The 144,179-nt window shown below is 42.8% G+C and overlaps 1 protein-coding gene across 1 annotated transcript; it reads left to right on the top strand.

Moving 5' to 3' along the window:
- CPM (carboxypeptidase M) lies at nt 44,449-138,717 on the top strand. The gene is made up of 9 exons (XM_021091972.1): nt 44,449-44,522; nt 44,795-44,957; nt 94,363-94,460; nt 109,891-110,063; nt 111,917-112,101; nt 113,299-113,469; nt 117,391-117,543; nt 135,060-135,208; nt 138,117-138,717. The coding sequence occupies exons 2-9, from the start codon at nt 44,798-44,800 to the stop codon at nt 138,357-138,359; spliced, it is 1,332 nt and encodes a 443-aa protein (XP_020947631.1). The 5' UTR covers nt 44,449-44,522; nt 44,795-44,797; the 3' UTR covers nt 138,360-138,717.

Below are 144,179 nucleotides of genomic sequence, written 5' to 3'. Positions count from 1 at the left end.
GCTAGGAAAGCAGCAGAAGGAAGCTGGGATGGTGACTCCTCGAGTCGCATCTACAACAGCGGCTGGTGGAGAGACAGCACCCTAAGCTCATCCTTAGCACCTTTGGTGATGTACGAACTAGCACCAACAGGAAATGCATCACTTCTGTGGTTTACCCCCAACTGTAGCCAACAGCAAATGACCTTGCCCTCTCCTTTGAGATGCTCAAACAGAAGTATTTTTTGCCTTCTATGTACAACTGAATTCTCTGCCTTATAATTTAATCTTATACTACCCAATAATTGTCTCCTGTGGGCTCATCTCATCCCCATAACCTGACGATAAAACACTCAGTGCATGTACCGTGGCTTACTCTTCGGTAAGAAGGTAGTCACTGATGAGAACAAATTAAATGTCATGAAAAGGAGTTTCCATTGTGGCTCAGCAGTTAGGAGCCCAATGTAGTATCCATGAGGATGAGGATTTGATCCCTGATCTCACTCAGTGAGTTAAGGACTCAGCATTGCAACAAGCTGTGGAGTATGTCACAGATGCGGCTTGGATCCAGCGTTGCCACAGCTGTGGCATAGGCCTGCAGCTGCGGCTCCCATTTAACCCCTAACCCAGGAACTTCCATATGCGGCATGTAGGACAGTAAAAAAATAAATAAATAAAATAAATAAAAATTTTTTTAAATTGAATAATTAATTTCATGCACAATTTCTTTCCATCTTTTTAGGGCTACACCTGTGGCCTATGGAAGTTCCTGGGCTAGGGGTTGAATTGATGCTGCAGCTTCTGGCCTACACCACAGCTCACAGCAATGCCGGATCCTTAACCCACTGAGCAAGGCCAGGGATCAAACCTGCATTGTTATGGATACTAGTCAAGTTCGTTTCCACTGAGCCAAATGGGAATTCCATGTGAACACTTTCTAGGAAGAAACTGAAAAACATTAGAGCTGGGTAGAGAGAGTTATTTTAAGAGTAAATAATATAGAACAAGATAGAGAATCCAGACATAAACCCATGCATATATGTTACACTAATTTCTGACAAGGGTGCCAAGGATACATAAGGGGAAAAAAAAGTCTCTTCAATAAATGGTGCTGGGAAAACTGGATACCCACAGCCAGCAGAATAAAATCTGATGCCTCTTACACTACTCACAAAAATTAACTCAAAATGGATCAAAGACTTAAACATAGGACATGTAACTATAAAAGTTTCAGAAGAAAAGATCCTTGACATTGGCCTTGGCAAAGATTTATTGGATAAAACAACAAAAACACAAGGCAACAAAAAAATAAAATATACAAGTCAGACTACATTAAACTAAAGAACTTCTGGAGTTCCTGTTTTGGCTCAGTGGTTAACGAATCCGATTAGGAACATGAGGTTGTGGGTTCGATCCCTGGCCTCACTCAGCGGGTTAAGGATCTGGTGTTGCCATGAGCTGTGGTGTATGTAGATTACAGATGAGGCTTGGATCTGGCATTGCTATGGCTGTGGTGTAGGCTGGCAGCTACAGCTCAAATTAGACCCCTAGCCTGGGAACCTCCATTTACCGCAGGTGCGGCCCTAGACAAAAAACAAACAAAAAAAAAGAACAAAAAACAAACAAAAAAAAAGAACTTCTGCACAGCGAAAGAATAAGCTGAAAAAGGCAACCTATAGAATGGGAGAAAATATTCACAAATCATGTGTCTGATAAAGGGTTAATATTCAAACTATATAAAGTCATACAACTCAATAGCAAAAAAATAAATAAATAAATAATAATTCAGTTAAAAATGACCAAAGAACCAGAATAGACATTTTTTCATAGAAGATATACAAATAGCCAATAGGTATACGAAATGATGCGATATCACTAATCATGAAGGAAATGCATCTCAAAATCATAATAGGATATCACCTCATACGTGAAGAAGGATGTTGTCAAAAAAGACAAGAGATAACAAATGTAGGCAAGGATGTGGAGGAAAGGAAACGCTTGGACACTGTTAGTGAGAATGTAAAATGGTACTGTCATTATGGAAAGCAGTTTGGCAGTTCCTCAAAATATTAAAAATTGAATAACCACATGATTCAGCAATTGAATTAAAATCAGGCATTGTTGGATACTCAGCAATCGAATTGAAATCAGTATCCTGAACAGGTTTCTGCACACTCCGTTCATTGTAGTTTTATTCACAATAGCCAAGATATGGAAACATCCTAAGGGTTCACCAATGGATGAATGGGTGAAGATATGGGACACACATACACAGTGCAACAATAGTCAGCCACAAGCAAGAAGGAATTCCTGCTACTTGCAACAACATGGGAGGACCTTGAAGGTATTGTGCTAAGTGAAATAAGTTGGACACAGAAAGACATTTATGGTATGATCTCATTTATGTGACCTAGAAAAGCCAGAGTAGGAGTTCCCATAATGGCTCAGTGGTTAACGAACCCGACTAGGAACCATGAGGTTGCAGGTTCGATCCCTGGCCTTGCTCAGTGGGTTAAGGATCTGGCCGTGGCTGTGAGCTGTGGTGTAGGTCGCAGACACGGCTTGGATCCCGCGTTGCTGTGGCTCTGGCGAAGCCCGGCGGCTACAGCTCCGATTAGACCCCTAGCCTGGGAACCTCCATACGCCGCGGCAGCAGCCCTAGAAAAGACTAAATAAATAAATAAATATAAAAAAGCCAAACTAATAAAAACAGTCCAGTGGTGGTTACCAGGGGCAGAGGGGTGGAGGAATCGGGGAGATGTTTAAGAGAACAAACTCGCAATTAGGAGATCCATAAGTTCTGGCAATAACAAGGCACAGCGTAGTGATTACAGTCAACAATACTGAATTATGAACTTCAAAGTTGTTAAGAGCCTAGATCTTAATTGTTCTCACCAAAAAAAAGAGATGGTAACTACGTGATGTGATAGAGGGGCAAACCAAGGCTATGTGGTTATTACATTGCCATGTATACATGTATCAAACCAACAGCGGTGTACACACTAAACTTACAGGCTTGTTAAGTCCATCATATCTTAATTTTAATATTCAAGAGTAATAAAGAGCAGGTTACACAGATTCTGGAAAGGCACTGCCAGATATTATAAACTTAACTTGTTGGTCCCAGAGAGGTGAAACTGTCCTGAAGGGGATGACGGCTCGTCAGCTGCCCAGGAAGAGGTCAGGTTGAGAGTGGAGAGGAGACTGGGGTGGGGGGGCATGCGTGGTAGCGGTAGGAGGGCAACGTGGCTCAGTCTCGGTTATGACACTGCCTGGAGCACTTCCACAGGGGAAGGGTGGCTGCACCTCCACAGTGGGTGATAACCTGGGAGGAAGGCAGTAGTGGCGGAGGAAAGGGCTTCAGGTCAGGTCCTAACTCTGCGGCGTCTCTCAATCATTCTCTCTGCCACGTGTCCCCTTTCCTCATCCACACCGTCTGTTCTGTGCGCTGGATCAAGGAGGGTCCACACCCACACTTGGGTCAGAGTGATGCAGGGGAATGCTGGGTCCCTCCCAGGTGGGAGGAGGGTGCCAGCAGGAAACAAATGGGCTCAGCTGAGGCACTCCCTAGGGGTGTTCCTTGGAGAAAGGCGCTTCACCAAAGCACTGCCTCGATTCCCCATTTGTAATAGGGAAAGAAACAATATCCACCTCTCGGGGTTGTCGTGAGGATTAGAAAAAATATGTGCGGAGTGACTGGAATGTATTCATTCAACGTTTACTCATCTCATCCCGTATTACTGTAATTACTCTATGCCACCAGGCAAGGGGGGTGTGCAGCACCCAAGACAGGGCTAGTTCCCGTTCTCATGAGTTTACATTCTCGCGAGGCGAGGAGAAAGACTGTCAGCAGGTAAGACACTGTCAGTGTGAGACCACCGGGATTCTGATGCATGTGATTATTCAGGAGAAACCTCTAAAGGGTGAGGGAGAGGGAAGCCGGCTGGAGATGGGGAAGAAGCCAGGCAAGAGCAAGCTCAGGTCAGAGCAAGCTTAAGTCAGAGCTCACCTTGGCCTGATCACTGGGAGACCTGACGTGCAAACCTCATTCTCCAGTTGTACGTATGGCAAAGGGATGAAGCTTTTGCAACCCTGTCTCTGTTAGTCCTTGGCCACCCCAGGTGATTTGGCCCCTGAGTCAAGGACAAGTCTGCAGAGAAGGACGCAGGTGTAAGCTATCAGCTGTGCTGGGGCGGGGGGGGGGGGGTTATGCGATCACCTGCTGGAAAAGGGGCTCTGGGAGAGCATCAGTGCCCACTACATATAATCACAAGGGAAAATGTCAGAGAGTGATCACTGCCAGGAGAGAATGAACATTCAGTGACGTGGGAGAGACTATGTCATTAGTTTAGATTGGGTGGCCAGGAAACCAGAAGGGGTAAATTCAGATTTTGTAGAACCTGAAGCTTACAATCTGGGGGTCTCTTCTAAAGTAACAGAATATAGGAGTTCCCATCGTGGCTCAGCCATAATGAGCCCAACTGGTATCCGCAGGACACAGGTTCGATCCCTGGCCTCGCTCAGTCAGTTAAGGATCTAGTGTTGCCATGAACTGTGGTGTAGGTCTCAGACACAGCTCGGATCCAGCATTGTAGCTACAGCAGCTGTAGCTCCGGTTCAACCCCTAGCCTGGGGATGTCCATATGCTGCAGGCATGGCCCTAAAAAGACCACAAAAAAAAAAGGTAAAAGAATATAAAATCATAAACACAAAAGTAGTACAAATGTGGAAATTTATTCCAAATGAGAAATAACAACAAATCACAAATAATAAAAGCCTATCAATACTTTGGACATCTCAAAATCCAGGGGAAAACACCGTGATATTTGTATTATCTCCCAGACACAGCTCCATAATACCTTTTTCTCTGTATTTGATGGTATATTTTTTGACTCCTTCTCCACGTGAAAATGTTTTGGTGAGAAACTATTAAGAAAGTAAAGACATGCAGAGCTTTCTCCTAAAATGGTAGTCCAAAAAATTTTTGTGTGTTATCAATATTTTGTTAAAGTTTGTTTAGCTTCAGCATTTGTTATTTGGTAAAACCATGTGATTTTCGAAGAGTTTTGTCAAGTTTGGGAAAGCCTCTATTACATTTCTTTCATAAGTGAGCTAACGGCTTTGGAAAGATGTACCATAGACCTGGCTTCTGACTCTATACATTTCAATTTCATTGTCCTCCCAGGCTCCTCTCCTTTTGGTCATTGGGTACCGGGGGCACATTCACAGTGAAATGCCTACTTTTTTTTTTTTTTTTTTTTTGCTTTTTTAGGGCCACACCCATGGCATATGGAAGTTCCCAGGCTAGGGGTCAAATCGGAGCTGTAGCATCCAGCCAGAGCCACAGCAACTCGGGCTCTGAGCCATGTCTGCGACCTACACCACAGCTCATGGCAACGCCGGATCCTTAACCCACTGAGCAAGGCCAGGGATTGAACCTGTTTCCTCACGGATCCTAGTCAGGTTCGTTACCACTGAGCCACAACGGGAACTCCCAGATGCCTACATTTGACAGCGATGAGCACTCAGCAGCAAGTGACAAGAGTATTCCAGAAAATCCTTGCAGTTCGGGGGAGACATCTAACAATAACGTACCTACACAAGGAAATGACTGCAAATCACTCAAAAATCTCTGCAACCCCCAAACAAAATGAATCCTTAAATCAACTTTCCCTTAGCCATGTCCCCAGAATGCCCATAACCATGCCAGTGCCACCCAACCAGAGGTAGCATGAGAGTGAAACATTTGGAGTAAAAACAGAGTAGCTTTCCGTTTTCACTGATTGTGCTTAAAATATTTTACTTTTGCAACATTCATTAAAACACATAAACATGTGAATAGAGGCCCAGAGTCCCTCTCAGGACTTAGAAACGGGCCATTTAATGAGGGGCTCTGAAATGAAAGCTTCATTAGGGTCACCTTCCACCTCTGTCAGTGAAGGACTCTCAGAAGAGGTGGCATAGAAGCAGAAACTGCTGAGTGACACTCAAGAAATTATTATTATTATTATTATTGTCATGCCTGGGCCAGGGATTGAAGCCATGCCACAGCAGTGACAATGCTGGATCCTTAACCCATTCTGCCACCACGGAACGCCTGAGAAATTATTATTCACTGGGGACTTGGGGTGAATCCACTGTGGTCGTTGAAGGAAGGGACCCTGGGCTTTTTCCTGAGACTCAGATGACCAAAGGACAGGATTATAACACTCTCCCAGGAAGGCCTCTTTTAAAATAGAAGTGACCTGCATCAGAGACCACCCCTGAAGTATCCCATTTATGATTTTCAGCCACCTGGGCATACAGGCAATGAATGGGAGTGGTCTAGGTGTCTGCAATGCTGGTTGGAATCAGCAAAGGTTTAAAATGAGCACTTTATTTTGCTGGGATTTGCATCTTCCTTTTTTTTTTCATTTGTTAAAGTTTTATTGAAATATAGTTGATTTACAATGTTCTGATAATTTCTGCCACTCAACAAAGTGATTCAGTTTTACATAGACGGGTACACATTCATTCTTTTTCAGATTCTTTCCCTATATGGACTAGCAGGTCCCCATTGGCCAGTCATTCCATATACCTCAGTGTGCGTATACCCATCCCAAACCCCAGTCCATCCCTCCTATACCCCCTCCCCCGCCTGTCCCCTTTAGCAATCGTAAGTTTGTTTTCAAAGTCTGTGAGTCTGTTTCTGTTTTGAAAATAAATTTATTTATATCCTTTTTTAAGATTCCACATATAAGTGATATCATAAGATGTTTGTCTTTAACTTCCTTTAGTATGATAAACTCTAGGTCTATACATGTTGCTGCAAATGGCATTATATTATTTTTTATGGCCAAGTAATATTTCACTTTATATATGCATGTTCTCTTCCCTTGGTCTCTGGGTGGGGAATTGTGTGTGTGTGTGTGTGGGGGGGGGGTGCTTGAGCCTGCCAGGTGTTCCTGATTACGGTGTGAGTCTTCCAGCCTTGTAATCATTTATCTGCCTGCCTCCCTTCCAAAAATAAGCTGTGCCAGGGTAGGGGTCCTGTCTTATTTTATGTGCCCAGCACATAGCCCAAAGCCACTTGATCCACATTGCAAGACAAAAACATTATTGCCCACCCAGGATATGTGAAATAAGGAAAGTCATCTTTCTTTTATCTCAAATTCCCAAGGACAGGTGAGTTAATATTTTGCTCAGTTTGTTCAGTAATGTAATTCTTGACCGTGAGTGAGAGAACATGTCCCTTTCTCAGGTCATTTGCCGAAAGCATGAGCTTGTTTACATAAATAATTTTTGCTGTTGGCTAAAAAGCAATCACAAAATAAAGGAGAAATAACACACAATTTGTAGTTTTCATTCTGGTGACTCTGCACCGAAATATGGAACAGATTCTCTTTCTTATTTTTGAGAAAGACAAGAGAGCTGCTTGTCTAGAATCACTGTTCTCTTTGTCAATGAATAAAAGGTTCTTGTGTTTGCAAGGATTTCACATGATGTACTAAAAAAAAAAAAAAAAAAAAAGTGTAAAGTTTTCCGTAGCAAGCATGCCTACCAAATTTGTGTGAATCACTTAATTACAGAGAATTCAGAGGGATAAACCACACTTCTGGGCAGTGCTAACAGAAAGACTGCAGGATGCTGGGGTGTTTTCTTTTGGTTTCCTCTTTCCTCTCTAGCTTTCACAGATCCAAAACCAACAAAATCAGCAGCAGCAGCAACAACAAAACACCACAAATTATATTTTAACTAAGCTGAAAATTTGAAGCTCTATTCCCAAGGGACTAACAATGTCTGACATCAAGCCAAACTAATAGCAGGAAAAATAATTTTTTTTCCCTGTACTTAAGCTATCAAAAGTCTTTAATAGAAGCAACTTAAATCCTTCATAAACTTTCTAGGGTTTTCAAATATACCCGGGATTAAGATAAAAGCCTTCTTAACTCCAAAGATTTCAAAGGAGTTAAGCAATGTAATTATTTTTATAAAAAATTAAAATCTGGATGAACCCTGACACTAGTAAATGAAGATTAACTCTGGATATTTAGAAAAAATCTATATCTATCAAATATCTATGTTTGCAAAGCAAGAAGAGCATTAGTTTCATTAATAAAGGAACAACAGGGGCTGGTAAGTGGAATTTTAGTAAGTTAAAGTTAACTTCTGGAGTTCCCATCGTGGTGCAGTGGAAACGAATCCGACTAGGAACCATGAGGTCTCGGGTGCGATCCCTGGCCTCGCTCAGTGGGTTAAGGATCCAGTGTTGCCGTGCGCTGTGGTGTAGGTTGCAGACGCAGCTCAGATCCCATGTTGCTGTGGTGTGGACCGGCAGATGTAGCTCCAATTAGACCCTTAGCCTGGGCACTTCCATATGCCACAGGTGTGGCCCTAAAAAAGCAAAAAAAAAAAAAAAAAAAAAGTTAATTTCTGTTAAAAAAATTAACAAGTTAATCCATGTAGCTTCAGGTGATAACCCTCTAAACCAAATGCCCTATTTCTCTTTTTTCCCCCCCATTTTAGTTTCATTTTGGGGGGTTTTATATAGTTGAATTTTTTTTTTTTTTTTTTTTTTTTTTTGCCTTTTTGCCTTTTTGCCTTTTCTAGGGCCGCTCCTGCGGCATATGGAGGTTCCCAGGCTAGGGGTCCAATTGGAGCTGTAGCCGCCGGCCTACACCAGAGCCACAGCTACATGGGATCCGAGCCACATCTGCGACCTACACCACAGCTCTTGGCAACGCCTGATCCTTGACCCACTGAGCAAGGCCAGGGATCCAACCTGCAACCTCATGGTTCCTAGTCAGATTCATCAACCACTGCACCATGACGGGAACTCCTGTAGTTGAAAATTTTAAAGTGCCGTTGATTCACAGTGCTGCGCTAATTTCTGCTGTCCAGCAAAATGACTCAGTTCTACATCTACATACATTCTTTTTTATATTCTTTTCCGTCAGAGTCTATCCCGGGAGATCGGATATAGTTCCTTGTGCTCTGCAGTAGGACCTTGTTGTTTCTCCATTCTAAATGTAATAGTTTGCATCTACTAACCCAGACTCCCAGTCCATCCCATTCCCTCCCCCTCCCCCTCCCCCTCCCCCTTGGCAACCACAAGCCTGTTCTCTATGTCTGTGAGTCTGTTTCTGTTTTATAGATAGTTCCTTTGTGCCATATTTTAGATGCCACATATAAGTGATATCATATGGTATTTGCCTTTCTCTTTCTGACTTCATTTAGTATGAGAATCTCTAGTTCCATACTTGTTGCTGCAAATGGCATGATTTCATTCTTTTTTTTTATGGCCAAGTGTGCCATTGTATATATGTACCATGTCTTATTTATCCATTCACCTGTAGTTGGACATTTAGGTTGTTTCCTTGCCTTGGCTATTGTGAATAGTGCTGCAATGGACAGAGGGGTGCATGTATCCTTTTGTAGTTTTGTCTGGATATATACCCAGCAACAGGATTGCTGAATCATATGATAGTTCGATATCTGGTTTTCTGCAACTGCCCTATTTCTAAAGGTAATTATGAATAATACTGAAAGCTTTCGCCCACCTCCACTCAACTATTTGTCTGTATATTAGTCTACTATGTGTGTTAAAATCTGGCATCAGCCTCCTTAGGCACTGCTAAAATAAGTTAGCTTGTATCAATCATTAATACCTTAGTTTGAGTTGGCATTTGATTCAGCAAGGATGTAAAGGCCAGAATTCTGAGCAGGTAGGTGGGCTGCAGGGATCAGGAAAGGTGAACACATAAAATGGTAAAAAAATAAAATAAAATAAAAATGAAGGGATAAATGCAACTTTCTCTGGCAGCAGATGTCCTCCCCTGGGGTGGAATATGCAGAATGAGATCACCCCCTGGATTGTGGTCACCTCACCCAAGTCATGCCATCCTCAAAGGCTTTTTAGGAGATGGCATATAACTTTCTCCCAGGCCAGGTTCTCTCCCTCTCCACACAGCACAGGGTAGAGGTCAAGGCCATGGGCTCTGCAGCCACACTTGCAATTCAGCTGTATGACCTTGGACAAGGTACACTTTTGTTTATGCACATCCGCCCTGTTCAAATGTAACTCATGAGGGTGAGAACTTTCTCTAGTTCAAGGCATAGAAGTGGACCTAGTGTATAGCAGGTGCTCAATACTTATCATTTCTTCCTACAGCTTAATTGCTCTATGCCTTTATTTGCTAATATTAATGAAGTGAAGAGGGGATCAAAGCTCACACACACTTTATCCAGTTTCACAAGACGCCTGGCAGGGGAAGAAAGTGATAAAGAAGGATCAAGAGTATTCTAGGGTCTCGGTGGATGCATTCCTGGGGGAGGTGGACCGCTAATTCCTGGCGGAGGGCGTCTCATTCCTGGAAGGGGCATGCCTGCTGGCATCGCTCCAACAGGGGGAAGCCCGATGGGTGGTCTCACACCAGTCGGAGGAGCCATAATGCCATGTAAGCCATTCCCAACTCAAAAGAGGCCATGGACTTTCATTAAAAGCCAGTGTCCAAAAGTGGGAAACATATTCTAAATTCCTATTTAGTTACTTAGACTGAGTCTTAACTTAGTATCTTAGAGTGATTTTAGTCATCACTTGCTCAGTGATGATGCAATCTCTTCACAGACCAATTTTTATTAACTGAATAAGCAAATGAAGTATTTAACCTCTCTGGGCCTAGTTTTCTCATCTGTAAAATGAAGATAATAGCAATAGAACAGGACATATGCACAGGTAACAACTCAGGTCAAAATGCAGCAATAGGAGTTCCCTTCGTGGCTCAGCAGTTCACGAACCCGACTAGGATCCTTGAGGATGCCGGTTCGATCCCTGGCCTCACTCAGTGGGTTAAGGATCTGTTGTTGCCATGAGCTGTGGTGTAGGTCGAAGATGCAGCTCACATCCCACGTTGCTATGGCTGTGGTGTAGGCCGGCAGCTGTAGCTCCAATTTGACCCCTAGCCTGGGAACATCTATATGCCACAGGTACAGACCTAAAAAGAAAAAAAAAAAAAAATGCAGGAACAGGGTTTATCCATCCAAGGGGGTCCTTTATGTTCTTCTCTTTCGGGGTGAACATGTTTCAGGATGTGCAGCTGCTGACAGAAAGGGGGCAGGGAGAATAAATCCACTGCAGGTGGGTCCTGTTATGCATTGTTTAACCATGTTTACTTGGAAATCCTCTCTTCTCTTTGAAGAAAGAGATTTGGTCATACAGGTGTCTTTATGCTCTTATTTTTGGGTTTTTTGGCGCTTACATTTAATGAAAGTGACTCAAGTAAAAAGTGATGGAGGAAGGAAGAGGGATGGAAGCAAAACTTTTTGGTTACATTTCATAGCCCTCATTCTCATTCCATGTCCACTTGGGTGGGAAAATATTTTTAGAATTCAGTATGCTCAGTTACAAAGTAAGGGTATAAACATTGGAATCTTTCCTACAGATGGCTGTGTTCCGTTGGAAAAAAAAAACAGTGGAAATATTTTTGCAATAGCAAGACTAAATATTAAACACAAATGAATAAACTTAACAAGAAATATGAAGGCCCTATATGAAGAATTCTCCACAACTTAGAGGCATAAAAGAAGACACACTTTATTTAGAGATGAAAAGATGCATTAGTATAAAGGCATCAATTCCCAAATGCATTTATAACTTTCATGTGAAAATTTCTATAGTATTTGCCTTGGACCTCCTCAAAATAATTTTAAGCAAAAGGATTTGTCTTATCGAGTATTTAACAAAATATAAAGGTCTAATACTTAAAGTGTAATGAAATAAGACTGCTAGTCATGATCCCCTGCATTTATTTCATGGCCTACTCTGGGTCATGAAAAACAATGGTTTACAGACACCAAAAAATGGGCAATTTGGGAGTTCCCATCGTGGCTCAGTGGTAACAAACCCGACTCGTATCCGTGAGGACACGGGTTTGATCCCTGGCCTCACTCAGTGGGTTAAAGATAAGGCATTGCCCTGGGTTGCGGTATAGGTCACAGATGTGGCTCAAATCCCACATTGCTGTGGCTGTGGCGTATTTGGCAGCTACAGGTCTGATTCGACCCCTAGCCTGGGAACTTCCATATGCCATGGCCCTAAAAAGACAAAAAAAAAAAAAGGGGAGGGGGGCAATTTGGTTAAATATATTGCAATATAGTCATAATGCAGAAAACGTGCAGCTACGAAAACTTGGTAGAACTACATTTACTGACCTAGAAAGGTGTTGGCAATAAACCTTGGTAACTAAAGTATACTAGAATTATCACATTTTAAAAGAACAAAAAAACACCTCTGCATATATATGCAGAGGGAAAAAAACTGTGGACAAATAACTGCCAATATTTTAGCAAAGGTTATATAGCCCATTTATCTTTAGCTTCAACCTTCTTCCAATTTTTTGCTATTATAAATAATAGTAGGATTACTCACTTTATGAAAAAAACATTTTCCAAATTTCAGGTGATGCTCTTGGGATAGATTCCTGGAAATAGACTTAGCATGATCCACAGTTTAAAGGCCATATCGCAAAAGCCTTTTCTGAAAGGGTTGTAGCAATTTTAATCCCTACCAGCAGTGTGTGAACAACTGTGTCATTCTAGTCTTACACTAGGCATCTCATTGAAAAATTTAATGGATAAACAATTTTAAATATATATTTGCTATTTGGAGAGGACAAATACCTGTTATTTTAATTTGTATTTCTTTTATTTCCTGTGAGGTTAAACACTTTTCCATACATTAGTCATTAGTCATGTGTATTTCCCCTTTTGTGTATTGTTGCAAATGCTTTCTGCCTGGACCATTTCCTTTTGAGTAAGAATGAACCTTCACATCATGAGAATTACTAAGACACAATTTTTTTTCATTTTTAGAGAATATATTATTATATAATCCCTTATCAAAACTCAGGGTCTAAAATCTTCTCCCATATAAAGTCTTACCTCATCATAAAATAAAGTTTTATGATATCCAGGGACCTATATGCCCTATAAATTTATCACTACCAAAGATATTTTTCATCTATGCTTGATACTTCAAACATAATGACTTTTAAATTTCCCTTTTTTTCTCCTCTAAATGTGCCTCTAAAAGTAACTTTGACTAATGTGTTGGGCCATTGCTTTAACAAACCTTATTCATACAGCATAAAATTCCCTTTATGAAAAACACTGAATAAGTAAAATTTGTTTTTGTTTTTTTTTTTACTTTTTTGTCTTTTTCTTTTTAGGTCACAGTCATGGCTAGGGGTCAAATCAGAGCTGTAGCTGCCGGCCTACACCACAGCCACAGCAAATGCCAGATCCTTAACCCACTGAGCAAGGCCAGCGATGGAACCCACATCTTCATGGATACTAGTTGGGTTCCTTAACCACTGAGTCATGACGGTAATTCTGAATAAGTAAAATTTAGGGGGAAAAAATGCATTGTGTCCAACATACCTAAAAAAAATTAAATGAGCTTACTGAGCAAGAACTAATTCTAAGTCCATTTTCAGCCATCAACAGAGCTATGGTGGAACTTTCAAGACAAGCCATAATGAAGACAGTCCTTATTTTATTTTCGAAAATCGGGTATTTTATTAGGATTATTTATTAGGATTAGGAGTATTTATTAGGAGTATTTATTATTATTAGGAGTATTTATTAGGATTATTAGGATTATTAGGCGCTTTAGATCAGAGTTTTTCAAACTGTGAGTGGGTCATGAAATCAGTTGAGTGGGTCAGACTGGCCTTTTTTTTCAATGAAATGGAATACAAGCAGGGGGCAGGGGGAAGGAAAAAACAAGAAAAGAGCATCGCATGTAATAAAGGTAAATGCTACTTTATATACCAGGTCGCTATGTCAAATGTATCCTTACTTTGGGCTGTGGTCACCTATTAAGCACAAGACTTTAAATAAGTGCCCATGTTCTCATTAAAAAAAAAAAAAAAAACTTAATTAACTATATCCTTACCCCTAGAATTACTGCCCATTACCATAGCCCTTAATAACGCAAATTTGTTTTAAAGAGGGTTATTCATTTACTGCTAACAAATGCTAGGCATTGTTCCAGGCACTGAGGATACAGGGGTAACACTGAGATCTGTACTCTCATAGAGCCCCTGTTAAGACGGGACGACAGATGATGTCCAGCATCAAGGCTTCTCTGTAAGCCACGTAGAAAGTCACTTAAAGGAAGTGCAAGCAACTCAGGTGCAGTTTTAGATGGGATGGTCAGAGAAGGCATCGCTCAGAAGGCAACACTGGAGCAGAGTTCAAGGTTTAACTTTTAATCTGGCATTTTCAATATTATTTTATTTATTTGGAGTTCCCGTCGTGGCGCAGCAGAAACGAATCCGACTAGGAACCATGAGGTGGCAAGTTTGATCCCTGGCCTCGCTCAGTGGGTTAAGGATCCAGGGTGGCTGAGCTGCGGTGTAGGTCGCAGACGTGGCTTGGATCCCATGTTGCTATGGCTCTGGCGTAGGCTGGCCATTGTAGTTCTGATTAGACCTCTAGCCTGGGAACTTCCACATGCCACGGGTGCAGCCCTGAAAAGACAAAAAGCCAAAAAAAAAAAGACAAATATTATTTTATTTATTTATTTATTTATTTATTTATTTATTTATTTATCCTTTTATTGGCGATGCTTGCAGCATGTGGAAATTTCTGGGCCAGGGACTGAGCCGGTGCCTCAGCAGTGACCTGAGCTAGACTGCAGTGACAATGCTGGATCCTTAACCCACTGCACCACAAGGGGACTCTTTAAATGTGATTTTAAATCAAGATGAACATCTTAATAAATAATAGCGGACAATTGCTGAGATTAAAAATATATAAACTATGTAATGCCCTCTTATGATGTTTAGTTTTTGTTCATTTATATATTCAGAAAAAAAAATATATATATATATAAACTGAGAAAAAGGTAAATTTCATTCCTGCTCTCATAAGTGTCCAGTCTACTGGGGTTTCAAGCAAAGGAAATAGGCAAATGTGATCAGAATGTGATAAATATTAAGGGCAGGGGTAGAGGTTCCAGTTCCCTTCTTGGGGGGATCAGGGAAGGCTTCTGGAAGGAATGGTGCCCACAGTGAGTAATAAAGGGTGAAAGAAAATTGTTGTGCATTCCAAGTTTTTAGATTCATCCCCATTTAAAGTTGTAGTTGTCATCATAGGCATTTCACTAGTGCTTCATGAGAAACTGAGTTGTGACAAGTGCTATTAACTTCACATAGCACTGATTAGTCATTACCTTCCCTTAAAAAAAATACAAAAGCAGGTTAGAGAATGTTTACACACCTGTTCCCATTCCATTTAAGCTAAATCTATAATGATTCTTTATCTTGTAATCATAACCTTAGGTTTCCCTCTTTCAGTTTACTGAGAAGGGCAAAGGATGTTTCTGTAATATTCAGAGGTATGTTTTTTAGTTGGAGGGACTGTTGATTCATGCCCTGGAGACGATGGGCGTTTGTACTACAAAATTACATTGTACATGTCAGGATGCTGTTGCAGAGAATCCTGTTTCTTCACTTGCGGTTGTAAAGTGTTTGTTATGGGAGGTTAAACGAGCTCACCAAGCCTGCAATAATTAACCAGCAAGACCTCAATGATGCTGTTATAATGAACTCAACCAGTATAAAAGACTGGGTTTTCTTGGCGGAGAACATCTGAAGCTTTTCCCTCCTTGCACAGATTACGCAAATAAAAATAAATGGGCGAAGCTAAACTAATTAACATTAAGCACAACCCCAAAACGTATTCTTCCGCATAAGTCAGCAGACAAGGTGGAGCGAAGGGGTCTGGGGCTCCAGGTCAAGGGAACCTAGTGCGGCAAAGCCAAGCCCGCTGCACAGGCAAGTTCATTTCAGGAAATGAAAATCGTTCAGGTGAAGCGTCCAGGTGAAGACGGAGGATTGAATGGCTGCCTGTGATTTCCCTCCTCAACCCAAACTGAATCTACTATTGCAATACCCTCTGGAAATGGCATCACCACCGCCACCACTCAATTTTTATCCAAAGCATTTATTGCTCTCTAAAATGCTATATGTTTTACCTACTTATTTTCTGCCTCGCCCTCCCATTAGAATGTCAACTCATAGAGAATAGTACTTTATTTGGCTAACACCCCAGCTAAGCTACATGTCAATAAAAAAGAAAAGATGACAAAAAAAAAAGAAAAGAAAAGAAAAGAAAAAGAAAGAAAAAAGGATAGGAGACTAAAAACTATTGGAAGTTCAAGAATGAAGATTAACTTTGACCTTCACTCTAGATCCAGGGTGATATGGGTTCATTACTTACCAACTTTCCTCCTTTTCACCCTCTCCCCTCCCCACCCCACCCCCATATTAGTATTTTTAAGTATTTCCCCTTGAGCTGGTCAGAAATTTCCCAGAAAAGAGCGTTCCTATCTTCTACCGGGAAGGTAAGGTCTGGCAAACTATCAGATTCTGTGATCTGAGAGGGGAGCCAGGTCTGGGGTTTCTGTATTCAGTGTTTTTTTAAATCAACTTTTCCACAGTGTTTGTAGACTCATGGGAGCACGTCCCTGTCCCAGTTAGCTCAAGAAATAGAAACAAAAGACTGTTTATTTGTCCTTTGTCTTCCCAATCTATGCCTTCAACATATGCCAGTTCCCTTTGACAAGCTCTCTTTGGTCCAGTCAACTTCAACATGCAGATGTGTCTGTTCACTTACCTTAAGTCCTCAACATGTTCCATGGGGATCTTTGATCTGAAGCTTTCTCACTCATTTCTCCTTGTCCCCCAATAAGTCCCACCTTCTCTTCTTACTTAGGCAAGTCTTACTTACTTCCTTCTCACCTCATACCAAAGAAAGCTGCATGTATCTTTAATGAAAGAGGATGAGGTGGAAAGGGAAGCAAGGGAACAGACCTGAAGGCTGGGGCCACCATAACACAGCGTGTTCGGATGTTTATGGAAAGTTCATAGATTTCCTTAACTTCGCCATGTGTATATAAAGGTTCCAGCTGAGTTTACATGAACTTAATGAACTTCACTTCGCTGTGAAGTCAAATTAGCAAGAAAAATGGTCTTAAAATCAAGTCCCTCTTTGCTGAACTTTCCATTAATTCTGGTTCCAAGCTATTGCGTGCGAATGAGCAGCAAAGATGGGTCAAGATCACTAGCCAGAATTTACCAATGGGGACCCTGGAACTCTCAGGCAGGTGATGTTTCCTGCCTGAAACAACAACAATGATCTACCAAACAACGGGTTGACTTGCTTTTTGTTTGTTTGTTTTTTGTCTTTTTTTTTTAGGGCCACACCCATGGCATATGGAAGTTTCCAGACTAGGGGTGGAATTGGACCTGTAGCTGCAGGCTTATACCACAGCCACTGCCACAGCAATGTGGGATCCAAGCCAAGTCTGCGACCTACATCACAGCTTCCAGCAGCATGGGATCCTTAGCCCACTGAACAAGGCCAGGGATCGAACCCAAGTCCTCATGAATGCTAGTCAGCTTCGTTACTGCTGAGCCACTATGGGAACTCCTTGACTTGCTTTTTTTTAACCTTGCAACTAAGGCACAAGTTTGCTGTTGGTAATGATGGAGAAATTTAATCCAGTAGGATTCTTTCTGGGGAGACCACTGCGATTGTTTTGAAGGAATGTTTTGAAGATGACTTTGGGGAGTAGAAAACAAAAGACTAGCAAACCAACAGATGAATGGATAAATAAAATGTGATATGGACATATGATGGAATACTATTTAGCCTTCAAAAGAAAGGAAATTTTGACACATGCTACAAAGCGAAAGAACTTTGAGGGCATTGTGCCAGATTAACTAAACCAGTTACAATAAAGACAAATACTGCAGAATTCTACTTGTATAGGGTTTCTAGAGTAATCAGATTCAGAGACAGAAAGTAGAAAGGTAGTTGTCCGGGGTTGGGGGAGGAGGAAATGAGCTGTTTAATGAGTATAGAGGTTTAGTTTTGCAAGATGAAAAAGTTCTGGAAGTTGGTTACACAACAATGTAAATATACCTAATACTACTGAACATAGACTTAAAATGTCTATGATGGTAAATTTTATGTTATATGTGTTTAACTATTTTTTCATCTTAAAAAAATTTTAATCTAGGGAGTTCCCGTCATGGCGCAGTGGTTAACAAATCCACCTAGGAACCATGGGGTTGCGGGTTCAGTCCCTGCCCTTGCTCAGTGGGTTAACGATCCGGCGTTGCCGTGAGCTCTGGTGTAGGTCGCAGATGCAGCTCGGATCCCACGTTGCTGTGGCTCTGGCATAGGCCGGCGGCTACAGCTCCAATTTGACCCCTAGCCTGGGAACCTCCATATGCCTGGGAGCGGCCCAAGAAATAGCAAAAAGACAAAAAAAAAAAAAAAAAAATTAATCTATAAAAAAGAGCATAAAACACAATATTTAAAATGTTCTAACATTTAAAAATTTGTTGATTTAAGCATACTTATGTTGCCTTTCCAGCTTATACAGTTGTTTTTAGAATTAAAAAATATATAACTGTATATTTACATTAATAAAAATATATATAACTATATAAATATATAACTATATATAACTATATTTATATATAGTTATATTTGCATTCTTTTCTTCCTGATTCTTTCTGTCCTTCTGACATTTTTGTGTCAGAAGCTTTTTCCTCCTCACATGAAAAAATGCTCAACATCACTGATTATTAGAGAAATGCAAATCAAAACTACCATGAGAAACCACCTCATACCTGTCAGACTGGCCATCATTAATAAGCCCACAAATAACACTGCTGGAGAGGGTGTGGAGAAAAGGGGACCCTCCTGCACTGTTGGTGGGAATGTAAACTGATACAGCCACTATGGAGATCAGTATGGAGGTACCTTAGAAAACTATACATAGAACTACTATATGACCCAACAATCCCATCCTTGGGCATATATCCAGACAAAATTTTCCTTGAAAAAATACATGCACCCCTATGTTCACTGCAGCCCTATTCACAATAGCCAAGACGTGGAAACAACCTAAATGTCCATTGACAGATGAATGGATTAAGAAGATATGGTGTATATACACAATGGAATACTACTCAGCCATAAAAAGAACAAAATAATGCCATTTGCAGCAACATGGATGGAACTAGAGACTCTCATTCTAAGTAAAGTTTAGTCATAAAGAGAAAGACAAATACCCTATGATTTAACTTACATCTGGAATCTAACATATGGCACAAATGAACCTTTCCACAGAAAAGAAAATCATGGACATGCAGAACAGACTTGTGGTGGCCAAGGAGGAGGGGGAGAGAGAGAGGGTGGGATGGACTGGGAATCTGGGGTTAGTAGCTGCAAACTATTGCCGTTGGAATGGATAAGCAGTGAGATCCTGCTGTATAGCACTGGGAACTATATCTATTCACTTATGATGGAGCATGATAATGTGAGAAAAGAGAATGTATATATATATCTGTGTGACCGGGTCACCTTGCTGTACAGTAGAAAATTGACAGAACATAACACTGTAAACCAGCTATAATGGAAAAAAAAAAATCACCTTTCTGTAGAGTAGAAAATCAACAGGACACCAGCTATAATGGAAAAAAAGAAAAATCATTAAAATAAAAAAAAAGAAAATTGACAGAACACTATAAACCAGCTATAATGGAAAAAAAATTATTTTAAAAAAAGAAGTTTTTCCTCCTGAATATTTCCTCTGAGCGTTCTATTTGGGAAGGATTGAATCAAGCCAGTAATTGGAAATTTACACACTTACCTCATTGTTACTAAGGATGAAGGTTCCCAAAATGGAGATACTCAGTTGTAGAGTCTCTCAAGTAGCCTTTCACCTGCCTGACTGGGTAGAGTAAAAAGTCAGAGTAGGTCCCAAAAGACGTTCTATTTATTATTTTTTTTTCTATATAACTTCTCACAGGGGACTTAGGCCCTGAGATTCTGGTCTCATAGGTGTGCAGTGGGAATCTGTATTTTCTACATTGTCTCCAGGTATTTACGATGATCGCTCAGGCCTGGCAATTCCTGGACGAGAGGGAAAGCACATGAACACTTTTGCTTGGGCTAGTAAAATATGTGGGACTGTTGTGGCAGCTGCCCAGCAGCCCTGCACTGCAGCGTATCAGCTCTGGAGACAGCCCTGTGGCTGTAATGTACTAGCTCCAGCAGCTCTGTGGCTGCAGTGGATCAGCTCTTTCACCCGGCGAGAAACCAAGCGAGCACTGGGAGAGTTGGAGAACTCAGGTTTATGACATAAGCGGTCTCAGAGGAGATCGCTCTCCATAGCCTGAGCCCCAAAGAAGGGAGTCACAAGGCTTTTATGGGCTACCTCTTCCGGGTCCAGGCTTGGCTAGTCGCACTGGAGTGATGTCAGGCAAGGTAGTAGATGCGGAAAAACAAATTAACCAAGGCAGATGTGTTGGGGAGGGGTGGTAGAGGCAGTTGGCTGGCTTTTGCTTAGTCATCATGGCCAGGGTCTCTCCTTTCTACCTTCTTATTGGGACAGTTTCTCCTACAGGACTAACATTCTGAAGTGCTTTTGAAGCTCAGACTAAAAGAGTTCCAAGTTTGAATTAGAAGACCCTTATCAGGAGAAGTCCTTACACTAGAAAAATTGTTTCAAAATTTTATTTTCTCAGCGTTCCTGTCGTGGTGCAGTGGTTGACGAATCTGACTAGGACCCATGAGGTTGCAGGTTCAATCCCTGGCCTTGCTCAGTGGGTTAAGGATCTGGCATTGCCATAAGCTGTAGTGTAGACTGCAGATGCTGGCTCGGATCCCGCGTTGCTATGGCTCTGGCGTAGACCGACAGCTGCAGCTCCAATTCAACCCCTAGCCTGGGAACGTCCATATGCCACGGGAGTGGCCCTAGAAAAGGCAAAAAGACAAAAAAAAAATTATTTTCTCTTACTTAAAAATCACAACTATATAAACAACTTGATTTCCTCCCTCAGATGTTGTAGGCAGTCAGCATGCTTAATTAAAAGTATATTATTGTAAGGTCAGGCCTCACAAGATGGCTGTTCTGCTCTCTGCACATTCCCTGCTCAACCGGTGCCTGTTTCACCCACACCCCATGCACATGACTGACCTTCCTACAACTCACCTCAGGCCCCAGCTGGTGACTGTTCTTATCAAAGAGGTGGTGATGGGCGTGCCCCTTGCAGGGTTCCCTGGTAACTAATGAGCCAACTGGACATAATTCCCCCTATAACTGGCAACTTCCCTTTCCCCTGGAGCAAAGCCTGCTGCCATGTCCTGCCTGCTGTCTACCACACACCATCAAATATCACTCTAGGATCTTGCTTCAGATGAGTAAGTCCCCCATCCATTAACCCACTGAGGTCTGTTGTGACTCTAGGCCCTTTCTTCAGTCTTACAGTTGAGCAAGCACAGGCCTTATAGGCCTGCAGGGTGCAGCCCAACAATTATTATTATTATTATTATTATTATTTTGTCTTTTTGCCACTTCTAGGGCCGCACTCGCGGCATGTGGAGGTTCCCAGGCTAGGGTCTAATCGGAGTTGTAGCCGCCGACCTACACCAGAACCACAGCAACGAGGGATCCGAGCCGCACCTGTAACCTACACCACAGCTCATGGCAACACCAGATCCCTAACCCACTGAGCAGGGCGAGGGATCGAACCTGCAACCTCATGGTTCCTGGTCGGATTCGTTAACCACTGAGTCATGATGGGAACTCCCCAACAATTATTCTCATCTATTTTGCAGTTAGGGAAAGGTAGGTTCAAAATGGCAAGGTCAGGGTGTCCCCATTGTGGCTCAGCTGGTTACAAGCCCAAGTAGTAACCATGAGGATGTAGGTTCCATCCCTGACCCACTCAGTGGGTTAAGGATCTGGCATTGCTGTGAGGTTAGCTGTAGGCTGCAGATGAGGCTCAGATCCCACTGTTGCTGTTGCTGTGGCTGTGGCGTAGGCTGGCAGCTGCAGGTCTGATTCAACCCCTAGCCTGAGAACTTCCATTTGCTGCAAGTACATTCCTAAAAAGCAAAAAAAAAAAAAAAAAAAAAAAAGCAAGTTCACTTGAACAGGTCATACTTAGAGGATCTAAAATAAAAATGGATGGCCAACAGGCACATGAAAAAATGCTCAATATCACTAATTATTAGAGAAATGCAAATCAAAACTACTATGAGATACCACCTCACACCTGTCAGAATGGCCATCATTAACAAATAACAAATGCTGGAGAGGAAATGGAGAAAAGGGGACCCTCCTACACTGTTGGTGGGAATGTAAATTGGTACAACCACTATGGAAAACAGTACGGAGGTTACTCAGAAAACTAAATATAGAACTACCATATGATCTAGCAATCCCACTCTTGGGCATATATCTGGACAAAACTTTCCTTGAAAAAGATACATGCACCCTATGTTCATCTCAGTGCTATTCATAATAGCCAAGGCATGGAATCAACCCAAATGTCCATCAACAGATGAATGAATGAAGAAGGTGTGGTATATATACACAATGGAATACTACTCAGCCATAAAAAAGGACAAAACAATGCCATTTGCAGCAACATGGATGGACCTAGAGACTCTCACACTAAGTGAAGTAAGTCAAAAAGAGAAAGACAAATACCATATGATATCACTTATATCTGGAATCTAATATATGGCACAAATGAACCTTTCCACAGAAAAAAAAAATGCACAGACTTGGAGAAGAGACTTGTAGTTGCCAAGGGGGATGGGAGGGAGTGGGATGGACTGGGAATCTGGGGTTAATAGATGCAAATTATTGCATTTGGAGTGGATAAGCAATGAGATCCTGTTGTATATCGCAGGGAACTGAATCTAGTCTCTAGTGATAGAACATGATGGAGGATGATGTGAGAAAAAGAATGTATATATATGGGTGTGTGTGAGACTGGGCTACTTTGCTGTACAGTGGGAAATTGACAGAACACTATAAAACAACTATAATGGAAAAAAATCATTTTTAAAAATAAAATTAAATTAAAAAAAAAAAAAACATAGGCAAGGCCAGCTTCCTGAACTCAAGACCTGTGCAGCCCCATAGGGCCCTATGTTTGGAAGAGCCCCATGCTGGCTTTACTGCTCTGCTCTTGCCAACTTGGAATTCTTAATAAGTTTTTGACAAGAGACCCCACAGTTTTTATTTTGCACTGGATCCAGTAGATTATTTAGCTGGTCCAAGACTGAGGTCCCTGATTCCAAAAAGTGACGCTCAGCTGGGGGAAGGGTCATATGAATAAAGAAACAGAATTGTCCCTTTTATTCAAGATTCAATGTAGCCATTTTATACAAAATTTTCATACTGACTTTTGCCATGTAGCACTGCAATACTAATACTGGAATCCAACTTAAAGAGAGGCTAGAGCCCATAAATCATTACAGCCAAGATTCAAACAGAAATCCTCACAAAGACGGATATAACTTTCTCATAAATATGTACAGGTTTCAAATTGATGGACATTAGTCACTCCATTTATCTTGCTGTTTCCTTGTGAATGAAGTCCGTCCAGTGTCCACAACTTATTGAGAAAAATCTGTGAGGCTAATGCAGAAAAAAGCATCCAAAAATGCCAAAAATAAATGTTTCCATCCGGAGTCAAGAATGAATCACTTGTGCATTCATATGTTAGAGAAAATGTGACTTCTCTTTCCTGGTTTTACAAGGCCACTACCTATCAGAAACACAAATTCTTGCATTTACTGATTGGGTCTAGGTCTCAAAAGCCATAAAAAGGCCATTCATGGAAATGAATGAAGAATGTATATATAGATATCTGTATCTAAGAATTATTGCCAGAACCCACTCTGAATCAGTAAAGTAACACTGATGTCTACATTTGCATGTTTTAGTGAATTTCTTAAACCCCGAGCCTGACTTTTGCTTGTAGAGATTTTGGCTGATGTTGGGAGAAGACCAGGGATGTGGCAGAATGCCATGTCTGTGTGTTACGTATTAAACCTGATCGTCCGTTCCCACCAGAAATCAGCATAGAGTCAGTTTTCCCAGAAGGCATTGGGCTCCAAAGTCTGTTTCACCTCCTCATTATCCCTCAGGCGCTTCACACGATGCTCACACATGGAAAATACTCAGCAAACTTTTTCTTCCCCTTCTTTGTAATTCTGGCCTCTAAGGGATCAACTCCCTCCCTCCTGCTAATTTTTCATCCATATCTGTTGCTCCTTGGTCTCTCTCTCTCTCACACTTTCATTATAATTTACTTGTCTTTGGTCCCGTTACCTCTGGGGAATTCCAAATTAAGAATAATCCCGGAGTTCCCGTCGTGGCTCAGTGGTTAAAGAATCTGACTAGGGACGATGAGATTGCGGGTTCAATCCCTGGCCTTGATCAGTGGGTTAAGGATCTGGCATTGCTGTGAGCTGTGGTGCAAGTTGTAGATGCAGCCCGGATCCCACGTTGCTGTGGCTCTGCCATAGGCTGGTGGCCACAGCTCCAATTAGACCCCTAGCCTGGGAACCTCCATGTGCCTCGGGTGCGGCCCTAGAAAAAGACAAAAAAAAAAAAAAGAATAATCAATAACTTAGGCTCATGTTTCAAAGAATTAGTGTTTTAACAAGGTAGCATGAAAATTCTCTGGCATTTGAGTTTTGACTAGACTATCAATGTCAGAGAGGAAGCAGGAAGGGCAATTAAGACAAAGATGCTGGTGGCTTCAACCAGGATGGCACCAGTGGAGGTGGCATCAGCAGAGTCAGGATATATCTTGGAGACAGAGTCAAGAGGATTTAATGATGCATTGCATATGGCTAGGGAGAAAGGAAAGATGAGTCCAGGATGACTCCTGGGTTTTCGGTTTGAATAACTGAATGTACGGTGGTGGTATTTCCTGAGATGGGAAACCGGGGTGAGGGGGAGTTTGGAGGAACAGGTTCTGAGGGGGAAATCAAGAGTTATGTTTTGTTTTGTTTTGTTTTTTAATGTTGAGTTTGAGATACCTGTTAAACATCCATGTAGAATTGAGCATTGCAATATGTCTAGAACACAGATGAGAGATCAGGGATAAAATTTTTAATATGAGGAATTCTTTGGGGGTGCAGCAAGTTAAAGATCCAGCATTGTCACTGCTGTGGCTCAGGCCACTGTTGTGGCACAGGTTCGATCCCTGGCCTGGAAATTTTTGCATGCCACAGGTGCAGACAAAAAGAAAAAAAATTTTTTTTAATTTGAGAGGCATTGGCAAATGGATGGAAGTGAAAGCCACACGGGAAGATGAGATTGCCTAAGGAGAGAAAGTGAAGAAGATGAAGAGTCAAGATCACCACCACTTGGAGGATGTGCAGAAAAGTTAGCAAAGGGGCCCCCGAGAAGGATAAAATTCTAGACTGTGTGTGTCTCAGAAGCCAAGGGGAGGTCATATTTCAGGGAAAGGGAGTGTGAACTCTGCTGGATGCTGATGAGAGGCTACATAAGATGTAGACAGATGTGGGGTTCCTGTCATGGCTCAGCAGAAATGAATCCCACTAGTAACCATGAGGTTGCAGGTTCGATCCCTGGCCTCGCTCAGTGGGTTAAGGATCCAGCGTTGCCGTGAGCTGTGGTGTAGGTTGTAGTCGTGGCTTGGATCCCACGATGCTGTGGTGCAGGCCGGCAGCTAACAGTTCTGATTTGACCCCTAGCCTGGGAACTTCCAAATGCCATGGGTGAGGCCCTAAAAAGCAAAAAAAAAAAAAAAAAGTAGACAGATGTGTGGTCTCTGGAGGTCTTTGGCAACCTGGCAAGGCAGTTTCAGAATGATGGTAACAGAGAGGGGGGAATTGAAAGGGATGCCGTGTTCTTCCAGGTGGGGAAGTGCCCCCAAAACTGGTCCAGGAGCACATGATGTTCTCTCAAAGTTTTTGTTTTTGTTTTGTTTTGTTTGTTTGTTTGTTTTTCTATTTCTAAACTATGCATCACAGAAAATACACAGCAAAAAAAAAAAAAAAAAAAGCTATGACATGCTCATTGCCACCTACATAGCTCATAAATCTTGAAAAGCCATGGAGAAGCTCCTAAATAACTAGCTTTAATAATTTCATGGGGTGGCTCTCCAAGACATCATGAAGGCATCCCTCATAAAAGCAATTGTAAAAAGCCTAACAAAGGTAAGAGAACCCGACTGGGAATCACTCACGCCTGATGAATTTCTACGGTGTAATGCTCACAAAGCTACCATAAACACATGGCATTGACATCCGTGGTTAAGGCATTCCGATGATAACAATTCCCACAAGCAGCAAAACCCTTGTCTGGAATCGTGGCAGACTTTTATTAGACTTGTCCCAGAGCGCTCCTGAAATCATATCATACTCCATTTAACTCGACAAACATTTTCATGGAGCAGACAGTGAAGGGAAGGGAGGGTATTGCTGGGGAAAGAGACACAGAAATGACTCCTAAGCGATTCCTGCCTTCGCAGAGAGGAGCTCCCCTGCCACCAGGCCCTGCCACCACGGAGGCAGGGACTGCGTCTCTTTGGATGACCGCTGTCACCAACACGCAGATGCAGCAGGCTCTTGTCTTAGTCTGTTTGGGCTGCCGTAACAAAATACCATGGACCGGGGGGCTTGTAAACGACAGAAACTTATTTCTTACAGTTTGGGAGGCTGAGAACCTCGGGATCGTGGTGTTTGGCAAAGGCAGCCATCTCCTGGCTGTGTCCCCACAGCTCAAGGGGCTGGGGATCCCTGTGGGGTCTTTATCATAAAAGAAATCCCATTCCTGAGGGTTCCACTCTCATGGCCTAAGTACCCCCCAGAGATGGCACCTTTCTTTTTTTGGGGGGGGGGGGCCACACCCGCGGCACATGGAGGTTCCTGGGCCAAGGGTTGAATTGGAGCTGTAGCTGCTGGCTTATGTAGGCCACAGCCACAGCAACTCGGGATCCGACCCGCATCTGCGACCTACACCACAGCCACACCAACACTAGATCCTTAACCCACTGAGCAAGGCCAGGGATCAAACGTGCATCTTCATGGAGCCCAGTCAGATTTATTTCCACTGAACCAGGATAAGAATCCCAAGATTGTACCTCTTAACACCATCACATATAAATTTTTGGAGAGACACAAACATTCAAGCCAGAGTAGGGCCCAAGCTAGTATTTGTGGATAAATGAAGTCCAAGCAGAGAAAGATAAGTATACCTGATACATAGTAGATGATCAGTAAATATTTATTGAACAAACATCTCAGGATACATTATGCAAGAAGTAGGGAAAACATAAACAGAGGGATACAGGATTGGAGCTGTCAGGGGAGACCCTTGTGGCTTCTGAAGTCTTGAAGGCTAGGTGGAATGCTAACAGGCAGAGTTTGAAGGAAGGATATTCCAGGCCTAGAAACAAAAAAAGAACTATTTCTGTAAGATTTTAAACTACAAAAGGAGATCCTTTAAAGAGAAGAGAAAAGAGATATGTTCCCATTGTGGTTCAGTGGGTTCAGAATCCAGCTAGTATCTACGAGGAGGCGGGTTCGACCCCCTGGACTCATTCAGTGGGTTAAGGATCCAGCGTTGCCATGAGCTGCAGCATAGGTCACAGATTCAACTCTGATCTGGGCTGCTGTGGCTGTGGTGTAGGTCAGCAGCTACAGCTCTGATTCAACCCCTAGTCTGGGAACCTCCGTATTGCAACTGCTGTGGTCCTAAAAAGAAAAAGAAAAAGAGAAGAAAAGAGAAAGAATACACATGCTGGAAAAAGGTTCTTCATTACCTGATCATTGCTTTGAGTTCATTATCTAATATCGAGCCAAATGTTCTGAGAGGCAGTTTGCATCCAGGTCCTGGGCTGGGCCCCACTGTGACAGCCTGCAGAGAAAACTGTTTTCTAGGAACTGGTAACTCCCTTCCCGACCTGACCATTTCTTCTTGAGAAAGAGCAGGTTAGATTGCCTGTAACTTTGGGCTGAAGACAATCAGCCATCCAAGCTCAGCCGAGATATAACACAGGGAGCAGAGCTCCAGCCCCATGTTCTCCTGACCCACCTGTAAGCACAATGGAGGAGTATAGACCCAGCATAGTGGGTTTCCTCCCTACTCACTTTCCTGGGGGAAATGGGCAGACAGCAGGACACCTGCAGGGCTCACTGACCTGCCTGCAACCTTGCTTGGTTTGTCCTCTTCCCAACAATGTAGAGAAGGCAAAGACTTTGGGAGTCTGAAAAAAATTGTAAAAAGGACAAATCGGAGGTAAGTCTCCCTTCCCTCTCCTCTCCTCGGGTGGCGCTCTGCCTCAGAAATGTCCCCCGAGTGTATCTGGAAGAGGGGCGAGGGGGCGCAGAGCCAGCTTCAGGGCTGTGATACCTGCACGGTCCCTCAGGGCCCTTGATTTCACCTGCTCGAAATTCTTACAAGTTTTGAAACATGGGACCTCCCATCTTCATGTTGTTCTGGGCCCCACAAATGTGTAGCCAGTCCTGGAGGTGGGAGCTGGCAGGAGCTAGGCTTCAGGGAAAAGCAAGCTCAGGCTTGACTCTCACCTGGGCCTTAAACTGCTGCTTCTTTGCCATTTTCTGGTCCCATTCTTTCTCCTCCCAAGAACTCCCAAAGTCAGAAGAGAGGGACCTTGAGTTCGTTAACCTGCGTCTGAGGGAAGAGCAGGAAAAAGCTCTCCTCATCTGTGACACTTCTTTGAAGGCTTATTTTCACCCTCCCCCAAGAGTGAATCTTGCATTCTGTTCTGTAATATATCTGTTGGATGCATTCCATGGCATACAGAAGTTCTCAGGCCAGTAATGGAACCCACACCACAGTGGTGACAATGCCAGGTCCTTAACCCACTGGGCCACCAGGGAACTCCCATTGGATACATTTTTAAAATAAGACAGGCCTTCCCCCCAGAAATGGTCTAGAGGTACTCTCACAGCCAGGCCCCTTGGCCTCTGAGTAGGCCTCCTGGTTCCTGGTGGGTTCTGCTCTCCTGGGCTCTACCCAACTCCCAGTCTCCATCCCTATTCTCTGCTCTGGATACAAGATCCAGTGGAGGAGAGGGCTGGCAGGGCCAACTTTCAGCATATGCAATACATGACAATGATGACATTTGTCAGGCTCTCTCTTACCTCTCAGGTTTGTTCACTCAGTGCCCTCTTTGTAGAAGATGCAAGGGCTTCTAGCTGCCTTTACTTCTCAGTTTAGATGCCACCTCCTGGACATACCTGCTCACCACCAAGTCTAAGCTGGTCCTCCCATCTGCCTCTTTCTTCCTCTTATCTCATTGTACTTATCCCACTGTACTTACCAAGTCTTTATTTTATTTTATTTTTTGGTCTTTTTAGGGCCCCACCCATGGCATATGGAAGTTCCCAGGCTAGGGGTCAAATCGGAGCTGCAGCCACCAGCCTACACCACAGCCATAGAAACTCAGGATCTGAGCCACATCTGTGACCTACACTACGGCTCACAGCAGTGCCAGATCCTTGACCCACGGAGTGAGGCCAGGGATTGAACCTGACTCCTCATGGATGCTAGTCAGATTCATTTCCGCTGAGCCATAATGGGAACTTGTGTACTTACCAAGTCTTGCAAACCTGTCTGTATGCCCCACTAAGCCCCAAGCAAGATCAGAACAGGGACTAACTTGCCTATTCTCCATTGTATTCCCCAAAGCTGGCAGCCTCCTCCCTCCACCACACACACACACACATACACCCAATTGATGAACATTATCGAAGGCTAAACAATGTTAAGCCATTTTCATTTATTATATCATGACAATCTTAGAAGGAAAGGACTAGCGCTCCCATTTAACAGATGGGAAAGGTAAGGCTCAGAGAGATTAAGTTGTCCAAGGTTACACTGAAGCAGTGCCATCAGACTGTCAGAATTTAGAGTCTGTATGTTTAGGAGTTCCCGTCGTGGCGCAGTGGTTAATGAATCCGACTAGGAACCATGAGGCTGCAGGTTCGGTCCCTGGCCTTGCTCAGTGGGTTAAAGGATCTGGCATTTCCATGAGCTGTGGTGTAGGTTGCAGACGCTGCTCGGATCCCGCATTGCTGTGGCTGTGGTGTAGGCCGGCGGCTACAGCTCTGATTCGACCCCTAGCCTAGAAACCTCCATATGCTGTGGGAGTGGCCCTAGAAAAGGCAAAAAGACAAAAAAAATTAAAAAAATAAATATAGTCTATCTGTTTAATGAACACACTGTGTCAGAGTTCAATCAGAGAAACAGAACCACTGAAAGTGATATAGAGTATGGGATTTGTTTTAAGGATTGGACTTGGAGCAATTATTGGAGCTCATTAAATGGTCTCTCTAAGGCTATTGCTTCTGCTGGTGCTGGGGGCTGCAGTTCGCAGGGCAGGTAGTCAGGGAAGAAAGATGAAAGATAAGTGGGCGAGAGCAAGGATAAACTGGAACCTTCAGGGACCAGCTGGAACCCTCCAGGATGGACTAGAACCCACACTGGTATTCCTCTGTCTTAAGCCTCCAACTTCCAAGCAAGAAAGACATCCAGGAGCAGTGGGCACCTCTGTCCAGGGTAAACACACACCTGGCCCAGGGATCACGGAAGATGAAGGAGAAGATGTGGGGGAATATGGAGGTGCTGAGGGTCCAGCTGCTCTCCACCAATCAGGTGAACCAGCAGAGAAGCCTGAGCTACAACAGCTCTGATGCTCTGCTCTGATCCTCTGAGCATAAAAAGAATGGATGGGGAGTTCCCGTCGTGGCGCAGTGGTTGACGAATCTGACTAGGAACCATGAGGTTGCAGGTTCGATCCCTGGCCTTGCTCAGTGGGTTAAGGATTTGGCATTGCCATGAGCTGTGGTGTAGGTGGCAGACGCGGCTCGGATCCCACATTGCTGTGGCTCTGGCATAGGCTTGTGGCCACAGCTCTGATTAGACCCCTAGCCTGGGAACCTCCACATGCCGCAGGAGCGGCCCTAGAAAAGGCAAAAAGACAAAAAAAAAAAAAAGGACGTTTCCTTCCCACCTTCCAAACCTTGGCAAAACATCTCTTGTGGCCATAGCAACCCAGAACTATGCAGGGAAAGGAATTCTGGGAAACACGGTTCCAGTTTAGCTTAAATGCCACAATGGACCACTCCTTCATGCCCTCTCCTAGTTGCTTTACTGTTACAAGTTAGACAATTTCTGTTTCCTGAAATCCAGGGTTTATAACATTAATATATTACCCCATCTTATGCAGTATATTAATGCTTTCAATCATTCTTTTCATACCAACTTCCCATAATTCTGAAGTGGGGAGTGGGCTTGCCTGGGTCAGCTATCTGAGTTCATGTCTGGTTTTTCTGGCCCCCCCCCCAAAACTGTGCTTGGAGTGGCTGTCCTGGCTGATGGGCTCTTCGAGGGCAGTTCTATAGATGGGAATGTGCGAGTGATTGATCTAAGCAAAGAGGAACCTGTCCTCAGAGCATTGCAATCAGGAATTTGGAATTGTGAAAATCTAGAGGGTTGTAACAGGCACTTAGCTTTTTTGTGTTCTGGTTATTCACTTTCTTCTAGTTTCTGCACCTCATTTCCCTCTGAGGAGCCAGACCTTCTTCTATTCTTTTTCTTTTTGCCTTTTCTGGGGCCGCTCCTGCGGCATGTGAAGGTTCCCAGGCCAGGGGTCGAATCGGAGCTGTAGCCACCGGCCTACACCACAGCCCAGCAACTCGGGATCCAAGCCCCATCTGCCACCTACACCACAGCTCATGGCAATGCCGGATACTTAACCCACTGAGCAAGGCCAGGGACCGAACCTACAACCTCATGGTTCCTAGTCGGATTCGTTAACCACTGAGCCATGACAGGAACGCCTCTTCTTTTTCTTTTTAACTCAATGAATTTTATTACATTTATAGTTGTACAACAATCATCACAACCCAATTTCAGAGCATTTCCATCCCAAACCCCCAGCCCATCCCCCTATCTCCACACCCCCCAATCTGCCTCCTCTTCTTCTATTTTAGTCCATCTGGTTTAGGAGCAGCTGTCTCTGCATTTACTCCAGAAATGAGCAAGTGAACAAGGCACCTTATCACCCCTCTTCCATCTTCCCCAGAGAATGAACATTTAAGATCATAAAACAGGCAGTTTTGCACTTCCAATGAAAACTCCAGAAAATAGATTGTTAGCAGTATTTATCTGATATTCCTATTCTAGCTGTTATAGGTAGATAATAAAACATGGGCTATTGGGAGGCACGGATCACGGGAACAATTATAAAACTTAAGTTCCAATATTTCTGTTGATTCTGGAAAGGAGAAACTGAAGTGATTCATCCGTAGTCTGAAGAGCATTCCCAATAGAAGTTAAATAAAAGCCTAGGAGTTCCCATCATGGCACAATGGAAATGACTCTGACCAGTATCCATGAAGACTCCGATTCAATGCCTGGCCCTGCTCAGTGGGTTAAGGATCTGGGGTTGATGCGAGCTGTGGTGTAGGTCACAGATGCGGCTCGGATCTGGCATTGCTGTGGCTGTGCTGTAGGCCAGCAGCTGTAGCTCCGATTCAACCCCTAGCCTGGGAACCTCCATATGCCTCGGGTGCGGCCCTAAAAAAAAGCCAAAAAATACAGCCACTATGGAGAACAGTTTGGAGATACCTTAGAAATCTATACATAGAACTTCCATATGACCCCCAATTCCACTCTTGGGCATCTATCCGGACAAAGCTCTACTTAAAAGAGACACGTGCACCCGCATGTTCATTGCAGCCCTATTCACAATAGCCAAGACATGGAAACAACCCAAATGTCCATCGACAGATGTTTGGATTCAGAAGATGTGGTATATATACACAATGGAATACTACTCAGCCATAAAAAAGGATGACATAATGCCATTTGCAGCAACATGGATGGAGCTAGAGAATCTCATACTGAGTGAAATGAGCCAGAAAGACAAAGACAAATACCATATGATATCACTTATAACTGGAATCTAATATCCGGCACAAATGAACATCTCCTCAGAAAAGAATCATGGACTTGGAGAAGAGACTTGTGGCTGCCTGATGGGAGGGGGAGGGAGTGGGAGGGATCGGGAGCTTGGGCTTATCAGACACAACTTAGAATAGATTTACAAGGAGATCCTGCTGAATAGCATTGAGAACTTTGTCTGGATACTCATGTTGCAACAGAAGAAAGGGTGGGGGAAAAATGTAATTGTAATGTATACATGTAAGGATAACCTGATCCCCTTGCTGTACAGTGGGAAAATAAAAAAATAATAATAATAATAAAGATGGTCCCCCCCAAAAAAATAATAATAAATAAATAAATAAAGGCTTTGCCCAACGAAAGCTTAAAACCCTTAAAAGTTTGGGCTCTATTCATTTGTTTATTTGTTCGATTCTATTTTGGGCCTTGAGAGGTTGCTTTCAGATGCTGTGGTATTGTGATTTATAATATGTTATGTATATTTGGTCTTTGTCTAGTTTTTAGCACAGAGGTCCTAAAATCCTTAGAATTTCCTACATGATGAGAGCTTAAATGTGCTTCTTGTTATGTACAAATGAGGTGACTTTTGCACCTAAAAATAGGGACAGGTTGCCATGAGAACCAGCCAGAACATTCCATCCTAACCCCTGGGTCAGGAGAGGGAGAGGGGCTGATGGTTGAATCAAATTCGCAATGGCCAATGATTTAATCAAGCATGCCTATGTAATGAAGCCTCATAAAATCCAAAAAGAGCTTCTTTTTTTGGTGGAGATTTGGGAAGAGGGGCTCACCTGGAAGGTATGGAAACTCAGAGTCCCTCCCACATACCTCACTCCATGCATCTCTTCCATCTGGCTGTTCCTGAGCTGTATGTATCCTTTTTTAATAAACTGGTGATCTAGTTAGCAAAATGTTCCTCTGAGCTCTGTCAGCCATTCCAACAAAGGAGGGGGTTGTAGAAACCGTCCATCTATAGCTGGTTGGACAGAAGCTCAGGTGATAACCTGAATTTGCAATTATCAGCTGAAAGGGGGTCAGGGATGGGGGGGCAGGGGGCCAGTTTTATAGGATTGAACGCTTAGCCTGTGGAATCTGACTCTCTCTCTGGGTACATAGTGTTATCTTAAAACAATAAAACGGGCAATTATTTTTCCAGCAAAATGGGTTTCTTTGAGAAACAGCAAAGAATTGCAGTTCAGGACACATAGTCTAAGACAAACCGCAAGCAAGTCCAGAGAAGAAAGGCGAGGACCCTTCTTTTATAGAGGTGAAGGGGGAGTTGGGAGGGGCTGTTATAAACAGCGTCCATTGGTGGAAACTGAGAGTTCAAAGTGTAGTGGCTTTTTATTGGCTGCATTGTGACAACCTCTCATTGGCCTGGCAGTTGCCAGGCAAAGAGAAATTCTTCCTTCCTCCTGCTGGGTAGGAAAATAGTAGCTTTCTTCATGTTGGAGATGCAAGGTATGTCTCTTGCTACTAGTATTGCGATTGAGGTTGAGTGGCAGGGCCTGAGAGCTCCTTCTTCTGGCCTCCCCTGTGATTTTAAATGTTTTCTGATTGTTAATTTTCAATAGGTTCAGAATTGAGTGGACTTGTAAGATACCTAGTTTGTGTCCAGAAAGCTGCTCATTGATGGTGGAGGAAACCGTCAATGAAATTTGGTGGAATTTGATGTTCAGAACCCCTTTCGATGGGGAACTGCTCTTAGAGTTGTTTGGAGAGTGGGGATGCCGGAAATGGATGGAAAACATAACCGTATAAGTATATAAAAAATGAAACAACTCATCATCTCAGTATTGTTTCTAAAGTGTGTGAACAAGTGTAATAAAAGCCACATGAATATGTAAAATAAAATGTGCTATAATATTCTTTCTGTCGGGACCCTCTATTTCTCCATCCTTTAGATTTCAGCTTAAGCAGATACATCTTGAAGAAGGCTTCTCTGACCTCTACTCATGCCCACCCCACCTCATTAACACCTTCTGATAGTCTGTCTCATAAAATCCTATAATTTCCTTTTTTTGTAAAATACATCAAAATGGCCACTGAGTAATTGTTTATCTCTTCACTTTCCCCAAAGAATATGAACCTTATTAAAGTAAAAGCTGTTTCTTCTTTCCAGCACAATATTCACAGTGCCTCGTACATTATTAGATGCTCAATAAATAATTATTGATAGCCTCAATGTATCAGCCAATCAATCATGAGGAGATGAGAGAATTTGTTTTGTATGTTGTCTAAGTATATTTATAATTTGATTTTGTGGAGGTCATTGTTGAATGGACATGATTTGGGCTATTCTCAAAAGGATCACTGAAAAGGAAATAATTACATGAATTTTGGAGGTCCTGTTGTAGCTCAACAGAAATGAATCCAACTAGTATCCATGAGGATTGTGGGTTCAATCCCTGGCCCCACTTAATGGGTTAAGGATCTGGCATTAATGTGAGCTGTGGTGTAGGTTGCAGATGTGGCTCCAATCCTGCACTTCTATGGCTGTGGTATAAGCCAGCAGTTGCCAATTCGACCCCTAGCCCAGGAAACTCCATATGCCACAGGTGTGGCCCTAAAATGCAAAAAAAAATAAATAAAAATAAAATTAAAAAATAAAAAATTAGATGAATTTAAAAGTATCAAATATACGAGTTCCCAGGTTGCACAGCAGATTAAAGATCAGGCATTGTCTCAGCTGTGATGTGAGTTTGGTCCCTGGCCCCCAGAACTTTTGCATGCTGCAGGTGTGGATTAAAAAAAAAAGAAAAAGTATAAAGTATCAACAATATTCGCATAGTCTTTTCTTTGTCATTCTGATAATATGTATCTTTTCCTTTCTTTCTTCCCACCCCAGCCCTTTTCTTTTTGTAGCAGGTAATGGGATAGTAACAAAGTTGGGGAGTATACAGGTTTTTTTTTTTTTAATGAGTCAAAAGATTGTTATTTCTCAACATTTAAAACAAAGCTAGAGAAGAAAATGGAATTCAGTGATCATACTGTTTCCTAAAGAGACAAGAGTACATTTATCATCTGCTCTTATGTCAGATGGTTTGATATCTACATAATCTAGTGACCCATTAAATGCTGCTAGATGTTAACTACCTTGGCTTTGGAAATTTGCCTTATTCAGCCCAGGAAGTTTTCTCTCAAAGCACATAAATAAAGTAAGGCAGAAAAAGTGAGAATTATTTTTGTACCCAAAGACCATACTTTTAAGAGAAAAAGTTAACTGTTCTAGCAATTGCTCCCCAACAGTAAATTATCATGATTGATTAAGATCCAGTCCACTCTTGGGAATATGTTAGAAGAAGCTGGGATGTAGAAATAAAAGAAAAACAGAAGCAATCTACTATATCTTTTGTCCCTTTCTGTCTTGCTCATTTTTGCTGTTAATAATAGTAACAATAACAACAGCTCCAATTTGCGGCTTATAAAGAATTTGCAATATGCCAGACACCATTTTCTATTAGCTGTTTGCATATAGTATCTTATGTAACATATGCAAACCTAGAAGATCCCTACAAACCTATAAGATTGGTACCACGATTCCCATTTTACAGATAAGAACATGAAAACCCAGAGAGGTTAAATAACTTGCTCAAGGCCAAACAGTAAGTGACAGAGCCAGAGTTTAAACTTGGGTGATCTGGCTCCACAGACTTAGTTGTTAGCATTTACTATATTTATACTTATTACTACATTTATACTTACACAATTATACTTATTGCCTATAGGAGAAATTGATGCTCTATCCTTCCTAGAGTAACATTTATAAATCAGCAAGCCATGTCCTGAGCACTGGCCTAGATGCCGTGGGTGATACAACTCATTCACAACTCACTCACTCTAGTTGGGGTATCTTCCTGAACTAAATGAAACACTATAGTTGTTTAGATTTTTCCTGACTGATTCTCAACCAGCGTGTTAGGACATACTGGAATGTCAGATCTAAGCTTTGATCTGATTAAACTTTCATTTTGCTCCACTGTCAGCAGATCAATCAAATGTTGAGCCAAGAAGGTCATGCTATGCCCTGTTGAATGTGGTCCAAGGCAATGAAGATAAGACATAAGAGGGATAAAATAATGTCAAGCCAGCTCCCAAGAGATATCGCAGGTATCTTCAAACACATGAGATTCTTTGGTGAAGAATTTTGACTCTAGAATGTAAGCTGCATAAGGGCAGGGATTTTGGCCTGTCTTGTTCCTAGTGGTATTCTCTAGAAGATAGCACAGTGCCTGGCATAGGATAGGCAGTAAATAATTGGTAAAGAAAAGGATGAATATCCACAAAATGCCAGGACTCAGACAAAATGGAACTGATGGTATCTTGAGCTTTGTTATTTGACATTGTTTTGTTTTGTTGTGGAGCGGAGGCATTGTTTTTGAAGGGAAAAAACATGTCATGTAGGATGTCTAAAAATAAAATGCATTGAAACTCAAAAAAAAAAAAAAGAAAGAAAGAAAAGGATGAATAAAGGAAGGAAGGGAGGGAGGGAAAGGGTAAGCATCAGGGAGGGAGGTAAATCTGCAGCGATGCAGCACTGAAGCCGGACCATGGGACGAAAGAATGATGGGTGCTTTTGCAGTTACTGCCACATATTGTTACATTTTTCCAGGAGCTATGTTGTGCTTTTTGATGACTTAGCATGTTTCAGCGCTTTCTTTCTTTGTGCTACCAAAAATTCTGGAATTCAGAAGTTTATCGTGAACCCAGATGTGTAAACAAACCCTTTATAAATCTCCCAAAGGAATGCTAACAACATATTTACAGCTGCAATTCCAAGATAAAAGAACCATTCTGCTTGGATTTCGATAGAAGCTTTTGCACAATGAATAGAAAACACAATCCCCATCTCTAGAGAGATGCTTAATAAAAAGATGTACAGTTCTAAAAAATAAAGGAACAAAATAAAGAGATGTACAGCACAGATGACAGCGTTCTTATTTTAAACAGAGTGTTTGACTTGAGCTGTGTTCTTTAATCTTCTGAGTCCCACTGTTTAGATATCACTCTCTGGTTATCTAGGAGAAGGACAGAATCTTAGACCTTAAGGAACCCAGCTAGCATTTCACTGACAATTCTCCAATCCCTGACTAAAAATAGTCATCTTTCCATCCAACAACCCTGTAAAATCACTTTCTTCTTTTATTTTTATCAAGAACTAACAAATCCAGTTTTGGTGGAGGTAGAGGTCTGATTTGGGGAAACTGGTTTTCCAGAGGTATTTGTAGGGCTGATTTATGTTTTCCTTCCCAATTGTATATATTTTCTTTACTTTTTTTGCCTTATTTCATTAGCAAGGCCAGTCAGTATGATGTTGAAAAGGAGTGGTAAGAAGTGACATCCTTGCTTTGTTCCTGATCTTAGTGGGAAAGCTTCAGATCTCTCACCATTAAATGTGATGTTAGCTGTTGGTTTTTCCTAGATAGTCTTTGTCAATTTGAGAAAGTTCTCCTCTGTTCCTAGTGTACTGAGAGTTTCTTATTGTTAATAGCTATTGGATTTTGTCAAATGCTTTTTCTGAATCTATTGATATAATCATGTGACTTTTTTTTTTTTTTTAGTCTTTTGATGTAATAGATTACATTATTTGATTTTCAAAGATTGAGCCAGCCTTGTATGCCTGGCATAAATCCAACTTGTCCATGACGTATAATTCTTTTTATACTTTTTTGGATTCAATTTTCTAATATTTTGTTGAGATTTTTATATGTATATTAATGACAGATACTGATCTGTAGTTTCCTTGGAATATACTTGTCTGGTTTAAGTATAAGAGTCATGTTGGCCTCATAGAATAAGTTAGAAACATTCCCTCTGCTTCTATCCTCTGAGAGTTTGTAATGAATTCATAAAATGTCTTCTTTTAATATTTGGTAGAATTCACCAGTGAACCGATCTGGGCTTGGCATTTCTATTCTTAGAAGGAAGGTTACTAGTTATTTGATCAACTTCTTCAATAGATAGAGGCCAAAACTTGTCTTTAGAAAAATTGAGGAGTTCCCATTGTGGCTCATCGGAAATGAACCCAACTAGTAACTGTGAGGATGTGGGTTCAATCCCTGGCCCTGCTCAGTGGATTAAGTATCCAGCATTGCTGTGAGCTGTGGTAAATGTTACAGATGCAGCTCTGACCCTGTGTTGCTGTGGCGGTGGCTGTGGCCTGCAGCTGTAGCTCTGATTCAGCCCCTAGCCTGAGAACTTCTATATGCCACAGGTGCAGCCCCAAAAAGAAAAAACAAATTTAAATGTTAACTTGAAGAAAATTGGTGAGTTGCTAGTATTTTTGTCTAGTAGAGAGAGAAATAATTTTTGTCCTATACAGATGAAAACGATTTCTGCTCTATAGAGAAAATAGCACCAAAGTTAGAGTTTATTGGTCTATAGGACATTAATCAGATTGATATCTAATTTAGCAATAATTTAGAATGATTTCAGTATTCTTTTTTTCTTGCATTGATATATATGAAACATTATTTCTCATATCTTTCTCTGAACCAGCTTCTTTTCCTGCTGGCTTCCTCAATAATGAGTTAAAAACTTGACCCATATTTACTCTGTATTTGTATGAGAATTTTTTGGAACACTTTGAAATTATATTTGGAAATTTTATAGGCTTTTAACTTGGCCAAATGTTTTTTAAACTGCCTAAGAATTGATCTTAAGGAGAGAAGGATTTGTTCAAAGATTTAGCCCTAAGACCATATACTGTGTCATAGTGAAATATCAGAAACAAATGTACAATATTTAGGGACTTATTAATATGTAAATTTGTTTCAAGATGGTTGTTTCAGAGTTCCCTCTGTGGCACAATGGGATTGTGGTGTCTCTGCAGTGCCAGGATGCAGGTTCAGTCTCCAGCCTAGCACAGTGTTAAAGGGTCTTGCATTGCTTGCAGGTGGATCTGACCCCTGGCCTGGAAACTCCATATGCATGGGTGGCCAAAAAAGAAGAAGAAGAAGAAAAAAAAAAACAGGAATGGTTGTTTCTGGGTAAGTGGGATTTATAGACTTTTAAATTTTCTTTTATCTTGTTCATATTTTCTTGTGACACTTTTGGAAGAAGGAAGAAGAAAGCCTGAAGGTCACAAAGTCTAGTTTCAGTGGTCTTTCCATTCTTGTCGTCATCTTGAAGTATTTAGCCCCTGACCATAGCTGTCCCCTCTGCTCCAATACCTGCCCCTCTCTCCGGGAACTTCAGAGTCCTTGGACAGAGTCATATGGTACCCTAGCTTTTCAAATTCCTTAATATCCCATTTCCAGTAAGCTATTTCACTTCTAGAATTCACTCCAAAGAAATTTTAGACTATCTCTGACATTTCTGTGCTTTTTGCTCTGTTTTGCTCTTAGATGAAAATGCCTCCATTGTTTTTCTGATTAAAAGAAGTAAACACACACTCACTGGATTTTTTTTTCAGAAAATATAGAAATATTAAAAAAAGAAAAGAAAAAACCTTGCAATTCAGAGTTTATCACTTAGCATTTGGTAACCCTTTAAACTTTTTGCTAGGAATAGTTTTTTTTGTTTGTGCTCCAAAATGGAAATTTACTATTCATTTTACTTTTATAAGCTGCTTTTTGCCACTCATGACTAACCTTTCCAAGCCAATAAATACAGAGCTACATCATCATTATTGTGGCTGAAAAATAATTTATTGTACAGCTGTAATATTCCTTTTTGAACCCAAGCTGTCTCAATCTCAGCACCAGAATTTGGGGCTGGATAGTTCTTTGTTGTCATCGTTGGCTGTTTAGCAGCATTCCTGTCCTCTACCCATTAGGTGCCAATAGCACTGTCCCCCCAGCAATGACAATCAAAAATGTTTCCACCTGTTGTCAAATGTCTCCTGTAGGCAATTTTAATCCCTATTTGAGAACCATTCAACCTGCTGTTATTTATCTATTTTGCCACCTTAAAAACAGTGATGCTGAAAAAGGATGTATATGTGTGTACAACTGGGTCACTTTGCTGTACAGCATAATTCACATAACATTGTAAATCAACTATAATTTTAAAAAATTTTAAAAAACTGTGGTGCTAGAGTTCCTGCTGTAGCGCTGTGGGTTAAGGGAACTGGCGTTGCCACAGCTGTGGCATAAGTCGGCAGCTGCAGCTTGGAATTCAGTCCTGGCCTGGGAACTTCCATATGCTGCAGGTGCGGCCATACACAAAGAAACAAACAAAAAAAACAGTGGTGCTTATAAAGATCCTAATACATATAAACGCAGCAATTTGCCAAATTTCATCTATAGTTTAAATTTTTATCAAGGATGAGCATATTTTATATGTCGATGTCTATTCCCCAGATTCTCTCTGGAATGCCTGTATCAATTTATAACACTAAAGTAGCAGAAATGTTATTTCTCTAGGTCTTGTCTATTTCTAGATATTATCAATCTATTTAATATTTTTTGGTGATAAGCAAAACAAAACATTATTCTGCCCTTTTAATTTGTAATTCCTTGACTGCTAACCAGGTTGGTAAAGTTTATTATGATTATTGGCCATTTGTAATATTGCTTTTATGAGCTGCCTATTAATGTCTTTGCCCATTCTTGATTTTTTAAGAGCTATTAATCTTCCAGTTTGTAATTTTTCTGGTAACCTTTCTGTTGAGTTTTCCTATATAGAAAGTATACATTTTTTTGGCCACCCCCTCAATTCCTGGGCCAGGAATTGAAACTGCAACACAGTTGCAACCTGCACCACACCTGCAGCAACACCAGATCCTTAACCCACTGTGCCACAAGGGAACTTCCTAGGAAAGTATACATTTTTATGATGCTAAATTTTCTGACTTTTGGAGTTCCTGTCATGGCAAAGTGGAAATGAATCCGACTAGGAACCATGAGGTTGTGGGTTCGATCCCTGGCCTCGCTCAATGGGTTAAGGATCCGGCATTGCCATGAGCTGTGGTGTATAGGTCACAGATGTGGCCTGGATCCTGCATTGCTGTGGCTGTGGTGTAGGCTGGCAGTTGTAGCTCCAATTAGACCCCTAGCCTGGGAACCTCCATAGGCCTTAAGTGTGGCCCTAAAAAAAAAATTCTAACTTTTTATCTGGCACTATCACTGGTGTGGTGCAGGTTTGATACCTGGCTCAGGAACATCTGTGTGCTATAGGCACAGCCAAAAAAATAAAATAAATTTTAAATCGGCTTTACCTTTAGTGGTGTGGTGCTTAGAAAGATCACCTCTGGAGTTTTAAATTTTATTGTTTTAGTTTATTAGGCCAACCTTTTTCTTCCATATCTTTCACATTCTAACACTAAACCTTGTTGACCTCTATAGATGAATCATCTGGAAATCCTATTAAGCTTCATGTTCTAATCAACAGGGGGCTCTGTAGTTCCAGCAAACTCCCAGGTGATGCCAATGCTGTTCCTGGACCACACCTTGTGTGGCTCGGCTCTAGAGCTTCAGCCCTTAAACCTCTCTGCTCCTGGAGTTCCGTCGTGGCACAGTGGTTAACGAATCTGACTAGGAACCATGAGGCTGCATGTTCGGTCCCTGGCCTTGCTTAGTGAGTTAACGATCCGGCGTTGCCATAAACTGTGGTGTAGGTTGCAGACGCGGCTCCGATCCATCCCGCATTGCTGTGGCTCTGGCGTAGGCCGGTGGCTACAGCTCCAATTAGACCCCTAGCCTGGGAACCTCCATATGCCGTGGGAGCGGCCCAAGAAATAGCAAAAAACAAAACAAACAAACAAAAAAAACCTCTCTGCTCCTGCTTCCATCCTCTGATTGGTTGGCTCCTGAATTTGCTTCCCTTCCTACCCAGTGTGAACCCCAAGGGCAGTAATTTCAACTATACCTCACCCCTTCGTTTATCTGGAATTAGAACCCTGGCAATCTCCAGCCCAGTAGTGACAAAGCCATCATCTTCTCCAGTCTCCAGCCACAGTGCCACTAAAAGAACTCACACAACTGCCACCACTTGCTTCTGTAACCAATGTATGATTTCTAAAATCAGATCAGAAATCCTTCACTTTGTTCCTAGCCCAGTCCCTTTCCCATTCCTTCTAGTAACTTTGCCTAAATTTAATCTTCTCAACCCCATCGCACTTCCTTTCAGGCCTCTAGTCAATGAACAACAACATAAGAACCTCTTCGAGCCACCTGGTAGAAATCACAGCATAGCAACTGCGGCGTACTTTTTCTTTTAATCCACTCAATGCAACAACATCATATTATGATTTTCCAACTTTCAGAAATTCTGCTTACAGACTTATGAATTCAACTAGTTTATTTAGTTAATAAACACCTCTCAGAGTTCTCAATATTCCCGCCAACTTCATTGTGGGAGGGAGGTATGTTATCATTTCCACTGCACAGGCTAGGAAACTAAGGCTCAGTGAATTGATACAATCAGTGAGTTTCAAGGCAAGGACAGAGGCGAAGACTTGTGATGCTATAATCGTACCCTCTGAAACCTCTCTACTCTTCTACCCCAGAATCACAGGGGGCCCCAGGTTCCTAAACACTCAATTCTACAACAGTATCTGTATCAGAAACAAAGAAGCAGCAGGCAATCACTAGCAGTTTCTCAACCCTTGAAAGAACGTTGGACTCTCAACAAGACACTTTTAAAAAAATATCCTTTCCTGGGTTTTGGAAATTTTGTTCAGTCTGTCTGCGGTGGGTCCTAGCACTACCGTTTTTAATCTGTCAAAGGGGAATGTTATCCCAAATGAGTGCTTTTCAAGCTTTTTATATTCACTGGACCCTTGGCATAAGTCTCCCATTACTCTGACAGGTAATGAGTGCCAGGTGTTTGCCAGCACCACACACCCTCTCAGGTTTCGGGGAAGTCCTTGCTATCCCTCGTGCAAGCACAGACCACCCCACCCCCAACCCCCCTCCTTCTAGGAAGAAGCATTTTAAGAAGAGATAACTGAAATTGGCCCAGGCAGTATGGGTGGAGAGAACGTTGGCTTTATAACAGTGGTTCTGCTGCCTTCTTCCATGTGGTTTCCAGATTGACAGCGTTAAATTTAACTGATTTACTCAAATCTCATACACTATAAATATTTATCGGAAATTTTTCTGAACTCTACACTTGATGGCATTTCAAACTTCTACAGATACGTTCTTAAACGCCACGCGACTGCAGAGGAGGGCTGGGGCGCCTGGCGCAGCTGGGAGTGTGGCCCTGGCGACCCCAGCCGGCGCAGAAGAATTGCGCGGGGCTCTGGCTGCCTGTGATCGCGGCGCCTTGTAGACTCCAGGTGAGGCCGGAGCGCGCCGACCCGCCCGTACGGCCCAATCTGAGAAGCCGTCCGAGCCTTTAACGTCTCCAAACTCGGGGCAGCTGCAGACCTCTCGTGTCCCCCTATGCTGAGCGCCATGGACCCCGTCAGCGGTTGGAGCCGTGGCCGAGGTGAGATCACTTCCAACCTAGGGCGCTGGCAAAAACTGAGGCCACGCAAGGCCAATTCGATTTCCTCAGGCTTTCAGCCGCGCTTCCACAGCGGGTGCTGCGCGCCGAGCATGGTGCAGCGCGGTAGCGGGATAGCTCAGGTGCGAAAGAGGCAGAGGCTCCGGGGCGGCCCGCCTCGGCCCCGCCCAGGAGTGCCCGGTGCGGCGCCTTAGTGGGCCGGCGAGACATCAGTCAGGCGTCGGGGGCGGAACCCTGGTGGGCCCGCCCCCTGGCCGGGATATAATATCCAGCCCGGTCGGGCAGTTGCCGCCGGGCGACAGTGCGCGCCTGAGCGGGGGTGAGTTTGGGGTCCGCGTGGCAGGGGCAGCAGCAGCTGTAGCTGTCCCGCGACGGAGGGCGGCGGATACGCCGGGAGGTGGAGAGGGAGGTTGGGCGGCGGGATGGAGGACACCCGAGCTTGCTTGTGCTCCGGGTGCTCTAACTCCCCAAGGATTTGCTTCCAACTTTTACCTTCTTACCAAGCCGAGCCCGAGCTCGTAAAGTCCACATTCCCCCACACCCCCGTCCTTATCGGCTCTCAGCTTTATTGTTGTTTTTATTCATCTCTAGAACATGGACTGCGCCAGCCTCTGGCTAGTGCTGCTGCTGCCGGTGGTAGCTGCGCTGGACTTCAGGTACCACCACCAGCAAGAGATGGAAGCATTTTTGAAGAAGGTTGCCCAAGACTACAGTTCTATCACTCACTTACACAGTATCGGGAAATCTGTAGAAGGTAGGGTCCGTCTCGTGTACTTTCCCAACCCCCTAGTCCTCATTTTCATTCATTAAATACGACTTAGTTTCCTGTCCTGTTTCCATGAAACTACTTAGAGCGGCTCCAAGCGGATTTATCACTGCCTTGCGTGTTGGTTGTTTTCTGTTTTTGTGTGTTGTGTTGCTTTTTGTCAGAGGAAGAGTAAGAAGACCTGAGTTTTACTAAACATCTCGGCTGTCATTCGGTGTCATTGAGAGCTTTGCGTTAATGGCGTTGTCTTTGGATCTTGCAGACATTGGTTTCCTGGGATGTGTATTTTAGCTTTTGGTTACTAAATAAACTTCTGCCCAGAGAGTCTGTTTATCCATCTCAGGTTTCCCGTTTTGTTGACTTCTTTAAATATGATTCAGGCTGTTAGTATCATGTCTTCAAGTCTTTTCTAAACTAAAATAGTGTAGTTTTGTTGGTGAAACTTCTTTGCCATGTCTAATTAGCCCCATGGCTTAATGTTGTGCAAAAAAAGTGGCTCTGGTGCTGATTAAAAAGCTGTTTTTAAAGTTATCCATTTGAATAAGACAATTGCTGGATGGTAAGTGTATGGTAACCATGATTGGTACTGCTCCTAGCATTTTTGCATTCATCATTTAATTGCTTTATTGTTTTAAGTTAGAAACTGTATATTAAATATAGATATATAACATGTGAAGTAATTCTCACTTTAGAAGATGGAGAAATTGAATCATAGAGAAATTAAGTATTTTGCTCGAGATTACCCTGGCAGTGAATTTTATAACCTGTGTTGGCACTCAGATCATTCTTCTTCAAGGCTTAGACATTTGGGGGGCAAGGCCAGTGATTTTACCTGATACTGTTATTTCTTAATCTTGTATTGGTACCCCCAAAGAGGTTACCAGATAACTTAATGCTTGTTATAAGCTTTGTCAAATTTATACAGTTTGGATCGCAACTCTTTATGTGTTCCAGCCCCACCCGGATTTTAGCTGAGTTTTTCAGCCAGTTGGGAGTCTCTTAGTTATCACATTCTTAAATAATTATTTCTTAAAAACCAGGTTCTTATTTTAAAAATATTATATATCTGCTTATGTGCAATGCAACATAAAAAATCCTGGCATTATATGTGTAATACCATCTTTGTTTTTAGACAACATTGCTAAAGAGTTGGTGCCAAAATTATTCTATATTGCTCTATTATCCAAAGTTATAGAGGTTGGATGTATCTTGAATCATATCTTGAATCAGTACATGTATTCAACCTTTCAAAATCATTTTCCCCTGGGGCTAGAGAAGGGCAATTTTAAAAGATCTAAGAATACTAATTATATTAATAAAGGAAATACAGAACACAGCTAACTTGAGTTATTGTTCAGTCATCACTTAAACCACAAGATGATGTGAATGTTAATTTTAGGTACTAAAGGATTTGTTAAGTTTTTATTTTTAACACGAAGTGCTTGTGAAAGAAAATGGGGAACTCTCCTTAAGGTTGCCCAGCTATTTTGATCTCTGCATGCTACCAGACCACAATAAAAATGAAAGCCAGCAGGCTTAATTTTTTTTTAACCTTGTGGTTAAAAGTCAGATTTCATGTAAAAAATAAAATGTGTTGAGTATGTCCTGAATAATTGCTCTGATAAGATAAACAAAACCCCAAATCTGCTTTTAGGTTCTGAGCAATAGGTAAAACTGCACACTAGTAACTGGGTGTCAGTTGCCAAAGTATCCTCCTAGCATGTTTGTTGGCACTCTTTTCACTAGGTGGACAGTTTTCTCTGGCCTTCCTGCCCTGATGCAAGACAAGTGTGCTTAGTGAACAGGATTTACCATGTGTAATTGCTTTTTCTTTTTTTATTATGCATGTGAGCAACCTACCCAGAAGGAAAAGTAGTATTCCTACCTCACCAAATACATTTTTTAGTTTTTGTAAATGCATATCACATATATTTTCATTGCCGTAATCATGGATTCTATTCTGCTTCCACCCCCACCCCAGTTGACATTGTTTCAAGGCATATTTCCATGAATTGAGAGGTCTACAGGTGTGGATTGGTTGCTATGATAAATCAAGTATTTTACCCTCGATTATATGAATTTCTTAGTCATTTATTCTTTGAGGCATCTGTATAGTTTCTGATGGTCTCTTGTTATAAACAATGACGCTAAAAAACCACTGATACATGCTATACATACATAATGGCCTTCTATCATAATTGGCGATTTTTTTTCCAGTTTTGAATTTTGAAATGTTTGAAACCTACACAAAAGCTGAACACATATGTGCCCTTCATCCATGATAGAAAGACCGTATTTCAGTTGAGCCCTTTGGAGGAAAACCCACTATCTAACATCAGAATAAAGAAAATCTTAGTGGTGTTCCTGTTGTGGCACAGTGGAAAAGAATCCAACTAGTAGCCATGAGGTTGCGGGTTCTATTCTTGGCCTCGCTCAGTGGGTTAAGGATCCGGTGTTGCCGTGTGAGCTGTAGTGTAGGTCGCAGATGCGGCTTGGATCCTGAGTTGCTATGGCTGTGGGCTAGGCTGGCAGCTGTAGCTCTGATTTGCCCCTGAGGGGAAGCCATGTGAAACAAGCAAAAAGGTGTGCCATTTGTTCCCTGCCATCAGGTACCCTCCCTTTAAAATACAAATGTATTGGAGTTCCCATCGTGGCTCAGTGGAAACGAATCCAACTAGGAACCATGAGGTTGCAGGTTCAATACCTGGCCTCGCTCGGTGGGTTAAGGATCTGGCATTGACATGAGCTGTGGTGTAGGATGGCAGCAACAGGTCTGATTAGACCCCTAGTCTGGGAACCTCCATATGCCACGGGTGTGGCCCTAAAAGACAAAAAAAAAAAAAAAAATAGAAAATTAAAAATAAGATAAAATACAAATGTATTTATTGCAGATTCCCCAGATTGTCTCTCCACATCCTCTCAAATTAGTTCTAAGAACATTTTAAAGGAGATTTCCTCCATCTCTGTTTTAAGAATCTTGTTTTTTCACGTGCTAAATCTCACCTTAATCTGAATAAGGAAGGTTCCAAAGGGTAAGGATTAGATAATAAAATCTGTTATAATTTCCATGTATTTGGTGTTTCAATACATTATGCCAACATTAACAACCCAAAGTAGGAATTAGCCTCATTTACAGAATGGGTTCAGTGAGGCACGCAGAAGTTAACTTGCTAAAGATCATACAGCTGATGAGTGTTAGAGGGAGGATTCAAACTCAGATCTACGTCTCTCAAAAGCACATCTCTTAAGTAGCAAGCAGTGTGACACAGATGTGAGCAGTCACATGGAGATTGAGGTAGTTAGTGGAGGTTTTCAGAGTCATGTGTTGGGCATATTTGAACCAAAAGTAAAGCTTTTGCCAAGGATCCCACACACTAGCCAGTAGCCACTTGGCTATTGAGCAGTTGAAATGTGACCAGGCCAAAAAAGGGACTTTGAAGATTCAAAACAAAAAAAAAAGTAAAATAGTCCATTAATAATTTCATATTGATTCCTATTGAAATAGTTGTAATATTTTAGATATATAAGCCAAATAAATATATTAAAATTAATTTCACTTGTTTTTAACCTTTGTTCATGTGGTTGTGGTAACGAAACCATTTTAAATTACATATATGACTTGCATTATGTCTTGATTAGGCTGTGCTGATTGAGACAGAAATTTGTTTCTAGCAAATTTTTCTGAGCACAAAAGGAATTCAAGTTCATTTAGAAAATTTGGAAGATACAACAAAGCACCAAGGAGAAAATTAAATCTTACCTTCCAAAGGAAACGTTTGGTAGACTCTAAGTCTATTTGTCCTGTTTTGTTCCTTTCCTCTCTCCCACTGAGCCAAATACCTTGCTTATCCACACAAACATGTTTCTAAACCTTGATTTTCAATGCCTGCTTTGTGTCCTATCAATGGATATACCATTGTTTCTTTAACTTATACACCCCACCCTAATACAACATTAAGTGTATTTTACTATTTTTCTGGCACTTTACATATATGCTTCATTTAATCACTCTAATGATGTTATGAAATACCATCCTTATCCTCCAATTTACATGTGAAGAACTGAGATTGAGTGAATCATTCATGATTAGTAAATAATAGATGGATGATTGGAACCAAAGTCTGGCGAACATTTAGTTTGTTTCTAAACTTTACCTGTTACAAAAAAAAAAAAAAAAAAAAAAAGCCACAGTGAACATCTTTGTAGCCGAAACAGCACAGTTGTCAGAGCACAGGCTTTGGAACTGCATCACCCCAATTCAAATTCTAGATCCTCTGCTGAATTTATTGCCATTCAGTGTGACCATAGGTTGTTAGAGTAATTCCTGACCCATACACATAGTAAGTACTACAAAAGAGCTATTGATTAGGGGCCCATCACCTGCTATTGGGGATACTTTTCCAAAAAAAGAAATCACTGGGTCTTAAGCAGTTTAACCTATTTGATAACATGTAACCAAACTACCTTCCAAAAAGTGTGTATTGATTTATAATCCCACGAGACATGTATGCTAAGAAAACAACTCTTCCAAATCTTATTCCAGTCGTCATGGGGCATCAGTGGTTTGAAAGATTACTGTAATATTTGTCAAAGGGTAAAAAGTTTCAGTCATACAGGATAAATATGTCCTAGAGACCTAGTATATAGCAAATTGCCTAGAGTTAATATCATTTGCTTTAAAATTTGCTGAGTGTAGATATTATGATAGCTGTTATAATGATGATGAAAGATTATAGTAGCATAAATTTGTCCTTGTTTTTAAAGTATGAGAGAATTTATTTCTCTTGTATTTTCTCCAAAGACTCTTCATCTTCACATACTTATTCAACAGATATTTATTGAATTCCTCTGCCAGGAGTCTTGGTAAAATTTCAGATGCTCAAAATCTCCCTAGAATTGGCTTAGATTCCTGCCTCACAAAGGCAGGTACTGTGTTCACGTACACAGATCTTCATTGCCCACTACACTTGATGGGGTAGACTGTGGCTGGCAATTTATTCTCAGAAAAGAATATCAGATAGAAGATTTTGCTACAACATTCAGTTTTCTGTCACCTTTTTCAGTGTGATCAGACAGCCAGTTTATTGAAGATCCTGTATGAAATGATTTTCATGATGTCAATGTTGACATATTGATGACCAAATATCAAGAAACCCACTAGGAATTTCAGCTGCAATATACCTTTGTGATTTAAAGTTACATTGAGGAGTTCCCGTCGTGGCGCAGTGGTTAACGAATCCAACTAGGAACCATGAGGTTGCGGGTTCGGTCCCTGCCCTTGCTCAGTGGGTTAACCATCCGGCGTTGCAGTGAGCTGTGGTGTAGGCTGCAGACGCGGCTCGGATCCCGCGTTGCTGTGGCTCTGGCATAGGCCAGTGGCTACAGCTCTGATTCGACCCCTAGCCTGGGAACTTCCATATGCTGCGGGAGCGACCCAAGAAATGGCAAAAAGACAAACAAACGAACAAACAAAAAATAATAATAACGAGAGCCAACATTAAGTGAATTTTACTATTTTTCTGGTACTTTACATATATGCTTCATCACCCTAACGATGTTATGAAATACCATCCTTATCCTCCAATTTACATGTGAAGAATTGAGATTGAGTGAATCATCCATGATTAGTAAATAATAGATGGATGATTGGAACCAAAGTCTGTCTTGGGCTGAGTAATGAATGCCGAAACCTCTTTGCTGTAGAGAAGTGTCTACGGTTCCTTTTTCTCCGTTCTTGTCCCTTTCTCCCTCCCCCACACATCCTGCCCCACCCCTTGCCCCGACCCCTGTGACTCTGAAAAAGCTAAAGAGCATCCTCTATCATCCAAGAAAAGTTCTGTCCAGAATATTTTTTATGTGCTGAGTGATCTCTGAAATTCCTTGACCCTTCTTTGGTATTTAACAGTTTCATCCAAAGCAGTGTGATTTCCGTATTTTGGTGTAGACCTTTTTTTTTTTTTTTTTTTTTTTTTTTAATGTATACTGAAACTGTTTCATTATGAGGCAAAAGGAGAAGGCTGAGATTCTGGTTTGCACACTTTCTGGACCCCCACCACCAAAATGCCATCTCCGGAGTTGAGAGGTGGTTCTCATCAAGAGCAGTACCGCCCCCTAGGGGGAATTTTGGAAATTGAAGGGAAGTTTATGCCAAAACTGTCTTTGGAGGCGGGGGGGGGGAACCCTGCTGATGCATCCTCCTGTACTTGTTAACAAGGCACAGAATACTCCTGCATAGTGAACTGTGTCCCGTACATTTTCTAATGCCTTCCATAGCAAAAGACCAGCCTACAGCTAGTTATCTGAGCCTTACAATTAGTTATCTGAGCCTCAAACTAAATTCTGTTTCATGTACAAACACAAAATACTTTTTCCCACAATTTTAATATGGACTGAATTGCCAGGAATGTAACTTATAGGTACATTGAGGGAAAATTCAATTTTGTCTTTCTCTGAAAGCGATTGAGATACTTCACATTCCTAAAATCCTGATGCCAGTGACCACACAACTGAATCAGTCTGCATTTGTGATAAATGTTTTCGCCATGCATCTCAAGGATTGATAGAAACATCTTTTTCATTGTGTCTTTTAGGGGATGCTGCTCAAGTTTTAACATACTGATACCATATTTTATTGTAACTTTCTTTTTGTTTCTTTTTTATATAAAGTTTGAACTTTATAGCAATCTTTTTAAAATGTATATGTAAATGTTATTTTCCGTGAATTTTAGGCCAACATGGTTAAAGAGAAATTGCAAAATATTGCATGTGAAAAAAAGAGGCATGGAGGTTATGAACAATTGGTTATGAACAATTGGTCTAAAATCAGATGCATAAGGAGCCCCTTCCAACTTATGTAACACGTATCCAAAAAGTGTTTTGTTTCTGTTCTTAATCAATGAACGTGTGTGTCTGGAGGCAACAGTGTGGTGATGAGCAGTATTTAGAGTTGAGGGGTAACTGCCATTAGCCTTGTTTCCTTCCTTTAGTTTGTGCATTTAGAGTGTCCCTTTCTCTAAGAGCACAAAGTCAGAAATAGAGTTACCATATGATCCTGCAGTCCCACTCCTGGGCCTATATATCCAGGCAAAACTCAAATTTGAAAAGATATATGCATCCCTATGTTCATAGCAGCACTATTTACCATAGCCAAGACAGCAACCTAAATGTCCATCAACAGATGAATGGATAAAGATGTGGTACACATACACACACACACACACTAGACTACTACTCAGCCAAAAGAAAGGAAAGAAATAATACCATTTTCAGCATCCTGGATGGACCTAGAGATTATCATACTAAGTGAAATAAGTCAAATACAAACATCATATATTGCTTTACATGGAATCTTAAAAAAATGATACAAACTTATTTACAAAACAGAAATAGACCTACAGACCATAGAAGGCAAACGTATGGTTACCAAAGGGGAAAGGGGGAGGGGGAATAAATTAGGGGGAAAAGAGTACAAAGTAAAGATAAGAATCTTAAAAAAGTTTTAAAAGATTATTTCAGATACCATCATGCTTTGGGATGAGGGGAAAGAGATGAAATCAGAACTTCCTGTCTAGAGGTTTAAAACAATTGGTATTCTCCTTAGCTTTGTAGCAATTCAATGCAATATAAGATAGTCGTTTGCTGAGAGGTTAGGAAATCTAATTTGAGTTTGTGTTCAAATAAAACAGAAGTTGCATGTTAAAAATGTTGTCTCCTCTGATTTGCAAGGACAGCTGCACATCAGATGCTGAAAAAGGGCACGTTTTCTGGTCTGTGACCCTTCACATATGTAACTCTGTCAAAAGCTCAACTGGAGATTTAGTCTCCACGGCATCACAAAAATGCCGCCAGCTTCAAACAAGTTGCCTTCAAGCTGGCTCCGCAGACTTATCCGGAACTTCCCCAGGGCCGAAGATAACAGCCTTCGTGGTGGGGTATAAAGGCATTAACGACAGGGTAAAAACCCTTCAAATATGTAAGCCCTGTCACAGAGTCTAAGAGAAAAAAGCAAACCTTCTATTTGCATCAATAAAGACCTTTCAGTTAGTTGCTCACTCCGTTTTTAAATTTTCTCTGAGGAAATGAGAACCACATTTAGGGAGCACAACTGAAGTCATATTAACCGCCAGTTATCCGAATACATAACTCGGCCTCCTTTCCAGCCGAGGATGAGGGTCCATTATGAGTACAGCCAGGTAAAATTTAGCACAACGTCATGTTTTTACAGCAGGAATGGATATGAGAGACAGTTGGTCACTTATTCAGTGGTTGAGACTTAGTTCAAAATGTCACCTCCTCCTGGAAGCCTTTTTCTAGTTGCCAGGGCAGAATTAGACTCTCCTGAAACTCCTCGTGCTGAGCATCTTTGAAAAACTGTCTGCGCTGCACCTGGAGGGCAGGGACCAGGTTTTGCTCATTTTTGTCTTTTGTTGCTGTTTATTTGTATTCTTTTTTAAATTTAAGCATAGTGGACTTAGAATATTGTGTTAGTTTCAGATGCACAGCAAAGTGACTCAGATATATATGTGTGTGTATGTATTTCAAATTCTTTCCCATTATAGGTTGTTACAGGATGGAGAATATAGTTCCCTGTGGCGTACAGTCAATTCTTTTTTTTTTTTTTTTTTGCCTTTTCTAGGGCCACTCCCACAGCATATGGAGGTTCCCAGGCTAGGGGTCTAATCGGAGCCGTAGCCACCGGCCTACGCCAGAGCCACAGCAATGCGGGATCCGAGCCGCGTCTGCAACCTACACCACAGCTCACAGCAACACCAGATCCTTAATCCGCTGAGCAAGGCCAGGGATCAAACCCGCAACCTCATGGTTCTTAGTTGGATTCGTTAACCACTGCGCCACAACGGGAACTCCAGTCAATTCTTGTTTTTTATGCATCGTGGTGGGAATCTGTCAATCCCCTGCTCCTAATATATCCCCCTCCTTTCCCCTTTGGTAATGTAAGTTTATGTTCTATGTCTATGAGTTTATATTTGTTCATCTTTGTATCCTAGGCCCAAGGATATGCTGACTTCTAAAAATTTATTGACGTGTAGTTGGTTTACAATGTTAATTTCTGCTGCACAGCAATGTGATTCCGGTAGACATGTACACATAGCTGTTCCCATATAGGTTATCACAGAATGTAGAGCAAACTTCCCCAGATTACACAGCAGGACCCTGTTGGCCATCCATTCCATATATTATGGTATGCATATGCCATCTCAAGCTCCCAATCCTTCCTCCCCCTTCACCCCCACACACTTTCCCTTTGGTAACTGTCAATTGGCTTTCAACGTCTGTGATTCTGTTTCTGTTCTGCACATAAGTTCATTTGTATCCTTTTTTGAGATGCCACATATAAGTGATACCGTATTTGTCTTTGTCAGATTTACATCGCTTAATATGATAATCTCTAGGTCCATCCATGTTGCTGCAAATGGCATTATTTCTTTTCTTTTTGGCCATGCCTGCAGCATGTGGAAGTTCCTGGGCCAGGGATCGAACCCACAGCAACCTGAGCCACTGCAGTGATAAAGCCGATTTCTTAACCTGCTGCTCCACAGAGGCAGTATTTCATTTTTTTAGTGGCTGAATAATATCCCATTGTATGTATGTTTTTTATCCATTCCTCTGTCAATGGACAATTAGGTTGCTTCTATGTTTTGGCTATTGTGAATAGCGCTACAATGTACAGTGAGCATGTATCTTTCCTAATCATGGTTTTCTCTGGATATATGATCAGGAAGAGGATTGGCTGGGTTGTATGGTAGTTCTATTTTTAGTTTTTTGAAGAGCCTCCATACTGTTTTCCATAGTGGTGGTTGTACCAATTTACATTCCCACCAACAGTGTAGGGCCACGTATGCGCTAATTAAATGTGACTGGCATGGGAGTTCCTGTCATGGCTCAGCGGTTAACGAACCCAGCTAGCATCCATGAGGACGCAGGTTCGATCCCTGGCCTCACTCAGTAGGGTTAAGGGTCCAGCGTTGCTGAGAGCTTGTGGTGTAGGTCACAGACATGGCTCGGATCCCACATTGCTGTGGCTCTGGTGTAGGCCAGCAGCTACAATTCTGACTGGACCCCTAGCCTGGGAACCTCCATATGCTACAGGTGCGGCCCTAAAAAAAAAAAAAAAAAAAAAAAAAAAAAAAAAAAGTGACTGGCACTCTGCGGGTCATAGCTAATGAGTTTTCGTGCATAGGGAAGGAAACACTGATGTAAATACACTTTTATACAGTAGAGTATGTAGCATGTTCTGTATAAGTATATATGATGTAGTTTTGTATATACTCTTTTATGCATTTATATCATTACACATACTATATGCAACTTTATGTAGTTACATGTGTTGTTGTAGTACACACTTCAGTCTCTCTAGAGAAGAGAAACTGTTTTCTTGTATATTTTTTGGCTACAACATATTTTATGTTAAGTATATGATAAAGAGGTAGAGTTGGAAGCCCTCATTATGACTCAGCTCCTAGTAAGTCATCGGTGTGTAGGAGGTGTCGACAGGAAAAGCAGTGTCCTCCCGGCAGTAAAGGACATAATTGAGTTATTCACTGACACACCTCAAGTTGTTCTGTCCCCTCTCCCCCCCAAACACTAACCAAACGTGTATTAAGAGAAAAGAAAGGGAACAGAGGAAACACACACAGCCTCTCCATTAAGAAGAGTTTAAGTAAATATCCCTGGGTGTTATTTGAACAGGGCAAAAATGATTCAAGAGTCTTTTTAGAGAATGTGAAAAAGAGAAAAGGATTCTGTGATGAAGCTTTTCTCCACTCCAGGGGAAAAAAAAACAAAAAAGGTTAGATTTGGCATCCTTCAAATTTAAGGGTCTTTTTTTTCCCCTCCATACTCAGGAATGCTTTACAGATTGAAGATGTGCGAGTTGTGGAAGTTCACAGACAGACTGCTGAAGCTATGTTTACCTTTTAGTCCCTGTTAAATATTTGTGCCCTTGCTCATTGTTGGTTGCTCAGGTGAGCCCACTCATTAAAGTTCCTTTAAAGGGGGCTCTTCACACTTATGTAGACACCTGGGGACCTGTGGGGAGCACAGATCTTTTTAACATGCAGCAAATGCCACAGGAGCCTTCCCATTATTTAAAAATTAGATTTAATCACACCTTAGTAATAATAGCAAATGCATATGGAGTTAAATTTCAGATGCAGTTTGCTCCATTGAAGAACACTTTTTGTTGTTGTTGTTACTTTTAGTGAGATTATTCATCTCCGTCTCTGAGATAACATAGAGATAAGCCTAGTAGGGTTATCATTTGTTACTGGTAAATTCCTTTTTATTTATGGGAAAAACAAGGACAAATTAGGAAACAGCACATTCTAGCCTTAACAAACATATAGTTGGGCCTGGTCATCTTCTGCATTTCAGGAACGTATACTTGTAAATGTACAAAATGTGTTCCAGACTCAGCAGCACACGCTAGTTGACCATGTGGAGGTGGGAAGTGGGCAGAGGGTGCCGAGGGTGTGAGGTAGGAAGGGTTCTGCTATGTTCTATGAACAGAAACCAGGTCAGTGGAGCTGGAGCCTGGTGAGCAAGAGGAGAGCAGTATTGGGTGACATTGGAGAGACATACAGGGGACTGGAGTGCCTCATATGCCAGTTCAAACAGCGAGAGTTTGAATTCTATTCTGAGAATAATGGGAAACCATTGAAAGCTTTTATCAGAATGATGCTATCTGATGTAGGTTTGAAAAATTATGATTTGGGCTGCTGAATAGGAAGCTACAAAGGGGCAAGTGTAGAAGCAGAGAGACTAATCCACTTATGATAATCCAGGCACATGTTGATGAGAGTGATTGGGATTAAGATGCTGTTTTAGAAATGGAAGGATTAGAGATTTGCTTTGGAAGTAAAACCAATAATACTTGCTAATGGATTGGAAGAGGAGAGATCAGGGAATAATGAAAAATCCAGGGTGACCTTTAGGTTTTCATCTTGGGCAGCTGAGTGTATGAGTTATTCTTTGCCAAAAGGTGGAAAATGCTAGAAAAGGTCAAGTTTGGGTTGGAATCAGGAGCTTGGATTTTTGCCATTCGTAAGTTTGAAATGCTTAATAGACATCCAGTGGGGATGTCCAGTAGACAGGTATGTAGGTGGAGTTTAGGGGAAAGGGGAAAGTTTTGGCTGTAGAAATAAGAGAGTCATCAATATATGGATGATTTTGAAACTTCTGGGACTGATAAAATCTAAGATATAAAGCAGGCTAGAACAGAGCTAGAGGATACTACAACATTTGGAGTCTGAAGGCAACAAAAGATAAAAAAAAAAAAGTCAGCAATAAAGTAGGAGGAAGATGAAGAGCAGTGGCATAGACATCAAGGAAGGGCAGGAGTTCCCTTCATGGCTCAGCGGTTGATGAAACTGACTAGGATCCACGAGGATGTGGGTTCGATCCCTGGCCTCGCTCAGTGGGTTACGGATGTGGTGTTGCCATGAGCTGTGGTGTAGGTTACATATATGGCTTGGATCTCTGTGCCTATGGCATAGGCCAGCAGCTGTATCTCCAGTTTGACCCCTAACCTGGAAACCTCCATATGCTGTAAATGCAGCCCTAAAAAGCAAAAAAAAAAAAAAAAGGAAGAGAAGCAGTTCAAGAAGGAGGCCATTTTGGGGTTCGATGACCACATTCTAGTGAATTGCTAGAAGGATTCATGTCTTGGAAGGGCTCATAAGTTGATAAAGTCATACTTGAAACCAAGACTTATTAAGCAAAGGACACAAATGCAGGCACAGCAGGATAATGATTCACAGAGGCAAAGAGTAGAGAGGTCTTGTTCTCTTGAGGATCCCATGGTTGCAGACTTCCCTCCAGCTGGGAACTGTACCCACCCCAGGGAAGTCCACTGAAGTCTTGGAGGTCCAGGGTTGTTTTTGTTTTTGGGGGTTTTGTCTTTTTACCATTTTCTTGGGCTGCTTCCGTGGCATATGGAGGTTCCCAGGCTAGGGGTCCATCGGAGCTGTAGCCCCTGGCCTACACCAGAGCCACAGCAACGCGGGATCCGAGCCACGTCTGCAACCCACACCACAGCTCACGGCAACGCTGGATCCTTAACCCACTGAGCAGGGTCAGGGATCGAACCCACAACCTCGTGGTTCCTAGTCAGATTTGTTAACCACTGAGCCACAACGGGAACTCCTGGTCCTGGGTTCTTCGCAGGAGCTAGTCACATGACTTTCGTGATCAGACAGGTGCAGACCCACACTGGGTACCAGGTGCCCATCATGAATCTTCATGTTTACTTTAAACAATGCTTTCAAGCTGGTACATACTGACCCTCTATCTTTCCAGTACCCAACAGCATCATTAATTTGTGAACACTGAAGGAGTTTAAGTTTAGTGCAGTTTGGTTAAGGGTCATGACGAAGAGTGCAGGTGGTCCCAGAGATAAGCAAGAAGGGAGTGAAACAGACCACCTGTGTCAGCTCTTCCCTCATGGAGGTCATGGTTCACCACGCTGTATGCAGCTCTATGTGAAGACTGAGAGCCATAAAGTTAAGTGCTTTGTTCCCAAAGTAGCATTAAAGTCAATTTTTCTCTAGACAGAGTCATTCAATTTATTCAGTAAACGTGTGTTGAATGCCTAATATTAATTTGTGGCATGTGCTGGCCTAAAAAATGAGGTAAAGGAGTTCCCTGGTGGCCTAGAGGTGAAGAATTTGGGGGGTTATCGCTGTTGTGGCTCAGGTTGGATCCCTTGCCTGGGAACCTCCACATACCACAGGTGCAGCAAAAAAAAAAAGTTACTAAAAATACAGAGGTAAAGATTCAAACATGGCCCCTGCTCAGATGGAGTTGATCAGAGGGGTGAGCGTGAGGGAAGAGACATCCTAATAAATGCAGATGGAATTCACCCTGGAGGAGTAGGTGGCGGAGGACCTGAAGGACGGAATTCCGCCAGGTGAAAGGGGAAGGCAAAGCAATAAATAGCATGTTCAAAGGCCTGCTGGTAAAGGAGCATATGGACCTTGTGGAGCAAAAGAAGTTGCGTGTGTTACTATATATGGAATGGATGGGTAACGAGGACCACTGTGAATAAAGCACAGGGAAATCTACTCCCTCCTGTGTAATAACCTATATGGGAAAAGAATCTGGAAAAGGTATGGATATGTGTATAACTGATTTGCTCTGCTGTATACCTGAAACTAAACTTTGTAGGGTTTTTTGTTTGTTTGCCTTTTCCTTGGCATATGGAGGTTCCCAGGCTAGGGGTCTAATCGGAGCTGCAGCCGCTGGCCTACACCAGAGCCACAGCAACGCAGGATCCGAGCCGCATCTGCAACCCACACCACAGCTCACATCAACGCCGGATCCTTAACCCACTGAGCAAGGCCAGGGATCGAACCCGCAACCTCATAGTTCCTAGTTGGATTCGTTAACCACTGAGCCACGACAGGAACTCCCTGGAACTAAACTTTGTAAGTCGACTATACTCCAGTGAAAAAGAAAAAGAGTGTGGCTGGAGAAGAGAGGCTGAAAGTGTGAGAGGAACCAAGATGGGCAGATGATGGAAGGCCTTGCCCACCTTGTAAAGGACTCGATGCTTCATTCAAAAGGATTCATCCTAGGGAGTCCTGCCTGAAGGGAAAGGGACAAATTTGTTTTCTTTCTCTTTTTTCTTTCCTTTCTTTTTTTTTTTTTTTTAAAGGGCTGCACCTGCGGCATATGGAAATTCCCTGGCCAGGGGTTGAATTGGAGCTACAGCTGCCAGCCACAGCAACTCAGTATCCAAACTGCATCTGTGACCTACACCACAACTCCGGGCAATGCCAGATCCTTAACCCACTGAGTGAGACCAGAGATCAAACCCGCATCCTCAGGCATACTAGTCGGGTTCTAAACCCACTGAGCCACAAGGGGAACCCCCAAATTTATTTTCTTGATTGGAAAATTCCTGATTATTTTACAATTCATTTTGCACTACAATAGAGATTCCCTTTAAGAAATAAGGTGGAATAGCCATTTCTGAAAGAAAACAAAACACAAGCACTCCAAGGTGAATAAACCAGAGCCCTGACAAAAGGTAATTCAATGTTAAATCTTTAAAAACAGTAGATCATTAAGAACTCTCAGTGTGAAGACTTCTGATTTAAATACACAGAACAGTTTGGGTCAGATCATTCACTTAAACCTTTAAAGATCATTTTATTTATCCCTTGGCACATAGAGGTTCCCAGGTCCCAGGCTAACGGTCCAGTTGGAGCTGTAGCCACTGGCCTATAGCACAGCCATAACAACACCAAATCTGAGCCACATCTGCACCCTACACCACAGGCCATGGCAGTGCCGTATCCTTTGCCCACTGAGCGAGGCCAGGGATCGAACCTGAGTCCTCATGGATGCTAGTTAGATTCGTTTCTGCTGAGCCACAATGGGAACTCCCAAGATCATTTATTTTTACATACAACTTATTAGAAACATTTCGATTATTTATGGCACATAATATCTTTTCTTTTTGCCCTTACACAAAAAGAAATGATTTTTTAAACAGATATTTTGTAGACAATTTTTGTGTGTGCCAAACTTACACAGAAACTGAAATATTAATGAAATCAAGAATTCAGAGAGAAATGCCAGAGTATCTAGAAACAGATACTTAAATTTTTTCCCCAGCTGCATTGAGATATAATTGGCATGTAACATTGTGTAAGTTTAAAGTATATGATATGGAGTTCCTCTTGTGGCTCAGCAGCTTAATAAGCCAACATACTGTCCGAGAGCACACAGGTTCGATCCCTAGTCTTGCTCAGCAGCTGCAGCATAGGTCACAAACAAAGCTCGCATCTGGTGTGGTGTGGCCTGGCTGTGGCTGTGGCATAGGCTGGCAGCTGCAGCTCCGATATGACCACTAGCCCAGGAACTTCGATATGCTACAGGTGCAGCCCTAAAAATAAAAATAAAATATATGATGTGATGATTTGATACACATGTATGGTAAGATGATTACCATTAAAATTTTAGATAAAACACCCTTCTCCTCACATAATTACGATTTTGTTGTGGTGGTGGTGGTGAGAACATTTAAGTCTATTAGCAACTTTATAATGCAGTGTTTTTTTAAAAATTTTTATTATAGTTGATTTACAATGTTGTGTCAATTTCTGCTGTACAGCAAAGTGACCCAGCCATACAGAAATATACATTCTTTTTCTCATATTATCCTCCATTATGCTCCATCACAAGTGACTAGATATAGTTCCCTGTGCTATACAGCAGGATCTCATTGCTTATCCACTACAAATGCGATAGTTTGCCTCTACTAACCCCAAACTCCCAGTCCATCCCACTCTCTCCCCCTCCCCCTTGGCAACCACACATCTGTTCTCCATGTCCATGAGTTTGTTTCTTTTCTGCTGATAGGCTCATTTGCGCCATATATTAGATTCCAGATATAAGCGATATCATATGGCATTTGTCTTTCTCTTTCTGACTTCACTTAGTATGAGAGTTTCTAGTTCCATCCATTTTGCTGAAAATGGCATTATTTTGTTCTTTTTTATGGCTGAGTAGTATTCCATTACATACATGTACTACATCTTCTTAGTCCATTCATCTGTCTATGGACATTGAGGTTGCTTCCGTGTCTTGGCTATTGTGAATAGTGCTGCCATGAACACATGGGTGCATGTATCTTTTTCAGTGAAAATTTTGTTTGGATATATGCCCAGGAGTAGGATTGTTGGGTCATGTGGTAGTTCTATATTTAGTTTTCTGAGATACCTCTGTACTGTTTTCCATAGCAGTTATAATACAGTATGGTTAACTCTGGTCATTATACCGGGTACTAGATTCTCAGCACTTAGAACTAGAAGTTTGTACCCCTTGATCACCATCTCCCCATTTCTCCCACTCCCCAGCCCTGGAAACCACCAATCTACTCTGTTTCTATGAGTTCAGGTTTTTTAGGTCCACGTCTTAGTGATATCCTAGCTCTATATTAATTCACCTAGCGTGATGCCCTCATTTCATCCATGCGATTGCAAATGGCAAGATTTCCTTCTTTGTCATGCTTAAATAATACTCATTATAAGTACATATCACATTTTCTTTGTTCATTCATCCATCTGAGGACGTTTAGGTTGTCTGCATGTTTTGGCTCGTGTGAAAAATGCTGCAATGAACATGACATGGGTGCGATAGCTTTTGGAGATACTGACTTCACTTCCTTCAGACATATACCCAGAAGTGGGATTGCAGCATCATATGGTAGTTAGAGTTTGGATTTTCTTGAAGAACCTTCGTACTGTTTTCTTATAGTGACTGTACCAATTCACATTCCTGCCAACAGTAAAGATAGAAACAGATCCTTTCTATTTTAAAACAATGTTGGAGTATTAATATTATGAAGTACAGTTGACCCTTGGATGACACGAGTTTGAACTGGGCAGGTCCACTTATAGGTGGAGTTTTTTCAATAGTAAACATTACCAAGCTACACGATCCCCAGTTGGTTGAATCCTCTGATGTGGAAGCACGGATACAAAGGGCCAACTAAATCATACTTTTGACTGCTCAGGCTTGGCACCCCTGCCACCCACCCCCCAACACCACGTTGTTTATGTGTCAGCTGTACAACCACGTGAATTGTTCAGGTGGTACATAGCAGCACCGAGAGGGGACTTAACCTTGGTCTCATTTTCTCAGGTAAGCTATTGAATAGGAGCAGCAAGGATGGGAAAATGAATGAATTGCAGCTGCTGTTTGCTGAGTACCTGTTATTTGCCATGTACTATGCTAGGACCTTTACACACATTCCTCATTTAAGCTACAGAAAAACTCTCATAGGTTATTTTTTTAATAAAATTTAATTGGGAGTTCCCATTGTGGCTCAGTGGTTAATGAATCCGACTAGGAACCATAAGGAGTCAGGTTCGATCCCTGGCCTCGCTCAGTGGGTTAAGGATTGGGCGTTGCCATGAGCTGTGGTGTAGGTCGCAGATGTGGCCTGGATCTGGTGTTGCTGTGGCTCTGGAGTAGGCCGGCAGCTGCAGCTCCAATTGGACCCCTAGCCTGGGAACCTCCATATGCCGCAGGAGCGGCCCTAGAAAAGGCAAAAAGACAAAAATAAATAATTAATTAATTAAATAAAATTTAATTGGGGTAGAGTTGACTTACAATGTTGCGTTTTAGTTTCAGGTGTACAGCAAAGTGAATCAGCCATAAATATACATATACATCCACTCATTCAGATTCTTTCCCTATGTAGCCTATCACAGAGTATTGAATAGTTGTCCTGGGGAAAACTCTAAGTTATTTACAACCCTTTTTTAGAGCTGAAAACAAATAGATTTCATAGGTGCAGAAATTGATGATTTAAAACTCTGTCTTGGTAACTGACAGATTTGGGTGATTAACCCAAGTGTCTTAGAGATTCATGTCTGTATTCCTTGAACAATGATTTATTGCCCTCCTGTAGTCTACCAGAATCTACATGGGAGGTTGCAGAGCACCTGGACCTTTCTCTTCAGGAGCCAGGGCTGCGGCCTTAAACTCAGCCACCTTCATGAGCGAAGCATCATAACAGGTCTGTGAACATTCAAAGGCCTGGTGTCCAGGGTACTTGGGAAAGTCCTTATCAGGGAAGCTGATAATTGAACAAAGCTTTGACTGTTCCCAGGTGGACGGGCGAGGGGTAGGAATTCCTGGTGAAGGGACTGGGAAAACAGACGGGAGCTAAGGAGCCCGGTGAGATTGTGTTGCAAGTAGCAGCTGGGACACGGACCACTGAGGAGCTGGGACTGCCTGGTACTCGGTCAAGGATAAAGAGTTGAAAGTGTAGTTCCCGTTGTGGCTCTGTGGTTAACAAATCTGACTAGCATCCATGAGGATGCAGGTTTGATCCCTGACCTCCCTCAGTGGCTTAGGGATCCAGTGTTGCCTTGAGCCATGGTACAGGTTGCAGACGTGGCTCAGATCCCGTGTTGCTGTGGCTGTGGTGTAGGCTGGCAGCTACAGCTCTGATTCAAGCCCTAGCTTGGGACCTCCATATGCCACAGGTGTGGCCCTAAAAAAGACAAAAAAAAGGCAAAAAAAACCCAAAACCCCCCAAAAAAGAGTTGACAGTGATCTCTAATGCATCTTAGCATCGAAGGAATCTTAGTTTGAGCCCACTGGAAAATACGACGCTCTAGAAGAATTTCTTCATCATGGGTTTTGTTTTGGGAAACAGATTGTTCAAAGGACAGTGATAAATAGGGAAAATATTTTGATTCACGTAACTCTTCACTAAAAATTGCACTATTTGTTGTCCCCAGGGAATTATGACATTATAGGACGTTATAGGACATTCTGTTCTCTGTCCTTGGGAAAATGTTTAAAACAGAATAAAAAGGGGTATTTGAACATTAGTAATACACCACATACTAGCTAGTTTCACACATTAAATCTTGACATCAATCTGGGAAGTAGGTAGAGTTACCCCCTGTTTTACAGATGGGAAACAGGCTCGAGCAGGTGGTGACTTGCCCAGGGCAACTTAGCGGATAAGAGGCAGAGCTGGGAACTCAGACTCAGGATTCAGAGTTCCAGTTCCTCCAATTTTCAAATGACCTCTAGAACCTGGAGACTTCTGGCAGGATGACTAGGAAGACCTCAGTGAGTAAGGAGACAGCAGCCTGGGTTTCCTTTCCTTAAACCAGAGCTTTAGCTTCTTATGTTGGATTCTCACCTAAGAATGTATTGAAATAAAGGTTCCATGACTCAGGGGTGGGTAACATGAAAACTCCCCCATTGACCTTGGAATTTTTTTTTTTTTTTTTTGCTTTTTTAGGACCACACCTATGGCATATGGAGGTTCCCACGCTAGGGGTCTAATTGGAGCTACAGCTGCCAGCATTTGCCACAACCATAGCAACATTGGGATCCGAGCCTCATCTGTGACCTACACCACAGCACATGGCAACGCTGGATCCTTAACTCCTGAACAAGGCCAGGGATTGAACCCAAGTCCTCATGGATACTAGTCAGTTAACTGCTAAGCCACAACAGGAACTCCCCACGTAGCATCCTTAATGTCTGGGAGGAGGAGATGCTGGTGTAGCACAGGGATACTTGAGCTGCTCTGACCAGCCTCAAGCCTGCATCCCCGGAACCAGATGGTTGTGTGAGACAAGTAAACTCAGTCCTCAGCTCTGCAGTCACACTTGATAGAGGGGGAAAGCTTTTCCCTGTGTGCTAGAGATGGAAATAGAAGTTAATTAAGGTAGGAAAAAAAATAACCTTTCACATTGGGTAAATTAACAGAATCCCAGGCTGCCAAACATTGGAATTTGCTCCATGAGCAGTGCAAACGCTATTTCCTGTAAGGGAATTATTATGAGCTAACGTTAAAAGTACATGTGATTGGAATTCCCATTGTGGCTCAGCAGGGGAAAAAAAACCCAAAAAACTAGTATCCATGAGGTTGTGGGTTTGATCCCTTGCCTTGCTCAGTGGATTGAGGTCGCAGATTTGGCTCAGATCTGGCATTGTGTAGGCTGGCAGCAAAGGCTCAGATTTGCCCCCCTAGCCTGGGAACTTCCATGTGCTACAAGTGTAGCCCTACAAAAAAAAAAAAAAGTGCATGTGATCTAGTGAGAAACTTTTCAATTCTGACATGGAAACTCTAAGGAAATAGAGTAAGCTAATAGACTAGAGTACTGCCTAATATGAGAAGCTAACTCTCCAGCTGTGTGAGTTCCAAAGCATCTTAGGCTCAAAGAATCACAGTGGGATCTTAGAGGTCAAAATAATGTCCTCTCTTATTTTCACTCTTTTAATAGCTGTTTTAAAACAAATTATTTGAAAGACACTTTTAAAGTGTTTTTGAATTAGGTGGTAGGGTGAAACTTGAGTGTTTTATCAAAGTAATCTTAATTTTTAAAGTCTTGGTAAGAAAGGAATATTAATATCAGGTTTTGAAACTGGGGAGCCATCAGAATGGGGGGACATGCCATATTTATAGCCACACCTCTAAATACACAGGTATTTGTAAACTACAATAAGAGAGTCCAGTAGCAGTTAGAAACACAGACTCTGTAGAGTACAGATGGCCTGAGGTCAAAGCCTGGTTGTGCTGTTCAGTACTTGTGATCTTGAACAAGTTTCCTAGCCTCTGTGCCAATCTCTTCTTTTGTTTTTTCTTTTTTTTTAACTTTTAATGATTTTTATTTTTTTCCGTGATAGCTGGTTTAGTGTCCTGTCAATTTTCTACTGTACAGCAAGGTGACCCAGTCACACATACATGTATATATATTCTTTTTTCTGACATTATAATGTTCCATCACAAGTGACTAGATATAGTTCCCAGTGCTACACAGCAGGATCTCATTGCTTATCCATTCCAAAGGCAATAGTTTGTATCTATCAACCCCAGACTCCCAGTCCCTCCCACTCCCTCCCCCTCCCCCTGGGCATCCACAAGTCTATTCTCCATGTCCATGATTTTCTTTTCTGTGGAAAGGTTCATTTGTGCCGTATGTTAGATTCCAGATATAAGTGATGTCATATGGTATTTGTGTTTCTCTTTCTGACTTACCTCACTTAGTAGAAGTCCCCGAGCTGGGGGTCGAGCCACAGCCCCTGTAGAAGCAACACCGAGCAGTTATGTTGTGAGCCACACGGGACGTCCCCAATCTCTTCTTTTGTAAAATAGAAATAATAGTATCTGGGAGTTCCCTTTGTGGCTCAGCAGAAACAAATCTGACTAGTGTCCGTGAGGATGTGGGTTTGATCCCTGGCCTCGATCAGTGAGTTAAAGGATCCGGCTTTGCTGTGAGCTGCGGTGTAGGCTGGCAGCTATAGCTCCAATTTGACCCCTAGGCTGGGGACTTCCATATGGTGTGGGTGCAGCCCTAAAAAGACAAAAAAAAAAAAAAAAAAAAAAAAAGAAAGGAAAATAGTATCTACATCGTAGGTTGTCAGTTAAATAAGTTAAGTGCTTGGAGTGTGATTGCTGCATGGTAAGTGCTACAAGGTATATGCTACTATTGCTGTTGTATAAATTGAGATATTTGGCAACTTGGAAGCATGGTCCTGACACATGCTTTGCTGTTTAAGGCACTGGAAGCTATTGTCAATCGAGAGCATCTTTGGTGTCGGGCACAAGAGAGGCAGTTTTTGTGCCTTGTTTCACTGAATCATCATAACATCCTATGAGGTAAATTCCATGTGGCAGCTTAGGAGACTGACTTGCCAGCAGTTAGATAACTTGTCCAGGGCCACAAAGCCAGTCGCTGGCATATTCAGACCAGAGCTCCCAGTCTGTAGAGTTTGGCTTCTGGAACACCTGCGGGTTTAGGCTGACCTCATTCTTGCCAGCACACCCTGCAACCTGGGCCATATAAGTTATAGCATCCAGGCTAGACCCTCCATTTAAAAAAATAATTTAGGAGTTCCCATCATGGCAGTAACAAACCCAACTAATACCCACGAAGTTATGGGTTCAATCCCTGGCCTTGCTCAGTGGGTTAAGGATCCGTTGTTGCTGTGAGCTGTGGTGTAGGTCAGACGCAGCTTGGATCCCAGGTTGCTATGCCTGTGGTGTAGGCAGGCAGCTGCAGATGTGATTAGACTCCTAACCTGGGAACTTGCATATGCTGCAGGTGGGGCCCTAAAAAAGCAAAAAAAAAAGTTATTGAAGTAGAGTTGATTTACAATGTTGTATTAATTTCCACTGTATTGAAAAGTGATTCAGATATATATAGATATAAATAGATATAGATACCTATATTGTTTTTCATATTCTTTTCTATGATAGTTTATCATAGGATATTGACTATTAGGACCTTGTTGTTTATCCATTCTGTATGTAATAGTTTGCATCTGCTAATCCCAAACTCCCAGTCCATCTCTCCTTTACCCCCCACCCCTCAGGCAACCACAAGTCAGTTCTCCATGTCTGTGAGTTTGTTTCTATCTTGTAGATAAGTTTTTTCGTGTCATAGTTTAAATTCCACGCACAAGTGGTATCATATGACATTGATCTTCCTCCATCAACTTACTTCACTTAGTATGAGAATCTTAGTTGCATCCATGTTGCTGCAAGTAGCATTATTTCATTCTCTTTTATGGCTGAGTAATGTTTCATTGCCTATATGTACCACATCTTTTTTATCCGATCATCTGTCCATGGACCTTCTTCAGGTTATTTCCAAGTCTTGGCTATTATGAATAGTGCTGCTATGAATATAAGACCCTCCATTTTACAAAAGAGGAACATGAGACCATTGGATTAAGTGAATTGCTAAAGGTCACTCTCTAATTAGACTGAGGTTCAGATTGGGAAACCAGAGCTAATATTAAAGCTGAGTTTCTCTATGTAGGATCCAATTGCTTGCGTGTGTTTGACAAAAAAAGACTCAGGATAAGTTGTCAGATAACTGATTCCATTTGTGTCTAGCATATGCATGCTCAGATACTCAGTGACAAAGCATCCTTTGCTTTAACTGGCTTGTGTTTAAGTATTCGTGAGATTGAATGAACATAGAAAAATGAAGAGTTTTTATTTTCTTCTTGTACATTTGCTTTGGAAAATCCTCTCTTTAAGAGGTTTAAAATCATGTTTAACAATAATGAAATCTTAGGAAAAGACTCACTCCTATTTCTTTTTATCACTGGCCCTCAGCAGATGAAAGCCTTATCTCCTATAAAGAAACATATTTGGACAACAAATGTATGACAATGTAGACTTATAGCATTTATTTATAATAGTAGAAAATGAAAGTGATACAGTCATCTAATGCCATTGAATTGTGTACTTAAAATTGTTAAAATGACAAATTTTGTAATGTTTTGTCATAACTTTTTAAAATCATCCAGGTAGTATGCCAGACCCTTTGAATTGGACACTTTAAGTGGGTGGATTATATAATACATGATTTTATATCTCAGTAAAGCTGTGCAAGAATAACCATACAGGAGTTCCCATTGTGGTGCAGTGGAAACACATCCAACTAGGATCCATGAGGATGCAGGTTCGATCCCCGGCCTCACTCAGTGGGCTTAGGATCCAGCATTGACGTGAGCTGTGGTGTAGGTAGCAGACGTGGCTCGGATCCCGTGTTGCTGTGGCTGTGGCATAGGCTGGCAGCTGAAGCTCCAATGTGACCCCTAGCTTGGGAACTTCCCTATGCTGCGAGTGTGGCCCTAAAAAAGTAAAATTAAAATAAATAAATAAATGAAATAACTATACATTCATCAATAGGGGACTGATGAGATTATGCTATGTCCAGTCAATGAACCTTCTACAACTTTTGTAGAAGAACAAGATAGATTTTTGTTTTGCCATGGGAAGATTCCAGAATATATGTGAAGAAAAAAAATTCATATCCAAGCTTTCTTCTAAGCATTTCCATAGAGAACATAGGCACATGTCTACAGTTTTGTTTTATGGGTATTTGCTTTGTAAATATTGCTATGCAACTTGCCTTGTTCACTTGTATGTTGGGGTTGACCCTGTAGGCACACCCCTTGTTTTAAACTGCTCCATACTATTCATGGTTCGATTTTACCACAGTTTGTTTAATCATTTCCATCTTCATGAGTATTCAGGTCATTTACAACTTTGGGTTGTTTTAAATAATGCTGTGCTCGATACCCTTGACCAAGCACATGAGATCAGTAGTTGCGCAAGGTAGGCATTGCTAAGTCAAAAGATACATCCATTCTTGTAGTCAGTAGATACTCACAAATTGCCCTTTGCTAGGATGTAAATTTATTACATCCCAGCACCACAATTGTATGTACATCTACTCACATCCTAACCAACACTTTACATTTTCTTCCAATCCAATGAGAAAAATGTCTCCATTTAAAATTGCATTTTTCGGAGATCCCGTTGTGGCTCAGTGGTTAACAAATCCGGCCAGGAACCATGAGGTTGTGGGTTCGATCCCTGGCCTCGCTTGGTGGGTTAAGGATCCAGCGTTGCCATGAGCTGTGATGTAAGTCACAGATGTGGCTCGGATCTGGCATTGCTGTGGCTGTGGCGTTGACCAGCGGCTACACCTCCAATTAGACCCCTCGCCTGGGAACTCCATATGCTGTGGGTGCAGCCCTAGAAAAGACAAAAAAAGACGAAAATTACATTTTCATGTTTGAAACTTAGAATGAGCATATTTTCATCTTTACTTCACGTTACATAAACATCGAGGTACCACTCTAGGCACTGGAGAGAGCAGTGGACAAACACAAATTCCTGCCCGCATGGAATTTACATTCAAAGTTTATTGGACATTTGTATTTCCTCAGGGCTTTTGCCTATTTTTCTACTTATGTGTAGCCTTCTTAGACATTCTGGATAGTCTTTGTTATAGAGGAGGCAAATACTTTCACCCATTCTGTCACTGGTCTTTTACATGTTTTCAACATCTTTTGCCTTATAAGAAGTTTAAATTTTTATGAGGTCACATTCACCCATCTTTTTCTTTATGCTTTTATGTTTGATGTTCTTGGGGCCTCCTTTATCCCAGGGTCGTAAATGTATTCTGTATTTTTTCCATTTTTTTAATAGTTTTGGTTTTACATTTAGCACCTGAATCCATCTGGAATTTATTTTGGTGAATGGAGTGGGGTGTGGTGGAGTTCATGTTCTGCCGTGTATATTTTTGAATGTTCACATTGTCAGGTATGTATGATTTTTGTAAGAAAGAGTCATGAATATTTTGAAAAGATTTTAGGGAGTGGAGTCTGTCTGGGGAGGAAAGGTAAATTGACAGGAAAAGGAGACTGTGGCCCGTGGAATAGATTTGGGTCATAATGGATCTAGATGGGGACAGAGACAGAAAGAGAGCCCCTGGCTGACCTTGTGTCCTGGGAGCTGCAACAACTCAGGAAGTACATGAAACATCCTAAATAAACAAAATGTCAACTTCAGGGTACAAGAACAAGAAAACAAGCCAGAATGAATCAGAGATTGGAGTCCTCAGAATTTCTAGTAGTAATATAATAGCATTTGTTAATTCATCATCTGGGAGAAAAATGAATTTGGAATAATACCCAATTTAGAAATAATCCAGGGACTTCCCATCATGGCACAGAGGGAATCGAATCTGACTAGTATCCATGAGGATGTGGCTTCAATCCCTGGCCTTGCTCGGTGGGTCAGAGATCTGGTGTTGCCATGAGCTGTGGTGTAGGTTGCAGACTCGGCTCGGGTCCCAGTTGCTGTGGCTGTGGCGTAGGCCGGCAGCTGTAACTCTGATTCAGACCCCTAACCTGAGAACTTCCACATGCTGTGGGTGCGGCCCTAAAAAGCAAAAGGAAAAAAAAAGAAAAAAAAGAAAGAAGGAATCCTGAATTAATGATTGACTTTACTCTCATTAGTTCTAGCTCCCAGAGGTTAATAAAAGTGATATATTGATGAACACTTTTTTAGATTGAAGAAAGACGTTGTGTGGCAGAAATAAGGGTAACGAATGTAACTTTGGTAGATAATTCTTTAAAGTGGGGTGAAGTGGGAATAGCCTGGGCTGACCCACTCAAGACCACCTCAGTACCTTTCATCCTTTGACAAAGACCACATAGACCCACACGATCCTTTAGTGTCTGTCATACCAATGAGTTTAAAAATACCAATCCAGGAGTTCCTGTTGTGGCACAGTGGTTAACGAATCCGACTAGGAACCATGAGGTTGTGGGTTCCATCCCTGGCCTTGCTCAGTGGGTTAAGGATCCGGCATTGCTGTGAGCTGTGGTGTAGGTTGCAGACGCGGCTGAGATCCCGTGTTGCTGTGGCTGTGGTGTAGGCCGGCGCTACAGCTCCGATTTGACCTCAAGCCTGGGAACCTCCATATGCCGCGGGAACGGCCCTAGAAAAGGCAAAAAGACAAAAAATAATAATAAAATAAAATAAAAATAAAAAATACCAATCCGTCTATCAAATGCATATGTTTGTGTGCTATGTGCCAAGTTCTGTTTAAGTGCTTTTTGAATGTTAGCTTACTCACTCCTGATAACAACCCCATGCAGCACAGATAGAAGCCTTATTTTACAAATGAGGAGACTTAGACCCCAGAGTTAAACAGCAGGCCCAGCATCACACAAAAGCAGCAGAATCACAATCTGGACCAAGGTGGTCTGACTCAGGTAAGCATAGCCCCTGTGGGAATGCTGCCTCCACATTGGCTATTTAGGCAAATGCAATGGTCGGGAAAGAATCACTGTTCTCTCATGAGTCTTCATGAGGCAGACCTGAAAAACCTGTGTCAGGAAAAGATTGTTGTAACCCCTCTATGGTCATCAGATCACCCAGGAAGGAGCCTCTTTAAAGGAGAAAAGCAACTGGCCCACCTGCACTCCAGACCAGCCCTCTGATTTCAGCTCCATGGTGAGTTCCGTTCTTTCTAGCAAAGTTTAGTCTTGTGGTGAGAATGGAGAAGAGAGCCTTTAGAGAGAACGTGCAGCACATCCATGCAGAGATAGAATGCTGCATTCTGGAAGGCAGTGGCTTTCAATTTGGCTTGCATCACAGGATGAAACGTTTCTGCATTTTTGTGGATTTTTAAAACCATGTAAGATATATCTATATTGACCCTATAGATATAGGGAAGGAGTGATGTTGGCATGCAAGATTGAGTGATTCCATGATAGGGGGTAGAAGCATCTGGGAGTAGTACAAGGGTGCTTCTAGGTGCCAGCCAAATATTTGTGTGTTCATTTTATAAAATCCACAGTGATCGAGAGTTCCTGTTGTGGCAGCAGTAACAAACCCGAGTAGCATCCATGAGGACACAGGTTTGATCTCTGACCTCACTCAGTGGGTTAATGATCCAGAGTTGCCATGAGCTTCAATTTAGGTCCGATGCAGCTCAGATCGGGCGTGACCATGACTATGGTGTAGGCCAGCAGCCATAGCTCTTATTCGACCCCTAGCCTAGGAAATTCCACATGCTGTGAGTACAGCCCTAAATAAAAGAGAGAAGAAAAAGAAAAAGTAAATAAAATCCACAGTGAGCTGTACAATGTATTGTTTTCTGTATGTGTATCATATTTCATTAAAGAAGCATGTGGTTTTTTTTAAGGCTGTGTATTATAATCTCTGGGGAATTACGAAAAATGCAGACTTGCATCTAGAACTTCCCATTCAGGGTGGGGCCCGTGAGTTAGCAGTTTTAACAAATACCCAGATAATTCTGCAGCAAGTAGTCCACAGATCTGCTTCTAAGAAACACGGAGATGCTACCAATGTAGCCTGCTGTTGACCTGCTCCACCCTGGCCATCAACAGGACAATGTAAGCTGAGGAAAAGAAGTATTTGAGAATGACTGAGCTCTCACTATAGGATATAGGGTCAATATAGATATATCTTGCATGGTTTTAAAAATCCACAAAAAATGCAGAAACACTGTATAAGATGCCTACAACAGGATTTCTCTGGATCCATCTCATGCCTGTGTAAGAGGTGTTTAAAACCATTTTGGGGAGTTCCCGTCATAGCTTAGTGGTTAACGAATCCGACTAGGAACCATGAGGTTGCGGGTTCGATCCCTGGCCTGGCTCAGTGGGTTAAGGATCCGTCGTGGCCGTGAGCTGCAGTGTAGGTCGCAGACGCAGCTCGGATCCTGCGTTGTTGTGGCTCTGACGTAGGCCGGTGGTTACAGCTCTGATTCGACCCTAGCCTGAGAATCTCCATATTCTGCAGGAGCGCCCTACAAAAGGCAAAAAGACGAGAAAAAAAAAAATCTTCCATTTTAATGGAAAGAGAATAAACCCCAGGCCTGGCTCTATTCTCCTCAAGTCTGTCTCCATGAGCTCAGAGTCATCCAAACGTGCCTATCACCATTCACATCTCCACTGTCTCTTCTTTCCCTTCCACCCAAAGGCAAAGGCCGTGGTTAAAACTGCTTCCCCTGGCTTTCCCAATGGGCTGTCATCATACCCACTTACAGGCATGGTAGGTAGGTGAAAGGGCAGTTCGAGCAGCACATTAGCACTGGCCTTCGAGAGCGAAGCTAATTCCCAGGGATGGTTGGGCATGTCTCAAGGTGTTGCCCTATTAGTAATTCTGGAGCTGAGCATTGCTGGCTTGTTGAGCAATGAGAAACCTGGCAAATCTGGTTGCCCATCCTCTCTTAAGAATCTGCCCCATCCGTACAGTCCAATTATTTGATTGAGAGTGGTGCAATGAAATAGATGATGGCTTGAATAATGTCCCTGTCTGCAAATGTCTTAGACTCAGTTGGGCTAAGCAGAGTCGCAGGGTCAGGAGGATAAAGGCTGGCCTCCACATGCTACCAATGATAAATGTCCCAGCAGATGTGAGATGAACCAGGGCTATAGTGACTCATTGTGGAAAAGTATTTAATATAGTCAAAGAGTGTCCCTGGAATGGCTGCTTCTTACTGTTTGGACTTTTCACTAAGGTACCTGTGTCACAGCCCCCAGAAAAACAGGTGCCTTTCTAAGAGGCTTGACTTGCATTGTGTTTTTATGTGCATGAGATCGATTGTAGGCCTTTGGATGTGGCATCCAGCCCACTCTTTTCTGAGAATGGTTTGCCAGTGAACCACGTGCTGTGTGACCAAGCTGCCTCGTAGCCTTGTGAAGTGGCAGGGCATAAGTTGTTAGTTAAATACATATAAACTAACAAGGGAGATAAGGTGTGCTTTAGTGGGTGAGTAAACTCAGGTGACTGATTAATAGCTGCATTTCCTCATGCTTCTTTAGAAATGGGCGTTTCCTAACCCATATTTTAAGGTAGGAGCTGATCTGAGAGGCAAACTACTCCTGCAGTTTGAAGTGGGAAAGTTGGGTCTGGGAGATTTTCTGACCTTGCAGTGTTCAGTGGCCATGGCCCATGTAATCTTGGGTCTGCTCTGGCAGACAGCTCAGCACCCTGGACATGCAGTATTGCTCTCTTAGACATTGAGCCAGAGCCACAGTTTGGGTACAAGATGGCACTGTTAAAGCTCTGATCTTCTAAATCAACTAGCCTTCAATTAAACAAAAAACTGCAATCTTTTGGCTTAGGAAGGACTTATGATCAGTTAGTTGTCTCTACACAGCCAGAGAAACAGTTTGGGAAGCTTATCGACTGCCAAAATAAATGCTGGTTTCTTTGTCTACATGTGCCTAGGTCTGCTTCGCAGATGACATGGGCTTTGAACAGGAGGGAGTTAGGGTCAAAGTTAGTGTCTTAAAAATTCTTCTAGACCCACAAGAAAGACATGTGATGTTCTGAAAGCACTGCCTCATTGATGAACCTAGGGCCACTACTGAGAAGAGCTGGCTTTGGGGAGTTCCTGTCGTGGCTCAGTGGTTAATGAATCCGACTAGGAACCATGAGGTTGGGGGTTCAATCCCGGGCCTTTCTCAGTGGGTTAAGGATCTGACGTTGCTGTGAGCTGTGGTGTTGGTTGCAGACTCGGCTCGGATCCCGCATTGCTGTGGCTCTGGTGTAGGCAGTGGCTATGGCTCTGATTAGTCTCCTAGCCTGGGAATCTCCATATGCTGCAGGAGCAGCCCAAGAAATGGAAAAAAGACAGGAAAAAAAAAAAAAAGAAGAGAGGAAGAGCTGGCTTTGTTGGGTGGGGAGAGGGCCATGGGAGATGAAGCCCTAGCTTTGTTTGGGGAGTTAGATGCCTCAAGTTCTTTGTCCTAAGAAAGATAAACATCTATTGCATTTAAGATGATAACAGGGGAAGTTCCACTCCACTTGAAGGAGCAGTGTGGAACAAACATTAATCTTGGAGTAAAACAAAAAACCAGTTCAGCCCCAGGCTATCAGCGCCTATTTTCTCATCTGCTGAATGAGGGTATAGTACTACTTGCCTTACCTGAGGTTTCTGTTGAGGATTAAAGGATAAAATGAAGTGTGAAACACTTAGGAAACAAGGTAAAATATCAGTACTTGAAGCAGAGAGGATATTCTGAAATGAGTTCTTCCTCAGATTCCATGACTATGGCATCATTTAAATATGCTACCACCTCTGTAATCCTCATAATCAAATTCTCAGTGGAGGGAGTTCCCGTTGTGGCTCAGGGGATGCAGGTTCAATCCCTGGGCTTCCTTGCTTAGTGGGTCAAGGATCTGGCATTGCTGTGGCTATGGTGTAGGCCAGCAACTGAAGCTCTGATTTGACCCCTAGCCTGGGAACTTCCCTAGACCACACATGTGGGCCTAAAAAGGAAAAAAAATAAATAAATAAATCAGTGCAACCTAATAATCAAATTCTCTTTTAGGGAGAGCCCCAAATCAGTTGAAATTCCTACGAAAGCGGGTTACCCTATAACGTTCCTCAGTGAGTGACAGTTACTGGGTCTGGTGAAAGCATCATTGCAGATTATTTGGTAAACTTGAGAAGTCCGTTGCTTTCCAAAGCTTGGGTGTTGCAGTGATGTGAATGCCAGAGCACTGACTTTTATGTTGGGTTTTGGTTTGGTTTTGAAGTAAATATTTACATTTGTATTGACTTTGCAAGGAATTTACCATGTTATTTTGTTAGAAAAGTGAAGTGGCACCAATTCAAGTGGCTTACATGATCTAGAACTGTAGTGTGGAATTTGTTCATACTCTTCTTGGCTCTGTTAAAAACAGAGCAGGGAGTTCCCGTCATGGCTTGGCAGAAACGAATCTGACTAGGATCCGTGAGGATGCAGGTTCAATCCCTGGCCTCGCTCAATGGGTTGAGGATCTGGTGTTGCCATGGCTGTGGTGTAGGCCAGCAGCTGTAGTTCCAATCAGACCCTGCCCGGGAACCTCCATATGCTCGGGTGTTGCCCTAAAAAGACAAAAAAAAATAAATAGACAAACAGAAAAGTAAATAAATCTCATCCTCACCACTCCTTTGAAAGAGGTTTGAGTGAGTATCATGTAGCTTCATAAAGTTGCTGACAACAAGCATATGCTGTGATTTTGTTAATGTACCTTTTTTTTTTTTTTTTTTTTTTGCTTTTCAGGGTCACACGCATGGCATGTGGAGGTTCCCAGGTGGGGGTCTGATTGGAGCTACATCCGCCGGTCCACACCACAGCAACATGGGATCCGAGCTGCGTCTGCAACCTACACCACAGCGCACGCGACACTGGATCCTTAACCCACTGAGCGAGGCCAGGGATCGCACCCGAGACCTCATGGTTCCTCGTCGGATTTCGTTTCCGCTGCGACGGGAACTCCATGTTAAAGGATACGTTGAAAGGACCCTCAGAGGCCACAAACTTTGAGTCCACATTCACAGGCTGGAATAATATTCAGGCCTTTCTCCTTTCCATCTCAGCAGCCACAGCTGCCTTCCCCTTCCTCCCCTGTGATGGTCTTGCTTCTCTGCTCTGCCCACAGCCCAGAGGGGGAGTGGTGACCAAATTCAGGCAGAGAGAACAATTCCAGCCACTTACATCCTTTTCTGCCTGATCTAAATAAAGCCCAATCTTGAGGAGAACATGAAAGTCATGATTAAAACTGCCCAGCGTCCAAGCTTGGCCAGTTCCTTATTCTTACCCTATGTCAATCATTTGGCCTTTGCTGACTTAATGACCTGGTGACCAGAAAGCTCAATGGTCACATAAATCATGTGATTTAAAAGTATTTCTGTAGTTCTTTTCTGGTTATAATAGATGGCTGGTTGTAAAAATGTCCTTCATTTAACACGCACATTTGCAGGAGTTCCCATCGTGGCTCAGCGGAAATGAATCTGACTAGTATCCATAAGGAGGCAGGTTTGATCCCCGGCCTCCCTCAGTGGGTTAAGGATCTGGCATTGCTGTGAGCTGTGGTGTAGGTCAAAGATGTGGCTCAGATCCCCATTGCTGTGGCTGTGGTGTAGGCTGGCAGCTACAGCTCCAATTCAACCCCTAGCCTGGGAACCTCCATATGCCATGGTACAGCCCTAGAAAGACAAAAAAAAAAAAAAAAAATTCACATTGCACCAAGATGATTTTTCCTTCTCAATATATAGATTTGAGTCCCACTGTGGCACAACAGAATTGGCAGTGTCTCTGCAGAGCTGGGACATAGGTTCAATCCCTAGCCCTGCACAGTGGTTAAGGATCCAGTGTTGCTGAAGCTGTGGCACAGGTCACAACTGCAACTTGGATCTGATCCCTGGCCTAGGAATTCCAAATGCTATAGCGCAACCAAAAAGAAAGAAAAAGGAACAAAACCAAACAAAATCAATGTATGAGTTTTAAGAAGCTAGTATACCTTGGTTTTTTGATAGTGTACATCGTAACTTCTCAGCCCCTTTTCTAGCATAGTTCTGTGTGTTCATTGGGAAGAGGCAGCCTGTGAATTTCCCATCTTGGGGCCTCTATTTCCCCATCCTCCCATGGCTTCCATCTTTTAGGAAAACAACTCTAACCTCTCCTGGCCCTGCATCTCACCTTTACAAACTGTGCAAGCCAGGGGATCAGACCAAGATTTTTTTACCTTTATCTTTTAAAAGCCCTACCCCAGCTTTTTTTATTTTGAAAATTTTCAAACCTATAGAAAAATTGTGAAAATAGTAAAATAAATACTCACACAGTCTTCATTTATGTATCCACCAGTTAATATTTTGCCATGTTTGGGAGTTCCCGTTGTGGCATAGTGGAAACGAATCTGACTAGTATCCATGAGGACACAAGTTCAATCCCTGGCCTTGCTCAGTGGGTAGGGGCTCCAGCATTGCTGTGACCTGTGGTGTAGGTCGCAGATGTGGTTTGGATCCCGCATTGCTGTGGCTCTGTCATAGGCCAGCAGCTGTAGCTCTAATTTGACCTCTAGCCTGGGAACTTCCATATGTTGTGGGTGCGGCCCTAAAAAGCAAAAAAAAGAAAAGAAGAAAAATTTGCCTTTATTTGCTTTCTCTCTTTGATGAGCTCTAAGCCTAGGTTTCACTAAACTGTTAGAAATGGTAAATAGCATGCTTACCTACAAACACTTAAGTGTGCACATCTAGAGATGACTTCTTTCTAACCCCAGGATACCATTATTAAGCTAAGAAAATAATACTTACTCAGTGAACAATATGCTCCATTTTCAAACTTCTCCAATGGTTCCAAGAATGCCTTTATAACTTTTTTTTTCCCTCTTGGAATCCAATCAAAACTGGAGATGCATTGCCTAGAATGTTCTATTTCTAGTCTCGTAGCCTGGGACAAACCCCCTGCCTTTTGTCGACCAGTCTGAGGTCATTGACTGGTTTGTAATGAACCAATTCCTTATCCACAAGCTCTGAGGTTGCCTGATGACGGTGACCAGTTGGGGGTCTCTCCACGGTGGGGCTAGAATAGAAATCGTAACGTGACTTCCAGGCTCATTCATCAGAGATGGTTAAAATCGGAGTGACGGCTTCAATCACTTTGGTGATAAGACCATGTGAGAATGTGCTGGGAAAGACAGGTCGGTGGCTCAGCTCCGTGAGCCCAGGTGACCTGCTTCACGCCCTGCCACGTGCCTGCCACTTCCAGGCTCATCGCCATCCTCAGGCACTTTGCTCTGGGAGTTCTGAGTGAGATTCAATCCTTGGGTTTAAGTAACTTCCCCTGATGCCTGGTGAGATGAATGTTGGTGGCAGTTTTTATGCTGTCGCAATTGATTTTGAAGGACATGGTCTCTCAAGATAGCCCTATCTGCTCTGTGAATCCACACTTGCATTTTTTAAAATTTTGACGTGGTTTCGGTCTATCTGAACTGATCTGTCAGTCTTCTGGAAGATCCCTTTCTGTTGACTATGGGCTTTCCATCCATATGTTAGGGACACCATTGACATTTGAAATTGTTCTTGAATTGCTCTGAAACTACATCCTTTGCTGGGGCCGATATTGTCACCAGTCGGTCCTCTGCGGTCATGACCCTTGAGCAAACATGTGCTCACTGTGTTTCTGACACTGTTTTTAAAGCTTGTGAGGTTAAATGAGATCGGAACACCATGAGATATGGGTACCACCACTCCTATATCATGAGAAAGCGGACTCACTCTATGAGATTAAGCAATTTACCCAATACCACGTGGCTCATGCATGACAAAGCTGGATTTAAATCCTGGCAATTTGATTCTAAAATCTACACATGTCATCATTACTTAAGGTGCTTCTAAAGAGACATGGTGTATCTTTCAAGAACTCTCAGATGCTGTGTTGAGGTTGAAATACTGGTTAAATGTCCTTACAAACTATTGGCCCATTTATGAGACTTAAATCTCAAAATGATGAAACCTTGGTTATTGGCACAAATGCATCAGGTACCCTAGTTTTAGGTCAAGCATAGACCCAAAGGAACCTCATTTTGGCAACTTCAGGGCCTCTCGCACTGTCAGGAGGTCAGCATCCTTCTGTCTGGGCCCTGGCCTCCTTCACTTTCAAATGAAATCCTTTTAGGTACAAACTTAGTAAATAGGATGACTGGAAAAAAAAAAAAAAAACCTTTATTCTCCTAGGTAGCTTATGAGGAAACTAGTAAATTAATTGCTGTTATTCCCCACCACTAAAAGATGAGTTCTTATGGTAGCAATAAATAGGCAGTGAAGATAAGCAGGCCTCCAACAAACTGGATTTTGGTAGTGGGGGGGTGGTGTCAGGGGAGCTCAAATGGATCTGAACTGACCTCATAAAACACAGCTGTGTGGCACCTGTAGGAACTTATGAGAAATAAAAACATTAACTGGGGAGAAAGAACCAAAACACCAACGCTAAACTAGAGTGCCTCTGGCAAACCATGAAAGAGAACCTACCAGTGGACAATAAACATAGTGCTAGCTGTAATTATTGATCTTTCAAAGTAGCATTTTAAAAAAGCTCTCAAATATTTGCTTGTGCTTAAAGATGATATTCAACTTGGCTGTTACTACTGAACAGCTCTTCAAAAAGATGATCTGGGTTTGTTTGACCTCTCTCCTAAGGGACCCAAAACGGAAGTTCTCAGCTTTTTATAGTCTGAGGCCTCTAGAGAGTTTCACTTTGGAGACTTAAAGACAAGCTTCCTGTCTCTATAGGAAAAAAAGACTAGAAGGGAACATAAAGAAATTGGGGTGGTTGGGACATAAGAATTATGGCTAGTTTTTAAAACTCAATTTTTGAAAACCTTCTTTTAATTTTATAGCTTAGAAATTTAAAATCTTAGCAGAAAGGAAACGGCCTTATCTGACCTGGGAGTAGAATGAAAGAAATACAGAAGGTGGAGTTGGGAAGAGAAGGGAGGCAAAGGAATTTCCTGCCATCTTCTTGTTTGGGTTGGTGGTTGGTGATTAATCAGACAAGCCGCTCTGCTTCTCTGGGAGTTGTGACTAGTCTTGAAATCAAAAAAGAAGAAGAAAAGAAAGTATCCTCCCCATCAGTGCATCCTCGGATTTTTCCTTTTCTTTTTTCAGTTGAAAAAGGGAAGTCCCCAAGCAATCAGAAGAATCCCTGATTGAGAAATGGGAATCCCCAGACCTCCCCCACTGACCTGTTCAGGAAGCAATAACATGGAACTAACATCTCCATTTCTCAGGTGTCATTTCAAAACATTAGTGCCATAGGGACAAATGGGTGAGCATATGAAATCCCATTTCCCCTCGATGATGGAAGAGTCTAACTGGAAGCTAGACATTGTGTTTGACCCTCAGCCCTACTATCTTGTGCAGAAATACCCCCAAGAAGATCCAAGTACTCTGGAACTGATGTAGCAGTTTGGATCCTCTCCAGAGCCCACCCCAGATAGCTCTTTGTAGACTACCTGCAGAATATTCCTTCAGTACTGGCCCAAGAGGGGGTGACCCTGGTCCCAACCGGGCTTCCTTGGTTGCTCATTTATCCAGCCATCCCTTCATTCAGCAATCATTTGTTGATCACCTCCTGTGTATGTTGCGGGCACTGCACTAGATGCTACAAGCACGGAGATGCACAATCCCTTGTCTGCAGGGAAACCTGTGGTTTCAGTGAATGTTAAGAGACGGTGTGTAGAAGCACTGTGGGGGAAGTTCAAAAGGCAGAGAAGCTCAGGCTGGTAAAATAGAAGATCAAGGGAGATCTTGATATATAAGATCAATATAAGATATGATGTTCTTATAAGAAAGATGATAGATGGGAGGGGGCTGATGGTTGAGCCTTGAAAAGGCAAATGAAAGTTGGTCACTTTAATTAGGTAGACAGAGACCTATCTGTGTGGGAGAAAGAGCATGCATTTATAAGTGTCAAGGCCAACGGTGGCTCTTTTAGAATTACACGTAATTGGAAATGCCCAGCACATGGGATTGCAGGGCACGGGCCATGCAAGGTGGGGGTGCCATGCTCAGAGGCTTGGGTTCTACCTTGATGTCCTGGGAGGATAAGGGACCTGCCCATTATAGGATAAACACTGGAGCTGTGCAATCTGATTGACATCTGATTAAACCCTTGCCGCAAATAATGGAAAGTTGACCAAACGTCATCTTTCTTTGGGGCTTCGTTTTTCCAAATGGTGAAACTGGTGTCAGGAAGAAAAAAAAAAATCAATGATGAGGGCAGTCTAATGAGTTGGTGATTTGTTTGTTTCAGCTGACTTAACATGGAGTTCAGGTAAAGCAATCAGTGCATATTTGTTGAACGAATAAATTAGAAAGTGCCAGGAGTAAGACTTTGTACACGATGGTAGCTTAGCTAATACAAGGAAGATGTACCTGATTTTAAACTCCTACAGTCTGGTCACCTTGGGAAGTGCATTTAATCCACCAGGGCTGTGACTGCAGCCCACAGTGCTGACCGCTGCCTTCAGTCTTGCCTCCGAGCTGAGGTTTAGTCGGAGTCTTTGCTGTCCAGTTCCAGGTTCCTGAGGTCAGGCAGGCTTCTGTTCCAGCAGGTTCCTCCAGCAGGTTCTGTTCCACCATTTTTCCCGTGACTGTGTTTCAGAGCATCCTGAGGGGGCCTCCCCTGTGCACCTCACTTGAGCTCGCCCCCTTTCACTCACCACATGGCAAGGATTTAGGTCCTTTTTTTTCCTATTCGTGCCCAACTTTGCATTACTAGAATTCAAAGCATTACCTCAGCTCTGAAATCACATCACCATATAGAGATACTATTCAATAGTGCGTGCCAATATAGTGAGATGACCCAAGAGAAAATTCCAAGAGACAGGCTTTGCCAGCATTGTCTTACCATGACGTTCCTTTTCAGCAGTGCATTTTCAGTTCATTTTAATAGTGATTTGTTGTCTGTCCATCTTCCATCAGTTGATACGGTGAGTGTGCAGAGCATTTCTTGGTGCAATACAGATGCAACTGTACAGGAGTTACCTCTGTGGCTTAGTGAGTTAAGGGTCTGGCCTTGCTGCAAGCTGTGTCGTAGGTCCCAAATGTGGCTCCGATGTGGCGTTGCTGTGGCTGTGGTGCAGGCCTGTGGCTAAGGCTCTGATTTGACCCCTAGCCTGGGAACCTCCATATGCCACAGAAATGGCCCTAGAAAAGACCAAAAAAAAAAAAAGATGAAGGAAAGAAGGAAGGAAGGAAAGAAACCATACAACACACTGTATAGTTGAACATTTGGATCGAGAAGTAAGATATTCACATAAGAACATTAATAACAGAGGCTTATGTACAATTTGTACCAGATGAGTAGTTTTAAAGCCAAGATTCCAAACTTTCCTCACCTCTGGGTCACCTCTATACAATCTTAGGGTTCTGGAAACCTCTGTCTCAGCAAACACTGATATCAGCAGTAGGAACAATGAACATTCAGTGGCAGGAAAAATAATGTGGGGTCAGGTTGGTTAGAGGGCATCTGAGGCAGCCTAGGCTAGAATAGACAAGACTAGACATGGGCAGAAATAAGAGACCGCCAAAGCTCAGTGGTTTAGAACAGTTGAAATAGACATTTCACTTGACTCCCATTATGTGTCCATCAGTCATTGTGACTGTTCCCTGTCATCTTGCCTCCAGGAACCAGCCAAGAGAGCAGCTCTATCAAAACATTGCCCAAGGAGTTCCTGTCGTGGCGCAATGGAAACGAATCCGACTAGGAACCATGAGGTTGTGGGTTCGATACCTGGCCTCGCTCAGTGAGTTAAGGATCCGGCGTTGCCATGAGCTGTGGTGTAGGTCGCAGATGCAGCTTGGATCTGGCGTTGCTGTGGCTCTGGTGTAGGCTGGCAGCTGTAGCTCCATTAGACCCCTAGCCTGGGAACCTCCATATGCCGCAGGTGAGGCCCTAAAAAGACAAAAGATCAAAAAAAAAAAAAAAATTTGCCTGAGCTGTGATGAGGGAAGTGAGGTGGCAAGCCAGGCACTGGCTTGAAATGCTTCTTCCCAGAAGTGACATGTGTCATTTCTACCCACATTTCATTGGCCAGAATGAGTCGTGTGACTACACCCGGGTTAAACAGGGCACTGAGTTGGGCTACCAGTGATACAAAGGCCTTTGCTAACAAGGGGACCTAAACCCTAGCGGCTGGCCCTGACTTACCAGGGTAGGCACAGCTTGGGAGGAGAAGGGTGTGATGCTCAGGCAATGCTGAAAACGTTGCTAAGAAAAGCAAGACTCTTCCACATGAAACCCTTGGAAAACTCACTGAAAGGCAGACTATTATTTGGCTGTTTGTTTTATTAAGAAATGATCAGGCAGTTCCTGTCATGGCTCAGCAGAAACAAATCTTAACTAGTATCCATGAGGACACGGGTTCGATCCCTGGTCTCGTTCCGTGGGTTAAGGATCCAGCATTGTCGTGAGCTGTGATGTAGGTCACAGACAAGGCTCAGATCTGGCGTGGCTGTGGCAGTGGCGTAGGTCAGTGACTGCAGCTCCGATTCAACCCCTAGCCTGGGAACCTTCACAGGCTGCGGGTACGGCCCTAAAAAGAAAAAAAAAAAAAAAAAAAGAAGAAGAAGAAACAATCAACCAGTATATTTTTCAGTGGCAAATCTTGTGATGCCATCTTATAGGAAGATTTTTAAAAAGGAGAAATCCAGAAAGCCAGAGTAGTATGGGGAACCTTTTTGAAGTTGAATGCATAGGATTTGAAAGGACAGAAAACTCAGTGATGCATTTTAGGCTGAGGCCAATGCAAGCAAAGATGAGGTTAAGTCTGGGGTGCAGAGAGGAGTGTGATGCCAGTGGGAGCAGTGGGTCCTAGGGCTGGGGGTTCAGGTGGTGGAGGACCGAGAATGCCAGGGAAGGAATCTGGGTCAGATGTGCCAGCATTCACCAAGAAGGCAGCCTTGGAGATCACCGATAACCTTGGAAATGCTGCTGTAGGTCTTCACTGAACACCTGCCATCCCCCAGGCACTGTTAGGTGCTTAGAGTGTGAGAGTGAACAAAACAGGCAAATGGAACAAAACGGTAAACACACAGGAAATGCTCTCGTGTGGTACGTTCTGGTTGAGACAGACATCACACAAGTAAACAATTAAACCTTAAATCTTAGCGCAGCAGGTTAAGGATCCGATGTTGTCATTGCCGCAGCTCAGTCGATGCTCTGGCTCGGGTTCGATCCCTGGCCCAGGAACTTCCACGTGCCTTGGGTGTGGCAAAAAAAAAACAAAAAAACAAAAAACCTTTAAATGTCAAAGAGGGGGAAATGTGTGAAGAAAAGTTATATAGGACTTGATGACAAGCGTGTGTGTGGTAATGCTGGTGCAGCCGGAGGGTGCAGTGGGGAGGATAAAGACTGTGAAAGTGAGGTGCTCCTGGTAGCCAGCACCACCCCCTCAGTAGCAGGATCAGCACCCCCAACTGATGGAAGCTTCTTTATCCAGGCTCGCCCCATCAGTGTATAAAGCCAGGAATGATGGGTCTAAAGAAGGTGGCCTACGGAGTTCCCGTCGTGGCTCAGTGGTTAACGAATCCGACTAGGAACCAGGAGGTTTCGGGTTCCATCCCTGGCCTTGCTCAGTGGATTAAGGATCCAGCATTGCCATGGGCTGTGGTGTAGGTTGCAGATGCAGCTCGGATCCTGTGTTGCTGTGGCTCTGGCATAGGCCGGCGGCTGCAGCTCCAATTGGACCCTAGCCTGGGAACCTCCATAGGCCGTAGAAGCGGCCCTAGAAATGGCAGAAAGACAAAAAAAAATAAAAATAAAGACGGTGGTGTTCAGGAGCTACTGCTGGCAGACCAGTTGGAAAAGCGCAGATGGACGTGTTTCCCAGATCCAGGACGTGAAAGTTCGACACCCAGGCTGAAGCCCTCATGACCACTAAGTCCCTCAGCCTCCTCTGGGCCCAGGCTCCCCCTCCCTCAGCAGGGAGCCCCACCCAGGACCCCACCCCGAGACCTCTGTGCAGTGGGACATTCAGCATCAAACACCTGCCCATCTGTCCTGGGCTGCCTCCCTCGTCCCCTCCACCCCTACATCAAGCTGAGCCATTAAACTCTGGGCAGAAGACTAGAATTACCTGAGGCCAAAGAAGCCCAGCCCACCACTGCCTCCAGGAAGAGCAGAGCAGTGGCTCTCCTCACAGTAGCAGCAGGATCCTGGATACTGGGTCCCTTCTGAACCCCCAGACCTCCTCTTGACAAGTTCCTCTGTTTATGGACAAAGTCAGGAATTCCAAGCCCACTTGCCAGCAAATGGCAGGTAAGCTTCTTGGGGATCCCCTGGCTCACTTGAGGGGAATCATTGCACCCATTTGAGTAGGGGTCCTCAGCTTCCCACGTACAGACAGAACCAGACAGACTCAGCCTGCACGATGGCTGGCCAGACCCCTTGAGCTGGTCCAGAAGCCACGGTGAAGGCCGGACCGTTTGCCATGATGGGAAGGGAGTGTGTCTGAATTTTGCATCCCAGAGACAGGCTATATATGGAACAGATGGGTTTTGTCCACTTCTTTCCTGATGCTGCTCCATCCAGCCTAGCTTTTCAGCCTAGTTTTTGTTGACTGGTAGCCAAACTCATTGCAAGGCAAACACCTAGCAGACAGATCTCTGAAGTACAGCCAAGCCCAGGTTCCACAACACTGGGGCAAAGTCACTACAGCTTGCCTGTTGTCCTTGAACAGAGAGCAGTGTGGGGACAGACTGGTATACCAGGTTGCAAACCAGTTGAGATTTGCATACCGAAGCGAGGGAATGGCAGCTTTGACGTCTCAAACCATCCTCAGAGGGTCCTCTCAATCTCTGCCTTCCATTTCCTATTCTTCTGAGGGGAGCAAGAGAAAAATCTCAACACCAGAAATGCCACATGGCACACTTGGGGCCCAAGTTCCTGTTTCTTTGATCTTTTCCATCATTTGAGTGGCTGGAGCAGGGCAGCGTCATGGTTAAGGGGAGAGTGGACTCTGGATAGGCTACCCAGTTCCATCCCTTGAAACTGTGGTCCTCAGACTTGAGCTCCTGGAGAGCTCATTCGGCCACAGACAGCTGGTCCTCACATCCAGAGTCCCTGCCTCAGAACCTAAGGGGTGGAGCCTGAGAATGTACGTGTCTAACACGTTCCCAGGTGATGCTGCTGGTGCCGGTCCTGGGACCACACGTTGAGAACCGCTGCCTCACGAGCTTCCCAAAGATGTTGCATCCACTTGTGTGAAAGGATAATATTTGGACCTCCCACTTACAGTTGTCAGGGATGACTGAAGATACATAGGATGCTACGAGCTGTGACTAATACTACCGTGCAAGCAAGAGCCAGTGTGGAAACTTTCATCCCTCTTCTGTTTGCTGCTGTTTGTGTCTGTTTGGGTTTTTGTCATGAGCTACTTAGTGGGAATCTCTTTCTCCACTTCCAAGCCTGAGGATATACGACTTCGGAGGCTGAGGCTTTAACCTGCCTGCAGTCACGTGCTAGTTTCCATTCTTCTGGGGACTTTATTTGATGCAGGGCTTTGCGTGCCATGTGGCAGGATCTTTGTGTGTGTGCTCGTGGGAACGTGCAGAAGTGAGATTGAAGGTTTGGTGTCAGGTCTCTGGCTGCTTCTCAGGGAAGACAGGAGAAACTCAGCAGCCTTATGACAGCCTTGCTAGTCGAGCCCATATTCTCACGTATGTACGAGTATGTAAACTCAGTGTGTGGAGCAAGCTGTCCCAAGCTTTGACTTAGGTCAGAGGGTAATTGTAAGGACACGGAGAAGTATGCAAGTCTGGGAAACAACTGATCCATCACCCTGGAGACCAGAACCTCGTGGGTGGGACCGTGCATACAACAGGCCTCATCATCACTGCAGCTGTGCTCCTGGGACCCAGCCACCCACGCAGGGTCTCAGCTTCACTCTGGGCATGTCCTGCTGAAACCTGAGAGTAGAGAGACTCTGATGGCTTGTGACATCAGGAAAGTCCTTGTGGTTCAGGTGTCTTTTTCTGGCAGCAGCCTGGAACTGGCTCCAGGTGTAAACAGTGGTGGTACCAATGCTGAAAGAACCTCGGGAACTTTCCCCTGGGGTAGGGTTTGCCCTGGCCTGTCTAGTACTTTTCAGGGAGACTGAGGCAGCCTGGAGTCATCAGAAAAACACAGATTTTTGGAATCAGACAGACCTGGGTTTGAACCCTGTTTCTGCCCCTTAAATCAGTTTCCTTAACAGTGAGTTATGACGATCACCTGCCACCTAGAGGCCTTGTCAAGATCAAGTATTATAAAGGGCATAGCAGAGTGCCCTGTATATAGTATCTGATAAGATATAGTAACTTAATAAATGATAAATTTTGGTATTTTTTTTTGTTTGTTTTGTCTTTTTAGGGCCACACCCATGGCATATGGAAGCTCCCAGGCTAGGGGTCAAATCGGAGCTATAGCTGCCAGCCTATACCACAGCTATGGCAACTAGGGGTTCTGGCTGCTTCTCGACCTACACTGTAGCTCAGCGCAATGCCAGACCCTTTAGTCCACTGAGCAAGGCCAGGGATCAAACCACTTCTTCAGGGATCCTAGTCGGTTTTGTTGTCGCTGAGCCACAAAGAACTCCTGTTACTTTTGTTTTTGTTTTTTGTTTTCTTGCTTTTTAGGGCCGCACCCGTGGCATATGGAGGTTCCCAGTTGAGGGGTCGAATCAGAGCTACAGCTGCCGGTCTACACCACAGTCACAGCAACATGAGATCCAAGCCTTGTCTGTGACCTACACTACAGCTCATGGCAACATCGGATCCCTGACCCACTGAGCGAGGCCAGGGGTGGAACCTGCATCCTCATGGATTCTAGTGGGATTCGTTTCCGCTGAGCCACAATGGGAACCCTTATTTTTTAAAAACCTGGAAATATTGAAAAATAGAAAAAAAAAAAAAAACTTGGTTTTATCACCCCGTCCCTTAGCCCCTTATCACTGACAATGTGCCATTTTCAATTCTCATAGGGACTCATCCATTATTTCACTTGAGGCTTTGTATGCTACGGAGCTATTTCCTTCTATGGTATGTTTTTAAAGAACATATAATTTTGCATCCTGACTTCTTTCACATGATAAAATACTTTTTGGCCCACCCAGGCCAGGAATTAAACCCAAGCCACAGCTGTGACAACAGGAGATGCTTAACCCACTGAGCCAACAGGGAACTTCACTAAAATATTTTTATATTATAAAATCTATACATAATTTTAGTGGACATGCTGTAATTTACATAAAATTTCCTACGGTCAGACACCTGACAGTAGAGTAATGGTTGGCTACATGATACTGCATTCGTATAATAAAATATCAAGCAGCTGTTTTAAAAGATACAGTCAAACTGCATTTTTTTTTTTTGTCTTTCTAGGGCCACACCTGTGCCACATGGAGGTTCCCAGGCTAGGGGTTGAATCAGAGCTGTAGCCACTGGCTTACACCACAGCCACAGCCATCAGGGACCCGCATTGCGTCTGCGACCTACACCACAGCTCACGGCAGTGCTGGATCCTTAACTCGCTGAGCGAGGCCGGGGATCAAACCTGCGTCCTCATGGATACTAGTCAGATTTGTCTCTGCTGAGCCACAATGGGAACTCCGCATTTGTTAATACAGAAACATGTTCATGATTATATGTAAAATGAGATGGTTTCGCCTCAAGATGGACTGCCTCAGTCTCAGCAGCTTCCAAACTTCAGTGGCCTCAGACTCACCAAGGGAGCCTGCTAAGTGCAGCTTTCAGGCTCCTTCCCTAGAGTCTGATTTAGGAGACGGGCTCCAGGATTGGCATTGTTCCCAGGTTCCAGGTGATTCTGATGTGGGAATGACAGTCCTCTCATTTCTACCTGTTGATGCTGCACTTTATTTTCCAAGCTCTCCTCCTTCCTCCTGAACACCTGCAGTGTCTCGTTGTCAGTTTGCTTGCTTTGTGAATCTTTGTGAAGGCTTCTAAATTGTAAGACTTCCCCTGGTCCTGCCAGCAAACCCAGCTGGGCACCATGTCACATCCCGGGGCTCTACATCAAGCCCCGAGTGAGTTTCTGGATATAGAGGGTGAAAACTTTGGAAGCTAGGGTTTGTTCATTTGGTAGGAGAGAGTGGCTGAGAATTTCAGAACTCTAAGGCACCCCCTGGTATTAGCAGGAACTTTAGGGAATAAAGGTAGCTTGCCCAACCTTGGTAGGGAAAAAAAAAAACTTGTTTAAATTACCCTTAGCTTGGCAATCAAGCTGTGCAAAGTCAACAGTTTGTCCTTTGTGCCTTTATTCTGGTCTAAGCCAGAGATCTCCAGTGTTTGTTGGAGAGTCTGGTTAAAAGCCTTCAAGAGGCTTGTCGTTCCAAAGGCATTGGGTGACTCCGGGTTTACTGGCTGGTTTTCATTCTCAGACCTTGTGCCATGAAGGTTATTTAAGGTAAGTTTCTCATCTTGCAGGTCACTTAGGGGCCATTCATGCTAAAATTGAGATTGAGTTACCACCCAGGTACCTCTTCACTTAGGTTTTATTGGTTTGCGTTTCTTCCCTCCTTAAAATAGTATTGGATACCCTATCAAGTCAGGATTTTTGTTGTCTTGCACTATCCTTTATATTACAGGTCAGCTATTGCACATAGAGAGTCAGAAATACACCAATCAGGAGTTCCTGTCATGGCTAAGGGGAAACAAATCTGACCAGTAACCATGAGGTTGTGGGTTTGATCCCTGGCCTCGCTCAGTGGGTTAGGGCTCCAGCTCCCGCATTGCTGTGAGCTGTGATGTAGGTCACAGACTTGGCTCGGATCCCACGTTGCTGTGGCTGAGGTGTAGGCCAGCAGCTGTAGCTCTGAGTGGACCCCTAGCTGGGAACCTCCATATGCCTCAGTTGAGGCCCTAAAAAAAGAAAGAAATAGAAATAGAACAGTCAGTAAACATAAGGAATATTTTCCTTGCCTGTGAAGGGACTAGACCATAGTCTGTACCAATCTGTGGTTCGTCTCGCTTTAAAAGCACTAAGAGCTATGGAACGAATCGACAGAATGAGGGGTTCTCCCTGCCAGGTTAACGACCGCGGACTGTTAGGCACATCCGATCCCGTGCGGCTCGGCGGCCAGTCCGATATGGAACATAGCAAAAAAAAAAAAAAAAAAAAAAAAAAAAAAAAAAAAAAAAAAAAAAAAAAAAAAAAAAAAAAAAAGACTAGAAAAGAATCCCAGAAGGGAGTTCCCGTCGTGGCGCAGTGGTTAACGAATCCGACTAGGAACCATGAGGTTGCGGGTTCGGTCCCTGCCCTTGCTCAGTGGGTTAACGATCCGGCGTTGCCATGAGCTGTGGTGTAGTTTGCAGATGGGGCTCAGATCCCGCGTTGCTGTGGCTCTGGCGTAGGCCGGTGGCTACAGCTCCAATTCAACCCCTAGCCTGGGAACCTCCATATGCCGCGGGAGCGGCCCAAGAAATAGCAACAATAACAACAACAACAAAAAGAAAAAAGACAAAAAAAAAAAAGAATTCCCCAGAAGGAAGCCTAAAAAGCCAAGTTTAATAGAAAAAATCTCAGCAAAAGCTCTTTCTGGCTTCACATGAAAATGTTAATTAGGTAGAAGTGAAGCCCCAGATGACCTGGGCATTGGTACTATTCAGGAAGGGAAGGTTTTGGCTAATGAAGTGGTTCTGGCGGGAAATCACCAGATGGACTGTCCGTGTCCACATGGCTGCTCGAAATCATTCTCAAAACCCTATTCAGAAGTCGGCTCTAGGAGTTCCTGTCGTGACTCAGTGGCTAACGAATCCGACTAGGAACCATGAGGTTGCACGTTCGATCCCTGGCCTCACTCAGTGGGTTAAGGATCCGGTGTTGCCATGAGCTGTGGTGTAGGTCAAAGACTCGGCTTGAATCCCAAATTGCTGCGGCTCTGGCATAGACCGGTGGCTACAGCTCCAATTAGACCCCTAGCCTGAGAACCTCCATATGGCGTGGGAGCGGCCCTAGAAAAGACAAAAGGACAAAAAAAAAAAAAAATCAGCTCTAAAACCCTACATCTGTAAAGCTTTACATGATCCCCTCCTTGGAAAAGATTAACCATGTCTTCTTTTATTCTACAGCCACAGCAGGACTTTATACACATCCTGCAATCGTGTATGTCACAGTCTAGGGTAATGGCATGTTTGCACGCTGCTTTTCTCTGCTAGATCAGAAACTGGCTGGGTGTAGAGAGTGAGACTTAACTGTAGGATTTAATTGCCTGGTTACATACGGAGATACAATGCGACTAAGTAAATGGATGTGGGGCTGGATGAGTGAAATGAGCCTTCTGCACTGAACAGGTGGCATCAATCAGATAACCTGCCTTTGGCGGTGTTTTCTGAGAATTTCTGCAGTTAGTAAATTGAAAGCATTGCCCCATCAAGATGAATTGCCCTCTAATTGTTGTAATAAATTAAGAATAAGTGGTGAGGAGTTCCCGCCATGGCACAGTGGTTAATGAGCCCGACTAGGAACCATGAGGTTGTAGGTTCGATCCCTGGCCTCGCTCAGTGGGCTAAGGATCCGGCGTTGCCGTGAGCTGTGCTGTAGGTCGCAGACATGGCTCGGATCCTGCGTTGCTGTGGCTCTGGCGTAAGCCGGTGGCTACAGCTCCAATTAGACCCCTAGCCTGGGAATCTCCATACACCATGGGTGCGGCCGTATAAAAAGACAAAAAAAAAAAGAATAAGTGGTGAATAAGACAGATCCAGTATCTGCTTCTCCTTAGATTCCTATGGCAACCGAGAATTCTCCAGTCTGTGGGAGTTCTAGATTGAAGGAACTACACCTGAAATTCTGCAGAAACCTGCTCCACTGTTAGCCCACAAGCCTCTGTTAAATTCCTTTCCTGGGTTCTTAAATTCCACAGAAGGCTTTGTATCTAGATATGTGAACTTTGTTATCTAGGTGATAGATAGCAAACAGCCATTTCCCCAATCTCTAATTTTGAAGTGTTTGTACTAAAAGAGCCAGATGATTTTAGAATCGAAAGGAACCTCTTCATTTTACTGATTAGGAAACCAAGCTTCTCGAGAGACGGGCAGTCTTCACGAGTGGCAAGAGCCCTAGAATTGGGGTCAGTTAGGCCAGGACTCGGGTCTTAGCTGTGGAGCTTGAATCACAGCCTCTTACTGGCTGTGTGATCACAAGCAGTTCACTGCATATTTTTTGAAGATCGATGTTTTCATTTGTAAAGTCTGGTTAAAAATCCATCTCACTGGGTCAGAACGAGGGAATGCCTGAGATAGTGTGCACCAGAGATGCAGCTGTAACATCTGCCCAGGGCAGATCTTGCGTGATCTTTTGTTCCTGCCCTTCCTTGTCCAAATCACACCACCTATGGCAGTGCCAAGACTTGGAAGTTTTCCTTGAGGCATTATTAGGACGGAAGGTGGTTCCCAGTTTATAGGATGGGACTCTGGATCACCAAGGGGCACTTCCTTGCCGAGAGGCTGGGTTACAGGAACTTTTGGATATGACGAGATTCACTTTAAAAACGATCTCCCTTCTGAGTTCCGTGTTTTCTTGCTGTTGCTTTTTTCATGTCCTTCCTCTGGGAGTTACAGCATCCTCCTGCTCAACCATCTTTTTGACTTTGTATAATTGTGGGAATGAGCAAGATCACTTCTCTAAAGCACCAGCAACGCAGAGCAAACCATATAATCATTTTAGAAAAATTAAATCTAGGTAGCCTTAATAAATCTTGACTTTTAAAAAGTCACATTTCTGGAGTTCCCTTTGTGGCTCAGCGGTTACAAACCCGACTAGTATCCATGAAGACGGGGGTTCGATCCCTGGCCTCGATCAGTGGATTAAGGATCCAGTGTTGCTGTGAGCTGTGGTGTAGGTCACAGACACGGCTCGGATCCCACGTTGCTGTGGCTGGGGTGTAGGCCGGCAGCTATAGCTCTGATTCGACCCCTAGCCTGGGAACTTCTGAATGCCGTGGGTGTGGCCCTCAAAAGACAAAAATAAATAAATAAATAAATAAAAAGTCACATTCTAGAACGAGAAAAATATTTGTGCTCATTGCAAGGGATTTAGCTGGCAATAAGCTAAAAGTGTTTTCAGCATATAGTCCTATAAGCTAAGGTTGTTGTGAAGCATTCATTGATCAAGTGGGAGAAGCAGCAGCGTTTGTTCACTGTTCTCATTCTCTTCTCCCAGAGTTGACTTGTCATTTTAAAAGACGACTCATTTCTCCATCCTTTTCTTCCCTGTAAAGGCAGAAACCTGTGGGTTCTCATCGTGGGGCACTCTCCAAAGGAACACAGAATTGGGATTCCAGAATTCAAATACGTGGCGAATATGCATGGAGATGAGGTATGTATGGGGCTCAAATAGCTGACCTGTCACCAGAGGTCCCTTGTGCTCTGTAAATGCTAATGAAGCAGCAGGCATTGTAGCAAAGAGTCAAGGAAGGGCTGCCTGTGGGGTCCCCGGAGAAAACTAAAGGAACAGGTTCCAAAACCATTCTAGCCCCTTGGTTTACCCAGTGCCCTGTGCTGGAAATCCCGAGCTTTTCCAGTTTGGGAGCTGGAAGTACAACAGTGCCCAAGCTCTGAACTGCTGGCCAAGTCCTCGAACTCCTGCCTGGCTTAGTTTCCCCACCTCCGGGTCAGCATCAAGGTGAACCAGTAGAGGAACTATATTATATTTGAAGGCAAAGCAATCTAGAAGATTCCCAACCAGCTATCCAAACTCTTAATAGTTGGCTTTTTGAATGCCTTGATCACTTAGTCTTAATCTAATATGCGACGTTTTCAATGCTTAAGTTTAGACCATTGATCTTAGGGCTTTGTCCTCCCCACCATTCACAAACCCTTAAATTCTGTCATAATATCTTGCCTTAGAGTTCCCTGGTGGATCAGCGGGTTAAGGATCTAGCATTATCATTGCTGTGGCTCTGGTTACTGCTATGATGAGGGTCGATCCCTGGCCTGGGGAATTTCACATGACATGGGCACTGCCAAAAAATACACACACATACACATAGGTTTATATCTTGCCTCTTTTCCAGCTTATCAGGGATCAACTCTATTTTTTTGTTTTCTGTTATTGATTTTATATTTTGCAAAATACCCTTTTACCACTCCTTGCCCAGCCATTCTCACTGGGCATTTGAAGATGCTCCCCTCCATTTCTCACCTCACTTCTGCAGAGTATTTTGAGAATATGATAACTGCAGGATTTTCTGTCCCCCAGGACTCCACACACCTGGGGAATCCAGTGAGAGGGAAAGATGGTCCCCAATCTTCATGGTAAAGAAAATTGACATAGGAATAAGTGTCACACCTTGTAAAACACATTTAACATTAAGGAACACCAAAGATTATGTATATTTCTGTAAGTGTAACCTGCCGACTTGTTGTAACACTTCTGAATCTCTAAGATTGAGAGAGGCAAGTCTCTTCTCCAAGTCCATGATTTTCTTTCCTGTGGAAAGTTTCATTTGTGCCATATATTAGATTCCAAATATAAGTGATATCATATGGTATTTGTCTTTCTCTTTCTGACTTACTTCACTCAGTATGAGAGTCTCTAGTTCCATCCGTGTTGCTGCAAATGGCATTATTTTGTTCTTTTTTATGGCTGAGTAGTATTCCATTGTGTATATATACCAAATCTTCCTAATCCTACCACCTATCGATGGACGTTTGGGTTGATTCCATGTCTTGGCTATTGTGAATAGTGCTGCAATGAACATGTGGCTTGGAGAATAGACTTGTGGTTGCCAGGGGGTAGGGGGAGGAATGGGATGGACTGGGAGCTTGGAGTTAATAGATGTAGACTATTGCCTTTGGAATGGATTAGCAATGAGATCCTGCTGTGTAGCATTGGGAACTATGTCTTGTCACTTATGATGGAACATGATAATGTGAGAAAAAAGAGCATATACATGTATGTGTAACTGGGTCACCAAGCTGTGCAGTAGAAAAAAAAATAAATAAAAGGTTAAAAAAAAAAAAAAAGAAAAGAAAAAAGAGTGAGAGAGGAATGCACTACTCAGATGCTGGGCTTCTTGTCCTGGCTTAACCCTCCCCGAACTTGGACTGTAGAGGAACAGGCTCCACCCAGCATCTCACATCACACGCTGCCCTTCCCAGGCAGGCTGCTCAACCTGTCCGGCTGAGCCAGGGGACTTGTCACTAGAGCTCATGCAAACACTTGCCTCTAAGAGTGGTTGGTCTTTGAACTTGATCTGTTTGGGTGGGTGGAAGTTCAGTGCTCCAGTTACTTTTTTGAGCATAATGGGCTGTGCTCAAAAAGGCTTGATATACCAGGAGTCTTTTGCCCTTTTGCTATCTAGTCAATTAATCAAGGTCCCATGGAATCCCTTTTTTCTTTTTTTTTTCTTTCTTTCTTTTTTTTTTTTTTTTTTTTTTTTTTGCTTTTTAGGACCACACCCACAATATGGAAGCTCCCAGGCTAGGGTTGAATTGGAGCTACAGCTGCCAGCCTACCCCACAGCCACAGCTATGCAGGATCCAAGCCTAGTCTGTGAACCTACACCACAGCTCAGGCAACGCCGGATCCTTAACCCACTGAGCAAGGCCAGGGATCGAACCTGAATCCTCAGGGAAACTAGTCAGGCTCATTAAGGCTGCACCACAACAGGAACTCCTGGTGGAATCCATTTTTAATGAGAGGCTTGCATCGCTCATTGACTCCAGCAGTTTGTTTATTGAATTCCTGACATTTCAGAGGTTGCAACCTGCTGCTCAGAAGTTAATCCTCTGAGCTGAGACTTCCAAAGATAAGCCAGAGTCCTTCCCCTCACCATCCCTGAATTTGCTCGCACTTTCCCAAATTTCTGACGATCTTGCCCTCCAGGCGGTAAATGTATCCCATCAAGTCAGGGCTCTCTAGTTCACTTTGATTCTTTGGGGACGGCTAAGGACTGAGATTATGTGGGGGAGAAAGTCCCAGTATGTCTTGGGAGTGAGGATCTGAAGTCCTGTTTTCCCCTGTCCCAGCTGGTAGCAGTGTCTGGGGGCCATTGAGAAGCTTATTTTCCCGAATATGAGGTCTTATACATTCTGCCCTCCTCGTGCCGCCAAGAGCTGGGAGGTCATGGCTTAACCCAGGAGCAAGAGGGTCACTTGGATCAGAGGGTCCAACCACCTTGCTCATCCTTCTCTCAGACCTTTTGAAGTTGAAAGAGCATTTCCAAGAACCCACTATTAAAAAGCAACAGCAGAGTTCTCATCGTGGCGCAGCAGAAGTGAATCCGACTAGGAACCGTGAAATTGCAGGTTCGATCCCTGGCCTCGCTCAGTGGGTTAAGGATCCGGCATTGCGGTGAGCTGTGGTGTTGGTCACAGACGTGGCTCGGATCTAGCATTGCTGTGACTGTGGTATAGGCCGACAGCTACAGCTCCGATTAGACCCCTAGCCTAGGAACTTCCGTATGCTGAGGGTGTGGCCCTAAAAGGCAAAAAAGCAAAAAATAGATAAATAAACAACAGTATAATCATGGTATGAAAGAAAAAAAAAAGGCAACATGGCTAACATTTGGGACAGTGGTTCTGAACCTTCTTTGGATGGATTCCTTGCTACTCTGGCACTAACTTTGAATGTTGACCTCAGGGTCCCTGCCCCTTCTAGGAGTTTGTGGACCTCCTGTGGAGAAGCCCAATGGGGTTCCTATTGCACTGAGAAGCATAGCACACAGAATTGACCACAGTATTTTTAAATGCTTCTTCTTTTCCCTGGACCCCACCTCAGAGCGTGTGTGTGTGTCCCACACTTAACCTCCTGGCCCCACAGGAAGACCCAGTTCTGTTGATCACACCTCCCATTTTCCTCCATAAACGTTCCCCTTAGTTCATTACACCTTCTTTTAGAATCAGGTCTTTGTTAAATGAAAAATAATCTGTTATTATTAGGAAATCAACCTATGGACATCTCAGAAGTACAGATGAACAAAAAAAGAAAACATTGTATATGACTTTCTACAAATCAGGACTGTCGATTCCTTATCATTATCCTTCCAGATTTTTTTTTTCTTTTTTGCTTTTTATGGCAGCAGGTGCAGCATATGGAAGTTCCCAGGCGAGGGGTCGAATTGGAGCTACAGCTGCCAGCCTACACCACAGCCACAGCCATGCCAGATCCAAGCTGCATCCATAACCTACTCCACAGATCACAGCAGATCACCCACTGAGCAAAGCCAGGGATCAAACCTGCATCCTCACGGATACTAGTCGGGTTCATTACTGCTGAGCCATGACAGGAACTCCCTGTAACAGTTTTAATGAATATGAACTACACTTTCATGTCAGTAAATGTTTATCCTATCTTTACCTTATATCCCATGTTCTGCCTTCTCCAGTTTCCTCAAAATGTTCCCCAAATTGTCCAAGTAGGATCCTGTCCAAATTCATGCCTTGTATGTGGTGCATATACTCCTTGAATCTCTCTCTTTTGTGTGTGGTTCTATAGCTTTGACAGTCAGCAGTTAGTTCTCATCCACACTAACTGTAGCTTTTGGAAAGTTGTGGCAAGTACACAGGAAACCATCACACAGGGCTTGTTTGGTGAACCTTCATCTTCATCTTGTTCCTTATAATGTCATTGAACTTGTGCCTCTCGTCCCTCTATGTACTTCAAACTAGAAGTTAGAGCTAAAGGTTTGTGGGGTTCAGGTGAAACAGTTTTGGCTACTAGACATCTCCCGAATTTCGAAGATGAGTGACTTTGGCTGATGCAGAGTGTTCAGGCTAATTAACCCGCTACCCTCAGGAATGCATACAGCACATGGAGGGTAGCCAGCTCAACTTAAAATAGCCCACATGCAGGTGAGAATTGTTACAAAAGAAGAGACATCAAACCTCTCTGGTTTTGGAGTTCCTGTTGTGGCTCAGTGGGTTAAGAACCCAAAATGTCTACAAGGATGTGGGTTCAATCCCTGACCCCACTCAGTGGGTTAATGATCTGATGTTGCTGTGAGCTGTGGTGTAGGTCACAGACATGGCTTGGATCTGGTATTGCTGTGACTGTAGCGTTGGCCAGCAGCTGCGATTTCAATTCGACCTCTAGCCTGGGAACTTCCATGTGCTGCACGTGTGGCCCTAAAAATCAAAAAAAAAAAAAAAAAAAAGGCTCTGGTTTTGCACGATCTCTTTGTCCTCAGTCACGTGCCATGAGCTCACATCCTTGTGATGCTGCATCAATCAGGCTGGCAAGTTCCCCTCTGTACGATGTTCAACAAGAAAAGAATAGCAGCAGCCAACATTCATTGAGCATGGATGGCACTAAGCACTCTGTGGGCAACCCTGCTTTTGCTCACTTTGCAGAAGGCATGTTTGTTAGCGCATTTTACTAAGGGGAATCCAGGGACCTGTTTGGTCCTCGGGATCTACACCAGAGCCTGAGCACCAAGCCCTCCCCAGCTGAGCTCTGTCTCCTTGACCCTCTGTACTGCCTTTGCAACATTTTGTTATTAGTGTTTCCCTTTCTATATGTAGATCTATGACCTACCTCAAATTCATTCTTGTCTGGGGAGTTCCCATTGTCATTCAGTGGTTAACGAACCCGACTAGGATCCATGAGGTTGCAGGTTCAATCCCTGGCCTTGCTCAGTGGGTTAAGGATCTGGCGTTGCCATGAGCTGTGGTGTAGGTCAAAGACTCGGCTCAGATCCCACATTGCTGTGGCTGTGGCTGTGGCTCTGATTCGACCCCTAGCCTGGGAACCTCTGCATGCCAAGGGTGGGGGCCTAAAAAGCAAAAACTAAAAACTGAAAAATAATTCATTCTTGTTTGGATGGATATCCCGTTGTTCCCTGGGTAGTGAACGGAAAGAGTACTCACCGCTTTTGATGAACCTGCTGTTCATGCTTTTTCAGAACAAAGGAAACATTTCTGTGGTTCTAACCTTTCTCCTTTTAGTGAGACTAGCAGGTGTTTTTCTAGTTTATCCAGGGTCTCATTTGTACACACATCAGGAGAATGCAGAATCAGTTGACTTGCAGAGGCCCCAGTTCTAGATGTACTTTATGCAGGCGCCTAACTCGCATTGTGGACACACTGACATCTAATCCTCACTGTCATTGGAAGGGCTGAGACCAGCATGCCCTGGGTGGGGCTCTCCATCATTTCCTTACTCCACAACCACATTGTTTGGGAGTGGGGTCCTTGCCCCCAACCCACCCACCCACCGCCACCACCACCTCATTCTGCTGCTGGCTGGCTTTGCAATGAACTATAACCCATAATCTAAAATCAGAGTTTTACCAAACCCCGAGACCATCCCGAAATTGGAAATATCTAACACCCTCAGCCTCAATGCGGGTGCAGGAGAGAAGCCTGGAAAATGCTTGCTCCTTTCTCCTTTCTTGAGCACAGCACCCCCACCCCCACCCCCCCAACCTTGTTCTGTGTTTTGTGCCTATCTGCCATTCCATGTTTTTAAATTTTTGCAGGGGAAAAAAAAATCTTTTTTTTTTCTGTCTTTTTAGGGTCACACCTGTGGCATATGGAGGTTCCCAGACTAAGGGTCTAATAGGAGCTATAGCTCCTGGCTTACACCACAGCCACAGCAACATAGGATCCGAGCCTCGTCTGTGACTTAGACTACAGCTCACGGCAACACCAGATCCTTAACCCACTGAGCGAGGCCAGGGATTGAACCTGTATCCTCATGGATGCTAGTCCAGATTCATTTCCACTGAGCCACGACGGGACCTCCCGGAAAGAAAATCTTATTCTTAGACAATCTCTAGATTGTAAAGACATCCCTAATCCCTCTCTAGCTGAAATATTGAAGTGAGGCCTGAGTATGTGTTTAAAAAGCTAGGTGTGGGAGGAGTTCCTATCATGGCTCAGCAGTAATGAACCCAGCTAGGATCCATGAGGACTCAGGTTCAATCTCTGGCCTTGCTCAGTGGATTAATGATCACGTGGCTCAGATCCCATGTTGCTGTGGCTGTGGTGTAGGCCAGCAGCAACAGTTCCTATTAGATCCCTAGCCTGGGAAGCTCCATATGCTGCAGGTGCGGCCCTAAAAAAAAAAAAAAGTTGGGTGTCTAGAATATTTTAGATAATCCAGAAACAGGTAAAGTACAGGTCAGAGCCTGGGTCCACAAAGTTCCCTTGACCGCATGGCCCGTGGTCTTTAAGTGTACCTGTCAGTTAAGCTTCACCAAATTTCCAATTCTGATTTTTTTTTTTTCCTTCAAGATTTTGTTTCTGTTTCTTAAACATCAGTGAATTATTTTTACTCTGATGGTTTGTTTGGGTATAGGGTTTTGAAATAGCCACACCATACTTGGAATTTCACATTTGGTGGCATTAATTTATAGCTTATTTGATTCCAGATAAATAATTGAAAGGAGAAACATTGCCAAAAATATCGATCATGGAGTTCCCATCGTGGCGCAGTGGTTAACGAATCCGACTAGGAACCATGAGGTTGTGGGTTCAATCCCTGCCCTTGCTCAGTGGGTCAAGGTTTCGGCGTTGCCGTGAGCTGCGGTGTAGGTCGCAGATGCTGCTGGGATCCCGCATTGCTGTGGCTCTGGCGTAGGCTGGCAGCTACAGCTCCGATCAGACCCCTGGCCTGGGAACCTCCATGTGCCACAGGAGCAGCCCAAGAAATAGCAAAAAAACGAACAAACAAACAAACAAAAAATATATATGTATCGATCATAGTGATCATCTATTGTAACCTCAAAATAAAGGCTAAAGGGTTTTCACACAACTTCTAGGTGTAAGAGAGTGTTTGAGTTGTAGTTTGTCTAAATGTCTGTATGTAGAAGGTATTTTAATTTATATGAACAAGAGGACATAATATCCAAAATTGTGTCTGCCCTGGAAAATCTTGGGATGTGCAGTTTGTGCAACAGGAGGTTCCAAACATAATAAAATATTAAAGCTCGCCAATTCCCAAGATCTTTTTTCCACCACTATACCAGATGATGGCAAAATACCTTCAGTTAAATAACATGGCTTTGGATGATTCTTTGCTTTTGGATCTAGGTAGAACTAATCTTTTTTCCAGGTGAAGTGTCTAATTGCTTTCAGGTATGTATTAAATTCCTCATATAATTATCCTTTTTCTCTCCATCTCCCTTTTGGGGTGAGTCTGGGCCAGAGTGTCTAAATATCCTGCATCCTTGGCAGGATAGAATCGCTGGCCTGCACCCTGGCCTGCACCCCTGTAAAATGTGTTCAGGACTGGAGTTCCTCCTGCAGTGCCGTGGGTTAAGAATCCAATTGCAGGAGTTCCCATCGTGGCTCAGTGGTTAACAAATCTGACTAGGAACCATGAGGTTGCAGGTTCAATCCCTGGCCTTGCTCAGTGGGTTAAGGATCCAGGGTTGCCGGGGACTGTGGTGTAGGTTGCAGACGCAGCTCAGATCCCGTGTTGCTGTGGCTGTGGTGTAGGCCGGTGGCCACATCTCCAATTGGAACCCTAGCCTGGGAACCTCCATGTGTCATGGGTGCAGCCCTAGAAAAAGACAAAAAAAAAGAATCCGACTGCAGAGGCTTGGGTCACTGCAGAGGCACAGGCTGGCTCCCTGGCCCAGCACCAGGGGTTAAAGGACCCGGTGTTGCCACAGCTGCAGCATAGGTTGCAGCTGTGGCTCAGATTCACTTCTTGGCCTGGGAGCTTCCATATGCCATGGGTACAGCCATTAAAAAATAAATGTTGAAAATCCTTCCAATGAAATAACCTGATCATTTTTATATCTCCCCTAAGAACCTTAAGTCCTTATGTTTTTCAGAAAGTTCCTCCTCAGAACAGTCATGACTTTGTAATGAATTTGACAACGATAATCAACAATCATTTATTGACTACCTGACATACCAGGAGCTGGGCAAGGTGCCAGGGTGACAGAGAAAGCTGGTTAGAATCCCTGCCTTCAAAACTTAGATGGTAGTAGAGTTCCCACTGTGGCACGGCGGAAATGAATCTGACTAGTATCCATGAGGATGTAGATTCGATCCCTGGCCTCAATCAGTGGGTTAAAGATCTGGCATCGCCGTGAACTGTAGTGTAGGTCTCAGATGTGGCTTGGATCCAGCATTGCTATGGCTGTGACGTAGGCTGGCAGCTCCAGCTCCAGTTTGACCCCTAGCCTGGGAACTTCCATATGCAACTGGAGGGACCCTAAAAAGCAAAAAAAAACAAAAAATCAAAAAACCTTAGATGGCAGCGTTGCAGGGGGTGGGGGAGTCATTCAAGGTCAGCCAGGCCATGGTAATGTATGCGAGCAGTATTAGGACAGCACACGTAGGGGAGGTGAAGGACCACAGAGGCAGGGCAGGGAACCCAGACATTGGGAGGCTGCAGAAAAGTGTCCTGGATAATATTTAGGCTAATATTTGAAGATGAAGGATTTAGCAAGGCAATCAGACAGATGAATTAAGTCTGTAACACACTAGGCAGAGCCCCAGAACTGACCTGTTTCTTTTTCCCCCCAGAAGCTGCCTTACCTGTAAACATTCAAAAACAGACCCCACCATAGGATGGCTGGAGTTTGGGTGCTACCCTCAAACTCACCGTCACACAAGACACCCACCATACACTCCCAAGTTGTGGATTGTTTCTTCAAAAGTTTTTTTCCAGTTGTTGGTATAAATGTTCTTAGGAGAGCTAAAACACTCATTTTTATCTATTAATGCAAATTCCAACTTGACTGAATTTTAAGGAAAACTGATAGAGAATTTATTTTCTGCTTTCTGGGTATTGCCATTTTAATGACCAGATGAATGATCTGTGAAAGACCCCAGAAGCTGGTGTATTCACCCAGCCTTTCAGCCTCTTCATTAAGGAGTCATTCATTAAGTCTATACTCTCACAAAAGGAAGTGAGTACAAAAGAAAGGCCGGTTAAAACTAGTGGAAAGAAACTGTTTTGACCTCATTCTTTTTTAAAATTTTAGTCTAAGGTTTCATATTCAAAGACTGAATTTTAAACAAAGGGAGGTCTATACATAAGACATGAATGAGTGTTTGAGACATTTATATTGAAGTTGGGAAAGAACTAATTTGAATAATATGTGGCATAAATTTGCTGTTACAGAGACAGGAAAGGACCATCCAAAAAAAAAAAAAAAGAGGTTTCTGTTTAACTCTTTCTAAAATTTCATCTGTTTACCTCACCACTTCAAAAAGTATCTGACTCTTAACTGGTTCTTCATCATACTTCCAAGACTTCTATTTCACCCTCTGCAATTAAAAACTTAGGGTTTGTTTTGGAATATTGGAGACAAGCAGAAAATGCCTTGGTCACACATTTTTTTTTCCCTTGAAAGAATCATGATTTTATTGTTATTATAAGAATAATATGGGTTTTCTTTTTTTAAAAAAAAAGGCACTGGAAAAATAAGAGGAAGTAAAAACTATTCTGAGTAGTGTCGTCACTCAGAAATCACCATTACTGGGAGTTCCTGTCTTGGCTCAGCTGTTAATGAACCCGACTAGCATCCATGAGGACTCGGGTTCGATCCCCTGGCCTTGCTCAGTGGGTTAAGGATCCGGTGTTGCCATAAGCTGTGGTGTAGACCACAGACATGGCTTGGATCCTGCATTGCTGTGGCTGTGGTGTAGGCCGGCGGCTACAGCTCCAATTCAACCACTGCCTGGGAACCTCCATGTGCTGTGGGTGCGGCCCTAAATAAAGACAAAAAAGAAGAAAAAGAAAAAGAAATCACCATCATTAGTATTTACCAGATGCCATATGTTATATCTTTAGATAGGAACTATGAGGTTAAATTTTATTTGAATTTAACAGAATAAAACTGAAGTGGAATGAAAATAATTGATGAACTTGCTGTTTTCTCAAAATAAAGCAATTATCAGAAGATTCTCCTAAAGTCAAAAAATAAGGAAAAGTGTGAATGTTTTGTTTTGTTTTTTTTCTTTAGGGCCACACCTGTGGCATACCGAAGTTCCCAGGCTAGGAGTCAAATAGGAGCTGCAGCTGCCAGCCTACGCCAGAGCCACAGCAACGCAGGATCTGAGCTGTGTCTGCGACCTACACCACAGCTCATTGCAACACTGGATCCTTAACCCACTGAGTGAGGCCAGGGTTCAAGCCCGTATCCTCATGGACCCTAGTCAGGTTTGTTACCAGTGAGCCATGATGGGAACTCTGGAAAAACTGTGAAATTATAATGATTTAAAATATATTTCTTAAACTTTGGATAATATTACTCATTGCTGTATAAAGTGAAGAAATGAACACTGTGAAAAGTCTTCTCTCCTTTTCTCTCCCCCAGCCCCCACCCTCGCTGCTAATGATAAACCTTAACTTTTACCTTCCATCCTATACCCACAACACCACAGTGGCTTCATCCAGTTCTATAGTTTAATCACTGCATCTTTTTTTTTTTTTTAGTATTAAATACTTTTTTTCTTACTCAATGCATTTATTACATTTGTAGTTGTACAATGATCATCACAATCCAGTTGTATAGGATTTCAATCCCACAACCCCAGCACATCCCCTCACCCCCTAAACTGTCTCCTCCGGAGACCATAAGTTTTTCAAAGTCTGTGAGTCAGCATCTGTTCTGCAAAGAAGTTCATTCTGTCCTTTTTTCAGATCCCACATGTCAGTGAAAGCATTTGATGTTGGTGTCTCATTGTATGGCTGACTTCACTTTGCATGATAATTTCTAGGTCCATCCATGTGGCTTAAAATGCCGGTATTTCATTCCTTTTAATGGCTGAGTAATATTCCATTATGTATACGTACCACATCTTCTTTATCCACTCCTCTGTCGATGGACATTTAGGTTGTTTCCATATCTTGGCTATTGTATATAGTGCTGCAATGAACATCGGAGTGCATGTGTCTTTGCGAGTCGTGGTTTTCTCTGGATAGATGCCAGGAGTGGGATTGCTGGATCAAATGGTAGTTCCATTTGTAGTTTTCTGAGGCATCTCCATCCTGTTTTCCACAGTGGTTGCACCAATTTACAATCCCACCAACAGGGTACTAGGGTTCCTTTTTCTCCACACCCTCTCCAGCACTTACTGTTTGTAGACTTTTGGATGATAGCCATTCCGGCTGGTGTAAGGTGGTGCCTCATCGTGGTTTTGATTTGCATTTCTCTAATAATGAGTAATCACTGCATCTTAACTCTTGGTTTTTCTTTTTTTGTGGGTGGGTGGATTTCACTGCCAACTTTTGCCCTGAGTTCAGGCATGCTTGATAGTTAAGAGGAAAATCACATTCAGAACCACAAGGGCCTTCTGATAGGACCCCCTCAGTCCTTGTCTTGTGTCTAAGACGGGCCTCAGGCTTTTCCTGGTACATCCCTCTAATGAACCATCCTATAGCCTCCAACCAGCATTTAGAATTCTCACTTCCTCCTCCCTTCCCTTGACCCATTCCTCCTCCTCAGCCCCTTGCTAAAAAAGCTCCTCCAATCTAGCACATGATCCCCATTCAAAGCCACCTCTCAGGGAATTCCCGTCATGGTGCAGCAGAAACGAATCCAACTAGTATCCATGAGGATGCAGGTTGGATCCCTGACCTCGATCCATGAGTCGGAGATCCAGCATTGTCATGAGCTGTGGTGTAGGTCACAGACGTGGCTCGGATCCTACGTTGCTGTGGCCGTGGCGTAGGCCAGCAGCTATAGCTCTGATTCGACCCCTAGCTGGGAACTTCCATATGCCGCAGGTACAGCCCTAAAAAGCAAAAATAAAAATAAAGGTCTTTCACAACTTAGTCACCAGCCCCTTCTCCACTGGTTTTAGGGGAGCTGGGAAGTCGCTTCCACATGCGCTTGAGCTTCCAAAACAGAATTGGAAGCTCAGTGTGTGACTCCCTTGACTTCTTTGATTATTAGTTTGTAAGGACCTTTGCTGAGTGACCATTTTTGACTGTGAAAACAATCAAAAAAACACAATGGTAGAAGAAGATAAACGTGAGTAGGAAAAAATTGACGTCAGAATTGAATTTAGTTCCATCTGAATTTTATGGCTACCTGCAAATATGTAAGTCACACATTCAAAATGTTCTTAGTTCTATTTCCAACTGTTCTGTGTTCATCATGATAACGAATTCATAGACTGGATTTCTTTGCTTGCCAGGGAGGGGCATACAGGGCTGAATCACTCATCCTTTGTCACAACAATGACTTCCCACAGTGGAGTCATAATTGAAAATTCTTTCCTGCCCACCACCTCCATTAATGCACCAGCACCACTGTCATTTAATCTGCTGCCTGATTCCCCACCTACTAACCCCTCAGTAGCATCTGATTGCAGGTAAGAGGTAGATATTCCTTGCTTCGAAGCAGAATCTTGGAACTCAGGCTTACAGGGGAAAATGAATATAGTTTAATCAAATCTTTATAGAACAAGGCCAAAATGTTAATTCTTTTTTCTAGAAATGAGAAAAATAATAAATCTCTTCTTTGGGGATTACAAAGCAAGATCTTTCACAGGCCTTCAGATTCCCAATATTGTTGGTCTTTAAGGTAATTTTAGGGGGATGTGACCATGTTTATTTTTTTTTTTTTTTTTTTTTTTTTTTTTTTGTTGTTGTTTTGTTTTGTTGTTATTTCTTGGGCTGCAGATATGAGGTTCAGGCTAGGGTTGATCGGAGCTGTAGCCACCGGCCTACCAGAGCCACAGCACGCGGATCCAGCCCGTCTGCCCCACCACAGCTCACGCACGCCGGATCGTTAACCACTGAGCAAGGCAGGGACGAACCGCACTCATGTTCTAGTCGATTCGTTAACCACTGCCCACGACGGAATCCATGTTTATTTTTAAAGCAATACTTTCATTGTACAATTAGAAACATAGCTAACACAAAGGTAATTATACAAAGTTCATCATTTTTGCCTTTTTTTTTTTTTTTAGGGCTGCAACCACAGCATATGGAGGTTCCTAGGCTAGGGGTGGAATCAGAGCTACAGCTGCCGCCTACACCACAGACACAGCAACACAGGATCCAGACTGTGTCTGCGACCTACACCACAGCTCATGGCAACGCTGGATCCTTAACCCACTGAGCGAGGCCAGGGATTGAACCTGCATCCTCATGGATCCTAGTCAGATTCGTTTCTGCTGGAGCCACAATGGGAACTCCCATCATTTTTAATGTAAGTAAAAACTCAGCACGTTTACAGAAAATACAGACTAAACAATAGTGCAGATAACATGCAGATACGGCAAAAAATGTGAGGATTTGTGCAAATGAAATGTGAGAATGTGCAAATGAGAAATATAGAGGTAACGGCTGAAATTGCACAAATGTGCAAGAAGGGAATTTGGGGAGTTCCCGTCATGGCCCAGTGGTTAATGAACCTGACTAGGATCCATGAGGTTTCGGGTTCAATCCCTGGCCTTGCTCAGTGGGTCAACGATCCGGCGTTGCCATGAGCTGTGGTGTAGGTCGCAGACGTGACTTGGATCCCGTGTTGCTGTGGCTGTGGTGTAGGCCGGCGTCTACAGCTCCAATAAGACCCCTAGCCTGGGAACCTCCATATGGCTAGGGAGCGGCCTAGAAAAGGCTAAAAGACAAAAAAAAAAAAAAAAAAAAAAAGGTAATTTGGAAATGGAAGAACTTGGAAATAGGGAGTATGGAAAGCAGAAATCTATTTATGTATATTACAAGTTTGAATTTTTCTTTATTAAAATCTGCCCATCTCAGAGTTCCTGCATGGCGCAGCAGGAACAAATCCAGCTGGGAACCATGAGGTTTCAGGTTCGATCCCTGGCCTCGCTCAGTGGGTTAAGGATCTGGCGTTGTCATGAACTGTGGTATAGGTCTCAGATGTGGCTGGGATCCTGTTGCTGTGGCTGTGGTGTAGGCCGGCAGCTATAGCTCTGATTCAACCCCTAGCCTGGGAACCTCCATATGCCGCAGGTGCAGCCCTAAAAAATAATAATAATAATAGTAATAATAAAATGTACCCATCTCCTGCAGTGTCCTCCATATAGTACCCAAGATGCTCCTGTGTATCATGCATGCTCTCGATGACGCATGACTCCCCTCCCTCATTCCCAGCTTCACCTCTCTCTTCACCACTCCCAAAGTATTTGGAACATAAGTAACTTGGAAGTATAGACTTTTTACAGCACTCTAATTCACTTTTCTAAAGTAAATTATTTTCAGGCAGGAGTGGAATGGACTGAGAGTTGGGGTTAGTAGATGCAAGCTATTACATTTCCAATGGACAAGCAATGAGGTCCTGCTGTACAGCACAGGGAACTATAGCCAATCTCCTGGGATAGAACATGATGGGGGATCATATGAGAAAAAGAATGTGTGTGTATGTATACATATATATATATATATATATATATATATATATATATATGACTGGTCACTTTGCTGTACAGCAGACATTGACATGTTATAAATCAATTATACTTTAATAAAAATTTTTATTTACAGGTGGGTGCTTTTAAAAAAATTAACTTTAATCAATCAGTTGGGGGGTTTTTTTGGCCACCCCTCCGTGGCTTGTAGAAGTTCCCATGGCAGAGATTGAGCCTGTGCTACAGCAGTGACACACCTGATCCTTAACCACTGAGCCACCAGGGAACTCCAAAATTAACTTTAAAAACCTTTTCCTCACAGACACTTTGCAGCACACCAGGGGCAGGTCACCACAAGTGAGCACATCAGTATGCCTGCAAAACAATGATCCCACAGTCTGGTTTTGGTCTCAGACATCATATGTAGAGTTCCTTGTTGGGGAATTTGTGCTCTGGGGACTGTTATCCTTGTTTTCCTCTGACCAAACAATATCCGCTTCTCTCTGTAACACCTACAGTCTGTAGGGCGGGAACTGCTGCTCCATTTCATTGAATATCTTGTAACCAGTAATGGAAGAGACCCTGAAGTCACAAATCTAATCAACAACACCCGGATACACATCATGCCATCAATGAACCCAGATGGATTCGAAGCTGTTCTAAACCCTGACTGTTTTTACAATAAGGGAAGGTAAGGACGGGCTGGTCTATCTTTCTTTAAAACACAACAAGGAGTTCCCTGGTGGCTCAGTGGGTTAAGGGGCCAGTGTCGTCACAGCTGTGGCATGGTTTCGGTCCCTGGCCCAGGAACTTCTGCATGCTGCAGCAAGACCCCCCCCCAAAAAAAAAAAACGCCCACAACAAAAACCACCAAAAGGCTCCCCATCAGATCGGATCCCTTGGCCCTGTCAAGAGGAGTCACTGAAGCAGCTTCGCCTGTGTCATGTCATGGCTGTGCTGGAAGCTGTGCAGGGCTGCCTGTTGCTTGGCCTATGAGAAGTAAAATCTTGAATAAGGCTGCTTTACTCCTGTGCCTGCCCCTTAGGCTTGGCCCCTCCCCCATGCACCCTGTGGCACCACCCACACCCTCCTTCATCTGCTACTACCCGCTTCCTTCTCGCCCTTCCTCCCCTCCCCCAATTCCTCTAAGCTTCCTTCCCTAACCCATCATGTATTAGGTCCCCAGTTATACTCACATCACCTGGCACTTAACCTGCATGGCCCAACTTTTAATGGCTCCTTTCTTTATAATTTTTTATTTTTTCCATGATAGCTGGTTTACAGTGTTCTGTCAATTTTCTACTGTACAGCAAGGTGACCCAGTCACACATACATGTATACATTCTTTTTCTCACATTATCATGCTCCATCACAAGTGACTAGATATAGTTCCCAGTGCTACACAGCAGGATCTCATTGCTTATCCATTCCAAAGGCAATAGTCTGCATCTATTAACCCCAAATTCCCAGTCCATCCCACTCCCTCTCCTTCCCCCTTGGCAACCACAAGTCTGTTCTCCAAGTCCATGATTTTCTTTTCTGTGGAAAGGTTCATTTGTGCCGTATGTTAGATTCCAGATATAAGTGATATCATACGGTATTTGTCTTTTCCTTTCTGACTCTCATTTCTTGTTCAATGGAAGCTACCCAGGGGAGGGAACCCTTCCCACTGTTAAACCAGGGCCTCGTATGGTACCTAGTCCCTCAATAATTACCAGCTGATTTATTAAGCCAGTGCAAGACCTGGCCACAAAGAAGAGTGAGACTTGTAGAATTTCAGATTTAAAGTTTATTATGTTTCAGGCAGCCTCAGGAAGTTTGGAATTCTTCAGATATCTGATATACATTTATATAGGTGCAATGAAAAATTTGTTTCTGCCAAAAATAAATAAATCGCCATTTGATTCCCTTCCACTTTAAAGTTTCTTAGCATATTTAGACATGGCCAGTCCACTTTTTCAGAACTACATTTGTGTAAAATAGCATGCCATTCCTATTGTTTGTTATTGATGGCTGTGAACAAACCACCTCAAGACAGAGGGACTTAAAACCACTGCTATTTTATTTGCTCGCCACTCTGTGTGAGTTAGGAATTTGCGGGCAGAGCAGGGATGGCTCATCTCTGTGCCATGATGGCTGGGCCCTCAGCGGGGGTCTGGCTGGGACCATAGGTCTGGAGCCTCAGTTCTGGCTGTCACCTGGGATCCTCACTCCTCCGGGTAGACCCTCACGTGGCTTGCATCAGGGTCTCAGAGGTCCAAACAGGAGTACCCATAGAACAAAAGCTCCCAGTGCAAACACTTCTCAAGCCTCTGCTTACATCCCAACCACTGCTGTTCCACTGGCAGGAACAGGACACACAGGAGGGGACAGCATAGTGGGTGGATCCCAGGTGCAGTTCCCTGGAGCTGCCACAGCAACCCTCCACCCCCGTGTTCGTATTTGGCAAAACACCCGGAGCCCAAACCAAAGGTCTTACAACACTGCACGAATCTGCTGCCTTACACACCAACAGTGAACCCTAAAAACGTCTTTCTTTTAAAGGGAAAATAGTAACTCCTATGACCTGAATAGAAATTTCCCCGATGCCTTTGAATTCAACAACGTATCGAGGCAGCCTGAAACGGTGGCAGTCATGAAGTGGCTGAACACAGAGACATTTGTCCTCTCTGCCAACCTCCACGGTGGTGCCCTGGTGGCCAGTTACCCATTTGATAATGGTGTTCCAGGTGAGCAAACGTGGGCCCAGCTCTTGCCTTCTAAGTCCAGAGTGAGGCTGCAAACTTGCTGCCTCTGCATGGGGATAAACGCTTCCTGCACCCCTCTGTCAGGGGTGGAGAGAGCCCCATGCTCTTGACCCTGAGCCATCCTTCCTACAATTTACGAATGGTAGAGGGGCAAGGGGGCTGAACTGACAACCAATAACAGGATGACCTGACATTCATCAATGAAATAGTAGAATCGGGATTTAGACTGTCCCACAAGAGGCCACATGGCTAAATGGAAATAAAACTAATCATATGAGTAATAACTCCTGACTCTTCAAACTCTGGGTTAAGGTATGTACCAAGGACTTCAAATATTTGAGTGGCTTCCCTTTTTTTTTTAGGGCTGTACCTGCAGCATATGGAAGTAGTTCCCAGGCTAGGGGTTGAGCTACAGCTGCTGACCATCACTACAGCCACAGCAATGCCAGATCTGAGCCACATCTGCCACCTGCACCACAGCTCATGGCAACACCAGATCCTTAACCCACTGAGCGAGGCCAGGGATCGAACCCGCAGCCTCATGGATACTAGTTGGATTCATTTCCGCTGAGCCACGACGGGAACTCCCTTGAGTGGCTTCCTTTATCCCCTACAGTGCCTCAGAGATTAGCAAGAGAGACTAAGAGAGAACGTTTAACTTTGAAGCTGATTGAGGAGTCTGGACCTGTAACGTACTTATTTTGTCTGATATCCCCTTGTGTCCGTCCCTGATAAACAAGGAAGAGTAGAGGGAGCATTTGTAGAACCAGGTAGAGGATTTCTCTTAGGAAATCAGAGCCTCAGAGTTTCCGTCGTGGCTCAGTGGTTAACGAATCCAACTAGGAACCATGAGTTTGCGGGTTCGGCCCCTGCCCTTGCTCAGTGGGTTAATGATCCGGTGTTGCCATGAGCTGTGGTGTAGGTCACAGACACGGCTCAGATCCCACGTTGCTGTGGCTCTGGTGTAGGCTGGTGGCTTCAGCTCCAATTCAACCTCTAGCCTGGGAACCTCCATATGCCACGGAGGCAGCCCAAGAAAATGGTAAAAAAGACCCAAAAAAAAGAAAGAAAGAAATCAGAGTCTCTCTGTAAGATGTGATGATGAATTTGCTAACCTGACGTGTGCTGTCTCTGGTTCTAACGCCAACTCAAAGGTCTTGGTCCATCTTTCACCTACAGCAACTGGGACGTTATACTCCCGGAGCTTAACCCCCGATGATGATGTGTTTCAATATCTTGCACATACCTATGCTTCAAAAAATCCTGACATGAAGAAAAGAAAGCCGTGTAAAACTAAAATAGATTCTCCTAGTGGGATTGTAAATGGATACTTTTGGTATCCCCTCAAAGGTGAGTTTCTCTTTGCTCTGCTAACCTTTGTGTTGCCTTCACCCAGAGGTGCCAGCTGGTTCTGGGTGACCCCAGCCGTTGCCAGCTTGGCTGGGCACAGTGCATCCCTTCAGCTGTGTCTCTGTCTGCTGATACCACAGAGCACTGGGAGGGGACCGAGTGTCTCTTCCGCATCAGCAAAGCCTCCTTCGTTCAGACGCTTGTTGAGCGTTCACCTGTGAGCCAGGAGCTGTGCCAAAAAGATGAGCAAGGACACAGATCATAAGCCCAAGTTTAACTGGGAAGAGCAACATGCGAATGAATAACTGTGATGGCCCTGTCATCTGAATAAAAATAGACAGTTGGAAACGGTACCATGTACCACAGGGGTGTCCAGCCACACGACAGCAGGTGGTAGTGAAGGCCTTGGAGAAACGCAGGCTGTGTCTCCTCTGGTGGGGGCAGCTGCTGCTTAGAGCCAGCGACTACCGCCGTGCAGCCGTGGGGGCCCGGTATTGCCAGATCTCCCAGTTTGTGAAGCAAGCCGGATGTGTCCGTGAAGTCTCCTGATTTCTAAGCTCCTTCACAGGCTAAACCAAAGAGCCCTCTAGTTTGTCCCCCTTGGCACAGGACGGCCAGGAAAGGGAGGAAGCAAGGACGGAACATGAGAGGGGAGAGATTCTTTTTTTGTTTTGTTTTGTCTTTTTGCCTTTTCTTGAGCCACTCCGGCGGCATATGGAGGTTCCCAGGCTAGGGGTCCAATCGGAGCTGTAGCCACTGGCCTACACCAGAGCCACAGCAACACGGGATCTGAGCCACATCTGCGACCTACGCCACAGCTCACGGCAACGCCGGATCCTTAACCCACTGAGCAAGGCCAGGGATCGAACCCGCAACCTCATGGTTCCTAGTCGGATTCGTTAACCACTGAGCCACGACAGGAACTCCAAGATGTTCTTATCAGAAGAAATGATGTAAGCAAAAGCCCCCCGAGGGGTTGGGGGGGACAGGGGGAGTAGGTCCGAATCCTAGTGTGGAAATTGAGAGAGAGTAGGAGGGACCTAGGACAGAAGGGGAGACAGCAGGCTGGAATGGGGTTTCCACTGCCTCTGTGCAAAGTGCCCCTTCCAGACTGATTAGCCTGCTCCTCCCAACAGCAAGCTGTAGGCGGCATTGCTGCACACAGGCCACTTCCCCCGTTGTCACTTTGGATGCACACGTTGTGACTTTGGTGTCTGGGCAGGTCTCTGCCAGCTTTCCAGGTAATATAAATAAGCATAGACCGTGACTGTCAGGCAGCCGGGTCCAGACAGATATCCCAACATCCCAAACTTCTCTCCGACATCCGAGACAGCCTCCGCATCCCCACTTTGGGGGCTGCAGCCTAGTCCCTTGCTCACTGCTCTCTCCAGGAAAGGAGGGGCCCCCTCCTGTCCAGTGGCAGAGCTGCCCTTCGTGTGCATGGTCTGTAACTTTCAAGACAGGTCCAGATGTGTGGGAGAGTCACTGGGAATCTGATTTTGCTGTTGGAAAAAGTTGCCAAGTGTGTCTTTGTGTAAACTGTGTGCCTTTCAGAGAAAAAAAAAAGTCAGAGCCAGCTACTTGGAGGAGCTTAGGACAAAGCATGCTGGCCCAACCTGGAGGCTTTATCCACCAGGGCTCACTGGCCTTATCCGGGGCTGCACACACTCTCCACACTTGGCATTCTCCATCCTCTGTGCTTGGCACAACCTGTTTTGCACATCTGTTTTGCCATTTTAATTCTTTCTTTAAATTCTTTAAGTTTAAATTCTTTCCGAGACATACCTATCCAGTCAAGGGTTTTTGTTCTGTTTCGTTTCTCTCTTTTTTTTTTCCTTTTTTATTTCTTGGTGAAAATGAGGTTAGAGAAAACTACAAAATTTGTAAGTAAAGGAAAAGAAGGGACAGAGGAATTCTTCCTGGCTAAAATCTGGACATATGTAGATGTTATTCAATATTTACTTAAGATTTTGACCATTTTCTGAGCATAATTTTTTTTTGTCTTTTATGTCTTTTTAGGGCCACACCCATGGCATATGTAGGTTTCCAGGCTAGAGGTTGAATCAGAGCTATAGTCGCCAGCCTACACCACAGCCACAGCAACACCAGATCTGAGCCACATCTGCAACCTACACCACAGCTCATGGCAACGCCAGATCCTTAACCCACTGAGTGAAGCCAAGGATCAAACCTGATCCTCATAAATACTAGTCAGATTCATTTCTGCTGAGCCACAATGGGAACTCCTGAACACTTTTTTTTTTTTTTTTTTTTTTACTTCATTACTTCCCAGTGGGTGGAACTGAGAATCCATCCCTAATGGAGCTGAGAATACATATTTTACTGGGCAGATATCAAGGATAACTAGTTAAAATCCAGCAGAGAAGTTCCCATTGTGGCTCAATGGGTTTAAGAACCCAGCTAGTATCCGTAAGGATGTGGATTCGATCTCTGGCTTCCCTCAGTGGGTTACAGGCGTCAGTGTAGGTTGCAGATGCAGCTTGGATTTGGCGTTGCTGTGGCTGTGGTGTAGGCCGGCAGCTGCAGCTCCAATTGGACCCCTAGCTTGGGAACCTCCATATACTGCAAGTGTGGCAAAAACATAAAAAATAAAAAGAGAGAGAGAAGGCGAAAGGGAGGAAGGGAGATCTGGCAGAGACCACTTCCTTCAAAGTTACTATAGTTCCTCAAATCCAAGATGCCACAGATGGTTAAATACAATGTCCCATCAGGAAAGAAAAAGTTTCCATCCAAACTCATAACACAATGATATTTTTCAGACATCAAATTTAAGATATTTCCCAATTCAGAGATTTTAAAATATGGAAAGTTATACGTCTTAGGGAATATAAAATATGATTATAACCCTTTGAAAATAGGGTATTGAGAGGTAAGAACTAGAAAGTGAGCATGGGCAGAGGTAACCCCAGAAGTGACAGGGGCCTGGGTCTCCCCCCATCCCCAGAGTCAGCATGGCACAGTGTGATGGGTTAGGAGAGCACAGTGGCCCAGGGACAATGGCCTGTGCACTGGTCTTGCCATTCACTGGCAGGAATCCTTGGGCAAATTACCAATCATTTGTGAATAGGTTTCCTCATCTGTAAAATATGGGTAATAATTGCTATGAGGATTAACTGAGTTGATAACAAAGCTCTTCAAACAGTCCCTAGCAATAAATAGCAAACATTCAGGAAACATTGGCCATTGTTATTCCTCCAGATTCTTTTATTTTTTGTCTTTTTGCTATTTCTTGGGCCGCTCCCACGGCATATGGAGGTTCCCAGGTTAGGGGTCGAATCAGAGCTGCAGCCACCAGCCTACGCCAGAGCCACAGCAATGCAGGATCCGAGCTGCGTCTGCAACCTACTCCACAGCTCATGGCAGCGCCGGATCCTTAACCCACTGAGCAAGGCCAGGGATCGAACCCACAACCTCATGGTTCCTAGTCGGATTCATTAACCACTGTGCCACGACGGGAACTCCCTCCTCCAGATTCTTATACTTAACTTTGCACAATAAATGTGCTTATGAATGGTTGGTCGAACTATTTAAAAAGAAACCTCACTCTAGTTTATATTTGTTTAAAATGTACTTGAGGAAAGAATGTAATTTGAGGAATCCTTTTCGTAATTGATTTTTAGAAAGGACCCTTCCCCTACCTCTCATTTAATTTTGATGTGCAGCTGAACACCAGTCAGCTCTGAATCAGTTACCCATATGGGAATATTTAGGATTGCTCAGTCATGTCTGGATAATAAAATGTTAAGCCCTAATTGTTCATGTTCATATGTCAAATTCATCTTTTCCTGTTTGCATGTACTTTTGTTGCAACTATCTCATTCACCTGTCCCCCAAGGTATGTGATACTTGGCTTCACCCCAATTTTAGACCTCATTCCAAATTAAATATGTTTGTGTTTAGGTGGAATGCAAGATTACAACTACATCTGGGCCCAGTGTTTTGAAATTACATTGGAGCTGTCGTGCTGTAAATATCCTCGAGAAGAGAAGCTTCCAGGCTTCTGGAACGATAACAAAGACTCACTGCTCGAATACATGAAACAAGTGCACATAGGTTTGTAAGATTTTCTTACGGATTCCCGTTAACCCAAAATATAGCATCTGGCAAAACCCTTGGGTTGAGAAAACCCAAGCCCCTATCTGTGTTTTTGAGGTACAGCATCATTTTCGGTACCAGATCTAATGGTTCCAACTTCTTTTTGCATGAATATCTGTAGCACGTGCCAAATGCAGCATCCATCAGTCCATATAAGAGAAAGCATGGTGCATGTTATTTTAATCTGGGGTGTAAAATCAGGTATTGCTAATTTTACATGTCAAATGACGTCAAAATCTGGCAAACGATCTGAAAAACAGGCTGTTACTCTGTTATATCATCACCCATTTGGAAAAAAAGCCACATTGGCTTGTCACTTGTGATCTATCACAGACCCAGAGAACGTCGGACATACCATTTTGCATTTTTTCTAGGTGGTAAGCTAGCACCCTTAGTTTCAACCCCTCCCAGCCCTCAACTCTGCCAAATAACCTGGCCCCGGGGAGTCTTTGCAACCTGTTGGATTTTTTTTTTTTTTTTTTTTTGCCACCCCCACCAGGGATCAGATCCAAGCCAAGGTTGTGACCTATGCCACAGTTGTGGCAATGCCAGATCCTTAACCCACTGTGCCAGTCCAGTGATTGAACCTGCATCCCAACTCTGCAGAGACACTACCAGTTCTGTTGCGCCACAGTGGAAACTCCTGCAGCCTACTTTTTGGATGGCTGTCTGGCCTTTATCACAGATGGACAAACTAAATGTGACAAGCATAGGCCATGTACATTCTCAGCCATGTACAGCAGACTCACCACGAGGGTTTGTTAAAACATAAATTGCCAGGCACCATCCCCAGAGTTTCTGGTTTAACGGTCTAGAATGATTAACATCTGGGGTGATGCTGATGCTGGTGGTCCAGGGACCACTCTTTGAAAACCGTTGCACTAGAGAAACACACTGCTTGTGATGACAATAGAATCTTGGGCAGAGTGAGCAACCTCTTCTGCATTGCCTGAGTTAAAGCTGTTTTCTTTGTTCAGAACATCGTGGGGGAAGAAGCATATCAGGAAGCAGAGCAACAATTATGTTACCACATCAGGCCAAAGTGGAGGGTGTGTTTGTGTTGAAGAGGTCTTATCTTGACCTGCTGCATAATTGCATAATCCCTGGGTTTTCTGCATGTTTCACACCAAACTCCCCACCTGCTGAAAACAGATGGAGACGGTTGAGGCAGGGCAACATCAGAAACAAGGGGGTACAGGGCTGAGTGCAAGGGCCATTAGGAGCTTCCCTTGGCCACACATCCATACAATGGATGTTCCTTCCCCCTTTTGTACTTGACCCCCAGTCCCTTGCCACCCACCCCCCTAACACAAGTACGCAAAAATTATCTTTTTTTTATTTTTATTTTTTTGTCTTTTTTGCCATTTCTTGGGCCGCTCCTGTGGCATATGGAGATTCCCAGGCTAGGGGTCCAATCGGAGCTGTAGCTGCCAGCCTACGCCACAGAGACACAGCAACGTGGGATCCGAGCCGCGTCTGCAACCTACACCACAGCTCACGGCAATGCGGGGCAAGGGCAGGGACCGAACCCGCAACTTCATGGTTCCTAGTCGGATTCCTTAACTACTGTGCCATGACAGGAACTCCCCGCAAAGATTATTTTTGAATTCGCAGGGCTGCACCTAACTGGCAAAGATATTTATGGGGTAGGTTGATGGGGGATATTACAAAATGTCATCTTTCTTTTTCACCGGCCTCATAATAACATTTATTAAGCTTGTTTCTCATTATGTCCTCAGACTTTGTATTCTGGTGTTTCTCTGCTTGATTTTCCTCATGAGGCACAGCTCTACTTCTACTGCATTTCTACTTATATCGATCCTTTAGTGTGTACTCTGTTCTTTCTTAAAATTCCTCCCTCGGGAGCATCAGCATGGGAGTGGAACTGAACTCGAAAAATGTTCCATGAACGGCACGGCTATCATCAGAATTTCAGTCTAGCTGGAAAGGTTATTTACTAAGCACTGAATTAAGGTCGGCTCTGAAATATGTTGCTGACATAATAGTGCAGTGAAGGGGCTTTATAAATTGTTAAATAACATAGAAGTTACAGCAAAATTATTGTTATTAATTTGAAGGGCTTACAAGTCCATTTAAGTAGATTTTATAAAGAGCATCTGTCTTCCTGTCGCTATAATCAGCTGTGCACAGCTCACTTAAAAAAAAAAAAAAAAAAAAAAAAGATGTTAACACATCAACACTGCCCTCTAGTGGTGTAAGACAGGGTTTTCTTTAGTTTCTTACTTGAATAATGAAACCCAGTTTCAAAACACTGATACAGTATGGTTACTGTTACTTGGTAGAGAGGTTCTCTCCATGCTGGTGCCCAGTAGGAAGCCAGAGAGCATCTCTGATTGTGGATAATGGGAGCAAATATCTTTTTACCGCTGTTACTCTGGTTTAAGAAAATGAGTGATGTTTGTCAAACTGCATTGCCTTCATTGGTTCAGTTTCACCACTTGCTCAGATACTAAGATGGTCTCTGAGATTTCCAGGTGGGTCAAAGGCTCTTGCCTCCCTTGTCTGGTAAGGAAAGGCCTCCTGCCTGGCCTAGAGGGAAGGAGGCTGGTCAGGCCTAAGCTGCTCTGCCACGTGCCCCTGTGTGAAAGTTTGCAACCCATTTGTCTCAGCCAGTTTGAGCCAGCTGATAGCTGGGAGTAATAGGCGCTGCCCTGCCTCACCCGAGCTTGTTCTAAAGCTCTGATGGGGTCACTCTTTCCATGAAAGCTCACTGCCAACCTCGATCTAAACTCAGGCCCCTGCTGCTGTGTTGTCATGCTTAGAGGGTTGCCCAGGCTTGGGTTGGTGTGAGGGTGAGACAGGCATTAAGGCAAGTCTGAATTCTAGGGACTGGAATGTCCTGCTTGTCCTGCAGAGATGAACAGGACCTGATAGGGCCTGCTTCTTGTCCTCTCCCCTGAGATCCTCAGAGCAGATCTGAACCCAGAGGTTTGGGGGAGGGCCCACCGCCCCCAGAAACCTAAGCAGCCCCGGCCTGAGAGAATCTGGTATATGCCGAGTTCCATAAGCCTGTGAGAGATAGATTAGCATCTGTCATCAGGTCCAAAGTCAGTGGCAGCTATGATCATTAAGTGGGTACATGGGAGGGCACAGTCTCCCACCAGCTCAGACTCTGCCCTGTGGCCAGTTCTTACCCAGCACAGGCTTTTCATCCTTGGAGCTTGATCCATGTCCAAGGGAAGGAGAACTCTAACTTTCTCCTCATTTCCAGATGTGTGCACAGAAGTTACCTCTCAGATGGTATTCTGCTTTATTACCTGAGCTTTTTCAAAATTCTGCTTTTTGTTATCCTGATATAATGGTGCTGGCTGTCTCTGCATCTCTTTGGATCTACTGGTCTTTTTTTTTTTTTTTTTTTCCCAGCATATAGAAATAAAGCATCTCTTCTGGTAAAACAATCACTTTCCTCTAAGTGGAAAAATTGGTGGTGCCTGAACAGAATATTGAAAAGACATATAAGATCCAAAGACAGCTTTCATTTGGTTAGTGGTATGCGGTTATCCTCTAATAGAAAATTCATATTTAAGCATAGTCTGGGATTGTTCAGTCACAGTGTGATATTCAGATATCCCCAGCTTAAAGAACTGTCTCTAGGTTTGGGGAAGGGCCATATGGAAACAAATCTTTTGGTCTTTAGAGGACACAGAATGAGAGTCAAACCAGAATGTGAAGACATTTCATTTGCAATTAACCTCGATCCAAATTACTCTTCCTTTTCCTATATTTGAGGATAGGCAAGCTACAGGTCCCTTGAAGTCTTTTTTCAGTTGTGACACATGATTATAGGGGTCTTGTGTGGGTGCCTAAGGCCATCCAAAAGCACTGTTCATAGACTGTCAAAAAAAATCAAATCTGTTCTGTTACAGTGTAACAACCACTTCCAGCCAAGAAGGAATTTGCTTTTTTTAATTGAAGTATAGTTGATTTATAATGTATTAATTTATGCTGTACAACAAAATGATTCAAATATATATTTATTGAAACATACACACATTGTGTATGTGTACATTCTTTTTCATATTCTTTCCCATTATGGTTTATCAGAGGATATTGAATATATTCCCTGCGCTATGTAGTAGGACCTTTTTGTTTATCCATCCTATGTATATAGTAGTTTGCATCTGCTAATCTTAAACTCCCAGTCCATCTCTCCCCTACCCTACCTCCCCCCTGGCAATCACAAGTCTGTTCTCAATGTCGGTGAGTCTGTTTCTGTTTCATAAATAAGTTCGTGTCATATTTTTAGATTCCACATATAAGTGATATCATGTGGTATTTGTCTTTCTCTTTCTGACTGACTTAGTAAGAGACTCTCTAGGTCCATCCATGTTGCTACAAATGACATTATTGTCTCTTTTCTGTGGCTTTTCTAGTACCCTATGGTTTGTATGTACTCTATCTTCTTATCCATTCCTCTGGCAATGGACATTGAAGTTCTTTCAATCATGTCTTGGCTGTTAGAAATAGTTCCTGCTCTAAACATAGGGGTGCATATTATCTTTTTGAATTATACGTTTGTTGGATCATATGGCACCTCTATTTTTAGCTTTTTGAGGAATCTCCATTTTATTTTCCGCAGTGGCTGCACCAACTTACCTTTACAACAGTGTAGGGTACCCCTTTCTCCACACCCTCTCCAGCATTTGTAATTTGTAGACTTTTTAAAGATGGCCATTCTGACTGGTATTAGGTGGTACCTCACTGCAGTTTTGATTTGCATTTCTCTAATAATTAGCGATGTTGAACATCTTTTCACGTGCCTACTGGCCATCTGTATGTCTTTGGAGAAATGTCTGTTTAAGTCTTCTGCCCATTTTTCAACTGGGTTGTTTAGTTTTCTTGTTACTGAGTTGTATGAGCTGTTTGTATATTTTGGAAACTTAAGTCCTTGTTGGTCACATAATTTGCGAATATTTTCTCCCATTCCATTAGGTTTTTTCGTTTTGTTTACAAATGCTCGTAAGTTTGATAAGTCCTATTTTTTTTTATTTTTGCATTCATTTCTATTGCCTTAGGAGAATGACCTAAGAAAACACTGTTGTGATTTATGTCAGAGAATGTTTTACCTATGTTCTTTTCTAGAGGTTTTATGGCATCATATCTTGTATTTAAGTCTTTAAGCCATTTTGAGTTTATTTTTGTGCCTGGTGTGAGGGAGTGTTCTAACTTCCTTGATTTGCATGTGTCTGTCCAGCTTTCTCAACACCACTTGCTGAAGAGACTGCCTTTCCCCCATTGTATGTTTGTGCTTCCTTTGTTGAGGATTAATTGACCATGGCTCTGTGGGTTTATTTCTAAGCTGTTCTGTTCCATTGATGTATATGTCTGTTTTTGTGCCAAGGCCACACTGTTTTGATTACTGTTTGCTGACTTATTTTTAAGGTACTGTGACTTTTTTTCCTTGATGTCTTCTGCCTCCTTAGCATCCCTAATCTTATTTCAGCAGTATCTTAGATGTTAAAGGATGGGGTAAAGCCAATTTCCAAGGTATCTTATTTTTTTATGAGTTTGGGTTTGGTTTTGTTTGATTTGGTTGGCTTCGAAGAAGACAGTGGAAAATACAAAAGATGCCAGCACATGTACCACCCCGACCACAAGCTCTCTTGCTCAGAGACACAGACTTTCTAAGTGGAAAGAAGACTCTAAGCTATTTCAGAGACCGAAGGAAGGAGAAAATAAAAATAGCTTTTTCTTTCACATATTCTTGCCCCTGTGGGACAAAGTTGAATTGAGAGCCCAGCAGCTTACCCAGTATTCCTGTCTCAACTTCAAACTTAAATAGCTATAGTCTTTCTATTCCTTTGTATCATTTTTCTTATTCAAATAAAAAGAGGGAATTCCCATTGTGGCTCAGTGGTTAACGAATCCGACTAGGAACCAGGAGGTTGCGGATTCGATCCCTGCCCTTGCTCAGTGGGTTAAGGATCCGGCGCTGCTGTGAGCTTCGGGGTAGGTTGCAGACATGGTTAGGATTTGGCGTTGCTGTGGCTGTGGCGCAGCTGGGCAGCTGTAGCTCCGATTAGACCCCTAGCCTGGGAACCTCCATATGCTGCACATGCGGCCCTAAAAAGCAAAAAAGAAGAAGAAGAAGAAAGAGAAGGATTAAGAAAGGGATTGGGAGCTCCTGTTGTGGCTCAGTGGTTTAAGAATCTGAAGTAGTCTCCATAAGGATGCTGGTTTGATCCCTGGCCTTACTCAGTGGGTTAAGGATCTGGCGTTGCCGTAAGTCATGGTGTAGGTTGAGGATGTGCCTTGGGTCTGGCGTTGCTGCAGCTGTGGTGTAGGGCTGCAGCTACAGCTCTGATTCTGCCACTAGCCCGGGAACTTCCATATGCCATGGGTGTGGCCATAAAAAGAAAAAATAAGAAAGGGGTTTTATTTGTTGAGCCTCCTGTTTGGTTACTTGCAATTTGATCTTTATAACCATCCTGGAAGGTGTACTTACTATCTGCATTTTATAGGTGATGAAATTGAGGCTTGGGAATGTTTAGTAATTTGGGAGCTGGGATTCTAATGTATTAAAGGACTTCCTAAGAAGGACATAACGGAAATATCTCTTCAAAAAAGAATGTCACTGGAGTTCCCATCGTGGTGCAGTGGTTAACGAATCCAACTAGGAACCATGAGGTTGCGGGTTCGATCCCTGGCCTTGCTCAGTGGGTTAAGGATCCGGCGTTGCCATGAGCTGTGGAGTAGGTTGCAGACGCGGCTCGGATCCTGCGTTGCTGTGGCTCCTGGCGTAGGCCAGCGGCTACAGCTCCGATTCGACCCCTAGCCTGGGAACCTCCTTATGCCTCGGGAATCGGCCCTAGAAAAAGGCAAAAAAAGACAAAAAAAAAAAAAAAGAAAGAAAGAAAAAAAGAATTAGAAAAAAGTGGAGTTCCCTGGATCTGGCAATGTCACTGCCGCGGCATGGGTTTGATCCCTGGCCTGGGGAACTTCCACATGCCGTGGGTGTGGCCAAAAAAAAACATTAAAAAGTAAAAAGCAACTTGGGACAGATAGAAGTTTGCTTAATGTTCCAGGTAAAAATTTTGTTGGTAAATGTCAAAACTTTTACATTTTATTTTAACCTTTTCTAAAGGACACTATTTAATATGTACCTCATTTTTTTTGTCATAATAAATAATTCCCAAGTATAACTGTTTGGGGCTAGTTCAGGGTCCTTTTTTCATTAAGGGCTCTTTTTTCTCACCTTTGTCATTAAGACACTGTGACTTGTGACTGAAGTGAACAAACTGGAGTGGGAAAATACGATTTAAAATAAAACGAGAGGAGTTCCCGTCGTGGCGCAGTGGTTAACGAATCCGACTAGGAACCATGAGGTTGTGGGTTCGGTCCCTGTCCTTGCTCAGTGGGTTAACGATCCGGCGTTGCCGTGAGCTGTGGTGTAGACTGCAGACACGGCTCGGATCCTGCGTTGCTGTGGCTCTGGCATAGGTTGGTGGCTACAGCTCCAATTAGACCCCTAGCCTGGGAACCTCCATATGCCGTGGGAGCAGCCCAAGAAATAGCAAAAAGACAAAAAAATAAAATAAAATAAAATAAAACGAGAGTAGTCTATATTAACAGGAATATTAACTGTATTCCTGAAATGTTGAGGTGAGGGGTGTGGTGTCAGGTTCAGGGTAGGTATGGATTTGCAGCCAGGCTGTACCACTTCATTGGTTGTGTGAGCTTGGATTATTTAGTAATCCAAACCCTCGGAGTTCTCTCATGACCTAGCAGTTAAGGACTCAGCGCTGTCACTGCTGTGGCTTGGGTTTGATATCTGGCCTGGAAACTTCTGTGTTCTGTGGCTGTGGCCAAAAAAAAAATTTCCAAAACCTTAATTCCCTCATCAGTAAAATTGTGATAATAATATTGCCTGCCTCATAGTGAATGTGATGCGTTACTGAGAAAATGCACATAAAGCACTTAGAATAGAGCCCAAAATATACTAACTGCTCACTAAATATTTGCTCCTGTTATTAGAAATAATAAGATTCCGGAGTCCCCTTGGTGGCGCAGTGGTTAATGAATCCGACTGGGAACCGTGAAGTTGCAGGTTCAATCCCTGGCCTTGCTCAGTGGGTTAAGGATCCTGCATCGCCATGAGCTGTGGTGTAGGTTGTAGACACGGCTCAGATCCCGCGTTGCTGTGGCTCTGGCGTAGGCCGGCAGCTACAGCTCCGATTAGACCCCTAGCCTGGGAACCTCCATATGCTGCGGGTGTAGCCCTAGAAAAGACAAAAAAAAAAAAAAAAAAAAAAAAAAAAAAAAAGAAATAATAAGATTCCTTCAATCGATTCCATGCTTCCAAGCAACCCTGGGATTATAATTTTGCTTCCCACGTAGTTGCCTGACCATGAGACAAAAGTATTGAGTCCCTTGCATAGATAAGTATTTTACTATATATTAACATATTAGCATTTTTTAATTCAGTGAATTTTATTATATTTATACTTGAACAACCATCATCACAACCTAATTTTAGAACATTTCAATCCCAAAACCTCAGTCCATCCCTCTCCCTACAACCTGTCTCCTTTGGTAACTATAAATTTTTCAAAGTCTGTTTCTGTTTTGCAAATATCCTTTTTTTAGATTCCACATATAAGTGATAGCATATGATGTTTGTATCTCATTGTCTAACTTCACATAGGATGATAATTTCTATGTCCATCTACATTACTCCACACTCCATTATTTCATTACTTTTTATGGCTGAGTAATATTCCACTATATATACATACCACATTTTCTTTATCCATTCCTGTCGATGGACATTTAGGTTGCTTCCATGTCTTAGCTATTGAATATAGTGCATCAGTGAACATTGGGGTACATGTGTCTTTTCAAGTCGTGGTTTTTTGCTAGATAGATGCACAAGAATGGGATTGCTGGATCATGTAGTTCTTTTTTTTTTTTTTTTTCTTTAGGGCTGCAAGTGCAGCATATGGAAGTTCCCAAGCTAGGGATCTAATTGGAGCTGCAACAGCAGGTCTACGCCACAGACACAGCAACACCAGATCCGAGCATACCTGTGATCTACACCAAAGCTCACAGCAACCCCGGATCCATAACCCACTGAGCAGGACCAGGGATTGAACCTGCATCCTCATGGATACTAGTTGGGTTCATTTCCACTGAGCCACCATGAGAATTCCTGGATCATATGGTAATTCTATTTTTAGTTTTTTGAGGACTCTCCATACTGTTTTCCACAGTGGTTGCACCAATTTACGTTCCCACCAATAGCATAAGAGCATTCCTTTTTCTCCACACCCTCTCTAGCACTTACTGTTTGCAGACTTTTTGATGATGGCCATTCTGGCTGGTGTAATGTGGTACCTCAAAGTAGTTTTGATTTGCATTTCTCTAATAATGAATGATGTTGAACATCTTTTCATGTGTTTTTTGGCCATCCACATGTCTTCTTTGGAGAATTATCTGTTTAGATCTTCTGCCTATTTTTTGATGGTGTTGTTTTTTTGGTATTGAGCTGTAGGAGGTGTTTATAAATTTTGGAGATTAATCCCTTGTTAGTCACTTCATTTGAAAATATTTTCTCCCATTCTGTGGGTTGTTTTTTTGTTTTGTTTAGGATTTCCTTTTCGGTACAGAAACTTTTCAGTTTAATTAGGTCCCATTTGTTTATTTTTGGTTTTTTTGTCATTACTCTAGGAGGTAGATCTGAGAAGATGATGCCGTGGTTTGTGTCAGGGTGTTTGGCCTATGTTTTCCTCTGGGAGTTTTATAGTATCTGGTCTTATATTTAAGTATTTAATCCATTTTGAGTTTATTTTTGTGTATGGTGTTAGGGAGTGTTCTAGTTTCATTCTTTTACATGAAGCTGTACAGTTTTCCCAGCACCACTTATTGAACAGGCTCTCTTTTCTCCATTGTATATTCTTGCCTCCTTTGTCATAGATTAGTTGGCTGTAGGTGTGTGGGTTTAATTCTGGGCTTTCTATCCTGTTCCACTGATCTATATTTCTGTCTTTGTGCCAGTACCATACTGTTTTGATGACTGTAGCTTTGTAATAAAGTCTGAAGTTAGGGAGCCTGCTTCTTTCAGCTCCATTTTTCTTTCTCAGGATGGCTTTGGCTATTCTGGGTCTTTTGTGCTTCCAAACAAACTTTAAAATATGGACAAACTAACAAACTTTTGTTTTAGTTCTGTGAAAAATATCATTGGTAATTTGACAGGGATTGCATTGAATCTGTAGATTGCCTTGGGCAGTAGTCATTTTGATAATATTGGTTCTTCCAGTCCAAGAGCATGATATATCTTTCCGTCTGTTTGTGTCATCTTTTATTTGTTTCATCAGCATCTTATAGTTTTCAGAGTACAGGTCTTTTGTCTCCTTAAGTAGATTCATTCTAGATTTTTTTTTTCTTGATGTGATGGTAAATGGGATTGTTTCCCTCATTTCTCTTTCTGATCTTTCATTGTTAGTATATAGAAATGCAGTTGATTTCTGTGTATTAATTTTGTATGTGTCAACTTTACCAAATTCATTTGAGCTCTAACAGTTTTCTAGTAGCATCTTTAGGATTTTTCTAGGTACAGTAACATGTCACCTGCAAACAGTGATAGTTTTACTTCTTCCTTTCCAATTTGGATTCCTTTTATTTATTTTTCTTCTCTGATTGTTGTAGCTAGGACTTCTAAAACTGTGTTCAATAGTAATGGCAAGTGTGGACATCCTTTTCTTGTTCCTGATTGCAGCAGGAATTCTTTCAGCTTTTCACCATTGAGAATGATGTTAGCTCTGGGTTTGTCATATATGACCTTTATTATGCTGAGGTTGGTTCCCTCTATACCCACTTCCTGGAGGATTTTTATCAGAAACGGGTGGTGGATTTTGTCAAAGGCTTTTTCTGCATCAATTGAGAGAATCATATGGTTTTTATTCTTCAGTTTGTTAATTTACTGTATTACACTTATTGATTTGCAGATATTGAAAAGTCCTTGCATCCCTGGGATGAATCCCACTTGATCATGGTGTACAATCCTTTTAATGTATCAATGGATTCAGTTTGCTAGTATTTTGTTGAGGATTTTTGCATCCATGTTCATCAGTGATATTGACCTGTAATTTTCTTATTTTGTGGTATCTTTGTCTGGTTTTGGTATCAGGATGCTGGTGGCCTTATAGAATGGGTTTGGAAATGTTCCTTCCTCTGCAGTTTTCTAGAATAGTTTCTAAAGGATAGGTGTTAGCTTTTGCTAAAATTTTGATAGAATTTGCCTGTGAAGCCATCTGGTCCTGGATTTTTGTCTGTTGGAAGTTTTTTATTCACAGTTTCAATTTCAGTACTTGTGGTTGGTCTTTCATCTTTTCTATTTCTTCTTGGTTTAGTCTTAGAAGATTGAAGATTGTACTTTTCTAAAAATTTTTCCATTTCATCTAGGTTGTACATTTTATTGGCATATAGTTGCTTGTAGTAGTCTCTTATGATCCTTTGTGTTTCTGTGATGTCATTTTATTGGCATATAGTTGCTTGTAGTAGTCTCTTATGATCCTTTGTGTTTCTGTGATGTCTGTTGTAGCATATTTAGGATTTTCTAGGTACAGTAACTTCTCCTTTTTCATTTCTAGTTTTATTGATTTTGAGGCCTCTCTCTTTTTTTTTTTTTTTTTTTTTTTTTTTTTTTTTTTTGTCTTTTTGCTTTATCTAGGGCCACTCCTACAGCATATGGAGGTTCCCAGGCTAGGGGTTGAATTGGAGCTGCAACCGCCGGCCTATGCCACAGCTGCAGCAACGTGGGATCCGAGCCGCATCTGCAACCTACACCACAGCTCAGAGCAACGCTGGATCCTTAACCCACTGAGCAAGGCTAGGGATCGAACCTGCACCTCATGGTTCCTAGTCAGACTCATTAACCACTGTGCCACAATGGGAACTCCTCCAAGACCTCTCTCTTTTTTTTTCTTTTTTTTTTTTCTTGATGAGTCTGGTTTAAGGATTTATCAATTTTGTTTATCTTTTCAAAGAACCAGCTTTTCATTTCATTGATCTTTTCTGTGGTTGTCTTCATTTCTATTTCATTTATTTCTGCTCGGCTCTTTATTTCTTTCCTTTTACTAACTTTGGGTTTTGTCTGTTCTTGTTTCTCTAGTTGCTTTAGGTGTAAAGTTAAGTTGTTTATTTGAGATTTTTCTTGTTTCCTGAGGTAGGCTTGTGTTGCTATAAACTTTCCTCTTAGAATTGCTTTTGCTGCATCCCATAGATTTTGGACTGTTGTGTCCTTGTTGTCATTTGCTTCTAGGTATTTTTTAATTTCCTCTTTGATTTCTTCAGTGATCCATTGGTTGTTTAGCATGATGTTTAGTCTCCATGTGTTTGTGTTTTTTGCAGTTTTTTCCTTGTTGATTTCTAGTCTTATAGCATTGTGTTCAGAAAAGATACTTGATATGATTTCAATTTTCTTAAATTTACTGAGACTTGATTTGTGGCCCAGAATGTGATCTATCCTAGAGAATGCTCCATGTGCACTTGAGACGAATGTGTATTCTGCTGCTTTTGGACTGAATATTTTATAAATATCTATTAAGTCCATCTGGTTTACTGTATCTAATCTTAAGGCCTGTGTTTCCTTGTTGATTTTCTGTCTGGATAATCTGTCCATTGCTGTAAGTGGTGTGTTAAAATCCCCTGCTATTATTGCCAATTTATCCTTTTAAGGTTGTTAGCAGTTGCCTTATATATTGAGGTGATCCTGTGTTGGGTGTGTATATATTTACAGTTGTTATATCTTCCTGTATTGATCTTTTGATCATTATGTAACATCCTTCTTTGACTTTTATAACATTCTTTATTTTATGGTCTATTTTGTCTAATATAAGTATTGCTACTCCAACTTTCTTATGATTTCCATTTGCATGGAATATTTTCTTCCATCCTCTCTTTCAGTTCGTATGTGTCTCTAGAACTGAAGTAGGTCTCTTGAAGACAGTATGTATATGGGTCTTGGTTTTGTATCCATTCAGCCCTTTTGGTTGGGGCATTTAGTCCATTTACATTTAAGGTAATTATTGATATGTATGTTCTCATTGCCATTTTATTAACTGTTTTGCATTTGTTTTTGTTGGTCTTTTTTCTTCCCTTGTGGTTTGATAACTATCTTTTTTTTTTTTTTTTCTTTTTCAGGCCTCACCAGAAAGTATATGCAAGTTCCCAGGGCAGGAGTCAAATCAGAGCTACAGCTGCTGGCCTGTGTCACAGCCACAGCAACACCAGATCTAAGTCCCATCTGCCACATACACTGCAGCTCATGACAATGCCAGATTCCCCAACCCATTGAGCAAGGCCAGGGATCAAACCCACATCCTCATGGATTTGTTTCCTGCCACAACAGGAACTCCTGATAACTATCTTTAGTGTTGTGTTTGGATTGCTTTTTCTTATTTGTGTGTGTATCTATTGTAGATTTTTGGTTTGGGGTTACCATGAGGTGATTTGTGTGTGTGTATATTGTAGTTTTTGGTTTGATAGAGAAATCTATATATGTCAAGATTGTTTTTAGTTGTTGGTCTCTTAAGTGCAAGTGCATCTCCAGTATCCTGCATTTGTACCCTCTTCTTCTCACAATTTCTGATTTTGGTAGCATATTTGTGTGTGGATGACTTCCTACCTTTACTATATGTATGCCTTTACCACTGAGCCTTGTCATTTGTAATATTTTTGTTTCTAGTTGTGGTCTTTTTCACCTAGAGAAGTTCCTTTAGTATTTGATGTAAAGCTGGTTTAATGGTGCTGAATTCTCTTAGCTTTTGCTTGTCTGTAAAGCTTTTGATTTCCCTTCAAATCTGAATGAGATACTTGCTGGGTAGAATAATCTTGGTTGGAGGTTTTTTCCTTTCATCACTTTAAGTGTATCATGCAACTTCCTTCTAGCCTGCAAAGCTTGTGCTGAAAAATCAGCCAATAACCTTACTGGGTTCCCCTGTATGTTATTTGTTTCTTTTCCCTAGTGGCTTTCAATATTTCCTCTTTAATTTTGGTGAGTTTGATTAGTATTTGTCTTGGGGTGTCCTTCCTTGGGTTTATTTTGTATAGTATTTGTCATGCTTCATGGATTTGAGTGAGTGATCCCTTTCCCATGTTAGGGAAGTTCTTGGCTATTATCTCTTCAAGTATTTTCTCTGGCCCTTTCTCTCTTTTCTCCTCTAGCACCCCTACAATACAGATGTTGGTACATTTAAAGCTGTCCCAGAGTTCTCTTAGTCTTGTCTTCATTTCTTTTCAGCTTCATTTCTTTTTCTTTTCTGTTCCACGTCAGTAATTTCCACTGGTATGCCTTCCACTGGTATGCCTTCCACCTCACCTATTCATTCTTCTGCCTCCTGTACTCTGTACAGAGTTCCTTCTAGTGAGTTTTTTAATTTTAGCTATTGTATTTTGCATCTCTGCTTGCTTAATCTTTAAATCTTCTATTTCTTCATTCAGTGTTTCTTGTAATTTATCAATCTTTGCCTCCAGTTTATTTCTAAGATTTTGAATCATCTTTAGTATCATTAAAATTTTTTCATGGAGGTCAGTAATCTCCAGATCACTTAGCTGTTTTCCTGGGTTTTTTTTCTTGTTCCTTTGTCTGAGTCATACTTCTCTGCTTTTTCATGTTGCGTAGATTATTTTTGTGTGGTCTCCTTTTTGCAGGCAATAGGTTGTAGCCTCTCTTGCTTCTGATGTCTTGTGGCTGAAGTTGGCACAGGGGCTTGCTGCAGACTTCCTGATGGGAGGGACTGGTTCCTGCCCACTGGTGGGTGGAGCTGATTCTTATCACCCTGATGGATGGGGAATTGTGTCTCTGGATGTGATTAGAGGTGGCTCTATGCCTTTGGGGATAGGGGGGTGTCTTTAGGCAGCCTGTGGGCTGATGGGTGGGGCTGTGATCCCACCCAGTTTTTTGTTTGGCCTGAGGCTTCTCAGCCCTGATGGATGGGGCCAGGTTTTTCTAAAATGGCCACCTCCAGAGGAGTTCATGCTGATGATTATTCCTGAGGCCTTTTCCTCCAAGGCCCCCTATTTTCCCAGTAGATCCTCCAAGGTCTGCAGGCAGGTCTGATCCAGATTCCTATGGAATCTCTGCTTTGCCCTGGGACCTAGTGCACATGAAAGCCTGTGTGCACATTTCAAGAGCAGACTTTCCACCAGTCCCATAGAGCTCCTGTGCACAAGGCCCATTGGCTCTCAATGCCAAATGCTCCAGGGACTCCTCCTCCCAATGCCAGACCTCAGGCATGGGAACCTGAGGTGGGGCTCAGAACTCTCACTCCCATGGGTGAGCCTCTGCAATACAGTTACTTTCCAGTCTGTGAGCTGCCCACCCAATGGGTATGGGGTTGCTTATAACAGCATAATTATCCCTCTTACCATCTCAATGGGGCCTTCTCTTTGCCTTTTGGTGTAGGGTATCTTTTTTGGTAGTTTTCAGTCTCTTGTTTGTGGTTGTTTAGCAATTGATTGTAATTTTGTTGTTTTCATGAGAGAAGGTGAGTTCTAATCCTTCTACTCCTCCATCTTAACCCCATCTCCAATGCATCGGCACTTTTGAGCTTTGTTTAGGACTTTATGGCACCTACCTATGATGATGCGCAATACAGTTTGGTGACTGAATAAAGAACTTGGAAATGATAGGAATAGATTTAGATTGTCATCTGTGTTCTCTCATTTTGATAATATGTGCTATAAATGGAATTTTTTCAACAACCACCAACAAATTTAACTTATAATTTAAAATACAGTCAAGCTACCAATCTGATTTATACGAAAAATAAGTTTGCCAAGTTCTGATTCAAGATGGTGACATAGGAGAGTCCTGAAATCGCCTTTTCCCACAGACACACCAGAACTGTGTATTGAACAATTATCTAGGCAAGAAACCTAAAAACTACCTGAGCAACTTCTATACATCAGGTAAACAAGAAAAAACCTACATTGAAGCAGGTGGGAGAGGCTGAGACACAATCTTGCCATAAACCCATCTCTGGTATAGCAACCCACAATCAAGGAGGAACACACAACTCCAAGCTGCTCCCTGAGAAGAAAATGTTTGAATCCCACATCTGGCACCCCAACTTTTAAGACCTGCACCTAAGAGACAAGCCTACAAAACATCTAGCTTTGAAAGAGACAGGGTTTGTATCCATGAGAACCACAAGGCTATAGCAAACTGAGAGACAGTACCTAAAGGACTCTCGCAGACTTACCTGGCTACCCTCAGGGCCCAGTGCTGAGGCATCTGACTATAAAGTGCTCAGTCTTTCTATGAAAGAGGGCTATTTGCTTGTCTGAAAACTTCAGCCTGATGAAGAGTCCTCTAATTTAACATACATCCAGGAGCCAACTGAAACACTCTCCAACTATTTATAAACCTGACTAGTATCTATGAGGATGCAGGTTCGATCCCTGGTCTCACCCTGGGTTAAGGATTCAATGTTGCTGTGAGCTGTGGTGCAGGTCACAGACGCGGCTCAGATCCACATGGCGCTGTGGTTGTGGTATAGGCCAGCAACTGCAGCTCCAATCTAAGGCCTAGCCTGGGAACTTCCATATGCCACAGGTGCAGCCCTGAGGCAAAATAATTATAGTAATAAATAATAAATTTTAAAAAGAAGTTCCCTGGTGGCCTAGTGGTTAAAGATCTAGGATTGTCACTGTTGTGACACAGGACTGATCCCTGGCCCAGGAACTTCCACATGACATGGATGTAGCCAAAAAAAAAAAAAAACCCCAAAATCAGAGACCAAATAAATTGGTAGTTGCCCAGAGGCAGAGGGTGGGGTAAAACAGGTGAAGGTGGTCAAAAAGTACAAACTTCCAGTTATAAAATCAATAAGTCCTGGGGATATAATGTACAGCATGGTAAGTATGGTTCATAATACTGTATTATATACTTTAAATTTGCTAAGAGTGAATCTTAAAAGTTTTTATCACAAGAAAAAAAATTGTAACTATATTAACTGGGCATACTCTTACTATTTCATAATACATATATATGATATTAAATATTTTTACACCTGAAACTAATATATTATATTTCATCTCCATTTTTTCTTTTTCTCTGTCTTTTTGCCTTTTCTTAAGCCACTCCAGCGGCATATGGAGTTTCCCAGGCTAGGGGTCTAATTGGAGCTGTAGCCGCCGGCCTACGCCAGAGCCACAGCAACACAGGATCCAAGCCACATCTGCAACCTACATCACAGCTCACGGAAATGCCGGACCCTTAACCCACTGAGCAAGGCAGGGAACGAACCTGCAACCTCATGGTTCCCAGTCGGATTCGTTAACCACTGAGCCACGACGGGAACTCCTCCACTTTTTCTAATTTTACCATCCCTCTAAAACACCTTAACTTAAAACAGCTAATAAATATTAGACATATTTTTCTTAATTGATTATAAGAATTTTTTAATAGCCCATAAAATATATTAACATTTTATTCTCTTTTTGTCTTGCAGGTGTAAAGGGTCAAGTGTTTGATCAGAATGAGACTCCCTTACCCAATGTAATTGTAGAAGTCCAAGACAGAAAACATATTTGCCCTTACAGAACCAACAAATTTGGAGAGTATTACCTCCTTCTCTTGCCTGGGTCCTATGTAATAGAGGTGAGTATGCAATGCTAGTTATTGTTATTAAAGTATTATAGAATTAATAATACTTACTCACATAGAAAGAATCTAAAATAAACCTGGAAAGGCCAAAAGTAGATACCTCGGGACAGAAGAATGGATCAACATCAGACTTGCATTTGGCAGGAAGTAGGTGAGATGGCAATAATAGGACTGAACCCCCAAAATCATGCTTTTTCCCAGCTGGCAATTAACTTTTGATAGAAGCCAAATACCATTTTTGGTGATACCTTTTATAATAAAAAATGAAACAAACCATATTAATAGTAAGAATAAACAAACAATGTAGCCAAAATATTTCCAAGCTTCATGGAATACCATTTTAATGGCTGTTCCATGAAACATAATTTCTACTATTAAAAAATAGATTGGGGGAGTTCCCATCATGGCACAGTGGTTAACGAATCTGACTAGGAACCATGAGGTTGCGGGTTCGATCCCTGCCCTTGCTCAGTGGGTTAGGGACCCGGCGTTGCCGTGAGCTGTGGTGTAGGTTGCAGACGCGGCTCAGATCCCGCGTTGCTGTGGCTCTGGCGTAGGCCGGCGGCTACAGCTCCGATTAGACCCCTAGCCTGGGAACCTCCTTATGCCGCGGGAGTGGCCCTAGATAAAGCAAAAAGACAAAAAAAAAAGATTGGGGAGTTCCCATAGTGGCTCAGTGATAATGAACCTGACTAGTATCCATGAGGATGCAGGTTCAATCCCTGGCCTTGCTCAGTGGGTGAAAGGATCTGGCATTGCAATGAGCTGTGGTGTAGGTCACAGATGTGGCTTGGATCCTGAGTTGCTGTGGCTCTGGCATAGCCAGGCATTTGCAGCTCCATTTCGACCCCATAGACCTCTAGCCTGGGAACTTCCATATGCTGTGGGTGCAGCCCTAAAAAACAAAAACAAAAAAAATTGGGACACAAGTAATTTAGAACTCATTACAAATAAAACTTAATCCAAATAAAATTTGATCCACAAAGTTTACCACTGTATTAAGTGATAGACATATTTTGCAGCTCTTTTTTTTTTTTTTTTTTTTTTTTTTTTGTCTTTTGTGTTTTGTTGTTGTTGTTGCTATTTCTTGGGCTGCTCCCGCGGCATATGGAGATTGCCAGGCTAGGGGTTGAATCGGAGCTGTAGCCACCAGCCTACACCAGAGGCACAGCAACGCAGGATCCGAGCCGCGTCTGCAACCTACACCACAGCTCACGGCAACGCCGGATCATTAACCCACTGAGCAAGGGCAGGGACCGAACCCGCAACCTCATGGTTCCTAGTCGGATTCGTTAACCACTGCGCCACGACGGGAACTCCTGCAGCTCTTTCTTAAGCAAATGATGGTATCTTCTAATCAATGCAAGTAAAATTCCAGGTTTAATTCTATTTATGGTTTTTGTTTTGTTTTGTTTTGTTTTTTGGCTGCACTCGAGGCATGTGGGAGTTCCTGGGTCAGGGATCAAACCTGTGCCACAGCAGTGAACCAAATCCTTAACCACTGGGCCACCAGGGAACTCCCTAAATTCTATGTAAGACGCATGTCTCTGAGTCATTTATTTCTCTAAGGAGGCAGTGACTAGTTTAAGCCTGAGTGTGTTTATGTGAATGAATTAATGAATAAGTACCTGATTTATCTGGCCATATTGTGCCTCTTCCTCTTGGGTGTGACTTTCTCTAACAATGTCAAGATTCTCGTAGTTTGCTTAGTGAGTCATACAGAGCTACTCCTGAGAGAAGGTGGTCATTTATTCTGCAATGAAAAGTGGCTTCATAGTTCATTCTTTCATCTTTTAGGACATAATAAAAGACAGGCTCTTCAGTTTATAAAACTCCATAGGATTAAAATCCCCTGCTCCAGAGGTTAGCCCCCAGGTCCCCAGCACTCTGAGTGAGAAGCATTGATAACTAATCCTTTTCCTGAGCATGTCTCCTACTGAGGAGATGAATAGAGCTGGAAAGACCTCAACTCACTCTGAATCTCTGCTTAAAAAGGCCCTTTATTTTCCTGTCATCTACTTTGACATTTCCATTATATGAAAAAAAAAGCATTTTCCTTGTAGTGAATCTACATTATTTTTATGCAGTCCCACAAATAAGCCACATCTTTATAGAATAACATTATGAATGGTTCATTTCCAGTTAGACTAACACAGCACATGTTGGCTTTAGTTCCAAGTTCTAGGACAAGAGAGGAAGGTAAGACTCTGGAAGCTGAAATGAGTGGCTAAAATACATGCTAGTTAGTGGTTATGTAAGTCGTAGGCCCCATTCTTTTCCCTCTCTACTATATGTAAGAAAAGCATTTCTCAGTGGATATAATCTATAGTTAATTTAGTGTTTGTCATATCTTTTTCCTGATCTTTTTGTCCACCTAAAAGATAAATCTAGCTGACGATTCAGACTCATATGGACAAAACCAGGTAAAATCAAAGCTTCATACGGAAGCAGTAAACTTACCCACTCAGATCAGCTGCAAGGAAAATGGAATAAATCGAGCAAAGAATTCCACTTATAAATAATCTTGATACCAAGTCAGGATGTTAAGCACAGATTTGGAACAAAGAAAAACAGTCAACTCTTTACCTTTGCTCTCCATGAAAACGATGCTGGCAGAAATCAGCCTATTGCTTCCAGCTTCTGACTCACATCTCAGATAAGGGAACCGTCTTTATTTCACCCTGCAGTTCTCAGCAGCAGCATTAACAACTGTCGTCCACATCATAGGCATTGGATAACTCACTCAGCGAGCAAGACCGAAGCTGTTACTAGCCTGGGAGACGGCAGATTGTCACATGTGTTTGATAAGGGCTGCATTTTAGTGGTGGATAACAGTGTTTTCAGTGTTGGCACTACAAAACATTTGAAATCACTCAGATAACTGTTTCTTGTTTCCTCTCAGGTTACCGTCCCTGGACACAACCCACATCTCACAAAGGTGACTATTCCCCCCAAATCCCAGAACTTCAGTGCTCTTAAAAAGGATATTTTACTTCCATTCAGAGGGCAATTGGATCATATCCCAGAATCAAATCCTTTATGTCCTATGATTCCTCTTTACAGAGATTTGCAAGGCCACTCAGTTGCAACAAAGCCCAGTCTGTTCTTATTTTTAGTGACTCTTTTTCACATATTGTTCAAATAAAACAAAATGTGAAACTCAACCCCCATCACCACCTGGAATCAGGGATTACTCAAGCCAGGTTGCTGCAACTCTAACTCCCTCTGTGGGACACCTCGACTGGTTAAATGCCACAGTCCTTCCCTAAGAAGAGAAATGGTTGTTTCTAAAACCTGCAACAAGCCACGTATGGTGATAATGGAAGGAATGATTTAGTCTTGATGGAAGACATCTACCCATCAAATACCGCCCACTTACACTTAATCTTGAAGTATTCTTAGAAATTTGTAAGAAGTTAAACTTGAGAAGCAAAAAAGAAGTTCCTGCAAGAAAAAAAAAAAAAAAAGGAACAAGGAACTTATTTTGTATACAGAGAGCCAAATGAATATAAGCAATGAAGATGAACATTTACTGATCACCTACTACATACAAGACCTTGTCATGTGTGCTACATGTGACAAGATGGTGCCATATATAATTTTCAGTGCAAGGACAAGTGATAATAGGACTGGGAATATTAAGGTTTGCCAATGTTTTAAGAATATATAAGAAAAAAACAGGCAACCACATCTCAGTGGTCCAAGAATATATGGATCTGATGGGATGATAAATTTGTCTACAGAGCCCCCAAATAATAGGTCAATTAAGTTAGGGTCCCTGCCTTTCTGCAACTGGTGACACAGTCTTCGGTTATATCAACGACCTCCAAATGCCTGAGCTCCAGACTCAGGTCTGACTCTCCACTGGATGTATCTATGTGGACGTGACCCATTGATGCCTCAAACTCAACATGTTGAAAATTGAACATACTTTTCTCCCCAGAGTTGCTCTTCCTCCTGCATTCTCTTTCTCATACTGAGAGCACCAAACTAGAAGCCTGGGAGTTACCCGCGATAACTCCACCTCCTCCTCCTCCTCCATTCCATGTCTTCACTCACTATAGACTGTTATTTGTGCATGTTGATTGATTCTGCCCTCTCGCGTGGCTACTAACATTGCCAGGTTTGGGCCATCATAGCTCACCTGCACCACAGCCAACAGCCTTACTGGTCTTTTGCTCCCAGCCTCCTTCTCTTCAAATCCCACCTCCACACAGCTCTGGGGAAAAGGACCTATTTAAAACAAAAAACAACAATCAACTCTTTGTAGTTCCTACACACATAACATGCTGTGTCTCCTCTGTGTAAGAAATGCCATCCTGGAGTTCCCCTTGTCGCTCCGCGGTTAACGAACCTGACTAGCATCCATGAGGACATGGGTTCGATCCCTGGCCTCACTCAGTGGGTTAAAGATCCGGCATTGCCATGAGCTGTGGTGTAGGTCGCAGACGTAGCTCAGATCCTGAGTTTCTGTGGCTGTGATGTAGTCCAGTGGCTACAGCTCCGATTGGACCCCTAGCCTGGAAACTTCCATGTGCCACGGGTGTAGCCCTAAAAAGACGAAAAAAAAAAAAAAAGAAAAGAAAAGAAAGAAAAAGAAGAAATGCCATCCTGACCCACTACCTTTTCTTTCCCACTCCTCCTTTTAAAATTCAGTTCAGGTATCAACTCCCCTAGGAAACGTTTGCTGACCACTGTCCCATTCCACTGTTTCACCCTCTCCTGGTCAGTCTGGGGGCCCTGCCTCTCTGTTCCCCAAATTAAACAGGGACCCTCTGTTATGGCATTTATAACACTGTATTATGATTGTCTGCTTCCATGTGTGAGTTCCTCTGGTAGAGTGTGAGGTCTCTGAAACCAAGGTCTATTTAATTTGTTTGAAAAACTTACTATCCTCAGTTCCTAGCACATGGTGAGACCTGAATGAATGAATAAAGATATCCAGAAACCTGCTACTCTTAAAACATTATATGTAAAACTTGGTGAGGGGTGGGAGGGTATCAAACAGAAAAAAAATAGCAACACTGGTAAGCAAATTTCTGAATGCTATGTATTACTCATGGAAAGTGAGTTGCCTTGGCTCTTTAAATTGAAAGTTCTATAGCATCTGGAAAAACGATAGTGGGTTTGGTACATGCTTGGTGATACATGGGCATTTAGGAGCTACTCCTGTGCCAGGTTTATTCTGCATGCACAAAATCATACATGTTAATATAAGCAAAATATATAGCCTTCTTTTAAATCTGGTAATAACCTGAGTATCTTGATCATTTTTATTTAAATAAGCAATAATTATATAGTTGAAAGTATAAATACGTTACAGAAAATTATTTTGGTATATCAGATAAAAGTGTATAAAACTCAACTTACCATCAAGTGCTAAACAATTTTCAATCAGACATTCTAACTTTTCCTTTTCTAAGACAGTGAATTTTGAAGAGAGGGACATGAACCAAAATTTGATTTGGTTCCTCATAAGCCTTCATGTACATTTCTTAAGGAAATAGTTTTAAAATCAGAAATTTTTATCAGAATCAAGCTTAAAACCATTTAGTAACAAGCAAAACAATTTAGAGTAATTTCCAATCTGAATGTAAACCAAACATGAATTTAGTTCAGAGCAGGTTTGGGGTACTTATTTTGCAGCTACAATTCTGTGCTTGAAAGGGAAGTTTGTCCCAAGGATTTGGTCTGGTGGAATCCAGTCATGCCCTCCACTCATCATGTGACGTGTTTAAGAGGAGAAATGACCATGGCATTCTGACGACAGGGGGACCAGGTCCCCAGATCTCCCTGCGTAACACCTTTCCTACTGTGGTCCACCCTCTTAGGCTGGTGATTATGCTCCTTCAGTTCTAAGTTCAGGTATAATTCCTTTTACGGAGACGCTAACATGGCAAAGGTTTTCGAAAGAGGAGAAAAGATAGCATGTGCAATAAAATGATCATGAGACGGCAAGAGCCCTGTGAGCCAAGCCACCCGTGTTCAGTTTCCTTACCTGTGAAATGAAGGTCTCTGCTTGACTGTGATGCTGTGACTGTCACTAGCAGCGGAGTAAGATGCCACACTCTGGTGCCTGTTTTGGGTGCCTGACCAGGTGGAGGGAAGATTATTAACACTCAAGGGACACACATATTTTGACAGCAGTATAATATAACTTATTAGAGACCAGGAAGCAGAATTGGCTGAAAAACTAAAATACTGGCTAGCTGGAATGCTCATTTAATAATATTTAAGGAAACATTCATGAAATAACACTGCTTTCTCTCATGTACCTCCTCACATTATAATAAGTGTGAACATAAATGAATTTAAATGGTGGGGAGTATTTTAGAGAAATGTCAAGTCACTGCAGATAAGCGTCAATGTTGATTTTGGTGCTTAATTTATCACAGACTTGAGCTGTTGGATGTATCACAAATGTTAAAGAGCCTCTTCTCAATATTTCTGAAAGCCTAAGAAATCAGCATTTTTGTTCCAGAAGCAAATTTGCATTTGTAGTGTTTCTTTAAATGTATGAAAGAGGCTAGCTCTCCCTTTAGAAAGTAAAAATATCTGGCACTGGATTAGAAATATCTTTTCTGGGGAGTTCCCGTTGTGGCACAGCAGAAACAAATCTGACTAGAGACTATGAGATTGCAGGTTAGATCCCTGGCCTCGCTCAGTGGGTTAAGGATCCGGCGTTGCCATGAGCTGTGGTGTAGGTCGCAGACACGGCTCGAATCTGGCCTTGCTGTGGCTGTGGTGTAGGCCAGCAGCTGTAGCTCCCATTAGACCCCTAGCCTGGCAACCTCCATATGCTGCTGGTGCGGCCCTGAAAGACAAAAGACAAAAAAAAGAAAAATCTTTTCTTAGGGAATCTAGAAAAACGAGCGTCGCATATTATCTTATTGTAATGGGGAAGTTGCTTTTTGAGAAACATGGTTCATATTCTACACAGTGATAATCCAGTCGCCTATTTTATGACAGATTTAGCTTGGCGGGAAGCAGGGGAAGGATGATGTGGTTAAAGAGAAAAAGTTCACAGCACCTAAAGTAGAAATTCTGGGAAAGTCTAACCTCATTGTAAACCTTACATTGTATCACTGATAAACAGATACTGTACTGTATTGCTCACGAACCACCTTATCATATTTTGGAAGATGAACTATTCACCAGCCTTTTATAGATGTTGCATAAACTGATTTTACAAGTTTTCTCAGTGACTTTCTTTTGTACTATGAGAACTTAAAATGCCTAAAGTGTCTAAGACTATAAAGTTTTTGTGGGGGGTAGAGGCCATGACTACCTCTGAATTCAGTCATTCAGTAAAATCAGAATATTTCTGATTCTCAATAAAGAATTAATATTCATATAAACAGTGAATGCTGTTTCTTTCCATTGGCATTACTTTAAAAACAAATCGTAATGGCAGTGTACAAAGTCCACATACCAGCAAGAACTGATTACCGCCAAATTGAGTCTGGGAAAGACCAAATTTAATGCCTTTTATGAGGCAATAATATTGCAATAACTCTTCAAAGCCCAGATAGTCCTTCCAGAACAGTTTATATGGTATGATATATACCCATCCAAATTAATTTGTGCTATGGGGCAGAAGATGGATGAAAAGTGTGCCCACTGGCACAAAAACCAAAACACACACCACACACAACCTTTGGAAAACTCCCAGCGTACACTGATGTAGGAAGGGGTCTGAGAGGGAGTTCCTATTGTGGCTTAGTGGTTAACGAACCCAACTAGTATCCATGAGGATGCAGGGTCGATCCCTGGCCTTGCTCAGTAGGTTAAGGATCCGGCATTGCCATGAGCTGTGGTATAGGTGGTAGATGCAGCTCAGATCCCAAGTTGCTGTAGTATAGGTTGGCAGCTGTAGCTCTGATTCAGGAAGCTCCATGTGCCGAGGGTACGGCCCTAAAAAAAAGGGGAGGGGGTCTGAGAAATCATGCAGGAAAGAAGTGGATTCCCCAGACTCAGCCATGAAACCATTTTCTTAATTTAGCCTAGTACCATTTCTTTGAATTTGCTTATCTAGATTTCCAATTTGGGAAGTGCTGCTATAAGGAGGGGGTCTTTCATCCCAAATAATGTCTTATTGATTTCAAAATGCTTTTTAAACACAGAATAATTTGCTTCCTTTAGGAACTGGAAAACTAACAGCCCTAACCCTCATAGATGCAACCTCTTAATAGCAAAATTCTAAACGTGGGACAGAGAGGTTGGGCTCAAGTGTTTGCCCCCTGAAGCAATGCTAAGCAAATAATAGTTTGAGACAGGATTGAGTAGGAAGTGAGTAATTTATAGGCACCAATGTCTTAACATTGACAGATACTTCCATTTATAAAATAAATTGGGGGCAGTTTTTCAAGAGAATTCATTATACGGAAACACCTTTAGCAGGTGTTTCCTCGTATATTGTAGCTAGACTTGGATATTTGCAGTTCCTTGGAGCATTGATTACCTCCTACTGACCCTCCAAAGCAAGATATGATTTTTAAATAAACTAAATTTTAAAATATTAGACATAGATTAAAAAAAAGTAAAAAACTGTAAAAGGGGTTAATCTATTTTTGTGGATCATAGGATGTTTTTGTTTTTCCTATTATGTTTTTGAAATTTTCTATTTACTACTTTTATAATGAAAGAAAAGCAACTGATTTAAAGAATGGAATCTCAAGTTTTAAGAGTACCAGCTTACCCAACTGCTACACCTTCCTATATGCTCATTAAAATTCCAAGCTTATACTAAAATAATATAGTTAATGATATAGTTAATAACAGGTCAGTTCATCAAAAATATTCTTCCTAATTGATCAAGAACATTTTCTTCCACACTAAAGCATAGTATCTTTACACAGTGTTTTTGTCTCATGATGCTCTGAAGGATTTCAAGACCAAAATGTGAAGTTTGTGTTTCCTTTAATAACTGAGAATAGAATTCCCATTATTTCTTTGCTTTCTCACC

This window comes from Sus scrofa, chromosome 5 (genome assembly GCF_000003025.6).
Source record: "Sus scrofa isolate TJ Tabasco breed Duroc chromosome 5, Sscrofa11.1, whole genome shotgun sequence".
Classification (NCBI taxonomy): Eukaryota; Metazoa; Chordata; class Mammalia; order Artiodactyla; family Suidae; genus Sus; species Sus scrofa.
Note: the sequence above shows the minus strand (reverse complement) of the source record. Positions and strands in the feature narration are given on the sequence as shown.

What these genes read in the sequence shown, in the direction of transcription:
- CPM (XM_021091972.1), top strand. Translation starts at nt 44,798, where the DNA reads ATGGACTGCGCCAGCCTCTGGCTAGTGCTGCTGCTGCCGGTGGTAGCT. An exon ending in TATCGGGAAATCTGTAGAAG is followed by an intron (nt 44,958 to 94,362) that starts GTAGGGTCCGTC and finishes TTCCCTGTAAAG; the next exon opens with GCAGAAACCTGTGGGTTCTC. An exon ending in CTTTTGGTATCCCCTCAAAG is followed by an intron (nt 113,470 to 117,390) that starts GTGAGTTTCTCT and finishes GTTTGTGTTTAG; the next exon opens with GTGGAATGCAAGATTACAAC.